The 144,179-nt window shown below is 35.1% G+C and overlaps 5 protein-coding genes across 6 annotated transcripts; 1 reads left to right on the top strand and 4 right to left on the bottom strand.

Annotated features, from left to right (window-relative positions):
- Window positions 1-3,315: 3,315 nt before the first annotated feature.
- LOC112017858 (uncharacterized) lies at window positions 3,316-6,857 on the bottom strand (the record flags this gene model as incomplete). Its single annotated transcript, XM_065767531.1, is given in 4 exon segments — window positions 3,316-3,499; window positions 5,672-5,805; window positions 6,301-6,468; window positions 6,659-6,857. Coding segments are annotated over 3 exon segments (462 nt in total), but the record flags the coding sequence as incomplete, so codon positions are not given.
- A 16,870-nt stretch (window positions 6,858-23,727) lies between these two features.
- Window positions 23,728-27,902, bottom strand: LOC112017878 (protein FLX-like 2). Of its 2 annotated transcripts, none has more exons than XM_065767530.1 (4): window positions 27,676-27,902; window positions 24,764-25,348; window positions 23,970-24,115; window positions 23,728-23,879 (listed from the first exon to the last, which is right to left on the bottom strand). In XM_065767530.1, exons 2-4 carry the CDS (start codon window positions 25,321-25,323, stop codon window positions 23,743-23,745), a joined length of 843 nt encoding a protein of 280 aa, XP_065623602.1. In that variant the 5' UTR covers window positions 25,324-25,348; window positions 27,676-27,902; the 3' UTR covers window positions 23,728-23,742. The 2 variants fall into 2 exon arrangements, with proteins under 2 accessions (XP_065623602.1, XP_065623601.1); XM_065767529.1 differs by having other exon boundaries at window positions 24,764-25,343; window positions 27,676-27,901.
- An 8,957-nt stretch (window positions 27,903-36,859) lies between these two features.
- LOC112017881 (uncharacterized) lies at window positions 36,860-41,602 on the bottom strand. Its single transcript, XM_024050342.2, has 6 exons — window positions 41,386-41,602; window positions 39,174-39,501; window positions 38,857-39,073; window positions 37,915-38,452; window positions 37,739-37,837; window positions 36,860-37,587 (listed from the first exon to the last, which is right to left on the bottom strand). The coding sequence occupies exons 1-6, from the start codon at window positions 41,447-41,449 to the stop codon at window positions 37,331-37,333; spliced, it is 1,503 nt and encodes a 500-aa protein (XP_023906110.1). The 5' UTR covers window positions 41,450-41,602; the 3' UTR covers window positions 36,860-37,330.
- A 6,407-nt stretch (window positions 41,603-48,009) lies between these two features.
- On the top strand, window positions 48,010-48,537 carry LOC112017848 (uncharacterized). Its single transcript, XM_024050302.1, has one exon. The coding sequence runs from the start codon at window positions 48,010-48,012 to the stop codon at window positions 48,535-48,537; it is 528 nt and encodes a 175-aa protein (XP_023906070.1).
- Window positions 48,538-67,346: 18,809 nt separating this feature from the next.
- Window positions 67,347-68,405, bottom strand: LOC112017850 (uncharacterized). Its single transcript, XM_024050304.1, has one exon. The coding sequence runs from the start codon at window positions 68,403-68,405 to the stop codon at window positions 67,347-67,349; it is 1,059 nt and encodes a 352-aa protein (XP_023906072.1).
- Window positions 68,406-144,179: the final 75,774 nt, after the last annotated feature.

Raw genomic sequence — 144,179 nt, forward strand, 5'->3', positions numbered from 1 at the left:
CAACTAATTCAAACAAGTGATACCATAACTCATAGTAGAATTCATTCTTGACAATTAAAAACATTGCAAAGAAAAGCCTTAGATAAGGTCACATCACTTGAGAATATCCAAGATCAAACTTTCCAAAGGATCAATAGAAGACACAATCTCAAGCACAACAGAAATCATAACTGATTCAGCATTCATGTTAAAATGCAATTGCTACATGCATAAACGTTGAAAATAGTGAGCTTACACCACTGAAAGATAGGTCCGGGAAGTTGGAATGAAAGTCACAACTGTCACAGATGACAACTAATGAGATATACAAGTTCCCAACACACGTTCACCAAAAGTCCTTGTAAGAATGCTTGGATTAAGATCCTCGAGAGTTTCTTAGATTACTCCACCATAGAGTTCTTAAAATCTAGTCCATCCATTCTGAAATTAGTAAATAAGACTTTACCACATTATCAACATAACATTGACTATCACTATTTTGATATCTATTTAAATTTATTGATAATGTGGCAAAATTCAATCCACTCATTTTAAATTGGATAGATACAATTTTAAGAACTCCACTAAAACCTCTGAAGGATCCTAATCCAATATTGTTTAAACCCAGAAAAATACACACTGCTATACAACAGCTGTCATTTTCACTGTATATGTATAACTGATCAACACATATTTGCACATTGTAGAGTTTCTTTTAAGAGATGCGTGTTAAGAGGCATGATGGTAGAGCATCCGGAGATCCTTACAATGAATGCATGTCCATGGTAACAAGGGTGGGTCCAAGCAGTAGGAATGGATGCGTCGAATCTGGCAAAGATGACAGCTGATAAGGAGATCCTCAGGTTCCCGACAGCGGCATTTGCTGCAAATCAGCGCAAGGGAGGACTGTATAACATAAAAGAGAAAGTTAGCCACATATGCTACCAAATCTGCACAAACTTCCAATGGTTCATGGTGACATTTAATGAATCACTACAGAGCTAAGTAGTTCAGTCAATTCTATGATAGGGCCATCTAAGTGTCACATGCCAACATTTCTTTAACAATCAGTATCTGGCACACTTCAAATGTATCCAGAATTTGAAAACAGATATTTTAACTTCAGACTCAGATTGATGTTCTACCAACATTGGAGGGACTACTACTGGACACTTAAGGTTATGGAATTTACTAAAAATACATATACAAAGGTCCTGCCATACATAAAAAAATAGGTTAACAAGTTCTTCCCACACCTTGTGTGTGTGTTTCAATTTATCATTTCTCTGATATCAATTCAGGTTTGCTATCATTTCCATATTTGTACTATATGGCTTAGATAAGCTCATCCAAATTAAAGATGAAGATCTTGAAAACATTCAAGAAAACCGTGTCCACAAAGAACCATTTTCAAACCAGTTGGAGAAATTGAGAATGAGTAGTAAAGGATAATTGAACTCTCCATGGCAAGGAAAATGACCAAACAGGAATAAGGTATATGCACAACTTGTCACAGTACAGACTTCTGAATATATTCCGCACTACCAAGTGAAGGCTGGCAGTCCTGAAAATGCAGTCTCTCTTTCACCAAAAATCCATGACCTATTGTTGGTCCCACAAAGGAGAATGCTAGGGAGGAAAGATCAACGTACAACCCTAATCTTCAGCATTTTCATATTAAGTGATTAATCTAAATGTTAGAACCTGTACACTCACACTCAACAGCCCCAGATTTTTACCATTGCAATTGAAAGTGGCCCTTAAGGTCTCTTAACAAAAAATGAAAGGGTAAATTACACCAACCTCCCTTGAGGTTTCACAAAATGACAATCTTCCCCCCCCCCCCCCCTTTCTTTTGAGGCTTGTATAAATGCAAGGATCCATGCCATCTCCCACATGAACATGTCTAAGTGGCCTCAAGTTTTTTTTTTTTTTTTGGGTGGGGTGGAGGGGTGGGGGAAGGGAGACAAGTCTGAAGGTAAAAACTAGCCACAATCAAGTTGATTCCAGAATTTAATATGATAATGATGCAAAAGCTAGAAATCACTTATAAACTCCACATTTCACCTAGGGTTTGTTCATAAATCAAGTTGGCAGCCATTGTACAAAGAGGGTAGAGAAAGAAATCTTCATTTAGGTAGAGAACATTTTACTTATGGTCGGTCTGGATTAAAAGGGAGGGACGAGGAGTAGAGTAGAGTTGTCCAAAAATTGCACTAATTTCTGGCCAACTCTATTCTCCTCCTTTCTACTCCCCCTCAATCCAAACAGGCTATTAAATAGAAAGCAATTGCTAGAAAAACAAACCCTCAACAGTTTTTTGTTTTTATCTGCACCATTACTACATAGAATAACGGAGATGGACAAGGGCTTTGAATTGAAACAAGTTAATCAATTTGGAACTTCAATTGACAAAATTAAAATTCCAGGACCTAATCTAAACAAGGTTTAAACCCTAGGCCTTTTTATGTACTTTCCTGATTTCTATTGATATGGAGGAGAGACCTTGAGTACACATGATGTGTACCCAAATCCCTCCTAGAAAATTTATAAGACATACACTCTAAAGAAAAGCAAGTCTATAAAGTCTACAGTGATTGTGATGCATGAACACTCAAACAATGATCTCAAGAACAAGGACTTCAACTAAAAAACTGAGACCTCCACTACATCAAATGTTTGATTTTTCCTCTCCCTCAGGGTGATGGTAGCTGAAATAATTGTGACTGCTATAAATTTGAAACCCAAATAACATTGATGCTAGCCCTTTGCTTGCAGGCCAAGGCCTTCACTCTGGTGAGCAGAGGCTGACGTGGTTTGAAATAGGTGTAACACTCAATCCTAACAATCTAAAAGAAACCTCGGGGGGGAGAGCAAAGAAAGATGTTAGCCATTCCACCAAATTAACCTCACATCTAATATATCCCAATTAAAAGAAAACCAAGAAGACATATTGACACAAGCACAATTACAACTTCAAACAATACTAGCATGAACTTGATTCAATCTTCTCCATAGCAAGCATAATATTTCCTATTTTAGCACTATTGTGATACAATTTTCCACACCTCAATTGAAAAATATTATGGATAGACAAAGCCTAACAAATATAAGACTCAAAGCTGAACAACTAAAAAAAATAACTAGAAAGATTCTCTTGGACCAAAAAGGCCTTGACAGCCACAGTGCCACAAGCATAACCTTATTATTCCAGAACAGTATGACTTCTCCAACCAAACAACAGCTACTGTAGTTTAGCAAAATTAAGGATCATGCACACAACACACACACACACGCACATATATAGACAGAGAGAGAGAGAGTCCCTACAATTACCTTATTCAACAAATAAGATTCAGAAAATGCTGCTAGACCAGAATCTCCACACGCCAAATCAATAGATTGTGTTTGAGAGATTTCACAAGTATTCGATTTGTCAGTAAGCACTTTACGATTCTTCGCTGAGACACTCGTATTAACAAGTGGGAGTTCCATCAATAAGGGCCCCACTTCTTCCCCACTGCATACAATAAAACCCTGAAAGCATAAGTCTAACACTAATAAATTTCATTACTGGTCAAAATATGAATTCAACTTTAGCAAAAGGGAGACAAGTTTCTTCCCAAAAAGAGAGAAGCTTTCATATAATTGAGTCATTGGAGTAAGAAAAATTGAGATTTAAAACATGGAAACAAGCTCCACTTCTACAAATACTAAACCCAAGATGTAATAAAAAGCAGGGGGTTTTACAATCCATGTGCTAAATCATATAAAGGTACACTGGCCTTTCTAAATATTGAAGCAACCGATGGTGGAGACAAAAAGTTTTTCTTGGGGGTCAAGGCTATATACAAATGTAAAGGTTTTCAAGTTTATAAATTGATAAATTACCTTCCTCGTAGCTTCATTTAAGTGAAGCCATATTAATGACAAATTTAAGATCATAATGTGAATACATAAACTTCCCATGTACCTAGGTTGCCAAGTTTTTTCGATCGCTATTCATTATCAATAAAATTTCTTACTTATCAGACAAAAAATATATATATAATTGTTGATTTTGAATGATAATTTGGGGGCTACTCTTAGTGCAGGCAAAGACAGAGAACTTGACAATAATTTATATTATATATATTTGGTTGAGTTCAAGTTACATTTAGTGTAACTTTTGGCAATATTACACCACTTAATTTTTTTTTTTCAGGTGAGTATTTTGACAAATCTACCATTAAATTACATCTTCTCCTTATACCCCCCTACTTGCAAACTTTCAAGCTGATCAAATATCAATAACTATCTTATCTATAAAATTATTAAATTTTTTATTTTTTATATTTTAAAATTATACACAAAATATGAATATATTGATCTAAAAGCAAATAACATCCGATTAATCAAAAATTTAGTATGCGTCTTAAGAAGAACAAGAACATGTAATCCACTGGTGCAATTTTTAAATTATTAATCAAATGAAAAGTTTTTTAGTGGTGTAACATTAACAAATAGTTGGATCAGGTGTAACTTGATCCTAACCCATATATATAAACCAACTTACCCTCCCTCCTCTGCCAAAATAATATCAAAGTGACACAGTTCCCTGTGTTTTAGTCTTTTCGATAATAAAAGTTTACTTTTCATTACTAAACTATTTCCTTGATGATTTTTTTGGTTTTTTCCAATCAAAAACTAACTACCAAAATTAGCGATTTGTCAAATTGGAAGATCTTTGGCACCACACATGCTGACTGTATAGATGCAATCTCACATGAGAGCATAAGGCTAAAAAAACACAACACTAGCGGCATCTTGATAATGATTCATATAAAATATGAGTTTCATATATGTACGAAGGCAACAATTATTAAGAATAAAAAACCATATCCCTTGTACAAAATATATAGTGCCTACTATCTGAAAGGACCCAAAAAAGTAACAAAAACTAAAATGTTTTGAGGCAATTGCCTCAAACATTCATGTTTGAATAATATTACGCAAAATAAATAAATAAATAAAACATATAAAAGAGGCATCCAACTCTTATGATGGCCCCCCTCTAATGTGAGATCCATCAAGAGCTCTATGCAGCATATCAAGACTTGAAGCAAAGGTGAGAACTGATTATTTCAAATTTGCAAAATGGTTCAAAGAATCTATATGAGTTCAATTTTCTTGTTATTAGTAAGTCATGCACCCAATAGGTCTTGAACCCACAACCTCATCACCCACCATACTATCAAGGGAGAAGGTGTCATTTGAGCTAGAGCTTATTAGCAAAAGTTATAAGCCACTTTAACAAAGTTGTTTAAAAATCCAAAGGTCCCATAGTTCACTACTTAAAAAATTGGATTGTTGTTTATATAGTAAAATTTTTAAGAGCATGAATCAACTGCTTACTACAATAAAGATCATAATAACTTTTTTTTTTAAGATCCTGCACTTAGTTTTGGTTGGCAGTTTCAAGTGATTATCCAATGAAGCAACTACATGGGAAAGCACATACCATTAGCAGTTTACATGAAATGAATAAGAATATTTTGAGCAAAAGAATGTGTCAATTTATACATATCCACTAAAAAAAAACATAATATATGGAGAATAACATTAAGGTAGACTAAAAAGTTACAAAAATAACAAGAAGTATAACACTTCCTATTGATAAGGAAAAGCCAGAAAGGAAAGAATTTAGTCATACCTTCGAAAAATATAAGGATTCTCTGGGACACGCTTTCCTTGCCTCATGCATTCTTCAACCCACCGATGGTTTACTATCATTATTTTAAACTTCTTAGCCAAATCATACTTCTTTCCTTCAAATTTCCAACACACCTAATCACCAAAGTAGAATATACTCCTCAATAAACAAAAGACAACAACCTATTGGGTAGTCCATTTCAACAAATTATAGAACTCCATTTCAACTCCTTTTCTTCTATAAAATCTTCCTCCAAATTGGTTTAAAAGAATTTCCTCCAACCCATAACACAACGATTCCAATAATTACAAGTGCATTTTAATCACATGACCCATTAAATCATCTAAACAAATCACGTAAACATTAAAAGGGTCAATTAATTAAAAATACACTTGAACAATCAAGGTTTTAAATGACCCATGAAATGGACTATCTCCAATTAGAGGATCTTAATTCAACACAATGGGTTAGAAGAATTTTCCTCCAAACCCACTTTGGAAGAAATTTTACCTTATTTTCCTATTTTGGAGATTCATTAACACAATATAAGCTAAAAATTAAAGACGACAACAACAACAACAACAAAAACAATAAAAAAAAAAAAAAAAAAAAAAAAAAAAAAAACCCACCAAGTGTGTAATTGATCTTGACATAGTACCCACATAACTAGCGCCGGCATTTGAAATCAGCTTGATGAGGTTAAACCGCTCCGAGCCATGGTACCCACTGACTGTAGCTACCACGGACTCCATGCCTTGAATTGGCCAAGCCATAGATAGCCTCTAATCCAAAAAGACCTTCAAAACAAAATTCATGTTTGAAATGAACAAAGTTATTGACGAGAACACGCATGGTTAAGCAACGAAAGAGCGAATCTGAGTAGAAAACAAAATGGAAAATGAGAAATCGAGTATGCTTACTAGGTAGTAATGTTAGCATTGGCAACAATTAGAAAATGAAAAATTAGGGCATCGAAAGGGTTCAGACCTTGATTTGAGATTGGCGAGATGAGTGCGGAAGCAGATCTTTTTTTGCCTTGACGTTCCACTGGGACTGCGTGATTAGAGTAAGACAGAGTAGCCTAAGAGGGTTTGCTTAATTGCTTTTGGCTCTGCCGGGAAAATATATGTTTTTGAATTTTGATGGCCACACCAATAATGTCAAAAGTGTTTGAAGCCAGAAATATTAATTGAGCAGTGTTTATTAGTTAATTATGTAATCTTTAGCCTAAAATATGGAAAGTTCACCTGCTAAGTTTTTTTATTGAAATTCATTTCAGTCATTCAATTGAATCATATAAGTTTTAAAGTTATTCAATTCAGACTTTTTGTCAAATTTTATTTTAAAAATTTACCGTTAAGTATGCAATTAACTAATAAAAAAATATATAATGAAAAAATTTCTTATATAAAAAAATATCTTACAAATATTTTTATTACTTTTATAGTTTTTTTTCAAGTGAAGATAATTTTTTTTAGGGGCAATTTTATAACAAAATTGAATATAAGGCCTGAATTAAATAAATTTAAAAGTTAGAGAAGTTAGAGGATCTAAATGAATTTCAGTCAAACTTAGAACTTGCAATTTGCATTTTAACCTATTTTTTAATATAAGAAAAAATTTTGGCTACAAACTTAGTTAACTTCTAAAAAAACTTAACATTGTTACCTAATTTAAAAATCTAACAATTGTTTTACATGTTATTTGCATTCTTAATACACTTGTCAAATTTCATGTCAATCAAATGTTATTTACTATTCAATCTATAAACTTATTTTTTATGCATAATTTTAAACTACTAAGATTTGAAATTTAAACGTTTAATTGTTGACATAACTATGATCTTTGATCTTTTATAAATTGTGTAAATATTGAGGATATAAGAAGAAAATGTAATCCAATAGTAGATTTGTCAAAATTTACATTCAATCAAAAGATATTAAGTGAACTTGTAATCTTAGATTACAACCAAGTTTGTAGTCAAATTTTGTTCTTAATAGAATATAACCTACTTTTTCTATTTTACATACTCACTTTTCAAAACATCCCACATCTCCTATAAAAATAATAAATAAAAATAACACCACATCACATTATCTATTTTAAACTACATTTCATTAAAATATTAAATTTGCTTTTTATTTTAATTATTTCTTTTTCTTCATACACAACAATTATCATATACTCTCTTCCTTCGTCCTCTTGATACAAATAAATAAAATAAAAAAACTAAATGCAAAATGAGTAGTATCAATGTAAATTTACATAGTTATTGTAGCAATCATATATTTTTACACAACTTTAAATGACCTGATATGAGTGATTTTTGGGTTTTGTTGGCTAAATATTGTACCTTTTCTATCATACAAGCATTGATGCAAGTGTCTACAACTCTACGTACATAGACTCATGTTTTTGGATTTTTTTTTTTTTTAAAAATAACACTTACACTATTTAGCAAAATAACATCAATTTTGTCATGCTAAATCGAGTATAATGAACTCGAGTTCCATGGAACTCAAGCTTCAAAGACTCGACTTCCAGGAAACCCATACAGAAACACGAAGAAGAAACCCAAACCAAAAAATACGAAGAAGAAACCCAAACAAAAACATGAAGAAACAACAAACCATGAAGAAGGAACAAACTGAAGAGATCAAACCCAAATAGAAACCACAAAGAAGCAAACTCAGATCTCCCAACCTAAACTGTTCGGCTCAGACCGAACTCAGGTAGCAATGGCGAAGGTTCCAAAGGCAGCAACGACAAAGCTCAAAGCGAAGGTTTGCCAAATTCCTTCATTTTCTTATCTGGTTCTTTGGGTTTGATGATCTTTCATTGTTTTTCTTGTCTGAATCTTTGGTTTGATGATGTTTTTCTCTCTGGGTTTGTTGGAAATCAAGTCTTAAAGACTCGAGTTCCATGGAAAACAAATTTATTACACTTGATTTAGCACAACAAAATCAATTCTCTCATACTCGAGATGTTAGTTTGCTAAATAGTTTTGAAAACGTGCTAACTAACGAAATTGTTTGAGATTTAATGTTATTGAAAAAAATCTCATGTTTTTAACTGAAATCTTTATATATATATATATATATATAAGAGTTTTTAACTGAAATCTTGAAGTATGTGAAAGGGTTATTTCCCATATTAATTAAATTAATAGCCAAAGAGTCTGGTATGGATCCAACAAAATCTGCAATATTTTCATGGTATATTGAGATGCCAATTCACTATTAGTTAAAATAAAATAAAATATTATACTTTGGACTCATCGCAATTAAAAAAAATTAAAGTGTTGTAAAAATATTATGGGATTTTGTTATACACTTAGACTTTCTCATTATATGTTAAAGTAACTGGCGCAAAAGGTCAGTCGGATGAGACAACTAGCCCCTTGGCCCAAAATGTTTAAGCTCTGGTCCCTGGGAAATTGCAGAAGAGTAAAACTGTGATAAGTGGTTTCTATACCCTAGCTAGGCAAACCGCAAATGCTTGAGCAACTGTCTTCAAAGGAATTGGAGATTTGGGCGATGACTACGTGGTCTTTATAGAATGCCAGAAATCGTTTCCACTATGAGAAGACTCAAACACATCCTAACATGATCCTTCGAGGGGCAACATTCTACTGGATGAATACCAGAGGCTAACTGCAGCCCTGCCTGGGATTGGGCACTAGAATTGGGCAACATTGTTTCTGTTTATCCCATACGTTTTCCTAAAGACCTTTTTTTCTTTTTTCTCCTTTGTCCCCTGAGTTTCTTCCTGCCACTGTGTTTGGCTTTTCTTCGGGTTGATCTCTCGGTGATGGTTCTTGTATTTTTCTTTTGCTTTCATTAATATAATTCTATCGCTTTTTTGTCCAAAAAAACTAGTGCAAAAGGTCGAATATTATACTTTCTCATTGTGAGTTAAAGTAACTAGTCCAAAATGTCAAATATTGTGGAATGCAAGGTAAAAATATTCTTCCATAAATTAGTCATATGGTTAGCAAATTGAATTTCACTAAAAGGTCACAATAACCTTGGCTAGGTTGACCCAATCCGTTTTCATTCGGCCCATGGACTAGGCTGGGCGTGCCTTCTTGTTGTTATTAAACAATTAACGGGATGAGTTGGAGGGCAAAACCTCTCTTTTTTTTTCTTTTTCTTTTTTATAAATAAGAGTATCCATACATTTTTGAATATCTAACTATTTCCTAAAGTATGTGCAGTTCTCCCATCCCACATACACACATACCATGTCTTATATACACTGGGTTATTACAGAGAAGAATCCCATGAGGGTGGCCCTAAGATGGGATGGGCAAGAGATTTCAAACCCAAGATCTTAGGAACTATTAAGTCAACTCTTTAGGGTCAGCAATACCTTTCTCTTCGATCTCTTTTATTCCATTAGCATTTATCCTTTTTATCATAATTGTCAAAATGTTATTCATATCTTGAATTGATTTTTGATTTTTCTGTATGATGTACCATATTATATCGTTTCGTGTATCGCAAGATATACAAACACTTAATAAAATTTATACTAAAATTATAGACATACATATATAAAGGGTATATTTATTATAAATTCGGAGTACATTCAACTAATAACAAATTTTTTCATCAAAAAAAAAAAACTAATAACAAATTTAATATCACTTATATAATAATTTATAACAAGCTAACTAAATAAATCAAATTATCATGTGTTTATCATATACATATTCAAATTAATTAAACTCAAAAACAATAATACATGACGAATAACCCAAAATAATGATTTATTTTCATTGTCTTACCTAATCAATTACATCTAAGTCAGTGTTATCAACATGTTCATTATTTTGCCAATTTATTTCTTCGTTGAAATTTTATTTATTATCATCAATATTTACCATCTCTTCTTGTTTTTTTAATATTTTATTTTAATATTTCTTCTTGGCATTCTAACTTCTTAGACTTATAACAATAATGACAAAAAAATAATTATATTGTCAATTGATACCTTTTTCATTATATAGAAAATAAATTTACAAATATGAAAGTAAATTGTAAGTATGTGGTCCCAAATTTTGTATGGAAAAAAAAAAAACTAATAGACATTTTATTTTATTGGGTTAAATTAAGTAAACTAATATTTTTGTGTTAAAAACAAGTCTAACGACCTGTTGGATTAAAATAAAAGCACAAATTTTAACCCAAAAAAAAAAAAAAAAACTCATTTTAAAGCACATGCATAAGCATCGTACAAATCTTATGATACAATACGATTTTACAATTCATACGATACACACCACTGTATCATACAATTCATGAACACTTATGATATGTTCTTACAATATGAAACTTTTTTGTATCCGATACGATATGTATCATACGTACGATAAAAATAAATTGAAACCTCAAATTTTAATTTCCTTTGGCTAACAATTTTGGGGTGGTTGTAGTAGCTAGTATATTTAAGGTGACAAATTGTGAATGTGAACTACTATCACTTTACCAATAATTGGGGAGGAGGATGTAAGAGAAAGTGGCAAACCAATTGACTCATAATATTAGTGTCCTTCCTCGTTTACTTCTACATCATCTAGTATGACATGATCATTTCTATGAGCCATTTTAAAATTTTTGCCACTAGTAAAAATGAAGTACAATAATGAGTTAGTAAATAAACAAAATAGAAATTATGAAAAGATCGAATTCAATAAATCAAAATTCAAGATAATGAGCTTCCCCTCCAATTTAATTAAGTTTAATTAGATCTTCAAATGTTTAATCCAATTTTCCAACTAAATGCTCCAAGCCTCCAACTTGAATAAGTTGATACTTGTATTTGTATAATTACAATTAATTAAAAATATGAGACTAGAGCATTAGCATTGGAAAATTCCAATGCTACTTTATTTTACAATTCTAAAAAGTCATTTTATCATTATACTATACCATTTTACAATACCTCCACATCCTAAACTTCTACTTCCCTCTTTTACTCATTAAAATAATATATCTACAAAATAAAATAATATATCTCAAAATTATATATTTTCTCTCCCATCTCTCTCCTCTCTCTACATAATTAAATATTATTATTTTTTTACAATACTTGCTACAGTGCAATTTTATGACAATATTGCAAAAAAAAAATTTGCAATATTGCTGTTTAGCACTCCCCAATGCAGATGGTTTTGAGGCTTAAAATTCCAAATTTCTCTTAGATTTGGCATTAGCATTCCCCAATGCTAATGCTTTTATATAACTATGAGAGAGAGATGAGAATTAATTAGTTTGAATTTGGGAGATTTTATGTGAGATTTTTTCTTGTTATTAGTAAGTCATGTATCCAATAGGTTTTTAACCCACAACCTCATCACACACCCACCATACTCTCATGGGAAAAATGTGTTATATGAGCTAGAGCTTATTAGCAAAAGTTATAAACCACTGTAACAAAGTTGTTTAAAAATCGAATGGTACCATAGTTCACTACTCAACAAATTGGATTGTTGTTTATAAATTAAAAATTTTAAGAGCATGAAGCAACTGCTTACTATGATAAAGTTCACAGTAGCTATTTTTGTAAGATCCTGCATTTATGGTATGTTTGGTACACTAAATGAGTATTATAATAGGAATTGTAATCTATATTACTAAGAATAAAATGTGTTGTAATGTAATAACTAAATATATTCATTAGTTTGGTTGTAAGTTATAATATTAGAATGAAACTTGACATTTATTTTAGGAAATTTCTTACTCATACAATTATATCTCCTTAAAAATTTTTATTTTTAAATTTAAGAGAGATATATGTTATTTTTTATGATTTTTTTATTTTTATAATTGTTAGATGTATATGGAAAGTTTGTTTATTTGGAAATATATTAAATTTTAAAATTATTACTCTTACTAAGGAATAGCTAATACAACCTTTTAAAAATAAATAGTTATTCCTCATTTTGAAGAATAGCTATTCATAAGGAATCATTATTCATTGTAATAAAAACATAACCAAATTAAAGAATAACTAAATCATAAGAATAACTATTACATTATAGTACCTATTACAATCTACCAAATATGCCCTTAGTTTTGGTTGGTAGTTTCAAGTGATTACCTGCTGAAGCAATTGCATGCGAAGGCACATACCATTAGCAGTTTACATGAAGTAAATAAGAATCTTTTGAGCAAAAGAATGTGTCAATTTATATATATTTAGTAAAAATAATACATAATATCTAGATAATAACACGTTAAGGTAGACTAAAACGTTACTAAAATAACAAGAAGTTTAATATTTCATATTGATAACAACTAGCTAGAAGGTGGGTTCCAGCTAACTCAACTTGTAAAATCTCTGGTGGTTAAATAAGAGATCTGGGGTTCAATTCCTACTTACACCAAAAAACGATTCCATAAATTAAATCTCTCTCTCAACAATAAAAAAATAAAAAAAAATAAAAAATAAAAAGAAGAAGAAGAAGAAGAAGAAGAAGAAGAAAGAAATATAAGGATTCCCTGGACACGCTTTCCTTGCTTTATGCATTATTCGGACTACCGATGGTTGACTATCATTGTTTTAAACTTCTTAGCAAAATCATACTTCTTTACTTTAAATTTCCAACACCCTTAATCACCCAAGTAGAATATACATCCTCAATTGCTCGTTACTTTCCTGACAGAAGCATCTTGTCCTTTCCCACTAACTAAATAATAATAATAAAAAGGAAGAGGCATTCTTGCTAATATACGGACCCAAATTTTTTTATACTTTTCAAATACAGTGATGTTGTATGGACAAGAATAAAAATAAACTATCTAAGACAAAAATATGATATAATTTGAACAAGTATGTGATTTTTTTTATAATTTTTTATAATTTGATAATTATGGTAATGAATTGACGGTTTGAATTTTGAAATTCTAGATGTCTCCATTAAAAATACGAAGAGATGTTAACCACTTGAACTAAAACTCTTGGCCTTAATTAAATTATGATAACTTTCACCTTTTGTATAGTATATCAAGTTACTATATTGCAATAATACTATAGTTTTGAATTCTATTATGTTCCCACCCAAAACGATCGAAATTTTTCATTCCAACTAATTAATTAACAGGTACAATTTATTTTATTTTGTTCTCAATTTTAACCAATTTCAGTCCATTCTACATGTTTCAGTCCATTCTACTAAATTCCACCTAATATGGCAATTTTAGTCGATATGTAAACAAATTATGATATTTTTTCCTAAATCCTTTTTTTTTTTATTACTTTACTCATATATGACATATTATTATTATTATTATTATTTTCCTTTAACAATGTTCTTTTCTTGTTTACTTTACTCACACGTGACATAGTTTTCTTTTTTTTCCCATTAATATATATATATATATATATTTGTTTTATTTATTTCTCAAAAAAAAAAATTACTCATATATGACATATTATATACTTATATTATATAACGATGATATTATTTAAATTTGAATTAATAATATAATATGGTATAATATTATGTGATGCTAATTTAGGTATATAAATTTTATAATAAACCATATATAATTTAGCGGTAATTTTGAAATGGTAAACTAAAATAAGTAGGTGCCAAAATATTCTGTTTCAATGAATAAACAAAAATATTTGCAAAACGGAATACTAAAATAGACCTATACAAAAGTGTACCGATCGAAATAGAGAAAAGAAATGGAAAGTATTTAAAACTTTGGATAATATGCAATAATTCATCAAGACACACATGGCATTTCCTAGGAATCCCACCATTAGCGAAGGGACAAATGCCTAAATAACTAGACTGCATTAGAGCATTAGCATTGGGGGGTATAAAACCCCCCAAGTTGCTATTTTACAACTCAAACCATCAAAAGCATGCCACAACAGGGTTGCTAGATGCAAAAATTTATACCCATCTTGCTACAGCAAGGTTGCATATATGCAACCTTACTATTTGTAGGTTGTAAATAAATAAATAATTTTTTAATCTTGTGGTTGTGTGTGAAGAGAAAAAGAGAGTGGGGGGAAAGAGAGAGAGAAGAATACTTTTTATTATTTTATTAGGTAGTTTATATTATTTTATTGGGTTGTATGTAAAAATAAAAATTAGGATGCAAGGTGAGTTGTAAAATGAGTTTGTAAAATAGATAAAGTGGTGTTTGAGGATGTAATTTTTTTTTTCTTTCCCGGATGCTATTGCTCTTAGGTTTACGAAAAGTAAATATATGAAGTCAAGAAATTTCGTGAAACTTGCAACCTTTTCTCTTTTCTTTTTTTCTGATGGGAACTTGCAACCTTTTCAAATAACCTGTCCCCACCATTAGATTTAATCAATGTTAGAAGGAAAATGTTAGGACAACAACTGTTGCCACAATTTTTACAACAACTTGCTCATGTGGAAAAAATTGTGAGCATAGAAATAAAAGCGTTAGGTCTATGTAAATCCACAACTCCACCATTCATAACTTGCTATGTGAGCAAGTTGTGGTAAGAGTTGTAGTTCAATAGTTCTAGCATTACCAATACTAGATTAATTGAAAGACAAAAGAGTCTTCCTAATGACACGTTATTCAAATTCATGGTTGTAAAAAATTGACAAAATTAAAATTCATGCATCTTTAATAGTGAATCAGAAATTCAAAATCCATAACATAATTTGAATGAATCAAACACTCAACAATAAAGACTAAATTACATATTATACTCTTAAATTTTGGGTTGATTTTGATTTTACTCCTTAAAATTTTAAAATTTTAATCCACTATTTTAACTTTACCTTAACCACTATTTTAACTTTACCTTAATGTTATATATCATTTGAATTTACTTCCATCCGTTTAGAATGAGGAGGCCATTAAATGTCTCCTCAACTCAAAATAACATAGTTTTTCATAAAATAAATATTTTCAAATATGGTGGTTGTAGGATGGTAGATAGTGGGCGTAAGGGCTAGAGGTTAGGTTGATGAATTTTGGGTGAAGTGGAAAACAATTTACGAAAAGTGAAAGTATAAACCAATTTCCATCATAAGTGTCTTTATTTTATTGTCAATAGGAAAACAATTCTCGATTGACCAACATTTTCAGTAGCCCCAAATACCCTTAAATGTGGAAAATATTTTTCTAAAATCAATTTCCATAGAACCAAACACAACCTAAACATTTTATTTTAATTTTCTTATTCTAATCAACTTTATTTTTCTTATTTTTATGGTTTTTTTTTTTAACATCACCTTTACATTTTCCCTTTGATTTTCTGCAAAAACAAGCACAAAAAAAACTCCTTATTATCAAATCTAAAATCGAAAAACCATACTCTATTCCCCTTCCATCCAAGCTGATCGCTAGTCACAATGCCCAACCAATTTCCCTTTGTGTCAAAATTCGATGCTTCACTCTCTCTCACCTTACTAATTCCCTCTCAATCTCAACCTCGCAATACATTACATATAACCCATCTTTGTAAACGAACCATTCAGGTCCACACCACACCATCAATGTGGGAGCTGAATCAAAAGCTTGAAGAAAAAGTGCAAGCTCGAGAAAGCTAAACCCCCCTATCCAAATGGCTGTTCTATTACCATCCCTGTTTTTTCATCGATATGCCTACTACTACTAGTACCATCCCTCTTGTAACCACTAACGTTGTCACGTCCAAGAAGCGTACCGCTGTTACTATCACCTTTAAATCCTCCAAACCCAAACAAACCAAACATATAACTCGATAGGGAAGAGAAAGTGTGCGTAAAGGAGAGAGAAAAATGTGTAGAAGATTCAAACTTTCCCTACAATTATTTTATATATAAAGAAACTTATGGGTAATTAAGAGGTATATATCGTCCATAAGAGTCATCCAAAGGATCCACGTCCAACACAGTTGCCCAGGAAAGAGGAAAGAAGTAACACCAAAAAGGAGAAATGTCGTTTAGAATAAAAAAAAAAAAGTCATCTATAGATGAAAGACCATGGACAACTAACACTTAGTAAATTCTAAGGTGTTTTTTACAAACCAAGAACAGTTGCACCACAATCCACTATTTTGAAACGTGTGGTGAATTCTCCAAAATTCGCTCCACTCTCCTCACAAAGTCCACACATCTCCCATGATGTAAGTGACACCTAACAAGTAGACTCAATCCAAACTCTCTATTAAAGGGACCAAGCCTCACCAAACTATGGTATGCATAACTATTTATCCACTTCTTATACTTGAGTCCTTGAGAGAAATATTAACTTAACTGTCAAAGGGTCTTTGGTTGGTTCCATTCCGGTCACCTTCGATAGTCTTTCTTTCTTTTTCATGTTGTTGATCCACCATTGAGTTCAGAGCATACGACCAATTGATTTCATACATCATCAAAAACAAACATACACATTTGGTTCTCCATATACCTTGAGAAAACCAAAGAAACCTCAACCCCAACTAACCCAAACTGTGACACAATTAAATGTAAAATAATTTTTGGTAACCCGACCCAACCTATCAACCCCTACTTTTAGCCATTAAAGTTTGGGCATGATTTCATTTTGGCCCTTCATATTTGATTCTATTTTCATATTGACTCTCTTATTCATTCTTGTTAGTAATATGACCCTTAGGAGTCCCTTTATGCTTAAATATTTTATGAAATACTGTTTCTAACTTCTAAATTATTGAGGAATGCAAGAATATCATTTTTATAGGTAGGGAAATTTTTTTTGAACAATCATATAACTAACGACAATGAATGATAGAGCCAAAATGAAAATTTTAAAACAAAAAATGAATAAAATAAAGGTAATCCCAAACTTCAAGAGGCAAAAGAGTTTATAATTAGTTTTTAATCCAAATGATCTTTTGATTTTTTTTAAAACATTTAATAATAGAATTTTACTTTAGAAGAATTATATTTTAATATTCAATTTATATTATATTATTGAAATATTTTTCTTTACATATAATTCTCGAACATGCAAAAGACTATTATATTTAAAATTAGAATTTTGATGATTTGTTTTCATATATGAAGGTGTTATAAGGATTGTTAAATATTAGTATTGATATTCCATGATGAATATATTGGAATAGATGTGGAAGCAGAAGTATGAAGTATAGAACACAAGAACACGAGGTTACATGATTCAGCCTTATGGCCTAAATCTATAAAGGAAACCTTTAATAATTATATCTTTAATATATAAGAGTGTAGTACAAATTTTGTGTTACAATAAACCATAACATGTGTATATATAGTAGACTAAATCTTAGACTAATACATTTCTAGTACAAATAGGAGACTTAGCTTATATACAAAGTAGGATTGAGTTTGAGTTTATTACATTGAACTAATATATCTCTAACAAGGATTATTGATGAAAAGAGATGAAGGTTGGTGTTTAAGAATGCCATGGTTGGATGGAAATGAGATTACATTAGGTTTGGTACTTGCATGAGAATGATGGATGGATTGAATGGGCTGTGACTTCTTTTAAGGAATCTATACCTCCAAGAGAAAAATAAATAAATACTAGAAAGAAACTTGCACAAAGGCAAAAACTTGTTTATACTTCAATAATTATGAGATAAAAGTTACGAGTTGAGTACTTATACAAGGAATTGCTCCATTCTTATTACTTGTTCATTCATCACATGTTCTACCAAAGATTTAAAATGTTAATAGATCACTTCCAAGAATTTCTTTGTTGCTTTAAATTATTTTTGTGATCTATTTTTTAGTTTTTATAAAGAATCGGTGTTCCATAATGTGCATCTGTCATATAACTTAAAGTAATGCATGTTCTTTTATTTTCTACTATCTATTTTATTATTTTATTTTCTACTATCTATTTAATGCAAGTCCTTCGTTTTGCTACCCGACAAGATTGAGCTGAACTTAAATCTAACTAAACTTGTCCTATATACACCCCTAATTAAGCTGTTCATGCCACATGCATAGTTAATAGTTTATATAAAATAAAATTCTTGCCCGATAAGAATTTTAAAACCCAAATTTTTCTGTGGATTGAGATCCCCTTTTTTTTTTTTTTTTAAAAAAAAAAAAATTTAATTTGCAGTGCAAATTTATGACAATATTTTACTTTCTTGCTCTTTTCAAGCTACCAAAAGCAGTTTTCAATTTAAACCCTTCATAGTTCATCCCGTCAAACCGTGTAATACCAGTATCCCACGCGGTATGCAGCAGGGGATCTCAATCTCTAGCATGTTGGCGCGTTCAACGCTCCTTTTGAACCGGAAATTTCTTCCCCACTGCTTTTATGGAAAATTCCTACACTTATTAATAATTTCTTTGTGGGCGCCTTTAATGAAAAGAAAGAGAAAGTTATTGCCTTGTACTCATTTCTCACTAGACGTTTAACACGGTTGCATCTGGTCTTACGATAAATAAAATACGGTTTGCAATTATCTACAAATAAAAGTAGTCACAATCAATTTTAGGTGTGTTTGGTACATATGTTTTTATTCTTTAAACAATATTACACTTCTTTTCACATACTTTTTTATTTACATATATTTTTACATATATTTTCAATTTTTAAATATATGACCCAAAACCCCTAAAATTCTTGATTGACCACAGTTTCAAAAATCAAAATGCTATCACACGCTTTTTCAGTTTTCACTAAAAATATTTTGTGTGTGGGCCTGTGGGTCCGTGTGCACTCTTCCTCTCCGTAGATATTAAATACGCTTGCATTCATTCGGGTTAGAACAAAAAATACGGTTTATCCTCTATCTTCTTGTCACGCTGTGACACATTTAGGAAAATGTTTAAAATATTTTTACAATAAATTTTAGGTTATAATAATAATTTATTACTGATTTTAATTTAAACTCACTACTAAAAATTACAATTTTAGCCACATCGTATTACTTAAGATTTATTAAAAAAATATTGTGAAAATATTGTAAACTTACTATTACTAAAATAGTGGAATCCGCGTGAGTTATGACACTTTGTGCAGACGTTTAATACGCTTGCATCAGGCTATATATATATACATATCTCCAGTCTTAGAAGGCAGTTCCTATTAAAAAAAAGAAACTAGTTCAAAATGCTAGAAATTGGCATGAGAAGAATGGAGACAAGGCATTTGATGGTGCCATCATCCCATGCAAAAATCGTTAATGAAGTCCTAAATTATTATGCTTCACAGATTGCATGTATTTTTATGACTTTCCCCTCACGGTTGATATTGTACGCTTCCTCCACCATGGTCACTATCCTTTTGCATCTTCCACACGAGAACGACAGCGAAGACGGAAGGTGGGTTCCAACCGTGGTCTTCAAAGATCAGCCAACGGCATACAACGCGTTCCTAATCTCCATAATAATTGCGTTTACGGGAGCCTTTTGTGCTATGTCGGTCCAACACAGGCCAAGAGTGGAAAGCTTTTGCAGGGTTTCTGCCTTGCTTTCGTTGCTATCTGCCTTATCGTTGTTCTGCTTTGCCGTAGCTTCTTCGGATTTCTGGGGCGTATAGGCCAGACTCACTAAATCATTACGTCTATGGGAGGAAGAAGGTGGAGGTCATGGCGGTGTGGTTGACGCTGCCCTGCCTGTATTGTACGTGTTTTACTTTTTGTTTGCGTCTAGTTCAATTCTACCGTCGCCGATGATGATTGATCCGTATTAGATACTGTAATTTTTTGTATTAATAATATATTTCTTTCTTTTAATTAAAAAAAAAAAATCATGAGTTATGGGTGGTACTACAAGTTTTACTTCATTATTATTTGCACATTATAAACTGATGTGGTTATCTTTATGTATATTTATATTCATAAAGTTAGTTATTGCATTTTGTATTGTTACATTATTATTTTCACATTATAAACTGATGTGGTTATCTCTTTGTATATTTATATTCATAAAGTTAGTTATTGCATTTTGTATTGTTAAAAATACTCTTAATTTAATTAATTTATCATTATTCCAAAAACATATAAAAAAAAGAGGTTAAAACAGTAAATGGACTAAAATTAAAAACATGAAAAACGAAAAACCTATGGGTGAAAACTCTCCACAATGATTATCACAAAAAAAAAAAAAAAAAAAAAACTTCGCACTGTTTCTAAAAAAAAAATAAAAATAAAATTCCCATTACCTCCTACATAGCCAAAACCACCCCCATCTTCTCCTTAAAAAAAAAAAAAAAAAAAAAAACTGTAAGTTTTCTATTAAAAAAATATCCAATCCTAATTCTACCCCCCCCCCCCCAACCAAAAAAAAAAAAATCTATCCCACCTTCTAAATAAAAACCACCCACCACTAGCGAGTGTGGCTCAATAGAAGGAAACCCTCAAAAACTTCATTTACTTAAAGGTTCGAGTCCCAGCTCATGCAACTTTGGGTCGTAGGTTGTTTTGGCATTTGATCCAAGCTATCTAGATGGTATAAAATGTGAGTGTGAGTAGTGGTATTCCTTGTTGGGTGCTGGTGGTACCCTTGGGCTTACCCAAATTGTACTTAGAAGCATAAGGTAATGATTACACATGTGATCCTCCTTTGTTTTGTTCCTCCAAAAAAAAAAAAAAAAAAAACCACCCCACGTTTTCTATTTTTTTTAAAAACCATACCTCATATCACATCAAAAAAAAAAAAAATAAATAAAAACCCACTAAACCAATTGCAACTTCCTGAATAATATATATATATATATATATAATCATCTTCATTTGTTCCTCTCTTTCCCTTTCTAATGTTGTGGTCCCTCAAACTGCAAATCCACAATATTCCTTTAGTTTCTTTTTCATTTTTTCATTCTATTTCTAACGGAAACTATTTTCTTCTGCACTCTCTAAGAATTCTTCTCAGTGGTCAAACATTTTCCTGCCAAAATTGTAAGCCTTTGAACGAAATTTATATTCTACTTTCTCAACTACATATATTGTGAATGGATAATTTTATGACATTTGTAGAAAATTTGGTTATGAATGTAAAATTATGAGGCTAAACCTAAAAAAAAAAACCCTCATCACATGCGCGAAGCGCATATGATAAGGCTTGTAAATAAGAAAGAGTCCATTCAAAATTCAGTTATTAGAAATTGCATATTATGCTATTTCGGTATTTTTCCGTGGAAATTTTAAATTAAGAAGAAATAAAAGTTTTGGTTATATAATCAAAATAATTTTTTTCTTCACATTACAACTATATTATCGTAACGTCAACATTACAACATTTGGTTCATTTATTTGTACAAAACATTACAGTAATGTAAGATCACCAAAACATTCACGTGACTATAAATCATTGTAATGTGATTACCTTATTGAATCATGGTAATCATATATCACTTACTCATGAGAATGATTAAGGGCCCGTTTGGTAATGTTATTTTAGCAATGTTATTTGTATTTTTTGGAAAGACATGTGGGTGAAAAAGTGTATGAAAATACGTGTAATGTTATTTAAAAACTGAAAACTGTTGTTTAAGTTGTGGTATTAAACACCTCCTAAAATACCAAAAAACTTTACAATATCCCCAAAACCTCTTAAAAGACCAAAATACCATTGGAACTACCAAATAACTAAAATACACTCTAAATGCCCAAAATACTCTTAAAACCACCAAAATGCCCCCTCTAAAACCTAAAAAACTATCATAATTAATACCCCTAGTACCTCTAAAATAACCAAAAGAACCCAAAACCTCAAAAAGACCAAAAATACCCTTTGAACCACCGGATGTACTTGGAAAACCCCAAAAAATGGAGGAAAAACCAGAGTGGAGCAAGGATTGAATGTTACTACTCCGAGAAAGACCGTATTTGATGAATACTAAGAAAAGATACAAAGTGAACTTTATGCTACCTTTTTCAGTGTACATTTTCTCTATTCTTCTTCTCTACCTAGTACGACCAGCTTCCCCTTCTTTTATAGTACAAGAAGGGCATCTAGATTACATGCTGGTGGCAACTGGCAACATTCTAGTGGTGCACTAGATACGCCACTATAGGAACAACCATGTATTCCTTAATCTGTTGTTGGAGAGAGAGTCAGAGACAGAGACAGAGAGAGAACAACGCTGGGCATGATCATGAGTGGACATGGTCATGGGCTGTCCTCCTTCTGTACCAATGAGAGCTTCCACGAGTATAATGCCTCTGTCCCTACAGCTACAGGCAACTAGCTAGCCAATGAGAGTGTTGACTCGGTCTCCTTTGGGGAATGGGGGTTGGACTTGGACTGCTCATGATACTGCTCCAGGTATAAGGCAACAGTAAGAAGCACACCACGAGAATTGGAAGTCTATCTAAATGGGTAAAAAAACTGAGAGGATAGAAAATAATAAAATGATAAAAAAATGGAAAGATATAAAAAAATTTTAATTTTTCTTCTTTTTGTTTGGTTGAGAGTAAAAAAGTGGAGAAATTAAAAAAGTAAGTTTATATAAATTTATCCATATACTATTGTTAAAAAATGATGGTCAATTAAAACAAATAAATGACAAACAACCAAAAAAATAAAATAAAAATCACCCAATTCATTAAAAAAAAAATCATGTCCCAAAAAAAAGAAAAACCATGTTTAGTTAGACAAAGGAAGAAGAAGAAGAAGGAGGCAACGCGGAGGAAATCCCCAAAAAAAAAAAAAAAAAAAAAACAAGAAGGTTTGACAACAATCAGAACACTTAAAAAGTTTATGAGCTTATTTTCCCTTTCTTTACCTGTTAAGTGCTACTAGAAGACAGAAATTACTTCATACAGTACATACTATCTTATATATTTGCTTGCAAAGATGCATGTCATATATATACTAATCAGGAAAAATAAAAAAAGATTGCATGTCATATATTTATATAGAGAAGAAGGTTTTTCTTGTAGTTAACTATCTATGACCAGATTTTTGTTTCCAAAACTTCTGAATGTCCAACTTCTTGCATTCATGTCAAGGTGGTACAATCTGGTTTAAGTCCATTTGTAAATTCATGACAGTATCTCTCTGAGGCAGATAAAATTTTAAGCATGCATTTTAGTACGTTAAATTTGAAAAACAGTTCTCCCTTTCCTTCAAATTAAATGTAGGAAACTATAATACATAGTACTAAAATAGAACCATGATATTATAATAAAAATAATATGGCATGTGGAGAATGACACACCTGGGGAATATTATAGCCGTCTTCATAAGTATTTTGTCCAACAGGATTCCCAGAAGCCTCATTCTCATTTTTACCAGGTGTGCCACCATATGGACCACCTACATTTATATTATAATTGATACATATGAGTCATCAAAAATACGAAACTTAAGACAGCCAGAACCTTTAGATGAAAATAGTAGAAATACCAGTTCTTCTATCAGTGTTAGCACTATTCGATAACTCTGCTCGAAGCTTCTCCAGTTCCTTGGACATGGTAATGTAGTTTTGCTCCATCAGCTGAAGCGACTCAAGGTGGTCATTGTACAATTTTTTCTCATAGTCATAAGTTGCCCTGCATGAGTAGAAAATTATGATTTTTCTTTTTCATCTAGAACCGAACATCAAAAGAGAAGACATATGCATCATGGTGGACAACAACTCCAAGTCTCCAACAGAGGTAGTTCAGCTCTTGAAATCTTATAGAGCAATGTGGGTCCAAGAATTATAATGTCCAATCATATACTTTCTTTATTAAAAAAAGAGAAAAGGTCCAAGAAATAATAACTTGCTATAGCACTTCTGCAGGGAACTTCCTACACCTCCAATTAACATATTATTTAAATTAATTTAATTATCAGTTTGACAACTTCAAGTAATAGACACACGTATAACCTGATTTCAAAACTGCTTAAAAAGGGAAACTTTTCAAAACCTGAAAAGTTGAACTGAGATGCCCATACACTAAAATTATTCATCTTCCTATTGTTTGGTGTAGTGGTAAAAGTCTTGGGTAGTCAAGCACCAGTGCAGAGGTTCAGTTCTTCAAAGTGGCTACTTTAGGCAGAAACATTAAAGGGTAGGACCATATCCAGATCTCCCCTTCCAGTTACCCAATTTAGTAGGAACGAAGTTGAAAAAATTGGATAATAGCCTTCAGGCCATCGATTGAAGACGATCTTGAAGTTTCTATGAGACAGCCATAAAGAAGAGCATTACATACCTACAGTGCTGATATTCCCGTCTGAGGCTCTCGAGTTCTGAAACAAGAGCAGGAATCTGCTGAATATCTGAGTGAGCCCTCTGAAGATCTTGAGACAATTGCTGATGTCTGGCAAGAAGTTCCTGCCTTGCTACAACCAAGCCCTGGGCCTCTGCTCGTGCCTGCTGTAACTCTAACTTAACAGGCTCTGCTGATTGCAGTTCAGCTTCCATCTTGGCAATCTTGTCCATATGGCTCCTCATTTGTTGTTCTCTCTCATCCTTTACAGCTCCTATTTGAGCATGCATTATCTGCAGCTCATGCTGTGCAGCAGCAAGTTCTTGTCTCAAGGCCACATGGGTGGCAGCAAGCCTTTGGTTCTCTATGATAAGTCTCTGCATCTCCATGTGCTGTGCTGCTAACTTCTGTTCCATAACTTCGGGGGGAGGTATCATATCAAAAGGAGGAAAGCCACCTGGTGGAGGATGTATGCCATGACCATATGGCTCTGGATGTGCCATTGCAGGGCCTGGAAGAGGACGCCTTAGATGAGGAGGTGGTATTCGACCTTTGCTTCCCATTTTGAGTGGTTAATTTTAATCTGCACTAAGAAGTATAATTAATAAGACTACAGTATAACAGGGTTATCATAATGTAACATAGAAAAGTATTTACTTGAAAGATGATTTTATGCCAAGTGAAGTCAGTAGAAACAGAATAGCAATGCAATTTTGATAATTTATTTCAAAATCAAGACATTTAAAAACCAAGAAATGCATTACTCAAGTAAGCAGTAAGTATAAAGAATTTCACTGCAATAACTACAAAATATAAAATCTGAAGAAACTAAAATATGGAAGTCTGGATGTCTAGATGAAATAAGATGGCGGGGAAAATCTAATCAAGGGAAACGTTATATTAACTGCAGTGGAGTCAAGATTGGAGCTCAACGAGACAAACTAAGAAAGATGAAAGAAAATTTGTTTATCTGCAAACATGTCCAGACCATATGGGATCAAAAACACGTATTCAACCCAAATCATCAAAATAACTTGTCTTTTGATAATACTACTTCTAAGCACCTTTTGTTCTTGGCCAATAGCCTTGTAGCACAACTAGTTGACACCTATGGTATGTCCAGGACATCTAGGGTTCAAATCCCCCACCCCCGTTGTAACTATCGAATTATCATAAAAGCAACTTTTTTATAAGTAAATAATTTTATCAAAATCTGAAAAAAAGTGTGATCCCAGTACACTAGCTGTATATAACAGGAAACACAAAAGACAGGAAAAATAAATAAATCTGAAAAAGAAAACAACTATGAAAAACTCAAGGAGGCCAAAAAATCTAGGAACCCTCAATAAAAAATGACGTAGGCACTAGGCAGCAACTTCCACTCATACAAGGACTTCAGGAATATATATTTCAGCTTGGTCACGCTAAGTTCTTCACCCTCAAAGAACCTGGCATTAACTTCTTTCCAAATGCACCACAAGACAGAATGGAACTACTTGTCCTTATTGTGTAAAATTTAAAGCTGAAGTGTAACATATTGTAATGTGCTGTTCAAGAGGTACATGAGTTTTTTTTTTTTTTTAAATTATGTTTTGAGTCCTTTTTTCTATTTGGTTCAAAAGTTCTCGATTGCTTTTCACTATTATTAGGAGTACTGGTATTTCTAGGAAATGGTTATTAGGAGTCCTAGTCTTTTTCTAGGTATTGACAATAGCCTATAAAAGTGTCTTTATGTGTTCAACAAAATAAAAAAGTGAGATTTTAATAAAACTCCAACGGCTTATTTTAAGCTTTGAGGGCATGATTGCCTTCCCCCACCTAAGAGTAACTGTTTAGATAACCTGGGTGTGATTGCCTTCTCCCACCTTAAGAGTAGTTTCTTAGGATAACCTGGGTGTGATTGCCTAGAGTTTTGTCTTTAATTTTTTTTATAATTAATAAATTTTATTGAAATCAAAAGCGTCACCCCAAGTACACAGGATGTATACAAATGGGGACAAAACAGTCAATCATGCAAATTACAATGGTCTATCAAATCACAAATTTAATATAAAGAATAACAATCCACAAGAGACATCAAATTTATTTTAAGATCAGGCAAAGTTTTTTCATAATCCTCAAATAGCTAGTGAATGCAGAAACAGCTATCAAACAAATTAAAGATCCAATAAACCCTTAAACATCAAACCTAACTCAAGAACCCTTCAAAATCTGCATCAAGAAACCTAATCTAGTGCTGAATTCCTAAAAATCCTACATCAAAAATTGGTATCAAAGCCCATTCAAGCTTCTGTCTTGCATCATTAAGTACAACTTGCCAAACTTCTTTCTAAAGTTCGGATAGGCATTTCGAAATTTCTCCTGTATTCAATGCACATTTCCAAGAGTTCCCAAAGTTCCAATCTCGCCCAATCTTACTTTCCTCGACTAAAACCCCAAATTTACGCATGTGTTGCTACATGCTTTAATAAATTCACTTATACCCAGTTGGTAACACATTATCAAACCGCACTTATTTTTGAAAGTAAAGCTTTTTAAAACCTCATTCTTTTCTAGGTACATCTTTTTCAAACAACCCCATTTAAAAAAGAAAAAAGATGAAAAAAAATTTAATAGATTTTTACTTTATTTTTTCTTGTTTTTCATATGAAGGGTTTGTCGAGTTATTTAGATAAAAGGACAGAACTTTTGACAAACAACATGTGGGCACTCGAAACATCAAACAACAAAAGATAAGATTGTTAAACTCTGTATGTTATGACATTGATAAGAATAAGAAAAAAAATAAAAATAAAAACATAATAAAAATCTACGGTAATTGATAGTTGATAATGATGATGAGAATAAATAAAAGTTGAAGTCAAAAGTATTAGGGTATGTTTCAGAGAAGATGACGACGTCGTTTTTCAGCTTACCTGAGGAACCGGAAATCGATTGGACGATGATGACTTAGGAGAGAGAGAGCTTTGGGGTTTGGGGATTTTGTTTGTTTTCTTCTTTCTTAACGCAGCGAAAGAGAAAGAGCAGGAGCAAGAGGAGCAATTGCCTCTTTGATTCTACAAACTGTGAAAATTGGCACTATGTGACCCGGGTGAGATCACAAACGGCGTCGTGTTCAACCCCCTTTTGAACTTTAGTGGAATTGTAGCTTGTATTTTTTTTTTTCCCTAATTGAGCTTCTTCTATAAATCTAGTCATCACATTATTAATGGTGATTGAATTTTGATATTATAGTTAAGAAATCTTAAAACGTATATTTANTAAAAAAAAAAAAAAAAAAAGAGGAAGCAGAAGAAGAAGGCAAAGCTCAGCGCAGGATAGGAAAAGAAAAAAGAAAAAAAAGGGAGGCAAAGTCCCAAGACAGCACCGAAAAAAAAAAAAAAAAGAAAAAAAAAAGAAGAAAAGGAATTGGTTGCACATGGACAATTTTCTTCATTAAGTAGTCTCATTTTCTTCTTTCAGTTTTCTCTCTAATTTGGAGAGAAAACTTTTTGGTGAGTTTGGAGAGAAAACACCTAGCTCTACCATTTATTTTTCTTCCTCCCCACCTAACCAAACACACTCCAAAAAGTTTTTATTTCTATTTTCTTTGTTTTTAATCCACCCTATTTCACCTTTAAACAAACACATCCTAAGTAAAACGGGTAAGCAAAATGCATAGATTTGAAAGATTAATGCTATCAAATATAGTGAAAATCAGATACAATCACTAACTTTTTCCAAAAATTGGTGCAAAAGAATGCCTCACATTCATCTCCTAAGGTACATTGTTTGGAGGTACCACATGTCCACTTTACCAGACGCACCATGTCCCAAAATTCTACTCCCTTCAACAATACACGAAGAAATCAGATCCTATCACAAGAGACATCTATGGAACATGACAATGCATTATCTGCAGCTCATGCTGTGCAGCAGCAAGTTCTTGTCTCAAGGCCACATGGGTGGCAGCAAGCCTTTGGTTCTCTATGATAAGTCTCTGCATCTCCATGTGCTGTGCTGCTAACTTCTGTTCCATAACTTCGGGGGGAGGTATCATATCAAAAGGAGGAAAGCCACCTGGTGGAGGATGTATGCCATGACCATATGGCTCTGGATGTGCCATTGCAGGGCCTGGAAGAGGACGCCTTAGATGAGGAGGTGGTATTCGACCTTTGCTTCCCATTTTGAGTGGTTAATTTTAATCTGCACTAAGAAGTATAATTAATAAGACTACAGTATAACAGGGTTATCATAATGTAACATAGAAAAGTATTTACTTGAAAGATGATTTTATGCCAAGTGAAGTCAGTAGAAACAGAATAGCAATGCAATTTTGATAATTTATTTCAAAATCAAGACATTTAAAAACCAAGAAATGCATTACTCAAGTAAGCAGTAAGTATAAAGAATTTCACTGCAATAACTACAAAATATAAAATCTGAAGAAACTAAAATATGGAAGTCTGGATGTCTAGATGAAATAAGATGGCGGGGAAAATCTAATCAAGGGAAACGTTATATTAACTGCAGTGGAGTCAAGATTGGAGCTCAACGAGACAAACTAAGAAAGATGAAAGAAAATTTGTTTATCTGCAAACATGTCCAGACCATATGGGATCAAAAACACGTATTCAACCCAAATCATCAAAATAACTTGTCTTTTGATAATACTACTTCTAAGCACCTTTTGTTCTTGGCCAATAGCCTTGTAGCACAACTAGTTGACACCTATGGTATGTCCAGGACATCTAGGGTTCAAATCCCCCACCCCCGTTGTAACTATCGAATTATCATAAAAGCAACTTTTTTATAAGTAAATAATTTTATCAAAATCTGAAAAAAAGTGTGATCCCAGTACACTAGCTGTATATAACAGGAAACACAAAAGACAGGAAAAATAAATAAATCTGAAAAAGAAAACAACTATGAAAAACTCAAGGAGGCCAAAAAATCTAGGAACCCTCAATAAAAAATGACGTAGGCACTAGGCAGCAACTTCCACTCATACAAGGACTTCAGGAATATATATTTCAGCTTGGTCACGCTAAGTTCTTCACCCTCAAAGAACCTGGCATTAACTTCTTTCCAAATGCACCACAAGACAGAATGGAACTACTTGTCCTTATTGTGTAAAATTTAAAGCTGAAGTGTAACATATTGTAATGTGCTGTTCAAGAGGTACATGAGTTTTTTTTTTTTTTTAAATTATGTTTTGAGTCCTTTTTTCTATTTGGTTCAAAAGTTCTCGATTGCTTTTCACTATTATTAGGAGTACTGGTATTTCTAGGAAATGGTTATTAGGAGTCCTAGTCTTTTTCTAGGTATTGACAATAGCCTATAAAAGTGTCTTTATGTGTTCAACAAAATAAAAAAGTGAGATTTTAATAAAACTCCAACGGCTTATTTTAAGCTTTGAGGGCATGATTGCCTTCCCCCACCTAAGAGTAACTGTTTAGATAACCTGGGTGTGATTGCCTTCTCCCACCTTAAGAGTAGTTTCTTAGGATAACCTGGGTGTGATTGCCTAGAGTTTTGTCTTTAATTTTTTTTATAATTAATAAATTTTATTGAAATCAAAAGCGTCACCCCAAGTACACAGGATGTATACAAATGGGGACAAAACAGTCAATCATGCAAATTACAATGGTCTATCAAATCACAAATTTAATATAAAGAATAACAATCCACAAGAGACATCAAATTTATTTTAAGATCAGGCAAAGTTTTTTCATAATCCTCAAATAGCTAGTGAATGCAGAAACAGCTATCAAACAAATTAAAGATCCAATAAACCCTTAAACATCAAACCTAACTCAAGAACCCTTCAAAATCTGCATCAAGAAACCTAATCTAGTGCTGAATTCCTAAAAATCCTACATCAAAAATTGGTATCAAAGCCCATTCAAGCTTCTGTCTTGCATCATTAAGTACAACTTGCCAAACTTCTTTCTAAAGTTCGGATAGGCATTTCGAAATTTCTCCTGTATTCAATGCACATTTCCAAGAGTTCCCAAAGTTCCAATCTCGCCCAATCTTACTTTCCTCGACTAAAACCCCAAATTTACGCATGTGTTGCTACATGCTTTAATAAATTCACTTATACCCAGTTGGTAACACATTATCAAACCGCACTTATTTTTGAAAGTAAAGCTTTTTAAAACCTCATTCTTTTCTAGGTACATCTTTTTCAAACAACCCCATTTAAAAAAGAAAAAAGATGAAAAAAAATTTAATAGATTTTTACTTTATTTTTTCTTGTTTTTCATATGAAGGGTTTGTCGAGTTATTTAGATAAAAGGACAGAACTTTTGACAAACAACATGTGGGCACTCGAAACATCAAACAACAAAAGATAAGATTGTTAAACTCTGTATGTTATGACATTGATAAGAATAAGAAAAAAAATAAAAATAAAAACATAATAAAAATCTACGGTAATTGATAGTTGATAATGATGATGAGAATAAATAAAAGTTGAAGTCAAAAGTATTAGGGTATGTTTCAGAGAAGATGACGACGTCGTTTTTCAGCTTACCTGAGGAACCGGAAATCGATTGGACGATGATGACTTAGGAGAGAGAGAGCTTTGGGGTTTGGGGATTTTGTTTGTTTTCTTCTTTCTTAACGCAGCGAAAGAGAAAGAGCAGGAGCAAGAGGAGCAATTGCCTCTTTGATTCTACAAACTGTGAAAATTGGCACTATGTGACCCGGGTGAGATCACAAACGGCGTCGTGTTCAACCCCCTTTTGAACTTTAGTGGAATTGTAGCTTGTATTTTTTTTTTTCCCTAATTGAGCTTCTTCTATAAATCTAGTCATCACATTATTAATGGTGATTGAATTTTGATATTATAGTTAAGAAATCTTAAAACGTATATTTAAAGTTAAAATTAATTTTTATATATTTAGATTAGAGTGATGGAACTAATATATATATATTTATCAGCATTATGTTTGTGGGATGTACAAATAATTTCAATTCATTTTATCAGTTTCTCAAAAAAAAAAAAAAAACATTTTATAAAAAGTATATATATATTTTATGTTTGTGGGATGTACAAATAATTTCAATTCATTTTATCAGTTTCTCAAAAAAAAAAAAAAAAACATTTTATAAAAAGTATATATATATTTATTTAAATTCATATATGGCTAAGTGGTGAATTAACCACACCTTATATGTTTTTACCTTCACTAGTTCCCTATCCACCAGTCACCGCCATCTAGTAATCCCAAACGCCACTAGCCAAGTCTAGGACAGGGAGAAACTCATCTCAAATCACCCTAAACTTCATCAAGACACAGCACATCTCCAACCCGACCTTCAAGACTCAAAACAAAAATCCAATTTCGGCTTTTAGGTTAAAGTTGTCAATATTATACATGAGATCATTTTGATTTTAACAATAGAATGAAATGTTTTGATATTGGTCAATAATAGTATATCGTTAATTTTGAGATTTTTAATATATATATATATATATATATTTGGGCTTTTTTGTCTGCAAAATTACTAATTAGGTTTTTATATTTAGCCTTTACTAACATCTACTTTTTAGTTGATATACAAATACTTTACTTAATCTTCTCATTACATAATCATTTTTAATTGAAATTTTATCCATTTTAGTTTTGAATTTTTTTTTTGGCAAAAACAATATAACAAGTATTGTTAGTAAAATTCTATAATACATTCATCTGGAGAAAAAAATTAATCTTTTTATATAATCAAGAGTTGTTATATTGCAAGTTTGAACATCATTATGATTATTTTCCTTATCATATTTCCATTGTATTATATATGATCTATATATAAAATCGAACATATTTAACTTTTAGTTTACATCATAATGTTGTGTCACATAAATTTTTGATATCTCAAAATTTTACATGTCATTATATTAATATATATTTTTAATTGAATTAAAATTTTATTTTTAAACCCATCATTAGAATCTTAATAAATTATATTTTCTTAAGATTATAATACTATATATAATCTTATATACAAACACAATCATAGTAAATACTTAATACTAAAATATATAGTTCTATATACAATTACAATCATTATAACTGTCTATGCATAACTAACACAATTATCAAATTTCATATTTAAATAAAAAATAAAGCAAAAAAATTATATTATATTGAAATTGTCAGTACATTGCACAAGTTACCAACTAGTCTTATTACATTATCACTCTTTTTATGATAAATTCTCGTTGATTTGTTAGGTTCCATATAAATTTATCTCATATTTTTATATTCATAATAATAGATTTATCAAGAGATCCAATGTAAGATTTCAATAAATTTTTTTGTTCTTCTCTTTTCTTTTTTCCTTTATTTTTTCCTTTAAGTTTTTCATGTCTAGATCAATATTTTTTGTAAAGACCTTTAATTAAAAGAATACTTACAAAAAAAAGAAAAAGATTATCTACAATATAACACTATAATTTGACAAGAATAAAATAAATTTCAAAGCATTGAATATTATATTCTAATTTATCAAAACCACAACTATAACTTCATTTAACAACATAATAACCTAACAATCTCAACTTGCCACAAAGACGAATTTGATAAATAACTTGATAGATTAATAGTAACCAAACCAAGATTAATTTTAGATAGAGAATCATATAACATGGTTTATATATAAAATTTAACAAAAAAAAGAGAGACATTTTTTTTTTAATAAAAAAAAAAAGTGTTTTAATTTACCTTGAGAAAAGTGATACATGGTAAAGATTAATTGAAATCTAATTTTCTAAATTTAATTTTGGTGTTGAGAGAGAGAGAGAGAGAGAGAGAGATTATTTGGGTGCACCCATGTAAGAGAATGAATGGCTAATGTTAAAATTCTACTATGTGAGAGGCTGATTTATAAAAATTGAAATCTCAAGTCATTATGGAAAATTTATCATCAAATATATTTTTTTATATTTATATTTATTTTTAGTAATGTACTATTTTGGTCCCAAAACTTTATAATTTTTTTTTTATCATCCTTAAACTTTAAAAGTTATTTGCCATCCTTAAACTTTGTAAAGAGTTTACGGAAGAAAAAAAGAATCTTTTTTTAAGATTTAATGACAGAATGTAAATCATTTTCAATAGTTTAAGTATGAAGGTAAACTTTTTGGTAGTTTTGGGATGATTTTTTTTTTTGGTTGAAGTTAAGGGACAAAAAAACAATTTTTTGGTTAAATTTAGGGACCAAAAGAGTATTTTACTTTTTTTTTTTTGGTGAAACAGTTTAGGATTTCAATTGAGTTTGATTTCTACTCACCTAATATATATATATTAAAAAACTAATATTAATATAAACATTTTAGGGCCTTTTTTTATTGGATGCCCTAGGCAATGGCCTAAGTGGCCTTGCCCAATAATAAGATTGTTATCCTTTAACTATCTTAATGCACTTGATGAGGTTGAAGCCACTTACTATCCTACCCTTTTTTCTTACTTACATTCAAAATAGCATTAAAAATTTAAAATCCCCAAAATAAGTTTTCAAATATCAAATACAAGTTTCCAAGTGTCCAAAAGAAGTCCAAGTGTTCAAAAGAAGTCCAACTGTCCAAGAGATGTCATATTTCAAAAGAAGTATCCAAAAGAAGTCCATGTGTCCAAGAGGGCGACGAAGGCAGCAAAGGGAGAAGAGGGTGGTGAAGGTGGAAGGAGAGGGCGGTGGTGGTTGGGCTTAGTTCGACAGTGGAGGTAGTTGGAGAGAGAGAGAGAGAGAGAGAGAGAGAGAGGGTTTCGTGAGGGAGTGAGAGAGAAAGGGAGTGATCAAGTGAGGAAGGCAATGGGTGGTTGGGCTTTGAGAGAGAGAGCTGAATGAAAATTTGGGGAAACAAAATTTTGTGTAAGAAGGATAAAAAAATATTTGGGGAAAATTTGACCTATTGCAGTAGTTTAGATGCATTACTAAAGGTATTGTCACTATTTCAGTATATAGCGATGTTTTAAAAACGTCGCTATAATGTTTTGTCTAATACCTATTTCGGCAAGTTATAAAAATGTTGCTATAGTCTAGGAGCACGCTGCTGAAAATATAACAGTTGCGGCGTTTTAAAAAAATGCTGTTATTATTTTGGGCTATTGCGACGTTTTTAAAAAAAGTTGTTATATACCCCCTCTTTAGTGGCGCTAGGAAAAAACGCTGCAATATACCTCTTTTAGCGGTAGTTTTGAAAATGTCACCAAAAAAAAGAAAAAAAGAAAAAAAAGTCACCTGAACTCAAATTTCTTGTGGTGGTTTTTATAAACTGGAAATAGTAGTGTGTGTAACATGCTATGTGCAAGAAGTTTTTCGCTTTCATGATAGCAATCCTCCAAGCGTTCAAGAAAAGTTCAGGACAACTCTCTAAGTGTACAAGAAATGTCATTCTCATCAAATCAACACTCCAAGTGTCATCTGATCAAAAAAAAAAAAAAAAAAAAAAACACTCCAAGTGTCCAGAAACTCTACTTTAATCAACACTCCAAGTGTCATCTGAACAAAAAAAAAAAAAAAAAAAAAAAACACTCCAAGTGTCCAGAAACTCTACTTGCATGCAAGTAATATGTGGCTACGAGACCACATTCGGACATGCATATGCCCCCAAAAATTGGCTATAAAACAGACTTTCAAGAAGTACTTTAGGCTCATCTGTTACAATATTTTCTAGTTAACTAGAAAAATATTGTGGTCTAGTTGAAGATAAGATATTAACAAACTAAAATATTTTCTCTCTTATCTTCCACTCTTGATAAATCCAAGTGCTGGGTTTAAGTTGTGGTCTAGTTGCCAGTATTTTCAGGGTTGGTGAATATCTTCAAAAGTTTAAATTTTAATATTTAAAATTTTATAAATATTAAATCAGCATGTGACAATGCACCCATCTATTACAATATTGTGGGTTGGTGAATTTCTTCAAATTTTTTGGAGGCCGTTTTTTAAAGGTTATGGTAAAATTTCTTGTATTGGGCCAAAATTTGTTTGCCATTCAAGAAACTACTAGGATGAATTTATAAATTTTTGGGTTTTCTCTGGATCATTTGGAATGAAAATTATGAAATGCCATTTGGATGGAAAATTATGGACAATTGATGTGAGATTTGATTATTGATCATATTTTGGGTCAATTGTAAAGAAAGGATGACAACTTGACCTGGTACTATGAAAGCAATTTTATGTCTTTTTTTTTTCTTCAGAAATTTGTATTTGCCAAGAAGAACCACTAATTATGTCAAAATTTGAGAATACTGATGCATTACCTAATCGGCTTAAAAGCTCTTTTTATTTATTTATTTTATATTAGAATTGGGAATCATTCCCTTTTTTTTTTGCTGAATGGGTATCATTCCATTAAAATGCTTTGTTTAGTGATTTGTAATTAATTAATAGTCTAAGTATTTCCCTTTCTAATTAAATAATTTTTTTAAACATAAAAGGAAAAACAAATCCAAGGGGATTTCATTTTTCTAATTTTTCTTTTGTCTAATAACTCTTGAATTTCTTTCTTGCAATATTTCATCAATTCCTGATTCATTTGAATGGGTCTTGCTTTGGTTGGTAAATCTTTCTCGTTGAAGTCTTTTTCATAGGTTGATTCAATATCGTGTTCTACAGTTCCAAAAGGCATTTAGGAGGTTCGAACAAACTTCATTTTCAATTTTAAATTTAAATTCTTCAACTTTTTATTGTATATTCAAGTTTTCGATTACTTGATATTGTAATTCTTGTATTTATTTGCTTTTCCTTCCTTGCTATTCTCTCTTTTTATTGTATCAATGTGTTTTGAAATTGAATATTGTTTTAGTAAAGTGATCTTTCCCTTGAAGGGCAAGTAAAAACTTGAATTTTACTTCTTGTCCTAAGACATGTTATTCACTGCTAGTATGGAATGGGTATAATAAGGCTAAGAAGGGACTTCCCAATATTACTTTTGAGGTGATGTTCTTTACTAATATAAAAGTAGTTTTTAAAGCATTAGTTATAGCATTATTACACACGAGAATTTGAAAGTTTATAATTGATTTTTAGTATCAAACTTCAAACTACTTGCTTGGGACAAAGTTTCCGTTTGTCTTTTAGTTGTAAGACATTAACTTTCACATTTTAAGATTTTCAAAATTTAAGGTCGTTCACAAATTAAATTCAAGATTGATGTTTTTACAAATAAGAACCAAAACATATGAGTACTTAACTCTTCTTTTCTTTTGGACCACATGAAGGGGGACAATGCTGTGATCATATAAAAATTTATGTAATAAGCTTACAAAAATCTTAGAAACCCAAAGATAACCATAGACTGTGAAAAACCAGAATCATAGACAGAACTATCTCTCTGATGAATCTATCTGTTCCTGAATAAACATTCCATTTTCCTCAACTTTCTGCCAAAGTTGTCTTGCTTGACATTTACAACTCTGGCTCCGGTTCAAGCAGCTGACTTTTATGTTATTTCTTGCATCATCCAAAACTCCAGTTCCAAGATTCCAAACCGGTCATCATTATTTGACATCGAACAGCGCAAAATGTATTCCTTGCAAGCTGAAGTATATAGAATGCAGCATTGTGCTCATTGGCATAACCTCAGGCCAACACTTGAGGAACATTGGCCAGTGATGCTTGTATCTTCTCCTCTGAAAATGAAAGGTCAACCATATTTCCTTGCAAATACTTCTCATACGATGGCAGGTCAAAATGGCCATGTCCACACATTGCTGTGAGAATAACCTTTGATTCTCCAGTCTCTCTACAACGAAGAGCTTCCCTAATGGTTGCAGCTATTGCATGAGTTGGCTCCGGGGCTGGTATCAACCCTTCTGACCTAGCGAATTGTATAGCACCTGCAGCAAAGGAAAGGAACAATCATAGCCTGTCTTCTCTTTTTCCCAAATAATTGTTCCATGCATATACCCAATTTCCAGAAGTATGATCCATTTTCTAGAGTGCCTAAGATGGTCATTATTAGTTTAAATCCAGCAGATTGTGAAATACCTCGAAAGCATTCTGTCTGTGGAATTGCAATTGCTTCCATATAACCCAATTCATAGACATGTGAAATCAATGGTGCCATGCCATGGTAACGCAATCCCCCTGTAGAATGAAAAGTAAATTGTTGATGGACAAGAAAATGTAACAAATCTGAGTTTGTAATACCACCAATACATTACCAGCATGAATTGGGTCTGGAATGAAGTCATGCCCAAGAGTATGCATCTTCATCAATGGAGTCATTCCTGCTGTATCACCATAGTCATATGCATACACACCTCTGGTCAATGAAGGACACGCTGTCGGTTCAACTGCTCTTATAATAGGGTTGATTTTCCCATTGAGCTTCTCTCGGATAAATGGAAAACTGAGCCCTGCAAAATTAGACCCACCACCTGTACATCCTATGATCAAATCTGGGGTTTCACCTATAGCTTCCATTTGTTTTAGACACTCCTCACCAATCACAGTCTGGTGGAGCAAAACATGATTTAGAACACTCCCCAGACAATACTTGGTATCAGCATTTGTAGCTGCAACCTCAACAGCTTCTGAAATAGCTATTCCTAGACTTCCTGGGCTTGATGGATCCATTTGAAGAATTTTCCTACCAGCGTCAGTAATGTTAGATGGAGATGGGTGTACTTTTGCACCCCAAGTTTGCATCATTAGTCTTCGATATGGTTTTTGATCATAAGAAGCACGGACTTGCCACACCTACTTGCAGATTGGAATAATTATTATGTACTCTATATCAAGGAAAAATAATAAAAATTCAAATGATACTTCCAACCACAGGTTTGAATGGTCCAATTTGGACCAGACTGCACTACACAGGACTACAAGAAGTAAGTGGGGATTGTGAGTGGTATCACAAAGATTGGCTCAGATGGCTCTTATTTAATAGCATAATAGTAGCTATATCTTTTGCACATCAGATGAGGAAAATATACAATTTTAGACCCGACATATTCAACCTCTCAATTTATACAGTTATATGATATGTTCATGACAGTTTAACCTGTTGAGCAAGCTAATCACATCAATAACCCAATTTGAATTCAGCCCTTCTTAAAATTTATTGAAATGGGTCGGCTTTTCTAAATAAAAGTGTTCCTTACCTCACATCCAAGTCCAAATAAGCTACATGCAAAGGCCAGTGAACTTCCCCATTGACCAGCACCAGTTTCTGTCACAATATTCTTAATACCTTGCTGAGCATTATACCAGACTTGTGGGATTGCAGTGTTGGGCTTGTGTGATCCAGCAGGGCTGTTACCTTCGTACTTGTAGTAAATTCTGGCTGGTGTGTCGAGAAGCTTTTCCAACCTCTTGGCTCTAAATTCAATTGAAGAATATAAGATACTTCTTGCCATGGCTGACGAAGAAAATTTCCAAGGACAAGAAAATAAAACCAATATATAATAGTAAAACAAACCTGATCAGAGGTGTTGGACGCCATAGACTGTAAACATCAAGAACTTCATCTGGAATGTCTATGAAATTCTCAGTGCTTGCCTCCTGCTTAATCAGCTCATCAGGAAACAAAGCAGATAAATCTTCAGGTTTGACTGGTTCCAAAGTCTTAGGATGCAAATAAGGAGGAGGTTTCACTGGAAGATCTGCAATCAGATTGTACCACTGACGGGGAATTTCAACTGCTTTTAAATTAGCACCCAAAGCTGCTCTTGCTCTATAGCCATTTGATAGCCTAAGATACATAGGCTTTGTCTTTACTGAAAAATGCCGAAGCCATTGCTTCTCAACTGAAGGGACATAAGTAGATGAAGAGTAAGATGATAACATACACCAATCACTAGTGCGCAACCAAAAACTCTAAGATTAACCAGATACCATTTTGATGGGTTTATATTTAAAGTAAATAACTTGCAAGCCATGTTGACTTGTGGGAAAATTATGTCAAAATGTCTTTTCAATGAGTTATTTCAGATTTTTATGGAATTAGATTGATAATGGAAATGGATTTTTCCTAGAATACAACATAGGAAGTATACATATTGGTGGTATTACAATCAGAAAGCACCAGTAAAGGGTAGATGCTACAGTAAATTTATTAAGTTACTTGGAGAAATATGATTTCAATCTACTCAAATTTTCCCTCTATGTTTTGCTCTCATTGTACATGCTCTCCAGTTTGCTTCTTCAATTGAAAACCACCAACAGAAGGAGCTTCATACTCTATATATAGTGAAATCTACAAAACAATGAGGTGTTATGCAACATTAGTTGGAGAAACCTACTAAACACTAGAGATCTCATAGCCAAATGCTTTGAGACCAAAAGTGTGAAAGGCCTTCTCGTTAGAACTTTGTGGGACAGACTATTAACGCAGGTAAAATACAAACTAACCTTTCACCCAGAAAAATAAAGTGAAAGAAAAAGTTTTATGGTTTTCTATGCCCCATTTGGAGCTATTTAATCATGTTTTTCCAAGCATATTGACATAGCTTCAGTGTTTACTATCATCTGTAGAGACACTTACATCTTGAATGATGGGATTTTGCATTAAGAGAATATATTTCCGCGGAACTTCCAAAGCTGCCCCAAGTAGTTTTCACTTCTATTATACAGAAGATTAAGTTCTAACTTATATAGTGGACCATAAAGAAATACTGACTCAACTTGCCACTGAATTAAATGTGTTGATATCATGAGATTTTACCATAACCTCAAGACACCCTCCCCTGATTTTGTTGCAGCATGATGAGACAAATATGGTAGGAAAAAATGCCAGACGGTAATCAAGTGAACACTAATCAGTAAACAACACAGATGTCTGTTGTCCCTATATCGAAAAAATTTTACTTCAGTTTTTTATGGAGATCATATTCGACATAACATACTTATTTTCTGTTTGGCTAATGGCCTTACTTTTGTACAATTTAAGTTGCATTTATCACTGCTTCCTACTTGAAAGCAACTACTGTAAGAATCATGTTTTGACATGGACATTTTAGAATTTTGGTACTCTTCCCCTAGAAAACTTCTTCAGCTTGAATTTACAACTTGTAAGCCAGTACCTTTCTGTTTCAGTTGCATTCTCAAGACTATGTGGGCAAATGGAAAGACCATTTGCTTGAAGTGTTCTTTTCAATCCTGAATAATTCTTATAATCCATTCTATACAATAGTTCCACCTAAATGCAGATCCATCATCCATACTTTCACCTTCCCATTGGCATCAATTTCCTACTTGGGTTCAATTCGTTTCTTAAAAAGAAATAAAACTACATACAAAAATGCTTAAACACATTTAGGTGATTCCCACACAGTAGTAGGCGAGGTAAGAGTACTGCATCAATGATCATTAACAAAGCTAGCTATCACCTAAAAGATCATAAACAAGTATTGAAATCACATCCTAGAGTTATAAAGTTAAAAAGGCTCAAATAATCATGTCTGCCATGATTTCAGAACCAAGAAGTGCATAAAACCAATCTGAGTTGACCAAAATTTCCAGTAGCAACTAAAATGTCAGCCATTCATGACAAAAACAAACTTCAATCAGCAAAACTGAACTAGTTATTACTTAATAACCTGGGTTTGTACCAAATCACATAATAAAGCAGCTAAAAACCTAAACCAAATTATGTATCAAAAAGGAAAAAAAGTAGAGTAGGAGAAAGTTACCTCTTCCTCTTGTTGCAAGTGAACTAGGAACTGGGTTTCCAAAGAAAATAGAGTCAGTGGCCATTTGAACCTTTTCCTCTTCTGGGTTTAGTTCCAACTTCCCAGGTATGAGTTTGGGGTTTTTAATGTTTATAGTGGTTCAAAACATAGCAACGGTGGCCATTGGGAATGGCCATGGGCATTTATGAGGAAGCAGTTAGTCAAAACTTGATATATCTGACTTATTGATTCCATTATATAAACATGCACATGCGGTCAGCTTTCACAAAAGACAAACAAAAAAATAGGAACCAAAGGGTAAGGGTCCGTTTGGTTTGTATTTTCAAACAACATTTTTTAGTTTTTAAACAGCATTTTATGTATTTTAACACACTTTTTCAACCACACGTATTTCAAAAAACTACAAACAACAATTTTCAAACTACTATACCAAACACCCCCTAATTATCAAATATTCCTAAGAATTATAAATGTTTTTTTTTTTTCCAAATAACAGTGAGTTTTATTAATTAAACTCTTATATAATAATAAATTTTACAAATTAAATTTATAGTAGAATTCATAATTTATATAAAAAAATGTATTTATATTAAAGGTTTTGTAACTGAATTGACACATTCTCATACACAAAATACTTAAAAATCTTAAAAAAAATAATTCGAATTAGCGAGATTAGCAATATTTTATAATTATTTCTAAATAAAAAAATATATGCATTTATGATTCTCTCGTATTCAATAATTTTTCCTCGTTTATTAAACTTGTTTGTGCGGTGCCACTCACAGTCTGCTGACAGGGGGGTTGAAGTACAAATGGGTCGCTTGAGAACTGAGTTTTTATTTTTTGGCTGAATAGAACTGAGATTATCATGATGCTTGTTAAATTTCCTCCCAATAATAATTCCGAAATCTTCCATAACTCTATAGTTGAGCTAAGTTGGTGAATTCCTGTTCCATAAATTATTTATCTATAAAAAAAACACGTACGAATTTTAAAAATAAATTATGAATGTTCACACTAAATATAAGTAATACGTATGTTGAATTAAAAAAAAAAAAAATTATATCATTAGCTAAATGGTCCATGACATCTAATCTATAACTCTCTTATTTAAAAAACAAACATTCATCTGATTCCCCTCATTTCTTCAACATTTAATTTAGCCACCTCCTCCTCCAATTAATTGAAGAATGCGAGGAGATAGAGACAGGAAATAAAGAATGCGAGGATAGAATGCGAGGATAGAGTCCAGGCTACCAACGTAAAAGGAGGATGTTGGCACGAGGAGATAGAGACAGGAAATAAAGAGGTCCCACCTTTTAAGTTTGAATACGGGCCAAAGGAAAAGGTAGTGGGGGATTCTGTGGGCTCGGATACGACATGTAATGTGGAGGGCCCTATGGCCATGACTTATGAGATGGAAACGGGCTGGGTTGCGGAGACTTTAGGCCCATCTAGTGGCCATTGGAAAAGAAGGGCCCAGGCGGGCCAGACAAAAGGAAAAGGGAAGGAAGTAAGCCCGGTTAAGCAGAAAAGGAATATGATAAATCCTTTAGGCGTGTTAGACCAGAATGTTCTGGTGAGAAAACGAAGAAAAGTGGAGAAGCAGGGAGGCTGTGATGCTGAGAAACAAAATGAGATGGTTGGCGGTGTGGCGGTGGCTGCTATGCAGCACCGCCGAGCCTCATGAGTCTCCTTGCATGGAACTGCCGAGGCCTTGGGTCAGCCTCGGCGGTGCGTTCGCTCACCGATATGGTGAAAGAAACTGACCCAGTCTTGGTGTTCTTATCAGAGACCAAGGCAAGGCTAAATAGAATAAAAGGCCTTCAAAGGAAGCTCAACCTGACCCAGGGAATCACAGTGCCTTGTGACGGTAGGAGTGGAGGGCTGGCGATGATGTGGAAAGAAGGGGCTGAGGTGTGGTTCAAAAGTTGCTCCAATTCGCATATCAACGTGGTGGTTTGTGAGGAAAAGGGAGCTCAACCGTGGCGGGCAACGGGGTTTTATGGTCACCCTGATGCAGGTATGAGATTTATTTCTTGGAATTTAATTAAATCGCTTAAGAGGCAGTGTGATCTCCCGTGGGTTATTTTTGGGGACTTTAACGAAATTGTTAAGTCAGATGAGAAGTTAGGGTGGTTAGATAGGGATGCAAGACAAATGGAGGGATTTAGGGAATGCTTGGCTGATTGTGGTCTAGTTGATTTGGGCTTTGTGGGGCAACGCTATACGTGGTGTAATGGAAGAATTGGGGAGCAACGTACTATGGTTAGATTAGACAGGATGGTGGCAAATGAGAGGTGGCGGAATATGTTTAGGGAGGCAAAAGTGTATCATAGAGCAATGGCGGTGTCCGACCATTGTTTGCTTAATTTGTCTCTCAGACGGAAGGCAAGTAGAAAGGGAGGAAGAAAACGTTTCATGTTTGAAGCAATGTGGACTAGGGAGGAGGGGTGCAGAAAGGTGATTGAAGAGGCATGGGATCCGTTGAACTGTAACCCGGATGTGCAGGTCCAAGATAGGCTAAAGTGTTGCAAAGAAAACCTGCAAACCTGGAACAAGGGGGTCTTTGGCAATGTAAATAAGATACTGAAGCTGAAGCAGAATCGTCTTCAACATTTGGAAATGCTGAACTTACTACATGAACCAGCAGAGGAAATTAAAGCATTAAAAAAGGAGATAAACGAATTAATGCTTCGGGAAGAAATGATGTGGAACCAGAGATCTAGGGCATTGTGGGTTAAGTGCGGGGACAGAAACACGAAGTTCTTTCATGAAACGGCAAACAATAGACGCAGGAAAAATAGGATTGAGGGCTTATGTGATAATGAGGGCAGGTGGCGGGAGGATAAGGAAGAGGTTGAAGGTATAATTCTGGATTATTTCAGGGAAATATACAGCACAAGTTACCCTGAGGAGTTCGGACTTAGTCTTGGAGCAATAGATAAGAGAGTTACAGATGATATGAACGGTGCTCTCCTAAAAGAATTTAGAGAAGAGGAGGTAAGGCGTGCCCTGAAGCAAATGCATCCGACAAAGTCTCCAGGCCCAGATGGTATGTCTCCTATTTTCTTCCAAAAATATTGGGATGTTGTGGGTCCTCAGGTAGTGAACTGTGTGCTCAAGACTCTTAATACTGGTGTTATGCCAAATGAATTAAATGATACATATATATGTCTGATCCCCAAAGTTAACTGCCCTCAAAAGATTACGGAGTTTCGTCCAATTAGCTTGTGTAATGTTATATATAAAATGGTATCAAAAGTGTTGGCGAACAGGTTGAAGAAAGTCCTCCCAGCAGTTATTAGCGAGGCCCAAAGTGCATTTGTACCAGGGAGACAGATTACAGACAATGTCTTGGTGGCCTTCGAAACCATGCACTGTATAAATCAGAAAAGGAAGGGAAAAAAGGGGCTGATGGCAATCAAGTTGGACATGAGCAAGGCATACGATCGGGTAGAATGGGCCTATTTGGAGGCGATTATGCGCAGATTGGGTTTTCAAGAAAGGTGGATCTCTTTGATGATGATGTGCGTGAATACAGTTTCATACTCCGTGCTTGTGAACGGGGAGCCAAAGGGTAAGATTGTTCCTACTCGAGGGTTGAGGCAGGGAGACCCAATCTCTCCGTACCTCTTCCTGTTGTGTGCTGAGGGCCTCTCGGCCATGCTTAGGTTGGCTGAAAATGGTGGGATTCTAAGAGGCATATCGGTGTGTAAACGAGCTCCAGTGGTCTCTCATTTGCTTTTTGCAGACGACTGTATAGTTTTTTGCAATGCTACGAAGGAGGAAGGAGTTAGAGTTATGAAAATTCTTGAGGATTACGAAAGGCAGTCTGGACAGAAGCTAAATAGGGAGAAGACTTCTCTCTTTTTCAGCAAGAATACGTGTGAGGAGGTTAAAGAAGAAGTGAGAGACATGTTTGGGGCCCAGATCATCCACCAACATGAGCGATACCTAGGGTTGCCACCTTTGGTGGGAAGGGGAAAAAAGAAAGCCTTCCAGCGTATACTGGATCAGGTTGGCCAAAAAGTTGCGGGATGGAGAGGAAAGTTGCTGTCTATGGCTGGCCGGGAAATCCTTATAAAGGCTGTTGCCCAAACTACTCCTATGTACACTATGAATTGTTTCAAACTTCCAGATTCGTTGTGTAATGAGCTTAACTCTTTAATTAGAAACTTTTGGTGGGGCCAAAGGGAAAAGGAGAGAAAACTTGCATGGATAGCTTAGGAGAAGATGTGTACACCAAAAGCCGATGGGGGGATGGGCTTCAAGGATCTTAAAGCCTTTAACCTTGCGCTGCTTGCAAAACAGGGGTGGCGGCTAACTCAAAACACTCAGTCACTTGCCCATAGAGTGTTAAAAGCAAGGTATTTCCCGGAATCAAATTTTTTGGAGGCTCATTTGGGTAAGAATCCGTCGTATACTTGGAGGAGCTTGATGGCGGCAAAAGAAGTTCTCCGAAGAGGTTTAAGATGGAATATTGGGAATGGGCGAAGAACGAGGATATGGGCAGATAGGTGGATCCCAATCCCAAATTCTTTCATGGTTGCAAGTCCTAGGCCCCAAAATTTTGGGGGTGAATTAGTGGAGACCCTTCTGGACCGTGAATCAGGGGGCTGGGACATTAGTGCAGTAAAGAGGCTTTTCTTACCCTATGAAGCAGAGGCGATTTTGAGCATTCCAATTAGTCCTAGTTTTCCGGAGGATGCAATGATCTGGGCTTGGACGAAAAAAGGCGAATTCTCGGTGAAAAGCGCATATCAGGTAGCATATAAGTGGCTGGCCGAAGACAGAGGAAGGGAGGCAGAAGGTGAGGAATCAAACCCGAGAAGAAAGAAGGAATTTTGGAAAGCCATTTGGGATTTAAATTGCCCAAGCAAAGTCAAACTGTTCATGTGGAGGGCCTGTAAAAACATACTCCCTACAAACCATTGCCTTTGGCGTCGAAAAGTGTCTAGGGATGACGAGTGTGTGCTCTGTGGGTTGAGCGAATCTTCGGGGCATGCTTTGTGGGACTGTTGGTTGGCAGGGGCTGTATGGAAGGAAACAAAGATGTTTTTACCCAGGGTGAGCCATCCTCATCACGAGTTTATTGACGTAATATGGAAAATTTGGGAGGACCAAAAGGAAATAGAGTGGGAGCGCCTGGCGTGTACAGCGTGGTGTATTTGGAAGAATAGAAATGCGGCTAAATTTGAAGGCAAGACCAAACAAGCAAAGGAGATTGTCTCTGAAGCAAACACTCTGGTGGAGGAGTTTAAGGAGCTGTTTGAAGCTCCAAGACAGAGAGCGCCACCGAGAATAGTCGGGTGGACTCCTCCACGTGAAGGTTGGTATAAGGTAAATGTCGATGGCGCGTTGTTTAAAGAGTCGGGTAGCTGTGGAATAGGAGTTGTTATCAGAAATGAAAGGGGTTTCCTCATGGGAGCTATGAGTAAAAAGATGAATTTACCTTTGGGAGCGTTGGAAGTGGAAGCTAAGGCTTTTGAGGAGGGAATTTTGCTGGCGGGTGACCTCGGACTGAGGGACATTGTACTGGAGGGAGATGCAAAACTGGTGACAGATTCTTTGACTGGTCGCTGCTCCCCCCCAAGCTCGATTCAAATGATTATTGAAGGCATCCAGAGGTGGAAGCTCAATGTTCAAGCATGGCAGGTTAATCATGTATGTAGGACAGGAAATGTTGCTGCCCATCTGATGGCTAGAAATGCCAAACTTGTAAACGACAGTGTTGTCTGGGTGGAGGATACTCCACCCATCATTGAATGTCAATTGCTCAAAGATGTAACTGGTTCGGATTTTGTCCAAATTAATTGATAGTCTACTGAAAGTTTGAATATCAAAAAAAAAAAAAAAAAAAATTGAAGTGCAAGAGAATAAATCTTTAGTCATCACATACACTTAATTATCATAATTCATCAATAATTAAATACACAACCATAGAAATTGAAAAGTTATAACTGATTTTCCACATTTTATAATTAAACTCATAAAAGGGTGAACAATATGGAAGAATAAAAGGGAGAATTTTTTATTTTTATTTTTGATGAAAAGAATAAAAGGGAGATGATCTACAATATATATAGTTGTTCAAATTCAGCAAATAAACAACCACTAAATAATTAAATAATGGGTCATGCTAACGAGTGCACTTAGGGTATTAGTTAAGAATCTAGTTAAAGAAAGTTTTTATGGGAAAAGAAAAAAAAGCAATTAATATTTTGACAGTTTTTTTTATTTCTCATAAAAATGATGTCAAAACTTTCATAAAATTGATTGTTAACCAATGCTCTAAGGGCACTCGTTATTTCCCTTAAATAATTTAGTAATATCAGCTGTAAATGGGGACGTCATAGTAATTAGCAATGACATCATGAGGAAAAATAATAAAATAGTTACCTGGCCAGTACTACAAAAATGACCATATATACGTAGCACAATTAGTTATTATAACAACAAAAATTATAATAACTAATTCAATTCTAAACAAGGGCTCACTTTTTTCTCTCCCAGGTAGGAGTCTCTCGCTCTCGTCTTCTCTAGCCGAGCTTTCTCTCCTTCTCGTTCTGCAATAAGGGTTTCTCCTTAGAGTTCATCTCTTTCTTTCTCCCCATCACTACCATGGACAACACAGTGGTGGAGGGTCTGTCAAATCTCTGTCTCACCAAGGAGGAAGAAGAGGAAATCTCCATCAAATTGAGGTGCAAATTTGATTTACTGGAGGAGTGCTCACTCAGTCTATTTGGGCGTCTCTTAGCAGATAGATATCAGAACTTAAGAGCTTTGAAAAACACCCTACGGATGGCATGGAAAATGGGCTCCGATCTACAAATCGTGGATGTGGGTAATGGTATTATGCAGTTCAAGTTTAGCTCGGAGTACCAAATGAAATGGGTGGAACAAAATGGGTCGTGGAACTTTGAAAACAACTTGCTACTGCTGTGCAGGTGGCGAAGAGGGCTCTTTGCCACAAACATAAGCTTCACACATTCTCCTTTTTGGGTTCAGATATGGGGACTTCCCTTTGAACTTATGTCTGATGAAGTGGGCAGAGAGCTTGGAAATAATATAGGAAGATTCATTGAAGTTGATCGGCGTGCAAGACAGTCAGACCAAGTGAAATTTATGAGAATTAGAGTGGATCTCTAGTTGGATAAACCACTCAGAAGAGGGGGCAAAATTGCTAGTGTGGAAGGTGAAAAATTTTAGGTTAATTTCAAGTATGAAAGGCTCCTCATTTTTTGTTTTTAGTGTGGGAGGCTGGGTCATGATGAGAAGCATTGTAAAGAGCTCTCAAACTAGCAAAATTCCAGGTAATACGGTGAATGGCTCCGAGCTTAGGGAAACTCAAAGATGGGTATGCAAAAATCTCGGTTAACCAGCAGTAGGGACCGAGGAGAGGGCAGTGCAGACCGGTTTGAGGATAATTATGTCACTACAACAAAGATTTCTTCTACTTCAGTGTTTGATAATGGTGATGGCCCTTCAGGCAGCATGGAAGATCGGAGAATTTCAAGTTCAAAAAATTTTGAACAGCCTGGTGGTTTCAGTGAGGTAGATGGTGTACAGGGAATAGCACGTTCCCAGTCAAATTAGATGGAACAAGTTACTGTTGGTGTGTCAGGTGCATGTGAAGGGAACAATAGCTCCCTCTCAAAATTGCCATATGAAGTATTGGGCAATGGGAACACGCATGATCTAGCACATGACTTGAGTCAAAGGCCTTTGACTGACTTGCCATGTGATGTTACGAGCTTTGTGGGCTCTGAGATTGCTTTCTCTTTAGTGGGCCAACAAGCCCATTTCGAAAAGCAAGACATGGAAGTGAATAGCCCTATTAAGCCCATAGCTGATCAAAGGGAGAAAAAAGAAGCTGCTTTGGAGGCTATGGGCCAAGGCTCAGAGGGGAAAAAAAAAGGCAACAACCCAGTGGAAAAGATTGGCAAGGAAGAAAGGAAAAAATAAAAGCCCAGGTAAGGAAGTTCAATTAATAAGTAGTGGGTCAAAGAGAGTCGGGAAGTTAATATTTGAAGAAGAAAAATTAGCAACTCCTCAGAAGAAGCTACGACTAGTAAACATAGGGGACTTAACCCAAAATGATGAGAGATCGGCGGTGGCTACAAGACAGCACCATCGGGAGCCATGAATCCCTTAAGTTGGAATTGCCGGGGACTTGGGAACCCCCGGTCAGTTTGAGCGTTGCACGATATGGTGCGACGGTGGAATCCCAAAGTAGTGTTTTTGGTGGAGACAAAAGCAAAAAACAGAAGAATGGAAAGAATAAAAAACAGAATTGGGTTGGCAAATGGCCTCTTTGTTCCTTGTGTTGATCGAAAAGGGGGTCTAGCTATGCTGTGGGCCAGAGATATTGACCTGGAAATCAAGAGCTACTCTCCTAACCACATAGATGCGGTAATTAATGACACGGAGAATAGTTACAAATGGAGATTGACGGGTTTTTACTGCCATCCAGAAACTCATAGAAGGTATGAATCCTAGCATCTATTAGCTTTCCTAAACAATCAATTGCATCTTCCTTGGTTATGCTTAGGAGATTTCAATGAAATTTAATCAAATTCTGAAAAACAAGGGGGAGCCATCCGGTTTTAACAACAAATGGATGGGTTTAGGAAGGTAGTAAATTATTGTGTTTTTCAGGATTTGGGCTACTGTGGTTCTGATTTTACTTGGTGTAACATGCAAGATGAGGAGAACATAATATATCTAAGGTTAGATAGAGCATTGGCCAACTTAGAATGGATAGAAAAATTTGGGGGAATGAAAGCCCATCGCCTGGTCGATTCAACATCCGACCACTGTGCATTACTTATCTCTGATTGAACAACTCAGCGCCAAGCCCGTGCTAAACGTTTTCATTCTAAAGTAATGTGGGCTAAGAATGCAGAATGTAAGACTATTATTGAAAATTCATGGGGGATGGACCTTGACATCAGTACTCCGGAGGGAGTTATGTCTAATCTCAGTGGCTATGCTGTGGAGTTAATGAAGTGGAGTTCCAAAGTATTTGGCCAGATTCCAAAAAAGATTCAGGAAAAAAGGAATACCCTGAACTTTTTAACCTTACAAGACAATGATGGATCTTTAAGCACTGAAATTAATTGTCTAAGGCGGGAAATCAATGATCTCCTTGATGATGAGGAGATTTATTGGGGCCAAAGAGCCAAAGCGCATTGGCTTAGAGAAGGTGAAAAAAACACCAGTTTCTTTCATGCCTAAGCTTCTAAGCGCCGCAAGTAGAATACTATTTTGGGAATTTGGGATAGTCGAGGCCGATGGTGTGATAGAAATGATAGTATTGCACAGGCTGCCATAGACTATTTTGGCAACAATTATGCATCAGCTTCCTCATCGGGGATTGATGAGATTATTGATGCTATTCCCACTCGAGTGATTGAAGAAATGAATGAAAGCCTAAACAGAAGCTTCACTAGGGAGGAGGTAGCCATTGCTCTCAAACGGATCCATCCTACTAAAGCTCCCGACCTTAATGGTATGTCTGCTATCTTTTATCAAAAGTATTAGAGCATTATGGGTTGTATAATTACTAATATGGTCTGAAATGTCCTTAATAATAATATGTCTATGGCATGTCTAAACAAAACAAACATTGCCCTCATTCCCAAAGTAAATAACCCCAAAAGAATGACGGATTTTCGACCCATAAGTCTATGCAATGTTATTTATAAACTCATATCTAAAACTATTGCTAATAGATTCAAAGTCATTCTCCCTCATATCATTTCAGAGAATCAAAGTACTTTTATTCTCGACAGGTTAATTACTGATAATGTTCTTGTGGCTTTTGAGTTGATGCACTTCCTAAACCACAAAAATGCAGGGGGAGATGGCTATATGGCTACAAAACTAGATATGAGTAAAGCATTTGATAGAGTCAAATGGTGCTTCATAAAAGGGGTCATGGAGAAATTGGGATTTAGTTCGAAATGGATTGATGTTATTATGAGGAGCATTTCCTCGATCTCATATTCAGTCCTTATAAATGAGGCTGCTTGTAGAAACATCTTTCCTACTTGGGGGCTTCGGCAAGGGGATCCCTTCTCTCCAACCTTCTTTTTCATTTGTACTGAGAGGCTATCTGCACTTATTAATAGGGCTGTTCGGAACCAGCTCTTGACAGCATATCCATATATAGGGGCTGCCCAAGAGTTATCACCTTCTTTTTGCAGATGATAGTATTCTTTTCTGCAAAGCTAGTGTGGAGAAAGCCAGGTGCTAAAGCATATCCTTCAGAAATATGAGGATGCCTCGGGGCAAAAAATCAACAAAGACAAGTCCTCAATCTTCTTCAGCCCCAATACATCTCAAGAAGGTAAGGAAGAGATTTTGGCTAATCTTGGCCCAATGCAAGATACTAGGCATACAGAGTATTTGGGCCTCCCATCCTTTATTGGGAGATCAAAGACGTAGGTGTTTGCTATTTTGAAGGAGAAAATTGGTCAGAAACTTGCTGGATGGAAAGGCAAACTCCTATCTATGGGTGGGAAAGAAATCCTTATTAAGGTGGTTGCCCAAGTAATTCTTACATACACTATGGGGTGCTTCCTTCTCCCCCAAAGCTTATGTGAAGAAATTGAAAGTATGATGAGGAACTTCTGGTGGGGCCAACAGTAGGAAGAACTAAAATATGTTGGGTTAGTTGGAAAACCATGTGCAAATAGAAGGCTAGTGGTGGCATGGGCTTCAGGAATATTTGCAAGCTTTCAATAAAGCATTGCTAGCAAAGCAACTTTGGCGTATTTTCCAAAATCCTAACACCCTTGTAGCAAGAGTTCTCAAGGCTAGGTACTTTCCCACCGGAGACATTCTAAATGCAAACATTGGAAACTCCCCATCATACTCTTGGAGGAGCATCCACAGCAGTCTTGAAGTTATAAGGAAAGGAATACGGTGGAGAGTGGGGAATTGGAAGCTAATCTATATATGGGATGACAAATGGTTGCCAACACCATCTACTTACAAGGTCATCTCACCTCCAAAAAATATCCCTCGATTTCCAATGGTCTCCTCTCTAATTGATCCGATGACAAAGTGGTGGAGAGTGAACACAATAAGGGCTACCTTCCTTCCTTTTGAAGCGGAGACAATTCTAAAAATTCCCTTAAGCCATGACCTTCCCGAAGATAAAATAATTTGGACTAGGAATAGCCGTGGGGCCTTCATGGTAAAAAGCGCTTACCATGTAGCTTATAACTTACTAGAATCAAATGGGAGTGAAGAATGCTCAATTGGAGACCTGTGCAAGCTGATTTAGAGGAAGCTTTGGCACCTAAATCTTCCTCCAAAAATGAAGATCTTTGCTTGGAGGGCTTGTATTAATGGCCTTCCCACAATAGAGGCCATAAACCATAGAGGGATTTCCCATTCTATGACCTGCCCAGTATGTAAAAATGAAGCTGAAAGTCATGATCATGCCCTCCTTGGTTGTGCTTTCTCATCCATGGTCTGAAATCTTTGGCCCGGGAATCTGCTGAGCATCCACGGTATTAAAAATTCTTTCCTTGACTCTACTATCTCTATTCTTTCCCATGCAACACTCCAAGACTCAGAGCTTTTCTTTACTACTGCTTGGGCCATTTGGTACAATAGAAACGAGGTTGTTCATGAGAGTTGTGGGCTCCCTCCAAATCAGGTGTGGCAATTGGTGAAGAGAAGTGTTGAAGATTATGTAGGTTCGGCATTGTGGGATTTCAGTCAACCAAGGGCTCCCCCAACCTGCTAGGTTCTTCCTCCCCATGGTTTTCATAAAATTAATGTCGATGGGGCGTCTTTCGACTTGGATAACTCTTCTAGCATTGGTGTTGTCATTAGAGATAGCTCTGGCCAAGTTGTAGCTGCTCTTAGCAAGCCTCTTCAAGCTTGCTTTACTGCTGAACTTTCAGAAGTGATGGCGCTGGAGCATGGTGTTCTTTTGGCTCAGGAGCTTTAGCTATCTAGGATCATAATTGAATCAAATTCACTGAATGCCATCCAAGCAGTCCACGATAAGGCCTCGGGTAGCATCTATGGGCACATTGTGCAGGGTATTCTTCAAGTTAGTAAGTCTTTTGAGACCTGTCTCTTCAAGCACTTAAGTAGAAATTTCAACTCAGTTGTTCATGAGCTTGCTCAGCTTGCTAGAAGATCCGGAACTCAACACCTTTGGTTTGGAGTCACGCCCCCATGTGTAACTTCTCTTATTCAAGTTGATATGATGTAATTTGTTTTTCCTATCCTGCTTTGCAGGTAGTTTTTGTATGACTCTTTATTATGGTTTAATTCCATATCACTTCCATTTCAAAAAAAAAAAAAAAAAAAAATTCAATTCTAAACATCACATAAATCAAAACACTAATCAATCGTAAAAATTTTATTACCTGCATAGCTTTTTTTGAGAAAGTATTACATGCATAGCTAATTACACTATGCAATCAAATCTTTAACGTACAACCTAAATTACCAGAAGAGAGACTATACTACAAATTTTTTGTTATTGTTGGAAGAGAATCACCGAAGTATTTAGGCAACATCAAGAATAGGTATAAAAAAAAAAAAAATAAAAAAAAAAAAAAAAAAAAAAATTCAATTCTAAACATCACATAAATCAAAACACTAATCAATCGTAAAAATTTTATTACCTGCATAGCTTTTTTTGAGAAAGTATTACATGCATAGCTAATTACACTATGCAATCAAATCTTTAACGTACAACCTAAATTACCAGAAGAGAGACTATACTACAAATTTTTTGTTATTGTTGGAAGAGAATCACCGAAGTATTTAGGCAACATCAAGAATAGGTATAAAAAAAAAAAAAACTCTAAAAATAATGATAATATGCTACTTTTGATATCACAAATGCAATTGCAAAAATAATTCATTGTGATATTCCATATTCCATATCGTTTTGTAAAAAATGTTTTTAAGATTGGATATGGTTAAATAATGAATGATATATTCTAGATCTTTCTAATAATATATTCTACAAATAATAAATGATATCTGTGGGCCACTTTAAGCACATTTTAATCGGAAAATTATTGAATATTCTAGGAGTACCGTAAATGCATACTTTCACTCTTACATGAATTGTGGGTCCCATAATTACCCCTTTTAGTCTTGAATTTCTGTTGATTCATTTAATGCTTAAGTCGGTCATGTCACTAATGTGTATGTGAACCATTTTTATAGAGATATACATTGATTGGGTGGTCTTCCTATATCGGTCACATGCAAAGTTTAAATCATTTTTTGATATTTTTTTCATGATAAACCCACTACACAATGTTCCATTGACTCACTAGCTATGCAAAATCTCATATATGAGAAAATTTGAACGATGTCACTTTTTGCTTTTTCATGAAAAATTACATAGAAGAAAAAATTGCAAAATTTAAGTTTGCTATGCCATAGCAGCCTTACTAAAGAAGCTAGGTAGATGTTTTTAATTCAAATGCAATTTATTTCTCTTTCCTATTTAGTTTAAAGAAAAGCATGCATAGATCATTTTTCAAAAGTTATCTCAAAATTTCAAATTTCAAATTTCAAATGCCTAATGTTAAAGTGACATTTCAAATAGTGAATCATAGGAGTAATTCAAAAAAAAGTACTAACGAAAGATAGGCATTGTGTGGTGCCTAAGAGCATATCTAACCGGAAATGTCATCCCATCTTATTTTACCATTCCAAAAAGTTAATTTATCAATTATACCATACCATTTTTCAATACTTCGAACATCCTAACTTTTATTTTCCTATCTACTCATTAAAATAATATATCTACACAATAAAATATTTTTTTTCTTTTTTTTTTTCTCAATCTCCTCCACACGGTCTTTCTGACTCCTCCGTTCCTTTGCTTTTCACCTTCTTTTCCTTCTCTTTCTATCTTCATATCTACCCAATAAAACATACCCAACAAACATATGCAACAAACCCATTAAAATACCAAACAAACCCAGCAAATCTAGCACAGTATCAGGAAAACCCAAATCAATCCACCATTAATTCTTAATAGCAAACCCAGCAACCCCATGGCGGCTTAGTCACGGCGAGTACGACACCACCCCAATCCATAGCGAGCACCCCAATTCACAAACTACGCACCACCCCGATCTGCCACATCAAACAATGAGCTCCACCAAACTATTAGACCCACAGAGGCTTGATTCAAGAAAAAAAGAAAAAAAAGAAAAAAAAAGGGGAAGACAGGGACAAGAGAAGGGGAAGGATGGAATGAGAGAATCAGAACTGAAAAAGAAGAAAGAAAAAAGAGAGAGAGGAGATGAGAGTGACCGGTGAGAGAGTGTGGAGATGATAAATTAAACAGTAAAAATAATAAAAATATTAATATACCTTTTAACATTGAGCTACAGTGCTGTTCTACATTTAGAACCGCACTGTAGCACAATTGTATTTTTTTTTGCAATAGTTACCTTTTACGATTTCAAATGGAGTGAGCATTCTAGGTTGAATGATAAAATTGGGCTTACATTTGGCATTTGCCCTTTCCATTACTGATGCTGTAACACATTTGCCATATGTAAGTGAGTTTCTAAATTCATTATCTTTTGTTCAAGACATGATTTTTAATCTTAGCTTAGCATAAGAGCCATTAGGATATGGAAAAATAATATCAAAATACACTCTTATTCATCAAAATAGTGTCATTTCAGTTTTGCTCTTTTTAAACTATGTTACTTCTTAGCATCCCAACATTTAGAACAATAGAGCATGGTTGGTCTTATATATAAATATATATATATATATTAATTTTTATAAGTATTCTATGATCACACAATACTACTAATATGTTGTTCCACATTGTCCACCTTATTCTTATCCTATGATTAAAATTTTATAAGTATTTTATGATCACACAATACTACTGATATGCTCTTCCACATTCTCCACCTTGCTCTTATCCTATGATTCACATTTTCTTAAATTTCTCCATCTTAATGAATTATTTATCCAAGATATCAAAAGCCCTTGCTCTTTGGTATCTTTTAACTATGAAGTCTTATAACTCACTCATCTCAGTTTCTAATATTACTAAATTTAAATTCCATGAAGTGTATTTTAGTCCTACTTAATTGAAAGCTTTGGGATTCTAAAGTATCTCTTTAAGTTTTTGTTAGGGTCATATTTTATTGTAATTGGCTAATCATTTGACAACATGCACTTTACTTGTGATTAGGTAGATCTAAGATGCGTTTAGTACTTCAAGAAACATGTTGTTCAAGTCAAGTACTAAAGACATGAAGATTAGTCTAAGAAACAAATGAAGAAAAACTATTCCTTAAGTCTTGACAGAAGCTTGCTATCGAGACTTAATGTGAAACTCGATAGATAGCTTGACAGCAGCTCGATCTATCGAGGACTACGATTTTAGAATTTCTAGATCTGAAATTTGGCCCAGTCTTATGTATTTGTTTAGGATTTCTTTTCTCACAACCCTAGATATATATAAGGTTTATTTTAAGAAGCCGTCAGACACAGATATAGAGACCAAGAGACCTGTGTGAAGCTACTATGTTTGTATGCCATAGGGTTTTGTAACCAAGTGTTTCTTGATCTTCATAGTTGATGAAGTGAAGAATTTTATAGCCAATCACATCTGTTCAAGTTGTTGGAGTTAGTCACATACTAGGATTCGTGCAAAAGCTTAGTCACAAATTGGAGGTTTGTGCATCAAAGGGAAAGAAGACTATTACAAGATCAAGTCCAATTAGGTATTAGAGCAAAGGTTCAACTGTAGGTTAGTATATCGGGATATGCTAGGGTAGTTGGTAAGATTCCTTATTTTTGTAACTGCTTGATTGTTAATTAGTGGATTATTGAGAATAGTGATCTTAAAATCACTCGGTGGAGTTTTTGCCTTTCGAGATTTTCTCCATTTGTCAACAAATCACCGTGTCAAATTTATTTTTCGCTGCATTTAGTATTTTTGGTGATTTGTTGGTGCCTCCACGATTTGCATATAATTGAACCTAATTAATTAAGTTGGGTAATTGAATTAATTAACCAGGGTTAAGCTATCTTAACCCAACAGTTTCTAACTTGACATTAATTCCCTATCTAGTTTCATATACTAAAATTATATAATCTGCAAATGGCATATATATATATATATATATGCACAGGGATTTCAACTTGAATCGATCTTATATATGTTTGGGTATTTGGTAGTTTTTGATGACTTATTTGTAGAATGTTTATTAAAATTTTTGGTAAATTTTATGTTAAATGTGTTTACTATTTACTCTTTGTTTGAGTTGTCTTTGTCAATACATGACAAAAAGGGGGAGAAATAGATGAAATGTGGGAATCCTGTTTGTTTTGTTTAGGGGGAGTTGAAATTTTTTTTGAAAAGGGGAGAAAATAAATTTTTTTGATATATTTAACTTAGAGGGAGAGTTAGTTTGCATATTTGTTATTTGATTTAGTTTGATTATTTTTTGTTTTTATGTCTTTCTTTCCACACATGCGTTGATGTGTTCTTTTGAGTGTTTAGGAAAGACAGGTACATTTTGATCAAGATCTTCTACTTCTTTTGGCAACTTTTAGGTTAGGAGTCTTAGATTAGAATTTTTGTTGTATTTGGGCATTTTTATTGAACTGGGCCATTCTTGTATTTGAGTATTTTATTTTGTATGTAAGTTTTGTCACGAATTACTAAAGGGGAAGATTGTTAGGTTCTAAAAGTTTAGAACAATTAGCAAATTGTGAACACAAACTTGTCTAGATATAGATCTTAGAGTCTATAGGTATTATTAGACAAGGCTCAAGGTGATTCAAGTCAAGATTCAAGAACAAGTAAGCTGCAAAAAGAAGATTTTAGAATTTTCCTGGTTCGACCGATTGAAAGACAGGCTCAATCGATCGAAATACAGGTCTGCAGAATTTTAAGTTCAACTAAATAGCAGTTTAAGCCCAAAAAGGATTAGAGCTTCAGATTTACTTATTCTAGTATATAAAAGAAACCCTAAGCACTTTTTTAATAAGAATTTTCAGTGAGAGAAGAGTGTGCCTGTTTTGTATCTAGGGTTTTGTACCCAAAAAAACTCTCTCATGTCTTCTACCGGTGTTATTCCTTGATGAACGTTTTTAGACCCTTTAAACACAACTAGATTAGCCTAGTTATTTAGCCAAGTAATTACTTAGTCAAATTAAACAGATCTAGGTTAATACAAATAAATCACATCATTGTAAAGTGTGGAAAATAAAGAACACAACAATATGATAACCTAGGAAAACCAAATAGGTAAAAAACTTGGAGAGGATTTAACCTAGCTATCCTCAAGATAAAACAAATCTACTATGAAAGAATTGAAATTTACACAATAGCGACCTAGAACACTAACATCCTATTGCTACCTCGAGTAGGAAACTTGCTACCACGACCACGTGACAGCTCTGAGTTCACGGACTACTTCTTTCTTGGATTCCCAGCAAGCACAAGTACTCCTGCTTGTATATCTTTAAGCCCTTGAAACTGCAACTGAATTGATCACCAAGCTCTCGACATCAATCTTGAGATTGGAAATTTTAAGTGTATGTGAAGGCAAACACCTCTAGATCTCACAAGAGACTCACACACACAACATAAAGAGCAACCTTAAAACGTGGCTAGGGATTTCCCTTTTATATTTAAGACAAAACATAAAATCCTACACGTCAAACGGCTTGGGCTGAGTTGAAAAATTTTGTAGAAAAATAATCTGCATGAGCTTCGATCGATTGAGTCTAATTTTTGATCAATCGAGCTAGGCAGATTTACACAGTAAATCCTACAGTACACTTGATTCCAACTTTACACTTTAAACATACTTTGAGCAAGTCTAAAATAAGACTAAACGTTTTAATCATGGTTTGCCAATATTACAGATTGCAGTTCTAATACATTTAAACCTAAAGTCTTATAACCCAACAAACTCTCCCTTTAGCAATCCGTGACAAAACACAAACTTAACAAAATGCTCAAAGTTTACAGAAAACAGCCCATTACAAAAATATTGTCCAACAAAACAAATTCAACCTAAACTATAATCTATCAGTTGCAACAGTAGACAGTAGCACAACTGAATCAACCTATATATTCCTAAAACACTCAATAAATGCATAAACATATGTATGGAAAATATAAGTAACACAAAATAACTTCTTGATTTCACATAACACAAAATAAAGTCATATATCATGAATAACCTCATAAATATAAATCAATAAGCAATGTGAAACAAGAAACATATATAAATACATCATAGTATCTCCCTTTATCATGGACAACCCAAACAAAAACAAAAAAACTCATCAAGCATGTCCACCAAAAGCTGACCATGAGCCGCCTAAACGGTCATGACAGTCTCCAACATACGACGAATATCTGAATCATCCGAAGTAGAAGGTGGAGGAACAGCAGTAGTAGCAACAATCAAATCGACAGATGCCTCAGCAGAAGTATCACCTATAGAAGAAGAAGGAGGAGGTACGACACCAGAAGACTCAACTTTAGGGTGTTTAGAGCTAGCTCTCATTTGACCAGCCTTCTGCCTGAGAAATGTGGCACCTATAGGAGCTATGATATAAACGGACTCAAACGCAGGAAACTGCTTTAATCCTAAATGCAAAAGAATTTGATGAATAAAAACCAAAAAGAAAAGAGCATGAGCAGTAGAACTACTCCTATGAATCTTAATTAAAGAACGAATGAAAAGAAGAGGAAAACTCATAGGAGCGTTTGTGACAAGGGCATAAAGAAATGCACATCTCTCTAAAAGAATGGTGTGCAGGTGAGAGATAGGCCAAATGGAATGGCAAGAAATCCAAAAAAATGGAATGGCAAGAAATTTGAAAAAAGAGATAATGAGTCTCGGTCAGCTCGGGAGAGGTGATTCGAGGATCAGAACCCCACTGGATAGAAGTACCAGTAATAAATGACATAATGTCATCTAGGGGCGGAGACTCATCATAAGGATAAACAGGATGTTGGACCAGTGGCACCCCAAAAGTATCAGCCACTACTGTAGGAGTAATGGTGTACTCATCACCCCATATTCAACTTTTCACCTGAGTGTTCGAATCATAGGAATGGATAGAGAGGTTCGAATAGAACTCTATGATTAAGGTGGCGGGAGGAGGATGACCAACATCCAACAAATGAAGCCAACCCCTACACTCGAAGTTTCTTCGAATCTCACCATCTAACTCATCTAACTAAACCTTCCTTTCAGCCTATACATTCCTATGAATGTTCAATTTCTCATATGCTTCTTGGTTTTTCTCACTTGGGAATCTCTCACTATCAAAGGTGGGGATAGAAGAAGAGAAGAAGGTGCTATAAGCTCTAGTCTTTCTAACCATGATGCTAAGGATCACAAGGATAGACACAAAAGAGATAGAGAGAAAAAAAAAAAAAAAAAACAGAAACCAAGAGCAAACTGCAAGTTAGCACAAAAATATATAGAAAATAACAATCTATATGATGCATGAACAATATCAACACATGATGCATGCTCTAATGTAGTGAGAATAAGTTCAATTTTACTTTAAAATCACAAAATTGGCTTGAGCATAGAGATTATTTCCAAAAATCCCAAATTTTGAAAACCCACTTTCAAAAATCCAAAAAATTGACCAAATTGATCATTACACAAGATAGATAACATAAAATAATGATCAAATAAATCAATCTAACAAGCCAGTTTCATCAAATTAAGCTCAATTGAACAAAAACCCCAAATCGGGTAGTTTCAAGCTCTAGAATTTCCAATTTATCCCAAAATATCAAATTGATCAAATTAATACTCAAAAATCAGTTTTATATTGTCCCACAATAAAAACACATTGATCAATTTCCAAAGAAAAGGCTTAAATCAACAAAATCCCCAAATTTTCATAGGTTCGAAATTTCCTAAAATGCGTGACAAAAATGTATGTAAACATGAAAATAAATGAAAAAGTAGGGGTATAAAGGTCTTATTGGCCTTAGAGGACAAAAACCCTTGAAGAAATTTGAGGGAAAACGACAAAAATTGAGCTTTGAATCTTAGACCAATCGAGTAGAGAGAGAAAGAGCTTTGAAAGTTTGAAAAAAATGTTTGAACACATGAAAAGCTAAAGGTTTTAAAAAACTCTCCATGCAATTTTCGATTAATCGAAAATTAGATTCAGTCGATCAAAAATGCCTTCGATTGATTCAGAACCAATTGAGCAGTGATCGAAATGGTCAGATTCAAACCAAAATTTTAATCGTATTTTCAATTGGTCGAGAAACAAATTCGATCGATCAAAAATTTAGAAACTCAATTTTTTGAAAAATAGAGTAATTTTATGTAGAAACTCCTCAAAGTATAGTATTTTATGAATAAAATGCATGAGTATGAGATGAAATGCTCTTAAAAAACAAGTATTGAACCCAGATTTTCCAAAAATAAGATTTTCAATTAGTTATCCTTAAATTCTCAAACTTCAAACACAGTTTGCATTATAATCAAGGAATTTTCAATCTTGGATGACAAAACAAAATCACACACAATAACATGTACAAAGTTTTAGCAAAGAGTAACTTGTGTAGTGTATGCAACTAGAAAAAGCTTGAGATATATGTGAGGTGATATGTGAATAGAAATCCAGCACAATTTCTACAAAATTTATCTGATAAACTTGAAAGAGACTATCACCTAAAGAGTTACATCATATAACTCCCACATCTCCTAGAATAAAAGCTTGCAATCATGTAAGTTTCTTGATTTGCCTCATAATGTATACACCAAATTTATTTGATTTGAAACTTACTAAAACAGCCAAGATAATGTGCACAAAAATTTTATTTGATTGTGAAGTAATTATAGCCCAATAATATACACGCCAATTTTAGCATTTAATCTAAAGCTACATCTTATGTTCTTTTTGTGCATGTGCTACATTTTCTCGAGCACAAAATCTTACGATATGAACTAAGATGTTCATGATTGGCTAGTAAACAGTGATGAGATGGTTATTTATGCATTTCTCATTAAGTTCAAGTCCAACAATTAAAGGCATGTGATTTCAAGATTAAGATCATATGATCAAAAACTATAAACATCTTCCTACACAACATGCACTACAAAGCTCAAACTAGTAGAGTGCAATAAAATAATCTCATCCAAGCTAAACAAGGCACATAACCATGTTATGTAAAGATAAATTGGCCAACCTTGATTTCAAATCCAAGAAATAATGCAAAACACATTTTGCTTCCCTTTTGCCTTTTTTTTTTTTTTTTGTTTTTTTGTTTTTTTTGGAAAAGAAATAACGAAAACAACTTAGAATGAAATGCATGAATGTTATGTAATGCAAATCCTAGAAAAGCAAACAAAACAAAAACAACAAAGAACAATGATCACAAAGAGTAGAGCGATGAATCATAAAGACCATGTCAGAAAGACTCAATTAGATCGAACCTTTTATATCCAAAACTTTTAGATGCAACTCTAGCATTAGAGTTGTTATTCACGTTAGAATTATGAGTAACTCCAAGATTGGAATAAAGGTTTAAAACCTTTACCAACTCACTAATAAGTACCATAGGATCTTGTGCTTGAGACACAGGTACTTTTGGCTTATTTGCTCGCTTAGCAGCTTGCAATTTGAAACAATTTGGACGACTGTGCTCAGACTTTCCACAAAAATGACAAACCCATGCAGGCTTATCATGCAACTTGCCCTTAGGAGGGTTAGGAGCCTTAGGTTTAGACTTTTGAAGATCAACCCTAATCTTCCTAGAATGTGTGACTTCTACAGGTTTAGCAATATCACTCACAGAGGGTTTGACAACCTCACTCACAGGAGGTTCAGAAGAAGGAACAAAGTTTGTGGAATGGGGTTCAGGCACATAGATGCTTTCTACAAAACCTAAACTAGTTTTGTTTGAGGGATACTTTTGAACACTTAGCATGTGATCAAGTTTGGAGTTTGTAGACCTATTAGTTTGTTCTTTAGCAACAGATAATTCAAGTTCCAAATTCTTAACTTTATCAAGTAAAAGCATGTTCTCAGTCTTCACATTATTCAACAGTTCATTAGCATCAAACAGTTTCACAAGCAAATTTTTCTTATCAAGTTCAAGAGATGCAATTTTCTTTAAGCTTAAATCAACACTCATAGCATCTTTTGCAGCAACTTTGCAAAGCTTATTGTAGGCTTTTTGCAAATCTGCATCCTGAGAGAGTTCCCCAACAGAAGGGTTCTCTTCAACATCAACACTTTCATCAACTACAGCAGTAACAGTGAAAGCAATGAAGTTTCCATCCTCATCACTACCATACTCATTGTCAGAAACTTCATCATCATTGTGGGATCATTCCTCCTAAAATTTTTAGGTTCAACATTGTTCTTACCTTTTGCCCTTCTGTTGTTGTTCATAAGAAAGTTTCTAAAGTTCTTGACAAGATAGGCAATCTTTGTAGCTGAGAGCTCATCATCAAATCCTCCGACATCAACATCATTAACAGACTTAAAAGCCATTGATTTGGATTTGCTAGTCTTAGGTAGGTCTAACTCATAGGACTGAAGAGATCTTATAAGTTTATCAACAGGGATGGAGCCCACATCCTTACTTTTAGTGATGACAGTCACTTTGTGTCAAAAATCCTCAGTCAAAGATCTAAGAATTTTCTTAATAATTTTAGGTTGATCATAGATTTTACCCAAATTGTATGCAGACACTACAAAAAAATGGACCTATGGTGGCGTTTGTGAAACGCCACCATAGGTACTAAAAACGTCACTATAAGCCCATTTTGGCTATAGTGGCATTTGCTATAGTGGCATTTACAAAGGCCACTATTGTACCGCAATTATAGACCTATAGTGGCGTTTTACAAAAAAGCCACTATAGTACCGCCCTATAGTGGTGTTTGTAAATGCTACTATAGGTCTATAGTGACAGTACAATAGTGGCGTTTGTGAAATGTCATTATAGACTCTACAAACGCCACTATAGCAAAAAAACCACCAAAAAAATTTTGATTACCAAAAATTAATTTTTGGTAATCAAAAGAATTTTTTTTTTTTTGATATGAAAAAGTTTTTTTTTTTAATTGAATTAAGATTGTAATTAAATTAATATTACAATTTTAATTAAATTAAAAGATACAAAACAAAACAAAATACATAAATAAAACAAAATACAAACACTAAAGCTATCCCAGCAAATTCAAAATAAAACACAAACCCAACTAAAAAAATTCAAAATCAAACACAACATGCTCACATCCAAAAATTTAAAAGAAAAAATAGCAACTCCAAATACAAACACTATAGCTATCCCAGCAAAATCAAAATGAAAACACAAACCCACCTAAAAAAATTCAAAATCAAACACAAAATGCTCACATAAAAAAAAAAAAAAAAATAGAAACTCCACCATAACACATTCAGCTGCCGCAGACCAACCTGCAAAATGAAATCATCAAATTGATAAGAAATCTCATAGACCCATGAAGCAAAGTTGACAGCAAACAAGGAATATACCAAAACTTTTATCAAAAAATAAATAGACTAAAAAAATCATAATTTAAAAAAAAAAAAAATGCTTACATGCAACCAATGTTTTAAAAACTGGTACGGTGAAAGAATTGGAAAATGAGCTAAATACCGGTTTTATGGTCGGACCCCGGTCCGACCGATGGTCGAACTGGTGACATCATAAATAATTTAATTATTATTTATTTAAATTATATAAATAATTAATAATTTTTTAATATACTAAAAGTCTAAAACTAACAAACCTATAATAACAAATATGTTTTCTTTTAAAAAAAAAGCCAATGGACTGGTCACAACATAGCACTCAACAATAGAGGGTCCAAAGACTTTGAACTTGTTTTAGAAACATCAACTGTAATAAAATATTTCCTTTTTGACTTATTAAAGCAAAAAAACTTAAGCAATCTCAACAGGGCTCAAATCAATAAGTAATAACATTAACATTACAAAATAATCATCCTGAAATTCTAATAAACTTTTAACAAAATCAAATAAATAAGTTCATTAGTTATTACATTTACATCCAAATGGCAAATAACAAATAAGTTCATTACAACCAACAACTAAGTTTTAAAGTTTCAAACAAACAACAACTAAGTTTTAAAACCCAAGCCTCATTTGTTATGAAGATAATTGAAATCAATATCATCATGTGAACCAAATGCTCCACCACTAGCTTCATAATCATCATCCTCATCCTCATCTTCTTCATCTTCAACATGAATAGGATGATTTTTATCTCTAAAACCGAGAGGAGCATCATCTTCATCACCAAATGATCCCAAATTGATGTCATCATCATCCTCAATCATTTCATTGTCCATATCTATACAAATTCCAAAACCAAGGAACAATAAATGAAATAACAATTCTCATAATCATTTCTCATAAATCATAAATAGTCTAATTAAAATATGCAACTAGGCAAAGAATTGTTATAAGCTAACCTCTTTGTACATGGCTAGAAGACCCTTCTTCGATTGGATAGGCTCCCTCTTCATATAATGCATTCTCTATCTCCTCATGATCCAGAAATGGAGGTTCCTCATCTTTCACTTCCCAAATTCAGTTTTATCAATACTTGCATAATCAATAGGATCAAAATTGAACTTCTTCCTTTTGACTCTATCATAAGATAAACATAATAAATAATTTAATTAGTAACCAAATCACTTATATTTCACAATCACAAAGAACCCACTTGACCAACTCAGTGAATCACTCATATTTCCCCACAAAAACATTGAAACAAAGAGATTATATAATATATACATTTCTTTCAATCGGTAGTTATAATGAACAAACACAAGATCATTAAGTCGTTGATGCTCCAATCTATTTCTTCTTTTGGTATGTATTTGTTCAAAAGCACTCCAATTCCGCTCACATCCCGAAGAGGCAGCTGTTTGGCTAATGATCTGAATTGCAAACTTTTGTAAGGTTGGAGCACAAGATCCAAACAACTTCCACCACTCATCTAAGTTCCATATACAATACAAAACAAAGATACAATGAATCAATAAACACAACTATACTTATCCCAAAAATATAAAAAAGAGCTATGATCTTTCTGATCTTTAAAACATATTTACATTTTAGTATTAGCTAAAGTAAACAATATCTTACCTGGCTGAGATGTCTTGGCTGATTCTTGAGCAAGTTGGGTTCCAAAATTTTGTTTACGCTCTTGAAATAGCCTTAATTCCTCCACCAACTTCAATCGACTAGTTGAAACTTTTGATTCAATAACATCTGTCACAGCAGATTGTGTCTCTAGCCTCTTATTAAGAGTGAATGAGTCATATTGGAATGCAGGATTCAACCAGTAAGCAGCAGCATGAATATCTCTATAGAATTGATTATCCCAACGATCCTTGATAATATTAACATAAGGCTCACATAGTCTCTTCTTGTCCTTGAAATTTTTTTTGATTCCATCAATTACTCTATACATGCCATCATATACATAACCCATAGCTGGTTTTTCATCAGAATCAACAATGCGTAATAAGCGAGTCAATAGTGACATAATATGCACAATTATATGACAATCATTCCAAAATTGATTGTCAAGAATGATTTTCACCACTGCCTTTACTTTCTTATCTTTTGCATATCTTGATTCAACATAAAATTTGCTAGTCACCAATACTTATAAGTCATGCTTATGTTCCTTAAGACTCCCTAAGGCAATGAAAGTAGTAGCAAACCTAGTTGGCCCTGGACGCACAATTTTCGCCCAATTTTTTCTAGTCCTCAACCAAGCTTGCAGAGCCACATGGTTATAGATGAACACTGTGATCTTGGATGGACGCTTTGCAAGTTTAGCTATATGATCCATTTTCCCAATCCCCTTAAAAATTAGGTTTAGGCAATGTGTTGCACAAGGTGACCAACTAATGTTCCTATATTTTCCACACAATTCTTCCAGTAGCTACATAATTTGCAGCATTGTCAGTGACCAAATGTACTATATTTGCAGGACCAACCCAACTAACAATTTCATCAAACAAGTTACTCAAATTAATAGCATCCTTAACCAAGTCAGAAGCATCAACAGAACGTATAAAAATAATTCCTTTAGGACAATAGACAAGGAAATTAATCAATGTTTTATGCCTAGTGTCAGTCCACCCATCAGCCATTATTTTACAACCAGTGTCAGCCCAATATGATCGATGAGAATCAACAATCAATTGGACTTCTCTTTTTGTGTCTTTCAACAAAAGGACTCGAAGGGCATGATGATTTGGGCCTCTATATCCAGGATTATAAGCAGCTACAGCATTGAACATAGGTTGATAATAACTAGAATTCACAGCATTAATTGTAATGCAAGTATCATACATCCATCTTGCTACAGACATATCAACCCTCCACTTTTTTTCTTTACCAGCAAGCACACTTTTAATAGAAGGTTGAGCTCCCGGTGTTGTTCTAGGAGCGAAGTAATTATCAATGTCACCAACCTTCCTCTTGCCAAGATTGGATCTTGGTGGAAAACTACTAGGAACACTTCTATTTCCCCTACCTAGCCCCCTACCTCTAGGAATAATTTCTTGGACATCTTCAAATTCTGGTGAGTCCTCTAATGGTGAATAATTAGATGCTTCTTGATCCTTTTTGGTTTGTTCTTTAGTTTTTGAAATTTCCTTCAAATTCTCAACCATTTGAAACCTAACATCATAAGGTACACCCATACATGCAGCCACATCACCTTTAATTCCAGCTAAATGTCTTTTCATCCTATTGATGCCCCCTCCCTTATAACTTTTCCCACAATGTATACATCTATAACTACTTTTTTCGTCTTTCACTACTTCAGTTACATGATCCCATGCGGGATCACATTTCGCTCTCACAGATGAAGAATTAGCATTAGACCTAGTTGTAGAAGCATGTTCATTAGATGGTACAGAGGCGGACTCCATTTCACTCAACAATTTCAGACTGGCAGCAACCATTTTATCAACAAATAAATTCATCAATACAACATACACAATAAATAGTACAATACTCTAAACTATATTTCAGAAACAATAATGCTTTGTAAATCAAATCCACAACATACACAAAATCACAATTAAACTAAAATGCTATTGTAAACTAATAATTGAAGTTACCACTTACCAGTGAAGTCACGGAAGGAGAACCTGAGATGAAGCCGAGAACATGAATTGAGAATCTGAGATAAAGCTGAGAGAAATGAAAAAGAAAAAAAAAAAAAAGAACAGAGAAAATGATCAAAATCAAAATCAAGTAATCAAAATCATTTAAAAAAAAAAAGAATATTAATTATTAGTTTCTTACCTGATGAAGCCGAGAGAATCAGAGAAATGAAAAAAAAAAAAAAAAAGAACCGAGAAAATGAAAAAGAAAAGAACATTACAAAGGAATGGCCAGGGCGAGGGCGAGACCAACCAAGAAGAAACCCAAAACCAGACGCGAGAAGAAGCCCAAAGACAGCCAAAGGTGCGTGAGGCAGAGCTCACTTCTGTTTTTGAAAGTTCAAGCCTCATTCTGTTTTCGAAAGAAAAAAGAAAAAAAATCAGCTTGATCTGAACTTCGGAGCGCTGGGTGTGCTGAGGCAGGAGAGAGAGGTGCGTAAGCAGAGAGAGCGCAGCGCAGAGAGCCTTGAGGTGAGTGAGGCAGAGGAGCTTGAGCTGATCGTGAGGCAGAGCGACAGGCAGAGCGAGATGAGAGAGTTGAGATGTTTGAGAGCTTGAGGTGAGGTGAGTGAGGGATGAGGCTTGAGGAGATTGAGAGTTCTGGAGGGTGTGGCTTTCGGCTTAGGGAGTTAGGGTTAGTTTTTAGGATTTTAGTGGTATTTAGAGGACCAAAACGGCATAGTTTTGCCGGAAAAACAAAAAACCCAACCGGTATTAACGGTTCACCTCGGTTTTTCTGTTGGACCTCGGTTTTTACTGTTTACCGGTTTTTATCATTTTCGGTTTTTTATCATAACCGGACCGGTTAAGGGGTTCCGGTTGAACCGTCGGACCGGCCGGTCGGTCCGGTTTTTAAAACCATGCCTGCAACTATACAACCAATGGCTTCAAACACCATCTACAAATTTGAAAAAAGTCAATAAGCTGCAACACCATCTACAAATCCAAAACCCACAAACATTAAACTACCACAAATAAAACAAAAGAAAAAAAAAGTCAAAATGGAGAGGAAGAGAAAAGCATCAATTCAGGTGTGAAGTGAAAGAAGACTGAAAGAAAAATAAAAGAAGAAAGATGGAGGAGTGGAGACAAGGGAGGCAAAGAAGGAAAGAAAAAGGAAAAGAAATAAAAAACAAAAGAGAAATGAAGTCTGAGACTTGACATAGAGAGATAAGAGAGAAAAAGAAGGAAAGGAAAAAAAAAAAAAAAAAAAAAAAACCAAAGGAGAAGTCTAAGGCTTTGGTGTGGAGATAAGGGATATTGTAAGAGAATGGGGGTAGGTGGGGGGTTTTAGTGGTTTTTTTTTTTAAATTTATATATATATATATATATATATATATATATATATATATATATATAAAGAGAAATGATAAGTATGTAGGTGTGTGTATATATATATATATATAAATGATATATTCACAATATTTTCACAATAAATTTTTAGTGATAGATTGATACTAGTTATTATTGTTGTGAAAATATTGTGGACGTAGCATCTCTCATACATAAAAAAAAAAATATATATATATATATATATATATGTATAAAGAGAAATGATATGCCAACAATATTTTCACAACATTTTTACAATAAATTTTAAGTTGCAGGTTGCTACTGGTTGTTATTGTTAAGGCAAAAAAGTAATCTTAGCGTTAGGTTCAAATTTGAACCAATAACAACTAACTACCTATGATTTGTTGTGAAAATATTGTGAAAATATTGTGAACATAGCATCTCTCATTTAAATATAAATATATAATAATATATACATTTAAATAAATAAATATATTTATATTATATTCAAATATTTTGGAATATGCCATAGAATATTCTAGGCATATTCCATAATTTTCTTTTCGCTGAAACTCATTCAGTTTTTTTTTAGGAATATTGTAGAATATGCCATAGAATATTCCTAGAATATTCTATGGCATATTTCGTATTATTTGTTTAAGCTTGAACTAATACTATTTTCTTTTTTCGGAATATTATATGCACTTTTTGGACCTATAGTAGCATTTGGTAAACACCACTATAGGTCTTATTCCAAACGCCACTATAGGTCCCCTATTTTAATTTTTTTTTTTGTGTTGTATTCTTTTTTTTTAAGGTTTTTTTTTTTTTTTTTTGGCTATAGTGGCGTTTGGCAAACACCACTATAGGTCCTAATGTTACAAGGGCCTATAGTGGCATTTGTCAAACGCTACTATAGGCCCTACCCAATCGAAAAAAAAAAAATAAAAAAAAATAAAAAGTGCCTATAGTGGCGTTTGTCAAATGCCACTATAGGCTCTTGTAAGACCAAGACCTATCGTGGCATTTTAAAAACAGCACTATAGGCCATTGAAAACGCTACTATAGACCCATTTTTTGTAAAATGCCACTATAGGACACTTCAAATGCAACTATAGATATGCCTATAGTAGTGTTTATAGAAAATACCACTATAGGGTACCTATAGTGGCGTTTTTATGAATAATTATGCTTATTAGAAAGTAAGGATGAAAGCATTCCTGAAATCTATTGATGAGAGAGTCTGGAACTCCGTTGAATACAGATGGGAGAAGCCCATTACTCCTATCAGTGAGTGGCAGACTTCTCAGAAAGAAGCAGCCGCTTTTAATAGCAAAACTATGAATGCTATTTTTAATGTTATTTCTATGAATGAATTTAAAAGAATCTCTAATGTTGAGATTACTCATACTGCTTAGAATATCCTCCAGACTATGCATGAAGGCACCAAGGCAGTTAAAATCAATAAGTTGCAGCAATTAACAACAAGATTTGAAAGCATTAGAATGTCTAATGATGAATCTTTTGATAAATTCTATGCTAAGCTTAATGATATTGTTAATTCTCATTACAAAAAACTGGACCTATAGTGGCGTTTTTATGAATGCCACTATAGGTCCAGTTTTTTGTAGTGAGAATTAACAATATCATTAAGCTTAGCATAAAATTCATCAAAAGATTCATCATTAGACATTCTAATGCTTTCAAATCTTGTTGTTAATTGCTGCAACTTATTGATTTTAACTGCCTTGGTGCCTTCATGCATAGTCTGGAGGATATTCTAAGCAGTATGAGTAATTTCAACATTAGAGATTCTTTTAAATTCATTCATAGAAATAACATTAAAAATAGCATTCATAGTTTTGCTATTAAAAGCGGCTGCTTCTTTCTGAGAAGTCTACCACTCACTGATAGGAGTAATGGACTTCTCCCATCCGTATTCAACGGAGTTCTAGACTCTCTCATCAATAGATTTCAGGAATGCTTTCATCCTTACTTTCTAATAAGCATAATTATTCACATCAAAGTGAGGTGGAAAAACAAGAGAGTGTCCGTGTTCTATGACAACTGGGGTTAAGGATAAACTCTTAGATCAAAAGATCTAAACACTAGAGCTAACCCACTCTGGTACCACTTGTATTTTAGACCCCTTAAACACAACTAGATTAATCCAGTTATTTAGCCAAGTAATTACTTAGTCAAATTAAATAGATGTAGGTTAACACAAATAAATCATATCATTGTAAAGTGCGGAAAATAAAAAAACCAACAACATAATAACTCAGGAAAATCAAATTGGGAAAAAATATGAGGAGGATTTAACATAGTTATCCTCAAGGTAACACAAATCCACTATGAAAAAATTGAAGTTTATACAATAGCGACTTAGACCGCTAATATCCTATTGCTATCTCGAGTAAGAAACTTACTACCATGACCACGTGACAACTCCGAGTCCACGGACTACTTTTTTCTTAGATTCCCAACAAGCATAAGCACTCCTGCTTGTATATCTTTAAGCTTTTGAAACTACAACTGAATTGATCACCAAGCTCTCGACATCAATCTTGAGACTGGAAACCCTAAGTGTATGTGAAAATAAACAACTCTAGATCTTACAAGAGATTCACACACACAGCATAAAGAGCAACCTCAAAATGTGGTTAGGGTTTTCTTTTTATACTTAAGACAAAACATAAAACCCTACACGTCAAACGGGCTTGGGCTGAGTTGAAAAATTCTGTAGAAAAACAATCTGCACGAGCTTCGACCGATCAAGTCTAATTTTCGATCAATTGAGCCAAGCAGATTTACACAGTAAATTCTGCAGTACACTCAATTCCAACTTTACACTTTAAACATACTTTGAGCCAATCTAAAACAAGACTAAACGTTTTGATCATGGTTTGCCAACATTACAAATTGAAGTTCTAATACATTTAAACCTAAAGTCTTAGAACCCAATACTTGAAGAATCTCAAGATCTGGTATTGTAAAAGTTTTTGTCTTCTTTAGTCATCAAAGGTGCTGATGATCTAAACCTTCAAGGGTGGTCTTAGAATCACAAACAGGAGAGTTTTTTTTTTTTTTTTTTTTGTTTTTTTTTTTTTTTGTTTTTTTGTTTTTTATTTATTTGTTATATATATATATATATATTTTATAAAAAGTGTGAGTCCTTGTGTTGTAAAGGCCTAATAGAGAAGGAGTCCGTGGATTCAGAGTTTGTATGTGGTCGTGTCAGTAAGTTCTACATGTGGTAGCCATAGGATGTTAGTGGTCTAAGTTTTATTGTAAACTTCGATTCTTTATAGTGGATTTGCTTTTTACCTTGAGGATAGCTAGATTAAATCACTACAACAAAATGTATTTTTAGCGACGAAAATTAGTGAGGAAATATTTTTCATCACTAAAAATACAGCTTTAGTGACGAAATATGAATTTCGTCACTAAAAGTTAAAAAAATTATAACTTTTAGCAACGAAAAATAAATTTCGTCTCTATTGTGATCTGAAAAATAGGCACCGTGGAGGGAAATTTTGGCGTAAATTTAATTAATTTATAGCGATGAAATATTTCGTCACTAAAAGTGAAAATTTTTAGTGACGAAATATTTCGTCACTATAGGTATTGGTGTGGATAGTATTAGTGACGAAAATCCTTTCGTCGCTATAAGGAAGAATTAGCGATGAAAAATATTCGTCATTAAAAATACTAATAGTTTTGCACTTATATGTTTTTAGTGACAAAATCACAATTCGTCACTAAAAGTATGCTACAGCGATGAAATTTGAATTTCGTCGCTAAAAATCTTAACAAAATATGCTTTCTTTAGTGATGAAAATAAAATTCGTCGCTAAAAGTGTAACAAATTCTGGGTCCTTTTGTGACTAAACAGAAATCCGTCACTAAAAGTGGGAAATAGCGACGAAAATAGTTTGTCGCTAAAGACCACTTTGTGACGAAATAGAAATTCGTCACTAGAAGTGGGCAATAGCAACGAAATGGTTTCGTCACTATTTCCCACTATAAATATTTCCAAGCAAAAGTAGCCCCCATTCACCCATTCAGCAAAAAACAGTCACCGTCAAAAAAGAGAGCCAAAGAGAGGCCCACTCTGGCGACGCATTCACTGTAAAAAAAGAAAGACCCAAAGAGAGACCCACTCATCTGCGACGCATTCACCGTAAAAAAGAGAGACCCACTCATCGGCGATGCATCGTAAAAAAAGAGAGGCCCACTTCACATCGGCGACACATTCACCATCATCGGCAACACATCGGCTTCTTATTGGTGACGCATTCATCGGCGATGCTTCGGCGTCGTATTCGAGCTTTGATCTCTTCACCTTTGCGACGCTTCCTTCTGCGTTGCTTCCTTCGACTCACCGGCGATGCTTTGAGCTTCGATCTCTCACCGGAGACGCTTCGATCTCTCACTGGCGACGTGTTTCTTCCTTCTGCGACACTTCCTTTGACGCACCGGCGACGCTTCGCTCTGGCGACGCTTTGATTTCCTCCGCTCTGGCAACGCTTTGCCTCTCCTTCGCACCAGCAACGGTGAGATAGAAACTTTGAGATCTTTTTTATTTATTTTTATTTTATTTTCTTTTTGTTCTTATATATTTTAATGGTGTAAATGTTACTGAGTGCATATTGCTGATAGAAACCAATCAAATATGGTTTTTGTTTCTCCAAATTCATGGTGTAAATGTTATGTTTGTTGTTATTTTGTTGTTACTGAGTGTATTACTAATATCCAAGCATGATAGCAAAGATGTAAAAGTTTAGGCTGTTAGTTTCAATGAGATGGCTGTTGGTTTGAATGAGATGGGTATTTGATCTCATTTTCTATTTGATTGGTTTTAGGCTATTGGTTTCAATGAGATGGCTGTGATTTTAATGGGATTTTTTTTTTTTAATGGTTGAGAAATGGGTTTGCTTGATTTTTGGTTTTCTCTAGCTTTGTGCTATAATTTCCTACATGCTTTATAAATGGAGGTGAAATCATAATGGAGGCAAGGCTTGCTAAATTTTGAGTTGTGAGTGTGTTTGAATGTTAGTTTGTGGTGAATTAAGAAATGGGTGTGTTTCATTTATGTTTTGTTAATTTATATATTTTTTTAAAACTTGGTTTAATTTGCAATTTCTGCTGAACCAGATCATGTGAAGTGTTTAATTTAGTTCCTTTTTGTGGTTTATGTATCTTCTTGTTGAGATTTTATTTATTTTATTTTTTACATTATTATTTGGGAGTGTATCGTGAATATAATCGGTTAGTCTAAGATTTTGAGTTGAAGCTAAATGCATTTGTTTTGCAATGTAGATCAGCCTTTATAGTTTAGTATATCTGATTCATATATTTATTGTAATGATGCCATTTCTTTTTCTTTAGTAATTATGGATGCTAGAAATTATAACAGGTTAGTTTAATGATAGAGGTTCATTAGTGGAGTACGCTGCATTAATTTTTTTTTTTCTTTTATCTCCAACTCTCTCCCTTTTGTGGTTGAAAAAATTGTGAGGAACAAGGTAAAGAACACAAGTTAGCTTGAGCAAAGTAAGTAAATTCTAGTTATCCTTCTTTATTAAACTATGACTTTGGAGTAGGATAAAGGAACTTTGGTAGCACATTGGGTGTCAAAATTTAAAACTGTTTCAGCTCTGGCTGAGGAAATTATTTTTCTTTCGTCTTTTTAATTTCAGTTTCAGCTCAAGTGCGGCTGTGAGCTTAGTGATCAGATTGAAAGTTTTGATTTTGAAAGCTATTTACGGCCTTTTTTTGTTGAATATTAGCTCTGATACCATGTTAAATGGAGAATATTATCAAACGCAATGTGTTATACCATGTTGTGTATGCTAGAGTGGATGCGGAAGAGGAAGTATAGAATAGGAACATCAAGAACATGAGGGTTACGTGGTTCAGCCTTGACGGCCTACATCCACGGAGGAATCCCTTAAGGGCTACATCTTTATTGTGTAGGAGTGTAGTACAATAACCTGTGTTACAATGAACCCTAACATGAGTATATATAGGCGACTAAACCCTAGACTACTAGTACAAGCAGGAATGGGCTTGGGCCTATTACATTGGGCTAATATCTGTCTAATATATATCTCTAACATAATGCAACATAAAAAATGAAAAGAATTCTAAAATGAAAGAAAGAAAATAATCAAAGAAAACAGTATATGCCATTCAGTTAGTAACATGTAAACAAAATGATTTCGAAAATTTGTTTGTGCTCTCTACTAAATTAACTCTTACCCAAAAAATAGAAGAGCCTCTGAGCACGTGCTTACTAGTATATTATTTATCCATGTGCAGTCACATGAGCAAGTTAGTGAATTTAACAGTAGACTAACTAAAGTCTCAATTTGGCAAATGTGAATAGCTAATGGAGTGAATTGAGTAAAATAAAAGTTTGAGGGGGTGTAATAACCACTGTTCCAAAGTTTAGAGGGTGTCATGACATTTTTCCCAAAGAAATTTTAACATGAAAAAAAAAAAAAAAAAACACATTTATATATTGTTTTCTAACCTTTTGTATCTAATAAAGAGAAAAAGTTATCATTAGATTCAATTCACTTGATAGTATTGCACCAAATCTCAATCTGGTGTTGAATGAGTGAAGCATGGAAATTCAATACAATCATTATAATGAGTTCTTCTACTCTCTTCTTTACAAACCATCATGGTATAATAATTTTTTTTCAATTAAAAAAACTTGTGCATAATTTAATTCATATTCGAACTTATAAATCCTCAAAAAAAAAAAAAATTATACCAAACTCACATAGACAATTTGATGTGAATAGTCTCAAACATTTTAAAATTGTACTTTCTACTTTCATAGTATGATGCAACACACTCATCAATCCTTTGAACCTCCTTCAACCTATTATGTGGTGATTTATAAAACTATACATATGTATTATTTTAACAAGTCACGTGACCTATAAAGAATTCATGTGAGTAAAATTAGACATTAATGGTCTTCTCAATCTCCACATAATGGGTTGGAGGAAGATAACTCCAAACTAGCTTTTTCCTTCGAATTAAGGGAAAAGTTCCTTAATCAATGTCATTTGTTAAGTCATGAGATTTTGTGTTAGTTTAATTTCATACCAAATTGCTTGTAATTCTTTCAATTTATTGTATTTTTTGGAGTTATTTTGTAATTGTGTAGAAGTACTTGGGCTAGAGTCATTGGTGCTTAGAAGACAATTCCATCCTTGCTAAATAAAGCTCATTCTCGAGAAATGATACCAGGCAAATAAAGGCTCCAGCTCATTTGAGCATCTTGTAAGAAACTCGCGAGCAACTCATTCCCGAAAATGGTCGATGCAAAAACCTAAAACAGATTGTTCATGCTCTTTCCTACTACTGCTAGCTCAATCCCATTCCATATATTAGTTCTCATCCATGACAAACCGTAGAGAGAATTAGAGAGCAACATTTAAGTTGCCCATTTGAGAGAGAGAAATATACCCGTTGAGATAGTCATACACATATCCTCTCTCTTCTCTTTCCCTCTCATATCATAAAAGGAGACAATTTTGGGTTCGGTTTGGACTTGAAATCTAATGACTTGAAGGTGGTGAGAATTCGTACTTACCTCCCATGCCAGGTAAATGTAGACCTGTTCAGTATGTTCAACTGTATAGTGTAAAACCGTGGTTCTTGGACTGAGCTTTGTGTCGATCTCCCATATGGATTTCTAGATGGAAAGAAATTGACATTTTATATAGATGGGGGTTTTTACTGGTATGCAGATACTCTTGTTCTCAAAAACGAGATTGTTGCTTTTGATATGAGCCAAGAGACTTTCAGCATGATGAAGGTGCCAGATAAATGCTGTGTTGAGAATAACAATTATAGGCGGTGGAGGACTCTTACGGAGTTAAAAAAACGCGTTGCTATGATACACTACACTTCTGAATCGAGTAATATAACCTGTAATTTATGGGTGCTGCTTGAATTTGGTGTTAAGGAGTTGTGGACCAAACTCTTTACCATTATACCTGCATCGCTTTTGGGACGTCCGTTGGGTCTATGGAAGAACGGTAAGTTCTTTCTGACTGACACTATGGGGCACCTGGTGTTGTGGGATCCCTTTACCCGAGAGATCAAGAAAATTAATGTGGCTGAGCAGACCATTTCAAGTCTTTCCATACCCTCTATGTGGAAGAGGTGATGCCCCATGTTACATAAAAACTCCTGCAGCAAAGATTACGGGGAAGAAACAGATCTTAGAATGATCACAAGATATTGATATAATTTGTGATTGTTAATATCAATGACTGTAATTGAAATTTCGTTTCTTGAAACGATAGATTTCACTATTATGTGTTCTTCCTTTTGTAGATCTTTTAAGGTTTCGACACTAACTAAGAAATTTGTGGTTGAAAGAAGCCTATCTTATATACTAATTCGGAGTCCCATAACTTATTCTAAAGTTGTCTTATCTTAATCCACACACGTGTAAATTTGGAAGGAACATAAGCAAAACATTGTTGAGGAACTGGGTAAGTTTCTTGAAAAATCGTGTATTTGAATATGATTCAAGCCCTTAATTTATAGACAATGCAGAGTCATGGCACTAAACAACATGACTTTTCAAAATAATTCATAACTTTTCCAAAACAAAAAATTTAGTTGGTGGAACGTATGATTCCTTATTGTTACCTATGGTGGCTGTCAAATTTTGAGAGAACAAAGAAAATAATAACTGGATTGTTTCGAGATATCCGGCCTCCTTAGTATTCACTTTGATAGATAATTAAGATGCCTTTATTTGAAAATACTTACAGCAACGTAAATACAATATGGATAACTGATCAACCCAAAATAAAAGGATCACTACAACTCAACTACTAAATATTCAGACTACTAAACAATCTTAACGTTAACAACAACGTTCTAATCAAATCTCCTAATTTGACTCAAACATGACTTTTATTGAAATCAAATAAATAACAAACAATCACATAACATGGAAAACACAACCCCTGTTCATCACATTTCTCATACCAGCTATCAACTTCCTACACAGGACATTTTCCTCCCTCCTTAGAAAGGACCCTTGTCCGCAAGAGTGTATTGAGGAAACTGATGTACCACGCTATTCAAATCTTCCCCCGTAGCATCAGTGGCTGGTAACCCCTGCCAATGTACTAAAACCTGTCTTATTTTGCCTTCTATCCAAAACAGCCTGTGGTCTTACTCGCAATTCATCTTGACCCTCCATATGAAGTGGTAGTTGTGGTTGTGTTGAAACTTTGGATCCCAATTTCTCCTTTAATAGTGATACATGAAAAATTGGGTGAATTCGAGAATCCAAGGGCAAGTCCAACTTGTAAGCTACCTGTCCAATGCTTGCCATGCAGGATTTGAAATGGACCATAATACTGTGGAGCTAGCTTTGCATTCCTTCTAAGGGCTACAGAAACTTGTCTATAAGGTTGAAGACACACATGCACCCAAGCTCCCACCTCAAATTCCTTTTCCCTGTGTTTGGAATCATAGTTTCTTTTCATTCTAACTTGGGCAGCCTACATATTTTCTTTTAAATCGCCTAGAACTTGATCTCTTCTTATCAATTCCTCTTCAATTTGCGACTTTAGCTGTTCTTGGTAATGTAAGCCAGCAAGGATGGAGGTTCCCTACCGTACACCACCTCAAAGGGAGTTCGCTTACCAGTTAAATGCCAACTTGTATAATACCAAAACTTTGCCCAAGACAACCATTTTACCCATTGTTTGGGTTTAGCACTAGTGAAACAATGCAAATACATCTCCAATGTTTTATTAATCACCTCACTCTACCCATCAGTTTGAGGGTGGTATGCAGAACTGAAATTGAAGCAAGTGCCATTGAGACGGAATAACTCAGTCCAAAAACCACAAGTAAAAGTTGGATCACGATCACAAAAAATAGACCTGGGCAACACTTACAACACTTACCTATGCCAATAAAAATTTTCACATACTTGATGGAAGGTTTTGTGAAAGCCTTTATGAGAACTAGCATGGAACTGATGAATTATGTCTCTTCGCATAGGCGAATCTGAAGCTACATAAATCCGACCCTTAAAGAAAAGAACCCATTCCTTAATTCCCAAGGACCCACGTCTTCATCTGCTGTAACCTTCTGAATTAGCTGTTGTACTTCTGGTCTGGCTGTTTGCTCTTCACGAATTACTTCCAGCCACTGAGGTACTGGTGCTGATACAGCCATCAATTGCTCTTCTTCTTGAACCTCATCTCGACGAGACAAAGCATCAGCTACTTTGTTTTCGCTTACCTTCTTATACTCAATAGTAAAGTCAAAACCTATGAGTTTGTATAGCCAATTATGTTGAGCCTCTGTTGTGATTTTCTGAGACCAAAGATACCTTAACCTTCTCTGGTCAGTCCGAACTACAGACTTCCTTCCCAAAAGGTAATGCTGCCATTTAAGCACTGCCATTACAAGTGCTAACATTTCTTTTTCATATGACATCAGCAAATTCTTCCCATTTAGAGCTTGGCTATGAAATGCGATAGGAAAATCTTGTCTCAAAACAGCCCCTATGCCTGATCTGGAAGCATCACATTCAACCACAAAAGTGTGATTAAAACTGGGAAGATCCAATACCGGTGCTTTGGTCATGGCACATATCCTTGAGCTTTTGGAATGCCACCTCTGCAAGTGCAGTCCATTTAAATGAATTTTTCTTCAGCATGTGTGTTAGTGGTGCGGCAATCTTACCAGAATCTTGTATGAACTTGTGGTAATTACCCGTTAGACCAAGAAAACCTCTCATAGCCTTTGGAGTCTTGGGTTTCGGCCATTGCACCATTGCTGAAATTTTTTCAGGACCAACATGAACCCCCTCCTGGGAAATAACATGCCCCAAATACTGAACCTCAATCTGGCCAAATTGACATTTTTCTCTCTTAACAAAGAGATGGTGACAACCTAAAATTTCCAAGGTAATTTGAAGATGTTGGAGATGCTCTTCCCAAGTTGCATTGTACACCAAAATATCACCGAAAAACACAAGAATAAATTTATGTAATTGTTCCTTGAACACATTGTTCATTAAAGCTTGGAAGGTTGATGGAGAGCTGGTAAGACCAAATGGCATGACAAGGAACTTGAAATGCCCATGTTAAGTTTGGAATGCAGTGTTTTGCACATCAGCAGCTTGGACTTGAATCTGATGGTACCCAAAGCACAAATCTAACTTCGAAAAGAACATAGCTCCATTTAACTTACCCAATAACTCTTAATAACTGGAATTGGAAATTTATCCTTAATTGTAATTTGATTCAAGGATCGATAATCAATACACATACTGTCATACCCCACGTCCTGTCTTGCTTTTTGACTAAAATAACTGGAGAAGAGAACGGGCTATTGCTGTATAACTCTAGTTGAAAGTATCTCAATCATCAACAGCTCAATCTCTGCTTTTTGATAATAAGGATAACGGTAAGGTCTTGAACAAACCATTGAGCTACCTGGCTGTAGAGGAATGTGGTGATCTTGAGTTTGATACGGTGGTAAGTCAGTAGGTTCCCTGAAAATACCAACAAAAATATCCAACAATTGCTTTCCTTCTCTGTTCTATTTGTGATTTTTCCCCCCATTCATAGCCAAAATTTGAATAAATGCCCTGGTAGTAGTAGGTTGTCTCTTGGCTACCTTCTCCATTTCTCGTCCATCCAAGAATTTATCTGATAATCCCTTAAGCGTAACCTCTTTTCCAGCACTATTAAACTTCATAATGAGCTTGGAGAAATCCAGTAAAATCTCCCCTAATGTATGTGTTAATGTATATTATGTTATGGGCTTTAGGCCTAGCTACTTTACTTGTATAACACACTTGTACTTGTACTACACTTTATTTGTACCGCACACATATGCTTACTTGTACAACACACATATGCCTCCTATATAAAGGCATCGCATGTATATTCCTTCATTATGAAATACTATATAATTATTCAGTATTTTTAACATGGTATCAGAGCCACTGCTCTGACTTTTCTCTTAAATATATATATATATATATATATTGTGTATAAATATGCATAGAGTCAAAGAGAAAGAAAGAAATACAGTTTTGCTTGATGTGCATGGAGATTATAATGCTTCTTCTACTTGAAATAGATCATTGCATTATAGGAGGAAAACATCTGTGACTCTCAAAGAACCATTAATTTTGTGAGAGGGCGAAATCTATCTTAAGAAAATTGTGTCAAACAGAAGTCTTTATAAGTTTTGCATCATCCTTTCGGTCTATGAGTCACTTAATAATTTTTATAGATTTCTTCTATTTATTTTTATTGCCTATTTAATTTGTTGTGTTATTATTTATGATGATTTTATTATGTTGCTCTTGTTTATATAATCACAAAATAAATTAATTTTTTACAATATACTATACCCAACACATTGTGCTCGAAACTAAACTAATAAAACAAGAAAAACTAAATTCGAAAGTAATGATCACAACATGGTAAGATTAATATTGTTCTTAAAAAAAAAAAACATATGTTTATAAATTTATCTCTCCTACATTAAAATATGACTTGCAGCTAATTTTTTTTTTCTAGAAATTAATATTTCGTACAAACTAATAAATTTATTTGTATCATAAAGACAAAATTACTTATGATATTAACAAAGTTTTCCCTTCAATTGAACTTTTATCCTTAAAGGTAAGTAATTCAATTCATGTGTTAAATAATAATGTCAATCTCAAATTTTGGCCCACTTAGCTAGTCTAGGTGTTTTTGTCGACTATATAGATATAGAAGATATGATCAACTTTTGATGAAAAAGCAAATCATGTGTGGATGTGAATTTGGAGTAATCGAGATTTCTCTAAGACTTGTACCTTAACAACAACCCTTTTAACATTTAATCCTAGTTTTTGGTATGGTTACATGGTCTACATGTTTTTGTTGACCTTTCAATTACTAAAGGCATATAGATATAACAGAGAATGTGGATGTGGAGCGACCAAGATTTCTCCAAGATTCGTACATTAAAAATAAAAAAATAAAAACAATTTTTTACCTTTTAATCTTAGTTTTTGATCCACTTAAATTGTCTAGGTGTTTTTATTGACCTTTCTATCACTAAATTACAATAGTGACGATTTTCTCGAAACGAATGTGTTGCATGTATTTCCTAGCATCGAAAAAAGGTTTAGAGACAGTAAGATTATTGGTGTTAATGTATATTATGTTATGGGCTTTAGGCCCAGCTAGTTTACTTGTATAGCACACTTGTACTTGTACTACACTTTACTTGTACCGCACACATATGCTTACTTGTACCGCACACATATACCTCTTATATAAAGGCATCGCATGTATATTCCTTCATTATGAAATACAATACAATCATTCAGTATTTTTAACATGGTATCAAAGCCACTGCTCTGACCCTTTTCTTAGCAGTCTTGTCCTTATTGGTGTTACTCCATTCTCAATTATGCTTCTGTCGTCACAACAGTCGTCGCAGCCTTTTGCCGTTGAACCTCTAACGTCTTCCAGTCGTTGTCTTTGGGTTCCGGACCTGCAGCCGCTGCCATTCAGGAGTCCCACACCGTACAGACCACTGCACGTACCATCACCCCCGTGAATATTGCTCTGATAAAATTTCTGCAGGCACCACTAAGATCGTCTTCCTCAGATCTACAAGTTGGTGAAAGCCTCGCAGCCATCAAAGTTGCCACGCGCCCTCACGCGCCACCTAGAGTTTCTACTTCAGCAGTCCATGCGCCACACGCGCTCCCATGCGCCGTCTAAGCTTCAGGCTGACGTCACCCGTGACGTTATCAGTGCCACGTCAGCCCTAGTTTATGTCAGCATCCAGTCACCTGCTGACATCAGCGCCACGTCATCCTGCTGACGTCATCTACGCTGACCGTTGACCTTTGACTTTGACCGTTGACTTTTCATTGTTGACTTTTTCAGTCCAGGTTCTCCTTACCCAATTTTTCGAGTAGATTTCATTTTTGCAGTCTGTTTTTGCATATTATGTTTCTAAATGGATAAAAATGATGTTTTTCTTCCTCGCCCCATCAATACTGTATTGAAGGGGAACAAGAATTACTTATCTTGGTCTCAAGCTATTCGCAGTTTTCTTAAGGGTCGCATGCTCTGGCATTACTATACTGGTGCAATTACCATTCCTGTCAAAGGAGTAAGTGAAGAAGATGCTACCTTCCTTGGTCGCATGATTGAATGGGATAGTCACAACCGCATGATCCTCACATGGATTCAAAACACTTCCATTCCCTCCATCTCCAATTTGTTCGGCAGCTTTGATGATGCAAAATCAGCATGGGATATGTTGGCCAAAATGTACTCCACTACTCACGGATCCATGAAATATCAGTTGGTAGTTGAATTACATCAACTTCGACAAGAACCAGGGCAATCCATCAATGACTACTATGATCAGCTTCGCTTCATTTAGGACCAAATTGACCTTTCTGATCCAATTTGGGCATGCTCAAAAGATGCTCAGCAATATGCTACAGTTAGAGATGAATTTCGTCTCTATGAATTCCTGATGTCACTTCACAAGGACTTTGAGCCCATCCGAGGTCAGCTTCTTAATCGTAGTCCTCCTCCCTCTCTTGATACTGCTTTAAACGAGTTGGTTAGAGAAGAAGCTCCACTTGCAACTCTTCAAGCCCAGAATAAGTTCAATGTTTTGGCTATTACTCCTTTTGCTCCTTTCATTGAGCAACCTCAGCAATCAGGTGATTCCTTTAGCTCTAACAATCGTCGCAAGCAGGCCAACAAGAAGTTCTGCAATTATTGCAAGTGTCCTGGCCACACCATTGAGACTTGTTACTGTCGCAACAAATCTACTGCTGCTGTTGTTAATACTAAGCGTACTCCGCCGATGCCTTCCATTTCAGCTGAGTCCCAGTCTTCTGGATCCACTATCAACCTTTCTCTCACTAAACTACAGGAGATCATAGCTCAGGCTATTTGTATGGCTGGTAATGCATCTCTTTCCATTGCTCTCTTAGTTCTGCCCGGTAAGTCTCAAACTTGGCTTTTTAATTCTGCCTGTTGCAATCACATGACACCTCACTCATCCTTATTCTCCAAACTTGACCCTGCACCACATCCTCTTAATATTAATATAGCTGATGGTTCCACCATGCATGGGAATAGTCTAGGTTTTGTTTCGACCTCTAACCTCTCTATTCCTAGGGTCTTCCATGTACCTAAACTATCCTATAATTTGTGCTCTGTAGGACAACTAGCTGAACTATGATATCGCCTTATTTTTTTACTATTCTGGGTGTATTGCGCAGGATCCGAGGACGATGCAAGAGCTTGGGACCGATCCTAAGGTTGGGCGTATGTTTCCCGTGGACAATCTTCATCTTCCACTTGTTGCTCCTGTCTCTGTTGCTGCTGCAGCTGCTGCAGTTTCTTCCTTACCTTCTCTCGCACTTTGGCATTCTCGTCTTGTTCATGCCTCATCTACTCGGGTACAACAGTTAGCTTCTAAGGGTCTGTTGGGTTCTGTGTCCAAAGACAATTTTGATTGTACTTCATGCTAGTTAGGAAAACAGCCAGCTTTACCTTTCAATAATAGTGAATCCATCTCTAATAGTATTTTTGAGTTAATTCATTCTGATGTTTGGGGACCTTCTCCTGTTACTAGTATTGGTGGATCTAGTTATTTTGTTGTTTTTATTGATGATTATTCCCGTTATAGTTGGATCTTTCCTATGAAATCTCGTTCTGAAATCTTACCAATATACAGTAACTTTGCAAAAATGGTTGAAACACAATTCTCCAAACATATCAAAACTTTTCATTCTGATAATGCTCTTGAATATACTCAATATGCTTTTCAAGCTCTGTTACATTCCTATAGCACTGTACATCATCTAACCTGTCCAGGCACCTCTCAACAAAATGGTCGAGCCGAAAGAAAACTTCGTCATATTCTTGACACTGTCCGTGCTCTTTTCTTTCTGCCAAATTTCCTACCCCATTTTTGGGTGAAGTCACTCTTCATGCTTTTCATGCCATTAATCGCATTCCAAGCACTGTCATCCATAATCAGACTCCATATGAGCGCCTTTTTGGGTCACCCCCTGACTATCATTACCTTCGCTCCTTTGGATCTGCTTGTTTCGTTCTTCTTTAGCCTCATGAGCACAACAAACTTGAGCCTCGATCTAGACTTTGTTGTTTCCTTGGTTATGGTGAAACTCAAAAAGGGTATTGGTGCTATGATCCTGTCTCTCATCGTCTTCGTGTTTCCCGTAATGTTGTCTTTTGGGAACACCGCTTGTTTGTTGAACTCTCTCACTTTCGTTCTTCCCTAACTAACTCTTCTGTTTTAGAAATCTTTCCAGATAAGTTTCTTGTTCCTTCTACAGATACTCTTGATCCTCCTTTGGACTTCTCTACTCAATCTCCAGATATTTTTGATGATTCTCCTAGACAGGTTGTAGATGAACAGATTGATGACGAGCTACCCCACCTTGAGCCTAGGTCCCCTACTCCTGCTCCGCCTAAAGATCCTCCACAAGACATTCCACCTCGCCACTCAACCAGGGTAAGATCTATTCCTGCACATTTACTTGACTATCATTGTTACACTACCTTTGCTACACTCCATGAGTCTCAAACCTATCGTGAGGCCTCTACTGACCCTTTATGGCAGATTGCAATGAAAGAGGAAATTGATGCATTAACCAAAAACCATACTTGGGATCTGGTTACTCTCCATCCTAGTCAGTCTGTGGTTGGTTGTAAGTGGATCTATAAGATCAAGACTCGCTCTGATGGGTCCATCGAGCACTACAAGGCTCGTCTTGTTGCAAAAGGTTTTACACAGGAGTGTGGGATTGATTATGAAGAGACTTTTGCTCCAGTTGCCCGTATCTCCTCTGTTCGTGCCCTCTTAGCTGTTACCGATGCTAGTAAATGGGACCTTTTTTAGATGGATGTTAAAAATGACTTCCTTAATGGGGATCTGCATGAAGATGTCTCTATGCAACCTCCTCTTGGTCTTTCTGTTGAAACAAACAAGGTTTGTCGCCTTCGACGTGCACTTTATGGCCTTAAACAAGCTCTACGAGCTTGGTTTGCCAAGTTCAGCTCCACCATCTTTTGCTTGGGTTACACTGCCAGTCCTTATGATTCTGCCTTATTTCTTCGTCGCAATGATAAAGGCACCATTTTACTTCTCCTATATGTGGATGATATGATCATAACTGATGATAACCTCAGTGGCATTCAAGAACTCAAGGATTTTCTTAGTCAGCAGTTTGAGATGAAAGACCTTGGACATCTCAGCTATTTCTTGGGTCTTGAGATCACTCGTTCCACAAATGGTCTTTATATTACTCAAGCCAAGTATGCATCTGACCTTTTATCTCGAGCTAGACTCACTGACAACAAGATTGTTGACATTCCAGTTGAACTTAATGCGCATCTGACGCCCTCGGGGGGGAAACTGTTGTCTAATCCCTCTCTTTACAGACGATTGGTTGGCAGCCTAGTTTATCTCACAATTACTCATCCAGACATTTCTTATGCTGTTCATCAGGTGAGCCAGTATTTGTCTGCTCCACGTTCTCCACATTCTACGATACTTGAAGGGCACTCTCTTCCATGGCCTTTTCTACTCAACTCAGTCTCCTCTTGTACTCGTGCATTCTCTGATGCTGATTGGGCAGGAGATCCCACTGATTGCAGGTCCACTACAGGTTATTGCTTCCTCCTTGGTTCTTCTTTGATTTCTTGGCGAAGTAAGAAACAAACTTTCGTGGCCTGCTCTAGTACTGAAGCAGAATATCGTGCTCTTGCTGATACCACATCTGAGCTCCTTTGGCTACGATGGCTTCTTAAGGATTTGGGTGCATCCATATCCTCTGCTACTCCCCTTTATTGTGACAACCAGAGTGCCATTCATATTGCTCACAATTACATCTTCCATGAACGGACTAAACACATCGAGATTGATTGTCATTTTATCCGTTCTCATCTTGTCCATGGTGCTCTCAAGCTTTTCTCTGTCTCCTCCAAAGATCAACTTGCAGATATCTTCACCAAGGCACTTCCTAAGGGACGCACTCGTAATTTGGTTGACAACCTCAAGCTGGTCTCACATTCACCTTGAGTTTGAGGGGGGCTGTTAATGTATATTATGTTATGGGCTTTAGGCCCAACTAGTTTACTTATATAGCACACTTGTACTTGTACTACACTTTACTTGTACCGCACACATATACTTACTTGTACCGTACACATATGCCTCCTATATAAAGGCATCGCATGTATATTCCTTCATTATGAAATACAATACAATCATTCAGTATTTCTAACAATTGGAAAACATGCTCTAACACTTCTTGAACTTTTATTTTAATAAATTTACTCCCTTAACTTTACACATCTACCAGATTGATACTTTTGTTAAGTTTACAGTTTAAAAAAACTAATGTCTCAGATATACACGCACATGGGCAAGATTAACCAAACCCAAACCACATGTGAATGTGAATATGGAGTAATCAAGATTTTTTTTTTTTNCAGATATCTTCACCAAGGCACTTCCTAAGGGACGCACTCGTGATTTGGTTGACAACCTCAAGCTGGTCTCACATCCACCTTGAGTTTGAGGGGGGCTGTTAATGTATTTTAGGTTATGGGCTTTAGGCCCAGATGGTTTACTTGTATAGCACTTGTACTTGTACTACACTTTACTTGTACTGCACACATATACTTACTTGTACCGCACACATATGCCTCCTATATAAAGGCATCACATGTATATTTCTTCATTATGAAATACAATACTACGATTCAGTATTTCTAACAGGTGTAATAAAAAAATCAATAAAGAGATAGTCTAATTCTGCTTAGGAATTCCCTGGGACCTTCAGGATTAGGAAGGGCAATAATCTCGAAAATATAATAAAAATAACATGGTTTTGAGAATTTTCTTTTGCAAATGGAATTATTTTAAGGAGGGAAAAGAACTCATCTTTTAAATATTTTGATTTTGCAAATACAATTATTTTAAGAAAAGCCTCAATTTTCTAATAGTTTGAAGCGGTACTATATTAGTTAGACTACATGCCTTAGTGCTTCTTATCTTGCTAGCAAATGACCTGACTACACTATAAATTATTCGCTAAAATATCATTTAAAGTTTTAAATTTATGAAATTATTTCAATTTGAACTTTTGTTCATTTACATATTATATATATGTATATATATTGAACAAGATAAAATATGTAAATCATTAAGCATACTATGTGTCTTGTCTGGAGCTTATCTATAGATCAATTTGGTAGCTATTTTTTTAGCAAATCTTATTTGGCTAGGTTCAATGAAATGAGCCAAACGCCTTGTAGCTGAATTAACACATTTCCTTACATAAAGTGCTTGGAGTTCTAAGGGAAAAGAGTTCGAGTTGCAGGGTTAGTAACATGTTATAATTATTTCTCAAAAAAAAAAAAAAAAAACAGAACGAAAAGAAAAGAAAAAGAAAACGGAAAAATTCTCAATTATATGCTAAACACATTTATATTTTATATGTTAACAATAAACCCCTTATTAATTTACCAATTTTCCAATTAATAGGAATTAATTTAATCTCATGAGTATTGGTAATAAGTTAATTGAGTTGCCAAAGCTCTTTATACGACTACCAAAGAGGGTGAGGACTGAGGAGACATTTGCATAGATGTGAATCGAAGAATTCCTCTCTTTCCGGTTCCCATTGTACAACAAAATAATGTTTAATGAAGGTTCATATTTACTTAATATATTAAAAAAAAAAAAAAAAAAAAAAAAAACCCTTTAAGAACGACTTCAGACTTTAAAGTCTAGACTACTAGAATACTTTGAAGGATTTCACTTGTCAACGATGTACTTGCAACTAATTAATCACGTGCCATATTGCTCACATGTGCTAAAATATAGTGTAATGAAATAGTTTCAAATTGCAAATTGCAAATTGCTGAGTCAAAATAGTCCTTCTTTATAACAAAAGTGATCCGCACGCTACGTGGACGCGCATGACATATCGCGGTGGTAATCAATCACACGCTATGATCATATAGAAAGACTGCCTATTTTTTTGGTCTATTTATATCAGAGCTTGTTAGTTCAAAGTTTTCCTCTAACAAAAGAAATTATAATAAAGTTAGTTCAAAGTCTTCTAAAAAAAAAGTTAGTTGAAAGTTCCCATTTGTAAGCATCATCAACTCTAGAGTTTCCAATTTTGCCAAAAATATATGTTGAATTAATCCTTCTCTTTAATTATAATTTTTTAAATACAATATTTTAAATACGTTATGTCTTTGGATTATATTTAAACACATAAATGTATTAGATATGGATGCATTCAATAAAACTTGAGGCTTTTGTTATTTAAGATAAAATCCGTAATTCCTTTTGCAAATTTAAGGAACCTTTTAATAGATTTAAGAATATTTTTCTTTTTGAGAATTTCAATATATGACGTCACCCAAGGGTGGCAAAATCAACCCAAACCCACTCACTTAAAAGAAACCCAAACCTACCAATTATTAGTTGGGTTAAATGGGTATTAACCCAATTAAACCCAATTAACATTAATGTTTATCGGGTTTTAATTGGGTATCCAATTAAACCCAATTATGATCTAAAAAATGACCAAAATAACACATAAACCTAAAAATGACCAAAACAACCCTAAAACCTATAAAATGACCAAAATACCCTCAAAACCCAAAAAAAGACCAAAATACCCCTGAAACCCAAAAAATGACCAAAATACCACCAAAACCTAAAAATTACCAAAATACCCCTAATACCTAGAAAATGACCAAAATACCCCCAAAACCCAAAAAATGACTAAAATACCTTTAAAACCCAAAAAATGACCAAAATACCCTCGAAACATAAAAATGACCAAAATACCACCAAAACCCAAAAAAATGACCAAAATACCCCTGAAATCCAAAAAATGACCAAAATACCCCCGAAACCTAAAAAATTACTAAAATACCCTTGAAGCCTAAAAATGACCAAAACAACCCTGAAACCTAAAAAATGACCAAAATACCCCCAAAATCTAAAAAATGACTAAAATAACCTCGTAGCCTAAAAATTTATCAAAATAACCTATAAACCTAAAAAATGACCAAAATACCCCCTGGAACCTAAAAATAACCAAAATAACCTTGAAGTCTAAAAATTGATGAAAATAACCCGAAACCTAAAAATGACCAAAATACCCCCCTAAAATTATAAAATGACCAAAATACCCCTAAAAAAAAGAGACCAAAATACCCCTAAACCTTTGAAATGACCCAAATAAACCCAAAACCTCTAAAATGGCCACAAACAACCTGAAACCTATAAAATTACCAAAAATACCCTGAAACCTCTAAAACGACCAAAATACCTCTAAACCTATAAAACGACCAAAATGCCTCTCAAAATATCTAAAATGACCAACATACCACTAATCCTATAAGATGAACAAAATACACCCGAAGCCTCTAAAATTACCAAAATAGGGGTTTGGGGTATCTTAGTCATTTTTTAGGTTTAAGGGGTGTTTTAGTCATTTTTTATGTTTAGGGAGTATTTTTGTCATTTTTTAGTTTGAAGGGGGGATTTTGGTAATTTTTAAGGTTTAAGGTGTATTTTTATCGACTTACAAGTTCAAGGGAATTTTTTTGTCATTTTATAGGTTTCATGGTATTTTGGTCATTTTTTAGATTTCGAGGATATTTTGGTCATTTTAAGGTTTAGGGGTTATTTTTTTTCATATTTAGGTTTTAGGGGTATTTTGGTCATTTTTTAGGTTTCAGGGGGTATTTTAGTTAATTTTTAGGTTTCGAAAGTATATCGATCATTTTTTAGGTTTAGGGGGTATTTTGGTCATTTTTAGGTTTCTAGGTTATTTTGGTCAATTTTTAGGCTTCGTGGTTATTTTGGCCATTTTTAAGGTTTCGTGGTTATTTTGGTCAATTTTTAGGCTTCGTGGTTATTTTGGCCATTTTCAAGGTTTCGGGGGTATTTTGGTCATTTTTAGGTTTCGGGGGTATTTTGGTTATTCTCTGGGTTTCAGGGGTATTTTGGCCATTTTTAAGATTTCGGGGGTATTTTAGTCATTTTTAGGTTTTGGAGTTATTTTGGTCAATTTTTAGGCTTTGAGGTTATTTTGGCCATTTCTTAGGTTTCAGAGGTATTTTGGTATTTTTTTAGGTTTTGGAGGTATTTTGGACATTTTTTGGGTTTAGGGGGTATTTTGTTCATTTTTAGGTTTCGGGGGTATTTTGGTCATTTTCTGGGTTTCAGGGGTATTTTGGGCATTTTTAAGGTTTTGAGGGTATTTTGGTCATTTTTAGGTTTTGTGGGTATTTAGGTAATTTTTAAGTTTCAGGGGTATTTTGGTCATTTTTTAGGTTTCAGGGGTATTTTGGTCATTTTGTAGTTTTCGAGATTATTTTGGTAATTTTTAGGTTTCGGGGGGTTTTGGTCATTTTTTAGGCTTTAGGGGTATTTTGATAATTTTTTGGGTTTTGGGGGTATTTTGGTCATTTTTGAGTTTCAGGGGTATTTTGGTCATTTTCTGGGTTTCAATGGTATTTTGGTCATTTTTTGGGTTTTGGGGGATATTTTGGTAATTTTAAGTGTGGGGATAAAAGCCCAAATTCGTATATTGGGCCTTGGGCCTTATTTGGAGATGTGGGTACGTCCGAGGAGGAGTGAAGGATTGGGAAAGGTCTTCGAGTGAGAATCGCATAAGGAAAGGATAGAGGAACAAAGTCTGAGGAGTGTATCCTCCTCGGATATGAAGAATTTCGGTCAAGCAAATACCTGAGCGGTTTGGGTGAACTTCCAGGAAGTTCCAGTGATAAGGATGAACTTCATGCACGTATAAAGATGATAAGAATAGAGAAATATCTAAAGGAAAGTTGCTACCACCGCATTTAATGTACTGCAGCAACTTTTCTGGCCGCATTTATGTGGAGAAGACCCCTGAACAGTGCAATCTCAGCTATCACCACTCATGGAGAACCGAAGAAGATATCTGATGGGACATGTGCTCAAGTGAATGTTTAGATGAAGAACAAGTGTACGATGAAGATGATTTAAAAGAAAACTATATAAGTGTAGGAAACCTCTCATAAAAGGGGGATCGGAAAAAAGACAAAGGAAAGAGGAAGGAAGATTTGCTCTAGCTTTAAGAACTGTATTAGCTTTTTAAACAATAATTTATCTCCTCAGACATCAATTTATCCAAATTTTACGTGCGTTTTTATACTTGTTCATCTTTTAAGATCTTGAGTAACTGTTGTTTAGTTCACAATCAGCCCAGCTCTTTCACCCACTCTCTACAAATTCATTGTATTGGGCATATTGGGCTTACATCCCATATCTTTTGGGCTTGGGCTACAAATCTTGACCTTACATTAAGGTTTTAGGGGTATTTTGGTCATTTTTTGAGTTTTGAGGGTATTTTAGTAATTTTTAGGTTTCAGGGGTATTTTGGTCATTTTGTAGGTTTCGTGGTTATTTTCGTAATTTTGACGTTTTGGAGTATTTTGGTCATTTTTGAAGATTTTAGAGTACTTTGGTTATTTACATTTTAGGGGCATTTTGGTAATTTTGATAATTGGGTAATTGGGTGGATTAAGGTTTACCTATAATAATTGGGTTGGGTTGGGTTTGGGTTAGAAGCAATTAGTTAAATGAGTTTTAATAGGTAAATGAGTTTTATATACCCAACCCAATTATGCCCACCCCAAACCCACCTATTTGACACTCCTAATATTCACCCGATAATAGCTCTTTACTATCATATCAAAATATTAATTAGTTTTTAGTGTAGGTAGGGATTTAACCCTTGATTTTATGTTTAACTAGAATGTGGTTTGGCCTGTTCGGCTTTGTATTAGTTTTGCCTCAAAAATAGTTCTTTGATTAGGGCGATTTACCCCACTTGGGTACGTCAAAATCAGTAAAATGCATTTTTCATATGCAATCCCACTTTTTAGATAAGAAATATCAATTATCGCATATCATTTTTTTTTTTTTTTGGGAATCCATATCATTTATTTTCAAGAATAAATATCATGACACTTGAATTCAATTTTTCAATTTTATTTCTTAAAATTAATTACGCAGACTTAAGGATCTATATTAATATTCAACTGTATGTTTGTTATCTAAAATTAATAGGCAATAGTCTAAATAGTCTAATTTACTAATTAATTCTTTTATTACAAAATGAGTTTGTATAAGATTATTTTGATGAATATACAATTACATTTTTTCATTCCTATAACTACCTCTGATTTGTTGTAAAAATATTGTGGACGTAGCACTTCTATGTCCACAACGTTTTTACAACATTTTCATAATAAATCCTATGTGACAGGTTGCTATGGGTTGTAAATAGTGGGTAAAAAAGTAATTTCAGTGATAAGTTCAAATTTGAACTAATAACAACTAACCACCTCTGATTTGTTGTGAAAATGTTGTAAAAATATTGTGAACGTATCACCTCTCTTTCTAAAATACAGTGCAAATTCGTTTTCTAGATATATCTAAAGATTCTGAATAACATAAACCTTATCTTTTAAGAATTTTAACTCATTGAAAGTTTGAAATCATAAAAAATATATAAATTTTAAAATTCTGATGAGCTATGAGTTCCCCTTAAACTAGACTCCTGATGTTTGGTCTTTTCTTTTTTGGTACTAATTTTTTGAATTCTATGCTTTTGGGCTTACTGTTAATTCTTAAATCTAGTGTAGTACAAGTGGGCAAACAAGGAAGTGTCAATGAAAGTTGTTTCTAATTTCAGCTCACACTCATTGGCTCAAGATGTATTGTTTTTATCATTTTTTTTTAATGAAAGTTGCTATCTTCTAACATAATAAAAAAGAAAAAGAAAAAGAAAAAGAAAAAAGAGAAGTGTCAATGAGTCAATGTATTAAAATCATACGAAAGTCTACTAATTTTAGTTTCAATCCATGCGCAATCATTGTTACTTGGGTAATAAAGTGTGAACTGAAATTAGAAAAGTCGTTGCTTGTCGATTTATTCCAGTTTTGATACCTATAAATAGGGACAAAAATGCCTTATGCCCTTTTCGGGCAAATTATATAGCATTATGCCTCCCTTCTCAAACTAATTAAGGAAATGCTCATCTTTTAAGATAAATCGAGTTAAGCCTTATAGTGGCGTTCTTAAGGAGCCTATAGTGACGTTTTAAGGACCTATAATGGCGTTTTTTAACACGACTTCAATGAAATCGAGTTATAGGCAATGAAATTGACCTATAGTGGCATTTTTTTATTATCTATAACTCGATTTCATTGAAGTCAGGTTAAAAAACATCACTATAGGCTCCTTAAAACGTTACTATAGGGCCTAAGAATTTTTTTTTTTAACTCGATTTATCAAAAATCGAGTTTTAAAAGAGGGGCATTTCCCTATTTAGTTTGGGAAGGGGGGCATAATGCTATATAATTTGCCCGAAAAGGGCAAAAGCCCATTTTGTCCCTATAAATAGTTAATCCTATCGCACAATATCATGGACAGCAACCAAGTGATGCTGCAAGTTTCCGAACAACAAGCCACTGAGAGTGATCTGAGCATGAATCAAATTCCGGCAACCCATGCTCATGCTGACAAAGACTTTGACATTGAGTCTCTTTTGGCTGGGGTCAAAAACATTATTGACAATGTTTTGGTAATATATACTAGTCTCTTCAAATGAAAAATTATTTTATGGGACAATTCTTTTAAGTCCCCTCTTTCATAATATGTGAGTCTCACATATTATGATAGAGAGGTCTCACGAGAATGTTTATTGAAATACATTTTCCTTCACTTGTTCTGCATATATTCAATGGCTTTTTCTTATTTTAACTTCGAAATAGAAATATTATAATTAACAAGGATGAAAAGTTAATGAAAATTAAAGATATTTTCTTTAAACATTTTTTATTTGTTATATTAAGACTCCCATTACGGAAAAAGTATTTTATATCAAATGATACTACGTCATCCGTATCAAAATCCAATAAACGAGAGACATGTATGCAAAAATAACTACCCATTAACACATGTTTTTCAATTGTTAGTGAGTTAGTTATATTTTGCTGACATGCCTTAGACTTATTAAATTTTGATACCGTTAACATGGTATCATTTGATATCAAATTAATACCTTCTCCCCATTAGAGCATCAACAACAGTGGAACTAAAAATTTAGCTATTTGGCACCACAAAAAGTTATTTTATTTATTTTACCTACTTACATGCTGCAGCAGTGGATCTATTTTAGCTTTCACAAAATAAAATAATATAAACATCATAATAAAATAATATCTCTATTACAATAAAATAATACATCCCACTAAAAAAAACACCACAAACTGATCATCATCACAATTCATAACCACCGCCAACCAAGAACAACCACCCACAAAAACCTTTCAGCCAACCACATCGACCTCCACCACCACTCCACTAGCAACAACCTCTATGTGACAACCACAACCCATGACAAGAAAAAAAAAAAAAAAAAAGACAAACCACCACCAACACAGCCACAACCACCAACACAGCCCACGACAACCACAACCATAGCTACCAAACCACCATAAACACAGCCAACAAACCACCATTTCAACCACAATCCACGGTCAAAACCAAACCCACAAAAAAATCAAACACTAAAAAACCCATGCGAAGAAGAACCAAAATACCAGCAAAAAAAAAAAAAACCCACAAACCCAGCAATCCAAAACCGATGAACCAGAATTCCGCCATTGTCAATCATGGCGCTGTAGGACGAGTGATGTTACTAATTACCATTGATGTTCTGCAATGAGCTAGAGTTGATTTTACTGTGGGTTCAGTGGAGAATTAACTCTGCGTCGATGCTGCCCACGCTGTCAACATCCTCGTCGTGCTTTGGTTTCCAGTTACGCTTCGATCTCATTGCTCTACCTGTACATCTCTCTTTCGGCTTGAAACTTGGGGCTTGGTTGGCGAGCTGGGTCGGCAGAAGGGGTGGGTCGGGCTGGGTTTATGGCTGCGTGGGTCGGGGGAGGGGGTGGGGAGTGGCGTGAGAGGTCTAAAAGTTGAGAGTTTTGAGAAGAAAAGAAAAAGAAAAGAAAGAAAGGAAAAAAAAATATTTTAATAAGAGGGAGAATAAATTTATTTATTTATTTATTTTAGCTTTCAGCTACAGTGCACATCTATAAATAAATGTGCACTGTAACAATGAAGGTAAAAATTTACCTTTACCTCCACTGCTGTAGTGTGTATTTTTGTATTTTGGTGGAGCTAAAATAGCTATATAGCTATTTAGCTCCTATTTTAGTTCCACTGCTGTGAGTGCTCTTACGAGGGATTGAACTTTAGAGATTACATAATTTCGTCACTAGATGCCACTCATGACTCAACTATTAATGTTGTTGGCTCTTCTTTTTATTTATTTTTTTCATTTTCTTTTTTCTTTTTCTTTTTCTTTAAACATAAAGATGAATAAGAAGATATATGAATTTAAAAAAAAAAAAAATCTTGAAAGAGGATAAATAAAAGAAACTGAATAGAACATAATCAAATGAGAAGTTAGCAACAACCTCTATGTGACTACCACAACCCACGACAAGAAAAAAAAAAGTCAAACCACCACCAACACAGTCACAACCACCAACACAGCCCACGACAACCACAACCACAGCTACCAAACCACCACCAACACAGCCAACAAACTGCCATTTCAACCACAATCCATGGTCACAACCAAACCCACAAAAAAAAATCAAACACCAAAAAACCCATGCGAAGAAGAACCAAAAACACCAGCAAAAAAGAAAAACAAAGAAAAAGAAAAAAAAAAGAAGAAAACCACAAACCCAGCAATCCAAAACCGTTGAACCCAGAATTCCCGCCATCATCAATCATGGCGCCGTAGGGACAAGTGATGCTACTAATTACCATTGACGTTTTACGACGAGCTAGAGCTGATGTTACTGTGGTTTAGTGGAGAATCAACTCTGTTAGGTTCTAAGGTCTTAGGATTTTATGTATTTAGAACTCTAATTTGTAATGTTGGCAAACCATGATCAAAACATTGTATTTAGTCTTATTTAGACTTGCTCAAAGTTGGTTTAATATTGTAAAGTTGGAATCGAGTGGCTGCAGAAGTTCTTGGGACTTTTGGCCTGGCTCGATCGATCGAAGAATAGACTCGATCGATCGAAAATCGCACAGGTTGATTTTTCTGCAGAATTCCAACTCAGCCCTACTTCATTAAACGTTTAGGGTTTTATGTTTTTACCCTAGGTATATAAACTAAACCCTAGCCACATTTTTGGAGGTTGTCCATATTGCTTTGTTGCTCATACATTGCTGTTTTGTGTGAATCTCTTGTGAGATCCTTGAGGAGCTTTCCTTTACACAAAACTTAGGGTTTTCAAGGTAGAGATGATTTCAACATCTTAAAGATCATTACCATTGCAACCATTGGAACTTAAAAGAAAAGCAAGCGGGGAGCTTGTAGCTGATTGAGGAATTCAAGAAAGAAGTAGTCCGTGGATTCGGAGCCTGCGCGTGTCGTGTCAGGAAGTTCTACTGGTGGGTAGCATTAGGAAGTCGAGCGGGGAGCTTGTAGTCCTTTTGTAAGAACTTCAATTCTTTCATAGTGAATTCTGTTATACCTTGAGAATCGTGGGTCAAATCCTCCCCAGGTTTTTACCGTGTGGTTTCCTAAGTGATCATATCTTGTGTTATTTATTTTCCGTGCTTTATATTCTTGATATGATTGTTTGGATTGTTTTAACCTAGAATTGCTTAATTTGTCTAATAACAACTTGGCTAATAATCTAGGCTACGCATTCTGTTGTTTAAGGGTCTAAATTCCTGTCAAACTCTACGTCAATGTTGCCCATGCTGTCAACATCCTCGCCATGCTTTGGTTTTCGGTTACGCTTTGATCTTATCACTCTACCTGTACATCTCTCTTTCACTTGGAACTTGGGCTTGGGTTGGCAAGCTAGGTCGGCAGAAGGGTGGTCGGGCTGGGTCTATGGTGCGTTCGGGGGGGGGGTGTGGTGTGGGGCGCGTGCATGAGAAGTCTGAGAGTTGTGAGAAGAAAAGAAAAAGAAAAGAAAGAAAGGAAAAAATAATATTTAATAAGAGGGGAGAATAAATATAAATAAAATATATATATTATATATATTTTTTTTTTAAAGCTTTCAGCTATAGTGTTATAGATGTACACTATAACAATGAAGGTAAAATTTTACCTTTAGTTCAACTACTGTAGTATGGATTTTTGTATTTTGGTGGAGCTAAAGTAGGTATATAGCTATTTAGCTCCTATTTTAGTTTCACTGCTGTGAGTGCTCTTACGAGAATTGAACTTTAGAGATTACATAATTTCATCACTAGATGCTACTCATGACTCAACTATTAATTGTTGCTTCTTTTTTATTTATTTTTTCATTTTTTTTTCATTTCTTTTTCTTTAAACATAAAGATGAATAAGAAGATATATGAAAAAAAAAAAAAAAAAAAAATCCTTGAAAGAGGATAAATAAAAGAAACTGAATAGAACATAATCAAATGAGAAGTTAGCAACAACCTCTATGTGACTACCACAACCCACGGCAAGAAAAAAAAAAGTCAAACCACCACCAACACAGTCACAACCACCAACACAGCCCACGACAACCACAACCACAGCTACCAACCACTACCAACACAGCCAACAAACTGCCATTTCAACCACAATCCATGTCACAACCAAACCCACAAAAAAATCAAACACAAAAAACCCATGCGAAGAAGAACCAAAAACACCAGCAAAAAAGAAAAACAAAGAAAAAAGAAAAAAAAAGAAAACCACAAACCCAGCAATCCAAAACCGTTGAACCCAGAATTCCCGCCATCATCAATCATGGCGCCGTAGGACAAGTGATGCTACTAATTACCATTGACGTTTACGACGAGCTAGAGCTGATGTTACTGTGGTTTAGTGGAGAATCAACTCTGTTAGTTCTAAGGTCTTAGGATTTTATGTATTTAGAACTCTAATTTGTAATGTTGGCAAAACCATGATCAAAACATTGTATTTAGTCTTATTTAGACTTGCTCAAAGTTGGTTTAATATTGTAAAGTTGGAATCGAGTGGCTGCAGAAGTTCTTGGGACTTTTGCCTGGCTCGATCGATCGAAGAATAGACTCGATCGATCGAAAATCGCACAGGTTATTTTTCTGCAAAATTCCAACTCAGCCCTACTCATTAAACGTTTAGGTTTTATGTTTACCCTAGTATATAAACTAAACCCTAGCCACGTTTTTGGAGGTTGTCCATATTGCTTTGTTGCTCATACATTCTGTTTTGTGTGAATCTCTTGTGAGATCCTGAGGAGCTTTCCTTTACACAAAACTTAGGTTTTCAAGGTAGAGATGATTTCAACATCTTAAAGATCATTACCGTTGCAACCATTGAACTTAAAAGAAAAGCAAGCGGGGAGCTTGTAGCTGATTGAGGAATTCAAGAAAGAAGTAGTCCGTGGATTCGGAGCCTGCGCGTGGTCATGTCAGGAAGTTCTACTGGTGGTAGCATTAGGAAGTCGAGCGGGGAGCTTGTAGTCCTTTTGTAAGAACTTCAATTCTTTCATAGTGAATTCTGTTATGCCTTGAGGATCGGTGGGTTAAATCTCCCCAGGTTTTTACCGTGTGATTTCCTGAGTGATCATATCTTGTGTTATTTATTTTCCGTTGCTTTATATTCTTGATATGATTGTTTGGATTGTTAACCTAGAATTGCTTAATTTGTCTAAGTAACAACTTGGCTAATTAATCTAGGCTACGCATTCTGGTTGTTAAGGGGTCTAAATTCCTGTCAAACTCTACGTCAATGTTGCCCATGCTGTCAACATCCTCGCCATGCTTGGTTTTCGTTACGCTTTGATCTATCACTCTACCTGTACATCTCTCTTTCGACTTGAACTTGGGGCTTGGGTTGGCAAGCTAGGTCGGCAGAAGGGGTGGGGCTGGGTCTATGGTTGCGGGTCGGGGGGGGGGGTGTGGTGGGGCGCGTGGCATGAGAAGTCTGAGAGTTGTGAGAAGAAAAGAAAAAGAAAAGAAAGAAAGGAAAAAATAATATTTTAATAAGAGGAGAATAAATATAATATAAATATAATATATATTATATATATATTTTTTAAAGCTTTCAGCTATAGTGTTATAGATGTACACTATAACAATGAAGGTAAAATTTTACCTTTAGTTCAACTACTGTAGATGGTTTGTATTTTGGTGGAGCTAAAGTAGGTATATAGCTATTTAGCTCCTATTTTAGTTTCACTGCTGTGAGTGCTCTTACGAGAGATTGAACTTTAGAGATTACATAATTTCATCATTAGATGCTACTCATGACTCAACTATTAATGTTGTTGGCTCTTCTTTATATTTATTTTTTTCATTTTTTTTTCATTTTCTTTTCTTTAAACATAAAGATGAATAAGAAGATATATGAAATTAAAAAAAAAAAAAAAAAAAAAATCTTAAAGAGGATAAATAAAAAAAACTGAATAGAACATAATCAAATGAGAAGTTAGGAAAGCTTAAATTTTTTTTTTTTTTTTTTTTTTTTTTTGGAGAAGGAAATTTTTGTGGTTAGAGAAACAAAATTTGTAATTATATGGGGGTACTGTTTTGTAGAAGTGCTATCTTTCTTGATAAAGGTGCTTCAATAATTTTAGCTTAGTTTTGAAAATGCAAAGTTACCCTTTTAGCCTTTGTCTTTATAAAAAAGAAGAGAAATTTAACTAAAAGAGAGGATTAGTTTATATATATATAAATAACTTTTTTCCTCTAAATTCTTCACGAAATACTGAGCGTATCTCCCCAGCTTCATTAAACCTATGTATTATTCAATCCATTATAAATAAAAAAAATCAAATGTTCAAATGTGTTACACAAAAGATAAATAGACATTTTTTTTGTTATAAGGTATTTATCTTGAAGAAAGAGAAGTACCTTGCAGTTCTCGACGACTTCACAGCAGAAAATGAAAATGCCTGGAAAACTCTAAAAGCAGCATTTCAGGAGACAGATGGGAGTAGAATTTTGCTCACCACACAGGACCAGTGTGTAGCTAGGACAGTTGGTCAACCTAGCAAACTCCATTTTCTTAGATGAGATTGTTTATTCAGATGGTAGACGATTTTGGGTCTGCTGCTAACAATGTAAAAAAACTAGCTGAAGAAATTGTTGAAAGATGTGTGGGCTTGCCACTTCAAATTTTACATTTTGGAATCCAATGTCAGGGAAAGATGTGAAGGATCCAAAGTTGCTAGAATGGCTGCAGCACATCTATCCTGACCTGAAACAATGGCTTGCATATCTGAAAATAGGAAGCAGTAATTTTCTAGAAGATTGGCTTCTTAGCCAGGGAATATATTTTGAAGATTGGCATGAAAATCTGAGAAAAATATATGCTTTCTTTAATCTCTTCCCTAGAGACTATGAAATTCCTACAAGGAGATTAGTTGCTTTGTCCGTTGCAGAAGAATTGGTGGAAGGTCGTCAATGGGTTATTTGTCAATCTCGATTGGCCTCAACTTAATTCAAGCAGTTGAAATGAATATTAATGGGAAAGTAACGAAATGTCGCCTGCCCAATGCTCTCAGAGATCACAAATTCTTTCAAAGTACTATTTCAGGTGAAAAATCTTGCTGTTTCTCAAAAAAAAAAAAAAAAAAGATGAGCATCTTGCTGATCATTGTGACAGAAGCTCTAATAGTTTTAATGATATTCATTGCCATGGTATTAATTCACCAAATTTTCAGAAAAGGTACAAAGATCTCGTCTCCTATCTCTCATTTGACACTGGAGAAGATATAAAGAACTTTCTTCAGAAGGGCATTGTAAATGGATGCTTCCGAAGTTTAAAGGTTCTTGATCTTGAGCATGTATTCAGACCTCAATTGCCCAGCATAGGACAATTAGTTCAGTTGATGTATTTAGGCTTAAGATGGACTTACCGGGAGGCAACTTACTGAACCTCCAAACTCTGGATGTGAAGCATATTTATGTCAGAACTCTACCCAAGTCCATATGGAAGTTGCACAAACTTCGACACCTATACTTGAACCAGAGTTATCGAAGTAAATTTGTGCCTCAACCAAGGAGCAGTTCCCTAAAGAATCTACAAACATTGTGGGGTTTATTCTGGGATGATTTCAGTGCTATAAAGAATGGGCTGAACAAGCTTACAAAACTAGGACTGGCATTCCGCTTAGAGTCGCCAGAACAGAAAAATGCATTGGTCAAATTGGTGAAAGGTCTGATATACCTCAAATCTTTGAGATAATCTCTCCAGCCTATATTTGTTTGGAAAGTGTTAGAAATACTGAATAATTGTATTTCTCAGTGAAAGAATATACACGAGTGCCTTTATATAGGAGGCATATGAGTGCAATACAAGTAAGAGTGTAGTACAAGAATGTGTACTATACAAGTAATCTAGTTGGGCCTAAAGCTCTCAATACTATACATATTAACAGCCTCCCTCAAACTCAAGGTGGATGCGAGACCAATTTGAGATTGTCAACCAAAGTACAAAGACGTCCCTTAGGATGTGACTTGGTGAAGATATCTGTAAGTTGATCTTAGGAGGAGACTGAGATTAGCTTGAGAGTACCATGGACAAGATGATAATAGATAAAATGACAATCGATCTCGATGTGTTTAGTTCGTTCATGGAAGACATCATTGTGAGTAATATGAATGGCACTCTGATTGTCACAATAAAGAGGAGTAATAGAGGATGTAGACACACCTAAATCTTTGAGGAGTCATCGTAGCCAAAGGAGTTCAGATGTGGTATTAGCAAGGGCACGATATTCTGCTTCAGTACAAGAGTGGGCCACATGAGTTTGTTTCTTGCTTCGCTAAGAAATCAGAGAAGAACCAAGAAGAAAGCAATAACCAGCGATGGACCTGCGATATCCTGCCTAATCAGCATCAGAAAATGCACGGAGAATAAGAGGAGACTGAGTAGAGTAAAAAAGACCATGGAAGAGAGTGCCCTTTAGGTATCGAAGAATGCGCAGAACAGCAGCATAGTGAGTCGATCGTGGAGCAGACAAATACTGGCTCACCTGGTGAACAACATAGGAAATGTCTGGACGAGTGGCAGTGAGATAAACTAGGCTATCAACCAAACGTCTATAAAGAAAGGAATTAGGTGTCATCCACTACAGCTGTATTTGTGAGCCACACCACTGCCTCAACCGCGACTCTTGTACATCAAAGACCACTAAATTGCCACCCTCACCGCTTCCGCTTCTCCGATCAGACCACAGATTGCACCGTCGGAACGTACTCTCTCCGATCTGCTCTTCTGTGAAAAATAGTCTTCATCGGACCTATCACGCGCCCCCACGCGTTGCTACAAGTACAGGCGGTAAAGTCATGAACCTCCACGCGCCGCTAATACTCTTTATGCGCCACCACCCGCTTCCACGCGCCTGCACGTGCCAAAACACCAGCTGTTGACATCGTCGGTCACACCACGTCGCCCTAATGACGTCATCTGGTTAGGCCATGTCATCTTGCTTGCGTCAGCACTCAGTCAGCGATTACGTCATCTAGCTGACGTCATCATCATTGACCTTTGACTAAATCAGTTGATCGTTGACTTTTGGCATCTTTGATCGTTGGCTTTAATCGTTGGCTTTTTCAGAGTTGGCTTTTTTGTAGTCCAAGTGCTCCTTACCCAGTTTTTCGCGTAGATTTCATTTTTGTAGTCCGTTTTTGCATATTTTGCTTCTAAATGAAGAATAAGAATAGGTCTTCTTCTTGTTGCAATAATCGTCGCCGACAATCCAACAAACCTTTTGGCCACAATATTGAGACTTGCTATCTTCGCAACAAACCAGCTGTTTCAATTTCCGTTGCTACTGTTGCTAACACTGAGAGTGTCCAGCCAATGGCTCTCGTCCCTGCACAGTCTAAATCTTCAGGACGCACTTTCACCATATCCACAGATGACCTTAAAAACATCATTGCCAATGTCATTCGTATGGTTGGTAATGCATCTTATTCCTCTTCTCTCTTAGCTTTATTTGGTATGTCTCCTTCCTCTTGGCTTATGGATTCTACTTGTTGCAATCACGTGACTGAAGGAAATATCCAAGTACGCAGTGGAAAAATGAACGGATCTACTTCATTTGCAATTAATAACATGCACTATGTAAATTTCAGAATACAAGAATAAGAGAGTGTACCTTAGTGTGGTGAATTTCAAAACAAAGATTGTAAACAGTTGGGAATATTTTTAATTTTCACTCCAATTCCACTAACGCCCAAGATGTGTGGTCTCTCAATCAGTTTCTAGGTGTTTGTTCTAAGAGAGAATTAAAGAGTGTCCAACACTCACATACACCATTTTTTTTTTCTTACTAAAAATCTGTATGTTTCTCCCTTTACAACTAATTATCTAATTGGGCTGGCCTTTTGGGCATTTTCAATTGGGCTTAAGTATGTGGCTTGGAGTGGGACCAAAAGGGACCAATAAGACACTAGCTCCAAAGGGCCTTGAGCTTTCCTATCAACTCTTGACAAGTCTAAAGTTACCATTAACTATATTTAATACCACTATATAAATATAGTTGCACTCTAGGCCTTATCTATATATTATATCCCAAGACTTTATTGTACACGCAACCCCTTCATAAAATATTCATAATAATACAAAGTCATAAATGTAAACTACTACTTTGTAAATTACTACATCTTAATCCTTGAGTACTCGATTTAATCATTTTAAGTTATTCATCATATATTTATGAAATCCAATTCCATAAATATATACTTTAGTAATTTCTTACTAAAGTGGTTAGGCCTAACTCTCTGAATAACAAACCCATTAAACTTATCTCAAGGGAATATTTTGTATCTCCGTTAAGAGACTATGAATTTCATCTTGAGAATATATGTTTCATCAACACTAAATGTGGCTGCCCAACATACTAAGATTTTGACCGTTACTTTGGAACTCACTTCTGATATATCAAAGCAACTTACACCTCATGATCAGGTCCATTATTCTCTCAGGATTAAGAGTTCATGCAAATATAAGTCGTGAGATTTATTATTCATTTGACAATAATTAGGAGAATAATAAATCTCACAGCAGTCCAGTTCAATATGTCTTAACTCTTAAAACATATTAACATATCAACTAGAAGTCTCCACTTCCATGATCAAGACAAATCATCTTGGTTAATATGTTATAGTCTTTGCAGATGAAATGCCCAATTTCATCACCGACTACGAACTATAATTTTGAGTTTACAAAGAACTTGTGATTTATATCTTCTGTGACTTTTCACATAAATCACATACTATGCATCTCATGGACCATATGATAATGTCCGAATATTCATGTTACAATTATATCAGATAATAATAAAACAAATTTATTAATCAAAATATTAAGTCATACATAATGTCATACACAATGTCACACTTAATATCATACATAACATCATATAATAGGATTTAAGGGCACTAATCCTAACAATGACACCTCACTCGTCTTTGTTTTCTGACCTCAAACCTACACCATTCCCTCTTAATATTCGCATAGCAAATGGTTCCACAATGTCTGGCCATAATATAGGTTCTGTTTCGACCTCTAACCTCTCGATTCCTGGGGTTTTTAATATTCCTAACATTTTTACAATTTATTTTCTGTGGGACAATTAGCTGAGTTGGGTTATCACATTATATTTGATTATTATTATGCAGGATTCGAGGACGAGACAGGAGCTTGGGACCGATCCCAGAGTTGGGCGTATGTTTCCCGTGGACAACCTTCGTCTTCCACTTGTTGCTCTTGTTTCTATTGCTGCAGCTACGACAGTTTCTTCAAGTCCTTCCCTTGCACTTTGGCATGCTCAACTTGGTCATGCATCTTCCTCTCGGGTACAACAATTGACTTCTAGAGGTTTGTTAGGTTCAGTGTCTACAGAAAATTTTGATTGTGTTTCATGCCAGTTACGAAAACAACCAGCTTTGCCTTTCAATACTAGTGAATCAATATCCACTAATATCTTTGACCTTATTTATTCTGATGTTTGGGGGCCTTCTTCTATCTCTAGTATTGGTGGGTCTCGATATTTTGTTATCTTTATTGATGATTACTCTCGCTATAGCTGGATTTTTAATATGAAATATCGTTCTGAATTATTGGAAGTTGTAAGGTTGAATTTAATCAACCATTGTATTGGCTTTATTCCGTGCCAAATTTGCTTGTAATTTAGCGATTAGTAACCCTGTATTTAGGTGGGAATCATGTAAGGGTAGTGAGTGAGAGAGTGTGAAGAAATGCTTAAGATTGTGCAAGGATGCAGAGATTCATGGCTGGGATTTGCGGGTAACTCGCGACTGGCAAGCCGCCAAATGCAGCACACGAGTGAAGCGTGCGAGAAGATGAACAGCCGCGCTAGCTGGAGCACTACAGGACAAAAAGTCCAGCCTGGCTGTTCAAGTCGCGAGGCCAAGCCACCAGACCATCCTGTTTGGGAAAAACTAACTCTTCGCATTCCTTTTTCACCTAAGTATAAATACCCCTTAAACCCACAAAATGGAGAGAGCTTCCAGAGAGAATTTTAAAAGGGAAACCCTAAAGAAAAACAAGAATGATTCATCCACAATTTTCACATAGAGACTCTTCAAATTCCTCTACTCTCATCCTCTCCATTGTTACATCCTTGAAAGGTTCTTACCCAAATCCTTTTCTCACCATACTCGTATCTGTGAGAACGCTATTTGGTGCTTTGGGAACCAGTTAAGAAGGGACCAATGGTTATTGGTTGATGCTATGGGTTATAGCGGAATCTGGTAAGCTAGAAAAGACAAAGGTTTGGTGTAACCTCGTTGGAGCAAGAAGCTTAGAGGGCTTGGTACCTAGGTAGATTAGGCTTGGAGGGTTTATTGCTATTCATGTATTCCAACTTCATTTTCTAGTGGATTATTGACCACTTGGAGGGCGGCGGAGAGGTTGTATGATGCCCAAAAAGCCAAAGGCTAATTCATCAAAGTGAAATATCAAAATTTTCAAGCATTGATCTCAAAATGAGATGTGTTGTTTCAAAAAGATCAAATGATATGTTGAACCTGGAGCCAAATGAAAAGCTTCAAAGATATTGTATTCAAGTTCATGTGGGAGGTCATATATGCATATTTCTATAATTGAGATGGGTTACATTATCTAGTGCTAGTTGTGTATGCCTTGGTTGAATTGATCATTGAAATTTCACAGTAGACTAAGGACTATCTCATTTTTGATATCCACACACATCACACATGTCTATGTTCAATGAATGTCATATTCATTTGTGTGATTGTACTTGATTAAATGTGTTTTCACATGCTCAATCTTTGTTGATCAAACACAAAATTTTTTTTGAGTGTTTTAACTGTTTTTGGAAAGTATTTTGTTTTCACAAAAATTGTCAAAATTTCAAAAAAAAAAAAAAAAAAAAAAAAAAACAGTGTTGCCCTATTTTGGCGACTCAATCGCGGGTTGGTCCAGTCGCATGCCCTAGTCACGAACTTTACTCAGAGGGTTTTCGCAACTCATTGGTGACTCACTGGCGGATAATTGCCCTAGTCGCAAAAAATACTTAGAATATTTTTCAAAATTTGTGTTTTTATGATTTTTGCGGCTCAGTATGGCGATTTGTTCATGGGTGGAAGGTTCAGTCGCGAGGAGTACACAGAGATTTTCGCGGCTCACCTAGCGACTATCTCGCGAGTAGACCTTCCAGTCGCGAAAAACACTTAGAAAAATTTCCAAAAATCTTGTTTTCTAAGTGTTTCGCAACTTAACCTAGCGACTGACTGGCGACTTAATCCAGTCGCAAAAAACACGTGTTTTGCATTTTAAAGGCAGTTTTAAAACTTTTCAGTTTTTCCCTCGGTCCTTTGTGACTATTCATTGTCTTCCTCATTTGAACTCTTCTCAACCTCACCGTTTTTCTCACATAAGCCACCATTGCTATCCATCATTTCTGATTCCATCTTCAAGGAAAGGTATGGGCTTTGTCTCTTTTACATTATATTTCACATTTACTGAATATACCTCTTGGACTGTTTGGTTTGCTATTATGTGTATCTCTCTTATTTGAATATTAACATCTGATCTTGGCTGAAATTGCTTGGTATTTCTGGTGGTTATGTACTGATCTACTTTATCTTGAATATAAATTGTGTTGGTAGTGACACACATGTTCATTTTCATGTTTGGAACCTAAATTTCAATGTTTTAGGGTTTCAATCTCTATCCATGTTTTGGATCTAACCAAATGCTAATAATGCTTGGTGTCTTGTGTGGTTTCTCTTGTTTTTGACAAAACATGATGTAGGGTGAACATGTCTCCATTTAAGAGAGCAGCTGTAAAAGGGGGCGGCAGCAAAGGAAAAGGGCCTGTCATTGATGTTGATGAACTCTCACCTAAAGCAAAGAGGACCCATTCATCATTAGGAGTTTCGATCCCAACAAGTTCAGATCTTATGATGCATTTCAGACTCATGAGACTTACTTCAGAGATGCTACACCGTTGGTCGAAAGGGTCGTTAATCAACCTTCTCTTTTGACATCGACATTCCTAAATGGTTTGCTCACAAAGATTGGAATTACCTTCTCTCTGACCTCGATGAAGCATATGAGGGCTTGGTAAAAGAGTTTTATGCCAATGCAATTGTTTAAGGCAAAGAACTCAAATGCTGGGTTAGAAGAAAGAGTTTCTCAGTCTCTCTAGCATATCTGGCTGAGATTCTTCACCTCAATCGACCGATGTTTAAAAACTCACTGATTTATGATGATCTATGTCCAGTTGAGGACCTACTCCGGGATGCTCTTGGAAAAGACTTGGAATTCTCATTGAATGGGAACTCAATCAGTGTTTCCTCTCTTCCTCCGAAATTGAGGGTGCTTACAATCATCATGTTTCACAACTTGTACCCATTATCTAGCATCGGGTATATGAACCTCGAACATGCACTATTTCTTCACGATTTGATCTCTGATGTAGAGATTGACATTTGTGCACACATCTTTCATGTTCTGCGCAAAACGGTTCTTCAAACTAAATCAAAGATATGCATTCCTTTTTGTTGCCTCAATTCTAGGATATTGAAGCTCAAAGGAATTCATCCTTCAACAGATGAGTCTCCCTGCACAAAACTGGCTCCAATCAACATGCGTACGTACAATGCTAGCATTGGTCATAGTCAGAAGGGAATCAAAACAGAAACTTCAACATCTCACAGTGGTTCGCGCTCTAGCTCATCCACATTTGACGAGAAACTAGACAACATTGTGGAATCTGTTCACGAGTTGAGCACCAAGATGTCTGGACTTACATCTATCTTGCACCATCTCAACATTCGATAGGATATGAAGTTCACCTCTATCCAAACTCAATTGGATCAAATTCAAAGAAAACTAGAAGGAGATGAGGACTAGCTATTCCAGGACAAAAAGGGGGAGATGATGTTGGCAGGGGGAGTACAATGATAGGGGGAGAAATAGTTGGATCAAAGGGGGAGATTTCAACAAGAAGGACTATGTTTAATTTCTGTTTCATATTAGCATTTTTCAGTCTTTATGTTTTTATTTTTTATTTTGTATGTGTTAAGGGTTTTTACCTGTTGCTTTTGTAAGCTTTTAAGGTATATGTATCCATGCTTTGTAGCTTTAATACTTGCTGTTAAATGTCATGCATTTTCTTTAAGTACATCATTCTTGTGCCCTTTGTTGGATTTTATATCCTTAATGCAATTTCCTAGTGTTGTTGCATTGGTTGAGTGTTGGACATGCAAATGATTCTTTGTAATTGAGCTTATTAGCTTGCATGTCCGGATGTTCATTCCATGTGTGAATGAACATTGTGATCACTTTTTATAATAATTGTTCGTTTTTAATCAAGCCTTGGTTTATTAGTTGTTTCCATTATGCTTGATCGCATTGTGCTTGCTCCATATGCATTACAAGTTTTCCGCATATAATGACCATAGTGTGTTGTTGTGTTTCAGGAGATACTTGTTCTTATGGTACAAGAGCTTCATAGATTCTAGAGTTAGGTGTGAGTGAGTTTTGATCAACTATTCCCAACTCACGCGTTAAGTCTAGAGTCTGTAAGGTTGAATTTAATCAACCATTGTATTGGCTTTATTCCATGCCGAATTTGCTTATAATTTAGCAATTAATAACCCTGTATTTAGGTGGGAATCATGTAAGGGTAGTGAGTGAGAGAGTGTCAAGAAATGCTCAAAATTGTGCAAGGATGCAGAGATTCGCGGGTAACTCGCGACTGGCAAGCCGCCAAATACAGCTTACGAGTGAAGTGTGCGAGAAGATGAACAGTCGCGCCAGTTAGAGCACTATAGGACAAAAAGTCCAGCCTAGTCGGTCTGTTATCTCGCTGCTTAAACTCGCGACTCAATCAAGTCGCGAGGCCAAGCCACCAGACCACCCTGTTTGGGAAAAACTGACTCTTCGCATTCCTTTCTCACCCAAGTATAAGTACCCCTTAAACCCACGAAATGGAGAGAGCTTCCAGAGAGAATTTTGAGAGAGAAACCCTAAAGAAAAACAAGATTGATTCATCCACAATCTTCACATAGAGTCTCTTCAAATTCCTCTACTCTCATCCTCTCCATTGTTACATCCTTGAGAGGTTCTTACACAAATCATTTTCTCACCATACCCATATCTGTGAGAAGGCTATTTGGTGTTTTAGGAAGCAGTTAAGAAGGGACCAGGTTATTAGTTGATGCTATGGGTTATAGCGGAATTTGGTAAGCTAGAAAAGACAAAGGTTCGGCGTAACCTTGTTGGAGCAAGAAGCTTGGAGGGCTTAGGTACCTGGGTAGATTAGGCTTAGAGGATCTAATGCTGTTCATGTATCCTAACTTCATTTTCTAGTAGATTATTGACCGTTTGGAGGGTGGCGGAGAGGTTTTACTCCGAGGGCTTTGGTTTCCTCTTCGATAACACATCGTTTTGTTATCCTTGTGTTTGCATCTCTCTTCCCTTAATCTTTGCCATTTAATTTCTGCTGTGGATGTGATTTTATTTGATTTAGATTGTTTATCAATTATAGTATAAGCTTATAATCATTTTCCGCACATACATTGTTTGATATAAAGCTTGAATTGGTAATTTGTATTTTGGGAGTCTAAATGTTCATAGTGTTTTCAACGCTATTTGAACTTTCAGAAGTATATTCTAATTTTACAAAAATGGTTGAAACTCAGTTTTCCAGATGCATCAAAATTTTTCGATCTGATAATGCTCTTGAATACACTCAATATGCTTTCCAAGCTGTTTTGCATTCCAATGGCACTGTTCATCAACTAACTTGTCCAGGTACCTCTTAGCAAAATGGTAAAGCCAAACGAAAACTTAGTCATATTCTTGACACTGTTCGTGCTCTCCTTCTCTCTACCAAAGTTTCTGCTCCTTTTTGGGGTGAAGCTACTCTTCATGCTGTTCATACTATTAATCGCATTTCGAGTCCTGTTATCCAAAATCAAACTCCATATGAGTGCCTTTTTGGGTCACCTCCAGACTATCACCACCTTCGCTCCTTTGGTTCTACTTGTTTTGTTCTTCTTCAGCCACATGAGCATAACAAACTTGAGTCTCAGTCAAGGCTTTGTTGTTTTCTTGGCTATGGTGAAACTCAAAAGGGGTATCGGTGTTATGATCCTGTCTCTCATCGTCTTCGTATCTCTCGCAATGTTGTCTTTTCGGAACATCGCCTCTTTGTCGAGCTCTCTCACTTCTGTGCCTCCCTATCTTCCTCCTTTGTCTTAGATCTTTTTCCAGATGAGGCATATATTCCTTCTATAGTTGCTCCTGATCCTCCTGTAGTTGCTTCTGATTCTTTTGTAGACTTCTCTGTCCAACCACCAGATATCACTGATCCCTTTCCTAGTTCACCCTTTAATGAACAAGTGAAAGATGAACAGGTTGAAGACAAGCTACCCAACCCTAACCCTGAGCTTGGGTCCCCTACTCCTACTCTGCCTGAAGATCTTCCACAAGACATTCCACCTCGTCACTTAACTCGAGTAAGATCTATTCCTGTACATTTACTTGACTATCATTATTACACTGCCCTTTCTACACTACACGAGCCTCACACCTATTGCGAGGCTTTCATTGACCCTTTATGGAAGATTGCAATGAAAGAGGAACTTGATGCATTTTCTAAAAACCAAACTTGGGATTTGGTGACACTCCCCCCCGGGAAATCTGTGGTTGGTTGTAAGTGGATCTACAAGATTAAGACTCGCTCTGATACCATGTTAGAAATACTAAATAATTGTATTTTTAAGTGAAAGAATATACACGAGTGCCTTTATATAGGAGGCATATGAGTGTAGTACAAGTAAGAGTGTAGTACAAGAATGTGTACTATACAAGTAATCTAGTTGGGCCTAAAGCCCTCAACATTATACATGTTAACAGAAAGCAAAAGGATCAGTCCATCAAATCTCTATTTCCAAATACCGACTACTTTTTTCTGTCTGACCTTACCTTGTCTGCCTTGGGGCTTATGGAGAATCCAATGCCAACTTCAGGGAGACTCCCTAAACTTAAATCACTCTGTTTCCACCTTGGCTCTTTCAAAGGAAAAGAGATGGTTTGCTTGGGGAAGGGTTTTTCCGAACTTCTAGTTTTGAAACATTGGAAACTAGAGTCTCTAGAAGAGCTACAGGTGGAGGAAAGAGCAATGGAAAAACTGAGGGAGCTAGATATCAGGTGCTGTAAGAAATTGAAGGTCCCCACAGGGTTGAAGCACTTAAAGAGTCTCCAAGAATTGAAGTTGACAAATATGCCAGAAAATTTCATCACAACAATAGAGAAAAAGAAGTGGCAAATCTGGGATGACACTGCCCACCTTCCTAGGATCACAAAAGACAACTGGTAGTTCGAGTTGAGTGGAAAGTAACTGATCAAGCATTTATACATTCTAGGTATGTCTTTCTTTTAAGTACTTCTGATTTTTTTGTCCTTCAAACTAATGCTGAAATTTTTAATATTGTTCGCAACAAATTTCATTATCATCAGTCCCATTTTATGTGGCATTGGACGAAAGTCAGAGGGAGTTGTTGGTGGATGAGTATGTTGTTGGGCTTTGTGGAGCCTAGTTGTGTTTGATCCGGATTATGACCCGACTTGAAATAATGTTATTACAGTCATTTTTTAATGGGAGATTTTCTGAGGCATAGTCTATGGAGTGGAGGCTTGAGCCTATCGGCCCAAGCCGTAGTGCTTATTGTGAATCTTGTGCGCAGGATATAAAAACTGTTATTTTTGGAGATTAGGGTTTGTTGTCGTTTTTTAGAGAGAAAAATTGTATTACCGCACTCTATATTTTTTCCCTGAGAATAGTGAAATCTCTGCAACTCCGTGAACGTAGGCAAATTGCTGAACTACGTAAATACTGTCTTTTGTGTGATTTTTTTTTTGGGCATATTTTTTATCTATTTTTGCATCTCACAAGTTTGGGAATTTTGTTCATATTCCCATCATGTGTGAATCTTCTACTTCGAACTCCATGAGGGTACTTGTTTTTCTTTCACTTGTTACTTGGGTACGTAGGTGTTTCATTTGTTATGCAGATGACTTGAATAAATTGGGAGACTTGGTTGATAAGAAGTTCTTCCATTCATTGGTTTCTTATGTTGTTATCAGTCCTTCACCTTTATGTAGAGAATGTACCTGTTTCTCTCTATCATCGTAAACAATGATGTATTTTCTTGAATAATTGAATCCTTTCGGTTCTATTCATTATTCATTTTCAAGACAAATAGCTGTTTCAATATCAGTTCTTCCTGAAACCAAATGGACTGCATCATGTAAAATATTACCGTTAAATCTGGTATAGCCCCTCGGGTAAATATAGTAATATTAATTAGCATCTCACCACCAAGAGCCTTTAGTTCAATTGGCACCTCTTATGTCTCAGCAAAGACATCTAGGATTCAAATCCCTCTACTTCAAACTATTAATTCAACAGTTAATTCCCCCAATATAACTAATAGATCATATACATATAACTTAGAAATTAAAGCAATGAATACACAAAGATTGTCATGATTTGAAAAACCCAATGAGAACCTTGTAAATGGAAAAACTACAAAGTCCCGTTGAAAATCCACTGTAGAAGGAACACTTGCAAAGTCAACCTCTGCAATCTCCCAGCTTACCTTCCCACCACGGTAGTCCCAAAACCTCAGTAATCCTTGCAAACTGTTCTCCTTTGATCCAGAACCTCTGACACTCCGAGTAACCTCCTTAAAAAATTTTTGTGTACCTCATTGGACTCCATCTCTATGGTTTCTGTTAGAAACTGAAAGAATATGGACAGTCACCCAATGTGAGCATGTCCCTCTATTTGCCTCAAATTATAACATCTAGGAGTAATGGTATTAGACCATTACACTACCCCACTAAGTCCACTATCCTACTCAATATTAATGGAGTGGTGTGTATATAAACACCAAGAATGGTACCCATTGAGTGTGGACGAATTCTGTATTTCTCATAGTGTTTATAGAGTGTTGTGAGGCTCTTAGGTTGTGGGTTATGTTTGCATCACTCTAGTAGTGTGCAACACCGTCGGAGAAACGTTTTTGGTTCGTGAGCTACACAAACTGGAAATCAAAACGTGTTTGGATAGCTGGTCTGCGTGGAGACTAGCTCTGGACAGTGTAGAACAACCTCAAAGTTCTTGGGTGATCGTCGGTTTAGGCCAAGAGAGGTATGCCGGAAAAAACAGATTATTTAAATTCCGCTGCAAAGTCTATTTCTTATAGTTTCCAACCTCGCACTTACTCATACTGGGATTGAAATATAAGTGGGGTGAATACAATGATGGGTATTTTCTCAAACACTTGGCATTTGTTATGTGAGTGGGTTGATAAAATGGTTCATGCCAAAAACCTTATATTTCAATAGGTAATTCTTGGTATTAGCAAAGCAAGATCTGAAGATCAAGAACAAGAACTAAAAATGAAAGGGAGGCGATGATAATATTTTGGGTAAGCTCACAATACTTCTTCAATCGGATTACTGGGCAAAAATGGCTGCGGAAGCTGTTTTTTTTTTTTTTTTTTCAAATGAATAGTACTATCTCCCTGCTCCCCTCTATTCGTTTTGTGCAAAAGCTACAGACCTCACCACACAGAGATGAAAACCCAAGCTTCCACCTTTTGTCTTTTCTTTCTCAGCAAGCCCCAACAACCAGAGCTCTCTGTGATGTTTTGATTTCTTTTTGATTCGGAGCTCACCTAAAAGCAAGCCCAAGCCTTTCTGATTTTCTTCTTCTTGGCCCACATACAAAAACCCAAGGCTTGCTTCCAAAGACTCGAGAGAATTGTGGCTCTCCAATCCATTTCATACCCACTCAGATTAGCAGCTCAAAAGATCATAATTTTCTTTCCATTTAGCATTAATTTTCTAAGAATATCGTTAGTTGTCATGTTGCAAAACAAACTGGAAAACTAGTATCTCGAGTTTTAAAAACTCAAGTTCAATGGTAGAACTCGAGTTTTTAAAACTCGAGACGCAAGCGGTGGCATCTGATGTGGAAAAAATTCCATGTAGAACTCGAGTCTTAGAAACTCGAGTTCCACTATTTTCTTTACAGATTAGCTCTTTGTCTTCGTCTTCTTCTCTTTCTTCCCTTGTTCTTTCAGTGGATCTCAAACCATCTGATATTCCTTTTCTTTAAGACTCAAACACAAACGGAGTCAACCCCCTAGCTAACAAGAACTCAATCCCATTCAAAGTTTGGTACTTGGAATTACTACTAATCCCCATGTGAAGAGCCCAAGTGAGCACATTCAATAGTGTTGGAGGAGCCTTATTGGGTCGAGAAGCCATGTCTCCAAGAACACAAGCAGTGACGTCCACCAACTCTTCCATTAGAACATTGAAAGCAAATTATGGATCTGTAGGAACCCTCGATCTCCATCTATTCAAAAACAAACCCAAAAGCCCAAATCCTCCCCCAGAAAACTTAGAAGAATCATTACCAAAATCATTCCCATCTCCTCCTGCTCCTCCACTCTAGCCTCCATTACCGCCGCCACGTCCGATCCCAGCTCTGTCGTCGCTACCTTCGCCGGCAAAAGGCAATAACTTGTTGGGGATTGATTTTAGAGAGCGCTTTTGATTATTGCTGAAAGATGATGATGATGATGAAGAACATGGAAACAAAATTGAAACAAATGGGGTAGCACCAGCATAAATCGAGTCTATAAAACTTGAGTTACAAATCGAGTCTTTAAGACTTAAGATCTATGTGGCATAATAATGTCCAACTCAGCAAGTAAGAAGCGAGTCTTTAAGCCTCGAGTTTTATATAGAACTCGAGTTTATAAAACTCGAGATGCTAGTTTGCAAATACCTTTCACACCCGTGTTAACTTACTATATTCTATGCGCTCACTATGCTAGTCTCCAAATATCCCCCAAAAGATCAATGCTCTCTCCCGTTTTTATTTTTTTATTTTTCAATCCAGTTTTCTATTTTGCTCAGCGTGTTCCACGAATCACAATCTTCCATTTGATAAAAGTTGTGAAATTTATTTATTTATTTTTCGTCTGCTCCTGATGATAACTCTTTATTATCATACCAAGACACCAAATAGTTTTTGATGTAGGCGTGATTGAATCCCAAGATCTCTTATTCAACCATCAAAGACTTTCCCAATTGAGCTAACTAAACATGATTGTTGCTTTAAAGCTCTTTGGCATACCCTTTTAAGAAAATCTATGCGTATAAGGGAAAAACGGATATGGATCGATTGCAGTAGTTGGGGGCCGTGGGCTATTATGCAATTACCACATATGAGATTTATAAGTTTATTTGTAATTTGTTTTTACTTTTTTACTTTTTACTATTTTACTCCATTAACTTTTACATCTCATATGAGTTGCCTTAATGACTTCTTAGACCCACAGCTCATTAAAAAATATATATGGACAAAAATACAAACCACATTATTTAATAAAATGATACATAGTTTATCATTTTCCTGCCATAACCTCCATAAAATGATACATAGTATTTTGTTTTGAGTGGAGTTTATGGTGTGCCTTTATAGTAGAACCATTTTCTCTCTCCCTTGTGTGTGTGTAATTGTTTCTCCAAAAAAAAAAGTGATTGTTCAATATTACTTAAGAGTGTGTGTTATATGTAATATAACTTACCCCATACACTCTTAAAAGTTACCATGACTTTTAAGTGGAGTTTATGGTGTGCCTTTGTATCATAACCATTTTTCCTTTCCTTTGTGTGTGTGTGTTTGTTTCACAAAAAATAATAATAATAATAATAATAATAAATAAATAAATAAATAAATACAAACAAGCTTCATTATGAATTTAGTAGTATGATTTTAAAACTTATTATCATCACTTGTCGAAATAATTTAAAAGATGTTGCTAAACTTTTGTGCCTACTTAATTACTATTTACTGATATGTAGAATATCAAGTGGTTAGTTGTTTATTTGGATTTAATTTTTTCTTTGCTATTATTGGAATCTCCATCACATAAATGTTCATCTTCATCTCTTTATTGGCATACAGATGCTAACGTTATCATTTGAAAACCTTAGAGAGTTTCATTTGATTCGTCATGTTTATCTTTATCTTATTAAAATAAATTTAGTTTACCAAAAAACTTATAATAAATTTAAAGTTTTTTTTTTTTTGAGAGAGAAATAAATTTAAAGTAATACTAATAATATTAGCCCCTACAAAATTACATCAAGATAGAGATTTGAAAATATTTTTCGTCCGCCATATAAAATAAGTTGCTCAAGTGTGAATATATGGTGAATTTTATACGGAAACAAAACCTACAAAAGCTTAGGGATATAGAGTATAGACATCCAAATAAAAATTTAGTTCTCAATCATATTTTACATTCTATTTTTGATAGCAAGTCACTTTTACATTTGTAATTAATTGTTCCATAAAAATGAGTAAATATATTTAGATGAAATGCATGTCTTATAGAGATTGTATGATATGATCTAAAATGATGTACAATTTGAATATATGTATATATATATATATATATGCTAAATATATACAATTTGAACATAATCATTTGTGTTACTTTGAGTATTATCCAACAGATTTTTTCTTCTAAAAGATCGTGTCTTGACCAGTGTCTTGTTATGAGTTGTGTTTTGCTACATACTTTATGAAAGCTCGGATTTGTGTGAAACACAAGTACTTGTTCAGACCCCCAAATAAAAATTACGGCTAGATTGCTTTTACTCTAATTTAAGCTAAATGTAGAATAAGAGTAAATGAGCGCAAACAATCGAATACAACTACCCTAAGTCATATTCAAGCAATATCAACAATAAATGCTAAGCTTAAAGAGTAGGGAAGAGAGATGGAAACACAAGATAACATAGCGATGTGTTATCGAAGAGGAAACCGAAGAACTTAGCGAAAATCCTCTCTGCCACCCTCTAAGTGGTAAATCGATCCACTAGAGAATAAGTTAGAGTACACGAATAACAAAAGACCCTCCAAGCCTAGTCAACCCAATGCACTTGAGCTCTCAAAGCTCCTGCTACCAAATGGCTTCTCAGAACCTTGTCTTCTCTAGCTTTCCCGAATCCTGTAATTCAACCCGATTGCATCCGCCAAATGAACGACTCCTTCCAATGCTTCCCAACAACACCAAAACCTCACTTTACCTCAGATTGGGTGTGGTAAGTGTTTAGGCTATCAACCTCTCAAGGATTTGGATATGGAGAGGTAGGAGTAGAGGAAAACCACAAGGAAACGTGTAGATGATTGTGGGTATAACAATCTCTAACTCTCAAGTGTATATTCTAGGGTTTTCTCTCTAAAAAGCACTTCTTACAATATATGGGTAATGAGGGTACATATAGTGTGGGTAAAGACTTGGTAAAACAAACATGACAAAATAGCCAAACAAAATGTTTGGCTAGTATTTCGCGGGAAGGCCTTACCCGCAAGTCACTCGCAAAAACTCCAAGCTGTCATGACTCTTCGCATTCCAGTCATGTGCTCTACACGTGGCTACTTCGTGGGATAGCTTCTTGCAAAATCCACTTTATCTTCACTTTAAGCTTGAGTCTTCACACTCTCTCACACACACCCCTTAGAATTAAAAACCCCACATAAATATAGGGAAAAATGATTGAATAAAACCCCTTTTGACACGGAATTAAAGCCAAAACAAAAATAGTCATAAATTACAAATTTACAATCTCCCCTTTTGGCTATTCCGTGACAAAACTTCTAAACAGACTTTAGACTTAAACGCGAGTTTGGGAACAAACGCAAAACTCACTCACACCTAATTCTAGAGGTTGTGAAGCACTTGCACTGTATACACCTGTATCCTGAAACACTCGCACGCAAACAAAACTTTCATTAAACTGATGATAAGTTGAACACAAGGTACGTATAGGAACAAGTAAAATGCGATTAAGATATTAAGCAAGATATAATCTATGATGCATAACTTGATCAAACATGAACAGTCCTTAATGAATGACTACTGAACAGTTTTAGACCCCTTAACCCAAACAGATTAGCCTAATTAATTAGCCAAGTGATTAACTTAGTCAAATTATGCCAATCTAGGTTATCACAATCAAACAATCATATCAAGAATATAAAACAGCGGAAAAGTAAATAACACAATGATATGATGACCTAGGAAACCACACGGTAAAAACCTGGGGAGAATTTGACCTAGTTATCCTCAAGGTAAACCTGAATCCACTATACGAAAGAATCGAAGTTCATACAAAAGGACTTACAAGCTCCCCGCTTGACTTCCTAATGCTACCCACCAGTAGAACTTACTGACACGACCACGTGCAAGCTTCGAATCCACGAACTCCTTCTTTCTTGGATTCTCCACAAGATACAAGCACCCCCGCTTGTGTTTCTTTAAGCTCCAATGGCAGCAACTGAGTTAATCATCAAGATGTTGAAATTATCTCTACCTTGAAAATCCTAAGTTTATGTGAAAGAAAGCTCCTCAATGATCTCATAAGAGATTCACACAAACAACAAAGTATGAGCAACAATACACTCAGAGCAACCTATAAAAACGTGGCTAGGGTTTTTCCTTATATACCTAGGGCAAAAACATAAAACCCTAAACGTTTAATGAGGTAAGGCTGAGTTGGAAAATTCTGCACAAAAACATTCTGGCCGACTTTCGATCGATAGAGTCTAACTTTCGATCGATCGAGCCAGGCCGAAATGTACCAATGCATCTGCAACATCTCGATTCCAACTTTACATGAAAGACACAACTTTGAGCAAGCCTAAACAAGACTTAACAACCTGTTTTGATCATGGTTTGCCAACAATACAAATTAGAGTTCTAAATACATAAATTCATAAATCTTTAGAACCTAACAACCATAATGATCCTTTATCTAGTAAATGATCATCCAGACACGCAATGCAATTAAGAGCAATGCTAAAATTAATTGCATGTCCAACAAGCATGATGCATTAAGGAAACTAAAGCAAAAAACAATAGAAATCAATAAGCATAAAAAAGGTTATAAAAACCAAGATACACAAATAGTACTAAAGATAAACTGAAATTTAAACTAAAGCACTTTAAAGCTTTAAAAAAAAGCAATGTAAATATCCATAAGTTATAAAAACTTTAAGAAAGCAAAAATAAACTACTAAACCACCAAAATAAACCAATGTCTACTCTATGCTCCCCCTCAAGTTGTGCAACTCCCCTTCAAACTACTCTCCCTTTTTTACCAAAATAACCAAAAAGGCTAGAACTATTCGGATATTCGGAATCCTGCTGCTGCTGGTCCTTCATCATGTCATCAATTTGGGACATGAGTGCAGTGATCTAGCCTTGGATGTAGGTAAATTGAGTTGAGGAGTGTTGCATGTGGGATTTTATCATGCCATACATTTGCTCAACCCTTGCAATGAGATGATCAAGGCGATCGGGTGCCCGTGCACGTGCTTATGAAGAGAGTTGTGCAAAGCCCTCTGGGGCTGATGTAAACCTATCTATCTCTTCCTCCGTGTGCCCACCTTCTTCCTTAACATTATCCCTTAGGATTTGAGAAATACCAACAGATGGTCCAGTGATATGGGCTTTGCTTCGGATTATGGTTTGAGCACTGATTGGATAATCCCTTTGCATCACGGGAAGACCACTCAGAATCTTCACCCTTGCCCTTGCTATAAGAGCCATGACGAGACTAGGAAATGGTAAGACCAACCTCGAATTCCTCTTGGTGATGCATTTGATGAAGAGGAAGTAGATGTGACTGCAAATGTCGATCTCCTTGTATGTGAAGACATCATGCAAAAAAATGGCTCTTGGTCCTGACAAGGTGGTCAAGTTCTTCACCAAGTAGAGGTTGTAGATCATTATGTAAGCTATTGTTCTCATCTCCGTGGTGAATGGAATGGTGTTCATAGCCTTCATTTTGAGGTCACCACCGAGGAGTTCCACAATTGGCACAAGAGAGTCCAATCTATCATCATAGTGGATATATGTTTGTTGAGTCAGTGGACAAACTTCCAGTATCTCTTGGATAGACTCCCTTAAGACATAAAACTCTCTCCCTCTCAGCCAACAACCTATGCATTCCCCTTCCACAAAGGCATTTGCAAGGAATTCCCTAATGATCTCGGCATAGACATTTCCCACTGGGTTTAGCAACTTTGTTCATGTCTTTTCTTTGAACACTTCCAGCATGAAAGTGCTTTCAAGTGTCTCTAAAGCTACAGTCCTTTCCAAGATGACCGGGGCCCTTTTGTAGTAGTCGTTGTAGGCCATGTCTGCATCAATGCTTAGGAAATTTTCTGATGCAGTGCATGGACGCTTTGAGGCTGATTTCTTAAGAGGAGACATCTGCAAAATAGTCACAAGCACAAGGGAACAAGGACAAAACACCAAAAAAAAAAAAACAAAAAAAAAACAAGGAAACAAACTTGATTAGTCCAAGTTAGTCCATAAACCAAAAGTCCTAAAAAGGACATAAAAACACAAAAGCTAATATCAGAAGATCATGTTAAGTGTTAAATGTGTAACAACACTAATCTAGAAAGATTGAAGTGCAAAACATGTCAAGTAAAAAAGTGCGTGCATCAAGTGTGCATGTGGTGTGCATATGTGATGCATGATCAAGGCATGACCAAGCACACTTGGGTCAAACTGTGTAAAAACACAACTAATAATCAAAACATGATAAACATGCATAATCATGGTAATCCCCAAAGTTTGGTACTCATCGATGTCCAAAACAACAACAAAATGTCATTTGGGCATTTTAGCAAACACCTAGTATGCATAAACACCACTAACATGTAAAAAAATGCATGAACATGTGAAAATATTGCCTAAATACATGTTAAAATGCCATTTGGGGCCAACACAAGCACAATCAAACAAAATGGGACAGAGCCCAATCAAGAAAAAAAGAAACATAAGTTTTCCCATCCCTTTTCGAAAATAAACCCAACCCTAACAATCCTAGAATCTAAGGCAAAATCAAATGATTCACAAGTGAAAAGATGTTATAACATATCTTAGAGAAGTTTTTGGAGTGATTGATCTTGAGTTTTGGGTGAGTTTTGAGAGAAAAATGTGTTTTGGATTGAGAGAGGCACGGAGGAGGCAATGACAAGGTTTTGAAAAACTGTCAACATCTATCCTTTAAAATTTGCAAAAACGTGTTTTTCGCGGGTAAACTTTTCACGAAATTACTCGCGAAAACAACCACTGAAGCTCATATCAATTTCGGGGGTAGAGTTTACTCGTGAGCCAATCGCAAAACTCTCTGTATGAATTTCAATGTTTTCCAAAAATTGCCATCCCCATTTTCGCAGGAAGAGCTAACACTCGAGCTTCTTGCGAAAATGCCTTTGAAAGAGTTTTTTTGTTAAAAACAAGAAATGAACACTTTGGACAAAAACTCTAAACACACAAAGGCATAAAAACACTTTCAAAAACAAATAAAATACTCAAATTCTTTTTGAGTTTGATCGACAAGCAATTGAGTATACGCATCACATTTGAATACATACAATCACACAAATGAAATAAGCATTCATTGAACATTAGTCTTCTATGTTGTGTGTGTGGATCAAGTATGAACTAGTCTAGAATCTAGTATGAAACTTCAATGATCAATTCAATCAAGTCATACACGACTAGTATAAAGTCAAGCGACCTATCTCACTTGTAGAAACGAACATATATGATCCCTCACCAATGTGATTACAATAGATGGAAAGCCTTTTGCTTTGCTTCCATTTTACATAATTTTGATTAAACATAACTCAATTTTTGAGAACCGATGCCATAAACATTTTAAATGAACTTTGACAATTTAGCCTTTGGCTTTGGCACCATACATTTCAATACAAGTCGTTTTCCCTTTTTCCTAGTTAAATACCAGTGTATGCGATGGCTTTTGCAGCTCAAAATCTCTTTTCAAGAATCGATAATGGTTGAGCTATAAGCAAAAACATAAAAGGAAATGTGAGGAGATATATAGGCACGAGTCTACACATGTATCAAGATCAAACAAGACTATTAACCAATCATTCATGACAAGCTTGAAGATCTATTTACAACAATTAAACGTAGATTTCTAGATGTCGCTCACACTTAGAAAATGTGCGTATATAATAAGCTAAGCTTGTAAATGCACTACGCCATTAGTACGGAGGTACTAGGCCAAACTCACATGTGATATACACAACACAAGCAATCAAACTTTTTGAGATTTTTCAATTTTTATGGGTTTTTTAAATTTTCAACACACTCAAAAAAAGAACATGTAAAGTAAAATCAACAAAAACAACAAGTACAAAACAAACTTGAAATAGAAACATGCTATAACCGAAAGCAATGACACAAGAAGATTGCATATGTCATGATGCATGAAACTAAAACCCTAATACGTTAGAAGTATTGATGCATGAGCATAGTGAGTGATCATGCATGAGTACCCTTCTTCACCCACACTTTACGAGTGTTTTGGGTGAGATCCTTAGATGGAGGGGTAAGATCAACATAACTTTCAAACCTCAGGGTGAAGCTAGCAAGGCATAATGAAATGTTTTTCAACATCTCCATAACATCTCTAATGAGTTGTCCCTCATTTTCTTCTTTAGCTTGTGCTCCCTTTGGTATTCTTCTTGAATTTTCTTGGCCAGGCACAGAATCAACCCTTTTGAGTGCATGAAGCTTAAAGCAATTTGGCCTTGTGTGGCCACGCATGCCACAATGATGACAAAAATGCTTCACTTGAGGTCCAGTTTAACTTTTGGGTAATGACTTCCCTTTATCCCTTGGTTTTGCACCAACGGTTCTATTTGCAACAATAGGGGTCTTAATCTTAGGCTTCACTTCTTTGAGTTTCTCTACATTCTTGGCTGATACGAACCTCACTTCCTTCTTGCACTCACTACTTGAGCTTGCTTCATTGGTATAGCCTAAACCGGTCTTATTATGTGAAGATTTTTGTGAAGATAGCACACTGTCAAGTTTCTTGGTGGAAATGTGCTCAACTTGACATTTTCTTGTATAATTTTAAGTTCAAGAAACTTGATTTTAGAATAGGCTTCCACCAATTCTCCCTTAAGCCCTTCTACTTCATACTTCACTTCCTTGAGTTGCACAAGGGTGCACCTATGCTCTTCTTCAATTTTCTTCATCTTTTCACGGCACTGTTCGCAACCTTGGCGTATTTGCCACAATCTTCTAACAAGGCATCATAGACTTCTTGAAGGTTCTTCTCACCTTCATTAAGGCACACATCCTCATCATCTGAACCTTCAACTTCTTCACTGTCTGAATGCATACCAAGCGCATCCACCAAATTGCTCAAATCATCCTTAAAATCAATAGAGGTAATTACCATGAAGGCCCTATAGTTTCCGTCACTACCACACTCTCCTTCCATATCTGAATTTGAGTTTTTGGAATCACTAAGAGTAGTGGCAAACACTTTACCCTTCCCTCTCAAATAGTTTGGACATTCTTTCTTAATATGTCCATGACTGTTGCATTTATAACACACGATTCCTTGAGTGGATGAAGAATCCTTCCTATTTTTCTCCTTAAACTCCCTCTTGTCATTCTTGGAGGATGAGAACTTTCCTTTGCCAAAAGACTTCCCATTGTTCTTCATTTTGAGAAATTTCTGGAAGTTCTTCACAAGAAATGCCACCTCTTTCTCTACGTCATCTTCATCGGAAGAGTCACCCACTCTCTTATTTATAGTTTTGAGAGCAAGTGATTTGCTGGACTTGTGAGAAGGCAGTTTGAGCTCATATGTTTGGAGAGATCTAATGAGTTCTTGAATCTTAATCTCATCCAAATCTTTACTCTCTTCAATAGCTGTGACTTTAGCATGGAAGCTTTCCGGTAAGGATCTCAAAATCTTCCTCACCACCTTAGCATCTTCAATCTTCTCCCCAAGATTGAGCTTGACAATCACTATCTCGTTGAGCTTCCCATAGAAGGAATCAAACGACTCATCATCACTCATCTTTTGTTCTTCAAATCAAGTAGTGAGCATTTGAAGCTTAGTGTCCTTAACCTTCTTGGTACCTTCACAGGTAGTCTTAATAATGGTCCACGCCTCCTTTGCAGTCTTCACATGTGAAATCCTATGAAACTCATCAGTAAACATACCACAAAAAATAACATTAATTGCTCTGCTATTGGCGTTAGCCAAAGCAAAAGCAGCCTTATCCCATTTGAATTTGGCGGTAGTGGGTCCAACATACCCATTCTCAATGGAATCACATACCGTCTAATCAATAGCACAAAGAAATGCCCTCATACATACTTTCCAAAAAGCATAATTACTCCCATCAAAGAATTGATAACGCCTTAAAATGTATACTTGTTACATAATTATGTGGGCGTTATCTCCTTATTACTATGCTTAATTTGTATAATTAAGCCATGATTTGCATTAGTCCCTATTATTTATCTTTACATAATTTCTTGAATAAGATGCTATTCATTGTGTGTAATTTTCTACTTTCAGGAAATCATGTGAGAAAGATGAATTTACAGGAATTTGTGAGAGAATGGAGGCCAAACTAGAATTAAAGTGGAGCTAAAAGACCATGCTTAAATGTCTGAGGAGGTGAAGCTGGAGTGCTTGGATTGTCTACCATGATTGGAAGTTTCAAATAAGGAAAGAAATCAAAGAGGCAGAATCTGAAAAGGAAAAATCTGATTTGAGCACTTTTGGAACCGTGACTTAAATATCTACAACTTTTCAGTTTTGAGTTTTTCCAAATTCTCAATTTTTGAAGGCCGAAATTAACTCACAAGTTACTGCTGTAAACCTGGACGGAAATTTAAATAGTGAAAAGTTTTATTTTCTTTGGACACTTAGACATTAGGGTTTTGGAAGGGAGGCAATGTAGAACGAATTTTGGGAAGAGAAAACCTTGTATTTTCCTTTCTCTAATTGCAGCTTAAACTCTTTGCTAGGGCTAGGAGTTATGTTTCTTCTATACGGTATGAATATTCAATGTGATTCTTTCTAGGATTTTATCAACGACATATTTGATTGTTCAATTAGATTTCTTTTGATGTATTAGTTCTTCCATGCTTTCAATAAGTTCAATCATGTTTTTCTTATTGTTTAGATGAATTTCTAATAGTTTCAAATCGAAATCAGGTTTAAAGTGAATGGGTTTTTCTGAAAACTTTTCTAACCGCATTATTAATCGAGGTTATCATGCGTTCTTAAATTGTTTCAGTTCAACCGAATCATAAGTTTTTAATTGTATAAGAACAATCAATTATGAAATATATAATTTCTTAGACCACAAAGAATCTCATATCGATATAGGGAAACACCCCGATGCCCTGGTATTTACATTATTGATTTAAATCAGTTTTTATTATTATTCTTGTTAACAATCACCAAGCAAAAGTATTTTTCTTCTTTACCCAAAATTTTGTTTAATTATATTTTCTTTGAATCTATCCTGCTTCTTGTGGTTCGACCTCAGTACTCTGAGAATTATATTGTTACGATCTCCTGCACTTGGGAGTGAGCAAGCAATTTTGGCGCCGTTGCCGGGGAGCTGATGCGTGTTCAGAGGCAATTTTTGGGAGTAAAGCACAACCGGTGGAAATTCTTCTATTGGTAACTTCGTTCCAATTTTTTTTCCCTTATTTTGTTTTTATTTTTCTGTTTGTTTTTATTTTATTTTATTTGATTGTGGATTCATTGTTACATGAGCATTTGGGTTAGAAACGAGAGAGGTAGATTAGAAATTTTTGAAACTTACTTTGGTAATCTTTTTGACACACCTTTGCCTTCACCTTCTTCATCAATCATGGGTGATGAAACACATAATCATGAGGAGAATAGAAGAACTATGTATGAATTGTTGCATTCCACATAAAATTCTTTTCCTTCATGCATCATGTTTCCACCTAATGCACCACATGTAGAATTGAAACAAGGTTTATTAGCAATACTTCCTGACTTTAGGGGACAAGAAAATGAAAATCCTTATGTCCATGTTAGAGCTTTTGAAGAGGTAATTAATAGTTTCTATGCACAAAATGTTATTGAGACTGCTAAGTTACGTTTTTTTCCTTTTTCTCTTAAGGATAAAGCAAGAAGTTGGCTTTACACCTTGAAACCTAGGTTTATAGGTAGTTGGGGGGAGATGGCCAAAGAGTTTTTTAAGAAACATTTTCCTCCCCACAAAGTCCAGCAAGTAAAAAGAATGATAGCTAGTTTTGTCCAGGGAGAAAATGAGACATTATACCAAGCTTGGGAAAGGTACAAAGATCTTTTCAATTTCTGCCCAACTCATGGGTATAAAGATTGGAGGTTGGTTAGCTATTTTTATGAAGGACTTACACCTAAGGACCAACAGTTTGTTCAACTCTCATGCTGAGGGGACTTCTTACAAAAAGAACCCAAAGATGCAATGGATTATCTTGATGAGATAGCTGAAAACTCTAACACATGGACTGGACCTAGCCCAATGGATTCCACTGATAGGACTAGAACTAACACTACCACTTCTAGTGGAAGTGTTTTCAAGTTGAGGGAAGATGATAACATGAGTGCAAAAATCAGCATGTTAACTAAAGAAATTGAAGCACTCAAAATGAAAGGAAGTAGGAGTGTTAGTGCTACCTTTAGAGAGGACCCAATGGAGGTGTGTAAAATCTGTCATGAGATAAACCATGCTACAAATGAATGTGCATCACTTTCATCATTCTTGAATGTGCCAGAAGAACAAGTACATGCATTTAATTCATATTGGCCAAATAATTCTTCATATTCTAACAATTATAACCCAAATATGCGAAACCATTCGTATTTGAGTTATAAGAGTGACAATGTGTTGAATCCTCCTGCTCCAAGGAATTTTAATTCACCACATGCATCATCATCATCTAGAACTTCCTTGGAGGATGCACTTAGTACTTTCATTGAAAGGCAAAGTGAGCAAAATCAAAAGTTTGAATCCATGCTCACTAGGCTAGATGAAGAGGTTAGAGAGACCAAGAGTCATATAACTAGGCTTACAAATTCATTGAGTGGGATAGAGAGAGGGAAGCTTCCTTCCCAAACTCAACCCAATCCCATAAATCAAAATCTAAAAATTGGCTCTAAGGATAAATATGAGGAAGTAAAAGTTGTGACCATTTTGAGGAGTGGTAAAGAGATTGATAAAAGTTCTCCTTTACTAACTAAGAAGTCTAAGGAGACCCTAGTTGAAAAAGAGAAGGATGAAATTGAGTCACTTGAATTTGATGAAATTGAACAATGCCCAATCCCTCCACCATTTCCATAAGCCTTAAAATTACCTAGGAAATTGGACACCGCATCTAAGATATTAGAGCATTTGCATCAAGTCAAGATAAATTTGCCATTATTGCATGTTATCAAGCAAGTGCCTGCATATGCCAAGGTAATTAAGGATCTATGCACCATCAAGAGAAAGCATCATGTGAAGAAGACCGCATTCCTAACAGAACAGGTAAGTGCAATTATCCAACATAAGACTCCACCAAAGTATAAGGATCCAGGTTGTCCTACGATCTCTTGTACTATTGGAGATTACATCATGGAGCATGCATTGCTAGATCTTGGGGCAAGTGTTAATTTGATCCCTTTCAGTGTATATCAAAAACTTGGACTTGGTGAGTTGAAACCTACTTCAATAACTTTACAGTTGGCTGATCGCTTTGTAAGGGAACCAAGAGGGATTGTTGAGGATGTGTTGGTGAAAATTGAACAATTTTATTATCCTGTTGATTTTATTGTTCTAGAATACCAACTTGTTTTACATCCTAGTGTTCATACCCCTATTATTTTGGGTAGACCTTTTCTTGCCACAGCTAATGCTTTAATTAATTGCAGGAATGGAAGGATGCAACTCACTTTTGGTTCCATGACTTTGGAGCTAAACATATTTCATGTGGCTAAACAACCACATGAGGATGATGACTGTGCTTATGTGAACCTCATTGGGGCAGTGGTTCAAGAAGAGTTTAATAAGAATTGTTTTTCTGATCCTCTTGAAACTCTTCTTAATAATTCTGTTGGTTCTTATGATTTAGAATATGATATTCATGTATCTAAAAAATTTTCTTTGTTGGATTCCTCACGGGTTTTGGAAGAACAACAGATGGTGGCAATTAATAAAGGATGGAAGCCTTGCTTTGAGGAGCTACTAGAGAATGAAAAAAAGTTTGTGCATTCAAGGGAAAAGGCATTACAGCTGGAGCTTAAGCTGCTGCTCGGTGGTCTTAAATATGCATATTTAGGCCCAGGTAAGTTTAAACCTAGGTGGGATGGCCCTTTCATTGTAAGGGAAGTGTTTAACCATAGAGCTGTAGTAGTTGAGAACCCTAGAAATGGTAGGATTTTGAAAATAAATGGACAAAGGTTAAAACCATTTTTAGGGGGAGTTATACCTGAGGAGGAGACTATGTCACTGGAGATCCCTACCTATTGGGATGCTACGTGAATTCTGAAAGAGTCTTATGAAGTTGTACCATATTTGTTTTAATTTTCTTTTCTTTCAGTTTTTTTTTTCCTTTTTGCCTTTTGTTTTTATTTTTGTTTATGTTTTTTGTTTTTTGTTTTGTTATTATTTTTCTTTTGTGAGCTAAGATTGCAGGTGTAAAAGAAATTTCAAACAAAAAAATATATATAAATAAAAAAATAAATGCTTAAGGTAACTTCTTCCCTTTATACTTGAATTTATTTTGGCTTTGATACATTGAGGACAATGCAATATTTTAGTTAGGGGGAGAGGTCTACACATTTTGCTGCACCTTGCATGATTTTTTTTTTCTTTCTTTTTGGTTGCAACTTTTCAATTATTAAAAAAAAAAAAAAATCTTGAATTTGAATGCAGAAGAGTTATAAGCTTTATTTTTATATTATGTGATGGAATGAATAATGCTGAGTTGGTTATACTATTTGTTATATTAAGACTCTTTCATGAAGAGCACAATTGGAAACTTTTGAGCACAATAGCCAGGATAGCGGACGATTGGATGTTGGATATGCATGAATCATAAACAAGCTAGATATAAGCTAAAACTCAACTCATATGGAGAGTTCTTGAGCCTTACTTTTATTTGTGAGAGTATATCTTTGTTTGAACTCTTAAATTTCTCTCATATGCTTCAGTTTTTGTAAAATATCTCTATATTTTTTGGTTGATTACTGGAAACATTATGGGGAGATATACCATGATCCTACTTATTTTTGTCCTTAGGCATGCTGGTTTATGTGAAATTTTAGGAGATGAGAGCCTAAGACCACCAATTTTTTGTCACCAGCTAAATAAATATTCAGCCTACCTTTATATTAACTATTGTCACCATCATTTGAGCCATGAGAAATACTTCTACAATATCACAAAACATTTTTATTTATGAGTATTCTCATTGGGGTTCAAGTTTTCAGCAATTGACGTGTTTAGATATCACCATTGTCTCTCTTTTCTTCAAAAAAAAAAAAAAAAAAAAAATTTTCAATTATTAAAAAAAAAAAAAAAAAAAAAAAAACCTTGAATTTGAATGCAGAATAGTTATAAGCTTTATTTTTATATCATGTGATGGAATGAATAATGCTGAGTTGATTATACTATTTGCTATATTAAGACTCTTTCATGAAGGGCACAATTGGAAATTTTTTAGCACAATAGCCAAATTAGCGGACAGTTGGATGTTGGATATGCATGGATCATGAACAAGCTAGATATGAGCTGAAACTCAACCCATAGGAGAGTTTTTGAGCCTTACTTTTCTTTGTGAGAGTATATCTTTATTTGAACTCTTAAATTTCTCTCATATGCTTCAGTTTTTGTAAAAGATCTCTATATTTTTTTGGTTGATTACTAGAAACATTATGGGGAGATATACCATGATCTTACTTATTTTTGTCCTTAGGCATGCTGGTTTATGTGGAATTTTAGGAGATGAAAGCTTAAGGCCATCAATCTTTTGTCACCAGCTAAACAAATATTCAGCCTACCTTTCCATAAACCATTGTCACCATCATTTGAGCCATGAGAAATATTTTCACAATACCACAAAACATTTTTGTTTATGGGTGTTCTCTTGGGGGTTCAAGTTTTGAGCAATTGATGTGTTTAGATACCACCATTATCTCTCTTTTCTTTCAAAAAAAGAGAAAAGAAAGAAAAAGAAAGAGAAGACATACATATAAATCATTGGTGTCTTACACATCTTTCATGTATTTCAGAAGGGTTATATGGTTGAGTAAAGGTTGTTTTGATTCAAGTTGGTTGTTACTGCTATGAGTTGGGTTTGGCTTGAATTTTCTGCATTTGATTCATATACCTCATATTTCAAAGAGAGCAGTTTGCCTTTACCTAGCCAAAAGATTATACTACCATTGAGCCTAAAGTTCTACTTGATCCTAAAGGTGCATGGCTGGTATGTGTTTGGAATAAAAACTAGGGATGAGAATGGTATTAACCTCATGTTTCCAGGAATTCAACATCCTTTCCAAGAGATCTTTTCCCGTTGTTTTAGTGGCAGTTTTTGTATACACATGTGATATTCTTAAAACTTCTTCTTTCCTTTTTGTTCACATGTGACTTGAAGAGAGAAACCATTACTTCTATGTGTGTTCTTTCAGAGTGTTGATGACTTAAGAGAGGTTTTGGAGTAGAGACTCTAATCTAGATTATTCTTGGTCTATGCATGTTTGGAAAAGCCGGTTTGATTGGATGGGCTATGCACACACACACTCCAAAAGTGAAGCTAGTGAAAGCTCTTTAATATGATGAATAGTATCCGAACCCAAAATTGAAAGTTCATTTGTATGATATAATGATAAAGTAGACTAACATTTGCTGCAGGAATTTTCAGGAAACTTTTGACTTTTGTTGGTAGAGTCACTACAAACCCTCACGAGAGTAAACTCGTCCACTAGGGTGACCTAGGGGTTCAAAGACTTGCTGCACATGGGAAGTGCAGTCATGCAGCCTACGAAAGTGGCTTGTATTTTAGTTTTAATTTTTCACTTTTAGAGACATGGGTGCTTTGTGGATTGCTAGGGACTAGCAAGATTTAAGTTGGGGGGGTGTGATAACGCCTTAAAATGTATAATTAAGCCATGATGTGGGCGTTATCTCCTTATTACTATGCTTAATTTGTATAATTAAATCATGATTTGCATTAATCCATATTATTTATCTTTACATAATTTCTTGAATAAGATGTTATTCATTATGTGTAATTTTCTACTTTCAGGAAATCATGTGAGAAAGATGAGTTTACAGGAATTTGTGAGAGAATGGAGGCCAAACTAGAATTAAAGTGGAGCTAAAAGGCCATGCTTAAATGTCTGAGGAGGTGCAGCTGGAGTGCTTGGATCGTCTACCATGATTGGAGGCTTCAAATAAGGAAAGAAATCAAAGAGGCAGAATCTGAAAAGGAAAAATCTAATTTGAGTACTGATCAGTATTTTGGATGTATCTCTCTCCTCAAAAATCCAATTGACACAAGGCTAGATGGGTTGGAACCGTAACTTAAATATCTACAACTTTACAGTTTTGAGTTTTTCCAAATTCTCAATTTTTGAAGGCCGAAATTAACTCACAAGTTACTGCTGTAAACCTAGACGGAGATTTAAATAGTGAAAAGTTTTATTTTCTTTGGACACTTAGACATTAGGGTTTTGGAAGGGAGGTTGTGTAGAACGAATTTTGGAAAGAGAAAACCTTGTATTTTCCTTTCTCTAATGGCAGCCTAAACTCTTTGCTAGGGCTAGGGGTTATGTTTCTTCTATACGGTATGAATATTCAATGTGATTCTTTCTAAGATTTTATCAACAACATATTTGATTGTTCAATTAGATTTCTTTTGATGTATTAGTTCTTCCATGCTTTCAATAAGTTCAATCATGTTTTTCTTATTGTTTAGATGAATTTCTAATAGTTTCAAATCGAAATCAGGTTTTAAAGTGAATGGGTTTTTTTGAAAACTTTTCTAACCGCATTATTAATCGAGGTTATCATGCCCTGGTATTTATATTATTGATTTAAATCAGTTTTTATTATTATTCTTGTTAACAATCACCAAGCAAAAGTATTTTTCTTCTTTACCTAAATTTTTGTTTAATTATATTGTCTTTGAATCTATCTTGCTCCTTGTGGTTCGACCTCGGTACTCTGAGAATTATATTGCTACGATCTCCTGCACTTGGGAGTGAGCAAGCAAGAATGGAGGAGCATTGAGAGATTGGGATCGATCCATCTCACATGGGGTCTAGGATCACACTAAGATAGTGAAATCTGATAAGTGTACTCGCTCTAATACGAATTGAAATCTCGGATTTGTGTAAAACACAAGAGCTTGTTCAGACCCCCAAATAAAAATTACGGCTAGATTGCTTTTGCTCTAACTTAAGCTAAGTGCGGAATAAGAGTAAATGAGTGCAAACAACTGAATACAACTACCCTAAACCATATTCAAGCAATATCAACAATAAATGCTAAGTTTAAAGAGTAGGCAAGAGAGATGCAAACACAAGATAACACGACGATGTGTCATCGAAGATGAAACCAAAGAACTTGGCAAAAAACCTCTCCACCGCCCTCCAAGCGGTAAATCGATCCACTAGAGAATAAGTTGGAGTACACGAATAACAAAAAGACCCTCCAAACCTAGTCTACCCAATGTACTTGAGCCCTCCAAGCTCCTGTTACCAATTGGCTTCTCGAAACCTTGTCTTCTCTAGCTTTCCTGGATCCCGCAATTCAGCTCGATTGTATCTGCTAAATGAATGGCTCCTTCCAATGCTTCCCAGCAGCACTAAAACCTCACTTTACCCTCAGATTGGGTGTGGTAAATGTTTGGGCTATCAATCTCTCAAGGATTTGGATATGGAGAGGTAAGAGTAGAGGAAAACCACAAGGAAATGTGTAGATGATCGTGGGTATAACAATCTCTAACTCTCAAGTGTATATTCTAAGGTTTTCTTTCTGAAAAGCACTCCTTATAATATGTAGGTAATGATGGTATATATAGTGTGGGTAAAGACTTGGTAAAGCAAACATGACAAAATAGTCAAACAGAATGTTTTGTGAGTATTTCGCAGGAAGGTCTTACCCGCGAGACACTCGCGAAAACTCCAAGTTGTCATGAATTTTCGCATTCCAGTCATGTACTCTACACGTGACTACTTTGTTGGATAGCTTCTCGCAATCTTCTCACAAGCTTCTCGCGAAATCCACTTGATCTTCACTTTAAGCTTGAGTCTTCACACTCTCTCTCACACACCCCTTACAATTAAAACCCCCACATAAATACAGGGAAAAATGATTGAATAAAATTACAATCAAATTTGCCACGGAATTAAAGCCAACACAAAAATAGTTGTAAATCACAACTTTACACTTTAGAAAATAAGGGCATTTAGCTACTTTCACCATCACTTTTATAAAATTCTAATATGTTAAGCTATTTATAGTACCATAGGATCAACTTATTACACAACATCGTTCTCCGGCGATGTTTTGTCATTTGTGTATGGATATTTGGTGAGGGTGTAAAGTCTACCGTCGTGGGGTATATAAGTATTTCACGGCTTATTCCAATCATTTGTAAATGAGCTCATTTCCACTCCTAGTTCTGTGGCTTTGGGACTGATTTGGGGAGTGCTTTTTCTCCGAGGATCATCGGACCGAGCTCTACAGAGCTAGCCTAGCGTTTTTAAAACTTACAAGAGCTTTCCCCTGCTATAGAAGACTAATATTTCTTTTTATCTACATTTATCTTCTTTCTTTGAATTGTCTTTCTAGTCCGATGTTCGTCACTGTCATTAACGAGACTCATGGAGTTATTAATAGGGATCGTCCTTGTTGGCCAATGGTCACACAACCCATACAATATTTGCACACATGGATGGAACTTAAGTCCTATACATGAGATAACATAAACACATAATTTCTTTAATTTTTACTACATAATATATTCGATTCCGCCAATTTCATTCGCCAATTTACAGGGGCTGGAGGTATAATTTGGCCTAAAGTTCATTGACACAAAAAAGAAAAAAAGAAAAAAAAAATCAATTCTAGAGTCTAGACACAGACATTGTTCTCTGTTTAAATTTTACTTCTAAACTAGCTGCCTTAAGGCCTTACTCTTGTTTTGCGGCTTTGTGAATCAAGAGAAAATTCTCACATGTAAATTTGTATCCCAGTAAACAAATTTTTGAAATCATCCGCATCACGAATTGGTCACCTAGCTTTAAATAAAGGAGTATTTCACGTAAAGTTTTACTTTAAATTAAGGAGTCAAGTTCCGACATCTAGGCTCGTGTATGGGCTCAAATTTATTCACTTACATATAATTGAAAAGGGAAAGATGGAATTCATGTGGGGTTGATAACTACAATTTTTATATTTTATATGACTTTAAAGTTTGAAAGTTTTATCGAATCTTGAGCATGTGATTTCCAGAGTTGAATATTTTGCATCATTTACTTGATAATTTTCTTTACTCATGTCATGTATGAACGTGCAATAAATGTTACAAAATATAAGAATCCATCCATTTGTATAGTATATACTGAAGTCAACAATGTGAAAGATAAATGATCTCCTTTTCACCAAAATAAAAAATTGAAATAAATAATTTAAAACATACTTATATTTGTACTTAATTAATTAGGTGCACTTTTTTTTTTTTTCTTTTTCTTTTGGGGGGAGAAAAAGCGTTGGGTTAAGATAGCTTGATCCCGGTTAATTAATTCAATTACTCAAGTTGATTAATTAGGTTCAATTGCATGTAAATCGTGACTACACCAACAAATCACCAAAAATATGAAGTGCAGCGAAAAATAAATTAGACACAGTGATTTGTTGACAAATGAGAAAAATCTCGCAAAGCAAAAACTCCACCAGGTGATTTTAAAATCACCACTTCCAAGAATCCACTAATCAACAATCAAGCAATTACAAGTATAAGGAATCTTACCAACTAACCTGGCCTATCCCAAAATACCAACCTACAGTTGAACTTTTGCTCTAATACCCAATTAGACTTGATCTTGTAGTAGCCTTCTTTCTCTTTGATGTACAAACCTCCAATTTGTGGCTAACCCTTTGCATGGATTCCAGTGCGTGACTAATTCCAGCAACTTGAATAGATGTTATTGGCTACAAAGTTTTTCACTTCATCAACAATAAAGATCAACAAGTACTTGGTTACAAAATTCTATGGCGTACAAATGCAGTAGTTTCTCACAGAGAAAATAAGTCTTTTAGTCTCTATATCCTTGTGTGACAGCTCTTAGAATAAGTTTTATATATGTCTAGGGTTATGAGAAAAAGAAATCCTAAACAATTACACAAGCTTGGGCCGAATTTCAGATTTGGAAATTCTGAAATCGTAATTCTCGATAGATTGAGCTGATGTCAAGCTATTTATCGAGATTTACATTAAGTCTTGATAGCAAGCATCTATCGAGCTATTTGTTAAGATTTAATTAACAGCTTTTCTTCACTTGTTTATTGGACCAATCGTCATGTCTTTAATACTTGACTTGAACAACATGTTTTTTGAAGTACTAAATCCATCTTAGATCTACCCAATTATAAGTAAAGTGCATTTTGTCTAAGAATTAACCAATTACAATAAAACATGACCCTAACATAAACCAAAAAAAAAAAAAGTGCTTGAAAATAATATGCAAAAAAAAAAAAAAAAAAAAAAAGGAGAAAAGGAAAAGAAAAGAAAAACCAAACTAGTAACGTTTCTTGTCATCGAATAAAGGACTTAGGTTCAAATTCCACTTACATGTAAAACCAATTGGTGTCTTGGCTTAATAAATTAACATGAAACAAACACCATAAGTTCAAATCCTATAATAATTATATAAAAAATAGAAAACTGTTAGGTTAAGAGTTAGTTAATCCCCTGACAATGTAACTTTTAAATGTGTTTGCAATCTATGCAAGCATGTTAAATCAAGTTGAAGACCATTTATTCAAGAATTTAAAGAAAAGCAAGTTTGTGAAGATTGGACTATCCTTCAATTAATCAAAGCTCAATTGCCGTTTGATCAAGAATCAAGGTTGATGTGTCATTAATTGCTGAGAGAGGCTATTGCTAGGAACCTCAGAGAGGAATCAACCAAGCTTATTTTCATACAACCTATGAGTACAAATAGAGAGATATTCAAGATGGTGTTGGTGTAATTGTGTGATCAAGTTGGAATCACATGAGCCTAGTGTTATTGCAGTTTATCAAATCTTCGAAAGTTTCTTGGAGTTGGTCGGAGGGTCTAGTCATGTAATGTGGGTAAATTATTTGTGAAACATCTATATAATTGAATAGTGCAGTTTGAGGTTGTGGAAGGTTTTTATAGAAAGTCCATCTATTGAATAGAGTCAAAGATTATATGTGTATAGGGCAAAAACAATCAAAAAAGGCCCAAGAAGGAAAAATGGGCTTTGGATGTGAGCCCACTACAACTAATTTGTAGAGATGAGAATAGCAGACCAGCACTTGGGCTCCCTATCTAACGGGTTGAAGTCAAAGTAAAGGGTCCATATGAAAAGAAGTACAATTTAACAAGTAAAAAGAGTGTAAATGAGTATATTGATGTTTCCTCGATTAGTCGAGGAGAATTGTTACACTTTAGATCTTACAAATTTGAGTGTTTCTCTTTCGAATCTCTACGTTCTGATCCCTATTCACTGGGATCCTTCCTCCTTTTATAATGGTTTCCTTTTAATATTAATCTTGATCTCGCACATGGAGGGTGGTCAATCTCCCTTAAATATTTGTCCCATCCCACCTTTGGAGAAAGTGCTAAGTGAACTACACGTTGTTTTGACACTGTTCAAGTATCATTTAGGCATTAATACAGCTAATATAGTAGTTGCAGGGTATTAAATGAGGAGGCAATGGATGCGTCCTTGGGAAGTTTCCCTCCTCCCCTCTTTACCCACACTTGCTACTGTTGCTTCCCTCAGTTCTTGCTTCCCAACCAAGGGTGGGATTCATCTTGTCCACTTTGGGAGGTCCACGTCTAAGGGACTTCCCAGGCAATTCAGGTCCTTATCCAAGCTTCTCTCCCGAGCCCTCTTGGGTTTACTAGCTTGTGGCCATTTAACTAGGCTGTACATTCCTCAGACATGGTCCAACAAAGATGCTACCCTAGAATCTCACCCCCCCAATACACTTTTTCTAGATTGTAAAATTATTATGTTATATTGGATTGCTTATTTGGGGATGCTTTTCTCGTAGTGGTTTTTCTCTTGAAAACATTTTCCTTGAGTTTTTCATATCATCATATCGTGTGTTCTTTGTATATTGTGTTTATTACTTTGCTATTGGCAACAGCCTATGTTTAATTTTTTAATTGTTAAAACCTAATTAAACAATTGGCATTATTGGAGCTTAAATAAATAATTAACTCCATATCATATCCTGGGTCTAAAAATCCATTAAAAAAATTAATAAATACCTAAACTGATGTGGTATCGTCATACTGAAAGCATCAACAGTCTTAAGAAGTATTACCAACTCGTGCATAGACCATTATTAATTTTTTTTTTTTAATAATATACACGTAATACTTTACTGCATGGGCCCAAATTACTTTGCCCAGTCAAAAATTTGTAATTGGTCCAGGGAATTCAGGAAAAAAAAAAGAAAAAAAAAAGAAATAGTCATCTAGCACATGCCTGTAATTGTGCAAAGTCAGACCTTGAGTTCTTATAAATGTGGTGTGAGTTATTTTATTTTTGTTGTAAAATCAAAACATTTTTGTTAATTTTTCAGATCTTTTTTAATCCAAATGTCTCGTTTGTAAAAAAAAAGCATTTGGTATTTTTGTTGTGTTTGGCTACAGCTACATGTCTCGTTAGTGTAGGTATTAATCCAAATAGATGCTAGTTTGTATATTTCATAAAATTTTGTTGTTTCAAATTTGAACGCGGAAGCTGAAATCCTAGTGCTGTCTGTATTTATACAATCAAGTCAATATAGAGGTTCCTCAAAAAAAAGAAGGTCAATATAGAGAAATGAATCAGATCAAAACCCCAAATACAGGTTGAATTGGTGTCACATCACATGTAGTCACGAATCTTATAAAAATGCATTACTGAAGCACGACATTTTGTTGAATATGGTCCTGAAAGGTAGACAGTGTAACACCAAATGACATAAACTGTCAATTATTTAGCAAGAATTTCCAGTGCACTATACTACTATTTTATTAAGATCTGTATTACAACTTGCAAGTATTTTTTTCTTTTTATAATAATCAAGACCCTATTATGTTTGTTGCAGAAACACATGCATACTCATATTGGGTTCTGAAAGGGTTGGCTCTAATTTCCACTCCCAAGCTATTAGTCTACCAGCGCACATTTTGAGTCACAGAAAGAAAAGAAGAGCTTCCATGTTAGCTATCAGTAAGATTTACAATTCATCTGTACCTTTTTTCCATTCATTAACCTACTTTATAGAGTAAATTTTATACTAATGCAGAATATGACCAAAAAAAAAAAAAAAAAAAAAAAAAAGGTCAATATAGAGAAATGAATCAGATCAAAACCCCAAATACAGGTTGAATTGGAGTCCCATCACATGTAGACACGAATCTTATAAAAATGCATTACTGAAGCACGACATTTTGTTGAATATGGTCCTGAAAGGTAGACAGTGTAACACAATATGGCATAAACTGTCAATTATTTAGCAAGAATTTCCAGTGCACTATACTACTATTTTAGTAGGATCAGTATTACAACTTGCAAGTATTTTTTTTCTTTTTATAATAATCAATACCCTATTATGTTTGTTGCAGAAACACATGCATACTCATATTGGGTTCTGAAAGGGCTGGCTCTAATTTCCAGCGCACATTTTGAGTCAGAAAGAAAAGAAGAGCTTCCATGTTAGCTACAAGTAAGATTTACAATTCATCTATACCTTTTTTCCATTCATTAACCTATTTTATAGAGTAAATTTTATACTAATGCAGAATATGACCAAAAAAAAAAACAACAACAACAACAACCTTCTTTTCTCCTATAATTTTATGTTCTCACAATACTTTTTTTTTTCTTTTCAGTTTTTAGCAATTTGATTTTCACAAAGAAGATGAAGGTGATGCAGCTCATCTCACCAGGCGTGAGCAAATTTTGGAACCTCTTAGAGATCTGCATTCCGGTTCTGCTTAGCCTTGCCATCCAAACCATTCTCACCCTGACAGGCAAAAAGAGGAAGAATTTAGCTAGTGACATGCTCAGTATCCTTCTATGGGTCACCTACATGGTAGCAGACTGGGCTGTGACAGTCTCACTTAGTGTGCTTTCCAACCATGCACGGAGCTCTTGCGACCATTCCATAGATTCAAACATTGTAATTACACTATTCTGGGCTCCATTTCTTCTCTTCCACCTCAGTGGCCCGGACACTATCACTGCATACTCTTTGGAAGACAATGAGTTGTGGCGAAGGCACTTACTTACACTAGTTAGCCAAGTGGTAGTAGCTGCCTATGTCTCACTTAAAGCCTGGACCAACACTCCACTAAATATTCTAGCAATTCCAGTGTTTTTATCTGGGGTTGTTAAGGGTGGACAGAGGGTATGGGTTCTGCGGTCTGCAAGCAGTGAGAAATTTAGAGAGTCTATGCTCTCTCCTCCAGACCCAGATCCAAATTATGCCAGATACATGGAGGAATACAGCTCAAAGAAAGATGAGGGGTTCAAGGTTTCATTGGAGAAATTAATTAGATTTCCCATAGAAGTTGAAAACTCATATACGGAGCCAGTAAACAATCCTCTTGACAATTTAGAAATTTTACAGTATGCCTATGGTTTCTTTGAAACATTCAAGCTGCTGTTTGCAGATCTCATCCTCAGTTTCCATGATATCGAGAAAAACCAATCCTTCTTCATGAAGATATCATCTCAAGATGCTTTTGAAGCGATTCAGGTTGAGCTTGGATTCATCTATGATATGTTTTATACAAAGGCAGTTCTGGTTTATTCTATTGTTGGTGGCTTCTTCCGCCTCTCCAGTCTCTGTTGCTTAACTCTCCGATGCATCAGTATCATTTCAATTATTTCAGTATCCATGACCTTCTTCTTCATCATTGAGAAACATGAGTACTCCAGAGAGAATGTAGTTATCACATATGTATTGGTAGCTGGAGCTGTAATCCTTGAGCTTTATGCAGCAATATTACTGCTATGCTCAGACTGGATGATGCTATCACTGAAGAAGCACAACCTCTTATATCAAGCAATTTCATCACTTCCATTTACTAGAAGCAAAAGGTGGTCTAACACCATGACACAGCACAACCTGATAAGCACTTACCTTGAATATAAGCCAGCCAATTGCAGATTTCTCACCAAGGTCTTATGCATTGATGCATTATTGGAAAAGCATCGGTACAAATACTCAAAAAAAGTTCCTCCAAAATTGAAAAAAGTGATCTCTGACCAGCTTTCAAATAAATCAAGGAGTGTTTCAGATATCAAGGAATGCAAGAAATTTTGTGATGACAGGGGTTATGAGGTGCTTGAAGGTGCAATATCTTCCGTTGGAATCAGGGATGGAGATAGAGAGACCATCAAAGAAAGCGTTGACAAACTTAAGGTAGAATTTGATAAAAGCATTCTTCTCTGGCATATTGCAACAGATCTATGTTTGAGTTCTGATAAGCAAAAAGATCTGAAATTAGTTAAAACCCCACATTGTAAAGCTAGCAAGCGATTATCCAACTACTTGTTGTATCTTCTTGTCGTGTGTCCTGTCATGCTACCCAATGGGATCGGACAAATCAGGTTCCGAGACACATGCGCCGAGGCTAATGAATTTTTCAAAGAAAGAAAATCAAAATTGGGTGGAGGCAATGTTGGCAAAATGTTACATACCAAAAAACTTAATGCTTGCTCAATGTTACTCCAAGTCAATACTGAAATTCCTCCATCCAAAGTGAAAGGAGACAGAAGTAAATCTGTACTATTTGACGCATGTAGACTAGCTAAATCTTTGCAATCACTAGCAACTGCTAAAGAATGGGATAGTGCAAAGAAGTGGGAACTAATTTGTCATGTGTGGGTGGAAATGCTATCTTATGCTGCGAGTCATTGTCAATGGAATCATCATGCTCAGCAGCTCACCCAAGGAGGGGAGCTTCTCACTCATGTGTGGCTTCTTATGTCACATCTTGGTATTACTGAGCAGTTTCAAATTTCACAAGGGCATGAAAGGGCAAAGTTGAATGTGGAGTAAGGGAGTTGAGAAGACAAATTTGTTTCAGATTTTAATAAAAAAAGTAGAAAAAAATTAATTTTTGGTGTATTTTGTTTGTGGTATAAAATTTTAAATTACTATAGGGAGTCCTCTAACACGTTTTTTTTTAAGAAACCATGATATGAAGTCCTCTAATTGGATCCTCTTCATTTCCCTATCCCTTTTGTTTTAGATTTGACTGAGAAAAAAATCCCAAGGCAGCAAGATTATTCCAATGTAGCACAATCCAAGTACTCCTGAATTATGCAGGGAAGGACACCAACTTAAAAGGGAAAACTTATTTTACTATTTAGTTTATTTTTG

The sequence above is a fragment of the Quercus suber genome, unplaced genomic scaffold, assembly GCF_002906115.3.
Source record: "Quercus suber isolate HL8 unplaced genomic scaffold, Cork oak 2.0 scaffold_818, whole genome shotgun sequence".
NCBI classification, from domain to species: Eukaryota; Viridiplantae; Streptophyta; class Magnoliopsida; order Fagales; family Fagaceae; genus Quercus; species Quercus suber.

What these genes read in the sequence shown, in the direction of transcription:
- LOC112017878 (XM_065767530.1), bottom strand. Translation starts at nt 25,323, where the DNA reads ATGGGAAGCAAAGGTCGAATACCACCTCCTCATCTAAGGCGTCCTCTT. An exon ending in CGGGAATATCAGCACTGTAG is followed by an intron (nt 24,116 to 24,763) that starts GTATGTAATGCT and finishes CTACTCATGCAG; the next exon opens with GGCAACTTATGACTATGAGA. An exon ending in TAACACTGATAGAAGAACTG is followed by an intron (nt 23,880 to 23,969) that starts GTATTTCTACTA and finishes ATATAAATGTAG; the next exon opens with GTGGTCCATATGGTGGCACA.
- LOC112017848 (XM_024050302.1), top strand. Translation starts at nt 48,010, where the DNA reads ATGGACAACACAGTGGTGGAGGGTCTGTCAAATCTCTGTCTCACCAAG.
- LOC112017850 (XM_024050304.1), bottom strand. Translation starts at nt 68,405, where the DNA reads ATGGTTGCTGCCAGTCTGAAATTGTTGAGTGAAATGGAGTCCGCCTCT.
- LOC112017881 (XM_024050342.2), bottom strand. Translation starts at nt 41,449, where the DNA reads ATGGCCACTGACTCTATTTTCTTTGGAAACCCAGTTCCTAGTTCACTT. An exon ending in CGTCCAACACCTCTGATCAG is followed by an intron (nt 39,074 to 39,173) that starts GTTTGTTTTACT and finishes AATTGAATTTAG; the next exon opens with AGCCAAGAGGTTGGAAAAGC. An exon ending in ACAGACAGAATGCTTTCGAG is followed by an intron (nt 37,588 to 37,738) that starts GTATTTCACAAT and finishes CCTTTGCTGCAG; the next exon opens with GTGCTATACAATTCGCTAGG.